Source organism: Conger conger, chromosome 1 (genome assembly GCF_963514075.1).
Source record: "Conger conger chromosome 1, fConCon1.1, whole genome shotgun sequence".
Lineage (NCBI taxonomy): Eukaryota > Metazoa > Chordata > Actinopteri > Anguilliformes > Congridae > Conger > Conger conger.
Genome location: NC_083760.1, coordinates 41,312,460 through 41,456,638, shown reverse-complemented (window position 1 = coordinate 41,456,638; position 144,179 = coordinate 41,312,460). Strand labels below are relative to the sequence as shown.

Below are 144,179 nucleotides of genomic sequence, written 5' to 3'. Positions count from 1 at the left end.
ATCTTTGAAAACCCTGTTGGAGAATTGCAGATGAAAGATTCCTAATGGTTGACAAGTTATAAACATGTACAGTCTATGTATATGCTGTGTATCCAATTTGGTGATTTACGCTTCACGATTTACAGTTGTTTTAGGAAAAAGGTTGTTTTAGAAAGCCACACCCACAATTAAGTGACCTGTCATGGACACACAGTTTGGAACATCAAAAAAAGCGATTTAAGAAAAAATCTAAAATGGGTGGAAAAACTTGGCATATGTAAATTAAATTGGGAATATACATAATGTCGGCATAAGCCAAGGAATCTGGGGAATTTTGATTTGAGACCAAACGGTTCAGGCCTCATGCACTAACACCTATAGTTCTGTTAGCAGTACAACATCAGTAACCTGATGAACCACCGTTATTAGCAGTAGTGATATTTCTGCATGGCAAATACTTTACTTATAGAAGTAGTAGTGTAATAGAAAAACAACAGACCCAACTGTCATGACATGCACGCTGCTTGTTCTGAGTAATTGACTCATTCATTGAAAGGGGCGTGTAATAGCAGTGTGGAGTTTAATAAGAGAATGAATTAATTCTGTGAAAAAACAGGTGTCATTAATGGTCCTTTATTAAGGAAGAAGGGAAGCAAATGTTTCACAAATTGTTATAAAATATATTTCCTTCTAAATTGCTAAGTAAAATGGGTCGTTCCAGACATTGTTTGGAGGAACAACGTCATTTCATTAAAAAGTTGATTGGAGAGGGGAAAAGTTTCTCAGCTAAATTATCTCAAATGCTTTAAAATGCCAACCAAAAATGGAAACAAGCGGAAGAAAATGAGCAACTACTGTTAAAACGGATTGAAGAATAGAATGGCAAAGATTCAGCAATTCATCAGCTCCAGAAAGATCAAAGATGATCTACAATTGCTTGCACTTACAGTTAGAAGATGTTTGATCGAAGCTAAGCTATCAGCAAAAAGCCCCTGTAAAGCACCATTGTTGAAAAAAGGGCATGTGCAGAATCGGTTAAAATTTGCCAACGAACACATTGATTGGCCCGAAGAAAAATGGCGTAACATTCTGTGGACTGATGAGAGTAAAATGGTTATTTTCGGGTCTAGTGGTCATCAACAGTACGTCAGACAACCCCGGTGAGAAATGGGTGTTTCAACAAGACAACGACCCCAAACACACGAGTAAGCAAGCAACATCTTGGTTCCAGACAAAAAGGATTGAGGTAATGGAGTGGCCAGCTCAATCCCCCGACCTCAACCCCATTGAAAACTTGTGGGGTGACATTAAAAATGCAGTTTCTGAAGCAAAACCTAAAAATTCACAGGAACTGTGGAATGTAAGTTGTTCATCCTGGGCTGAAATACCTGTTTCTAGGTGCCAGAATGCAATTCGATGCAACGCAGATCCGCAGCAAAAACAATGGTTATGCAACTAGTTTGAAGAGAAGCTTGTTGACACTGCCATTTTTTTAACAGAGTAATATTCCTTTTCTTTGCCTCCTGTAAAAGAATAACACAGACTTGATAAAATATGCTAATGCTTTGATTTGGAATTGAATGTGTAATGTTTCTACTACATTTGAAATATTGAACTAAAAGCTATTTAAAAATATTTTCACTTTATTCACTATTTGAACACAACTGTAAATGGCACCACCAAGTGTCATAGCAGCTATACTGCTTGGACCCCCTAAATTTAGCAAAGCAGGGATTCCCGGGGTCCAAGCAGGCAGTGCCGCACTGCAAAACAAGTCTGGTATTAACTAGACGAAGAACTAAAGTGTTGACTTAGCATTCTATACTAACCTTAATATATTAAAATATGACTGGCTGTCATTTTTCCATCTTTGAATATAGAAACCTTTCCTTCTCAATGGAGTTAGGCAGTTGAACAAAGGGCCAGATTTACATACATGAAGCTTGCAGCAAAAGAGACTCACTACGGTTGAACACATTATTTCAATCACTTCCCACTGCTTCACATGAGCTTGGTTAATTTAATACATTATTTATTCAATATTTTTTGTGACAAATACCCAGCATTAATTATTACTTGGCTGCAATCATTAATTCTTATTTATTATTATTCTGTGGGTTGAAATAGTGTGATTCTTGTCACAATTATTTCAGTGCATCTTTTGAAGCCGAGATCTGTGTCTCTGTTTACACCTGCTCTATAGAGCAGAATTCGACCCTTATTAATTGCATGAACTTTAGTAAATTGAACAGAATGTATAATCAGCCACACTCATAATATATCCGCCCTTTATTTGTGCAATCCACCCAAATGCATGAAGGACAGAACCGTATCTTGTGATGACTCTAGTAGATCACACGCATACTGCGGTTGTCTTCCTGTGCGCCAGTTTGATACATATGATGAATGTTTCCTGGACAGAATGCATCATATTTGTGCCTGAAAATCGCTGTAGGCTTAGTACATCGGGCCCAAAGTTTTCATGTTCCAAAGTGCACATTGATCAGACTTAGGCTTCATGAGAAAACTTTTTTTTTCCAGGATATCAATGCTAAATTACCAATTATTTTACAGTGGCCATGTTTTTCAGGCTACTGACTATTGACATTGAAGTTTTGTATTGTTCCAAAAGATGTACCCTTTGATCCAAAGCACAATTAAAAGTCGAAGACCAAGTCTGGAATCAGAACAAAAAATACAGACTTAGAATTGTATGCTAATCTTCTTACAGAAATATGATTCGCTATCAGTTCTCCATCTTTCAACATAGAAACTTTTCCTTCGCAATTTAGCTAGGCTGCTGCACAAAGTGTTCTTGATCGCTTCTTATGGTTCATGAGAAGATTTTTAAGCATTATTTTTTTCAACTGGAAAGATTCTAACAATTCCAAATGACCAATTATTTTATAGTGGCTAAAGATATGCCCAGATGGGTCAATTTGATTGGCTTGCCATTCATGTACGGTTCATGTTTTTCTGAAAATTCTAAACAGCAAATCTAGTCAGACAGATTGTATTGGCCTGTTACGCCGGGGAGGACAGAGGAACCAGAAGCAGACACAGGGGTGTGGAAAATGGCAAGTTTACTCACAGGTGATGGCGCAGACAGAGCGTAGTCACAAAACAAGCCAAGGTCAAAATCCAGGGGGTCAGTCCAAACAGGCAGAGGTACAGAAATCCACAAAACACAAAGAATAGTCCAAGGAAGCAGGCAGGGGTCAAAACAGGAAAACCAGATAAACAAGGGCAAGGGCAAGGACTGGAGAACAAGGGCAGGGGCAAGGAAACAAGGAGGCTAGAACTTGGGGAAGGAATCAAGGGCTCGGGAACAGAAACAGGACAAGACGAACTAGCAGCGTGCAACTGAAAAGGACAGGTATAAATACACAGGGAAATGAGACAAACTAGACGGGGCATGGGAGTGAGGATGGTCTAGCAAATGAACATCAGGTGAAACGCATGAAAGGGTAATAGGACAATAACGAGGGGGAAAACGAAAACGCGGACTGGATTCACAAAGACACACATGTAAAACAAACGGCTCTGGACTAGAGAGTAGACAATGCATAGATTGAAGACGTAGTGATAGTTAAGAGACAGGTGCGAACACTTCGCTGAAACAAACGAGTAATAAGGGATAGCATAGGAAGGCGGAGTTATAGAACAGCGCAGAAATGCTAAGAGATGCGTTAGTGAGTTAGTAACGTGAATATTTCTAAACTACCCAATAAAAGTGATTGTTAGTTAATTAGACAGACAGTAAGTGTATTAATCGGATTAGTACTGTACAAAACCTAGATTAGTAGTGGTTAGTAAGAATAGTGCTTTACAACATTTAACTATCAAGAAAAAGCAGGAAGTAAGAATCGCGAGTTTAGAAAAAATGTTGAACCCCGAAAACTACCGTAACCACCCGAATAGTGGAGCACGCAGACAGGGGAGTGACTTGACTGGAAAACATTCAGACGCAGACATAACAGGGGAGGACGAGTGCAAAGACTAATGAAAATAAACAGAACCAGACATGAAATATGAAAAAGAATAAATTACAAGAATAAATAATACTAAACAATGATACACTAACACACAGAACACAGGAACATAACATGGCCCATCAATACTGGTTGTTCCTTGTGAGCAGGGGCATCTAGCAGTCTGGGTCCCATGTCCCTAACACAAACGGTTCAAAAGCTATGAAATACGCTGTCTGTGCCTGCCACCTCCAGTGGAAATTCAGTTGTTGTCATCATCTACATTTTTGGCAATTGTTAGGTATATTGTTGTTCTTTCAGTTGATCTAATCAAATAAGGTGTCTCCACCTCCCCAATTTTATCTGGACTTTTGGGTGCACCAGAGACAGGGGATAACTGGCAGCCAACTGCTAAGCCTCAGGTTTCACCTTGCAGGCATCTAGCAAAATATCTCAGGGATGACAATAAAGCCGTTGTTTAAATCCAAGTGCTTGGTATTTCAAACATCAATCTGTTTCTTCTGACACTGGGATCTCTACCAGTTGCAATTTAACTTATATAACCCCTGAAACCTAAATAGTTCAACAAATGTAATAGGTTACTGTAATAGTGTATGATTGTCTGGTTTTAATCATATATTACACACTATCAGCAAAACAATAAGCGGATGCGACTCAGGAAGCTTTGTTCCCCTGGTTCATCAGCTTTCTAATCTCCATGTTGTCTTCTCACAGATAACCTTGGTTTGCATTCCTGTTTTTGCCACGTCCTTGATTTATGTCATATGCTTTGGACTTCTTATTGGCAGCATTCCATTACCAAATCTGTCTTTATTCAATTACAATAATTGGCATAACTGAACTCGACAAAAGAGAAAGATAAATTGCATGTTTCCAAGACACAAAACACTGAAGTACTGTCACAGTATTGTATTTTTATGAGAAAAATGCAAAGAAATTCCTGCTACCTTAATAATTGTATTAATTTAAAGGCCATTGCTTGTCTATTTGGAAGAGCAAGATGGTAACCAAAAAAGATACAGTATATGTATAAGTTTACCCACCACAAATGGGTGGAGAAAAGTGAATGTGAGGTACAATGTTTCATATACCATGTCTGCTGCCCTCTCCACTGACTTACAGACTGATTGGGAAGGGGACAGTCTCACTTTCCAAATAACCAATTGACCTGTTATTTCTTTTTCTAAGGATTTCTGCCTTTGCTGGACAGCTATGTTTGACATTTCCACTATAATGTATAACCTTATTATTCAGCAACAACAAGCTGCAGCAAGTCTAACCCACCAACCAGTCAAATGCCAGTCAAACCGAACAAGCTTAAGCAGGAATCTTTGCTCTGGAGCCCTACTTTAACAAGGAATGGAAACAACATAGCTGAAAATGAATGACTTAAAGAATATACACTCAACGAGCACTTTATTAGGAACATTTTTACTTTATTACACCTACTTAATAATTGGCTGATTAGATAATCACATTAATGTCTTAATATGCTCGACATTCCAAATGTTTCAAATTTGCATTGACCAATGTGCAGTGGCCAAAACACTGACCCAGTATGAATATTTATGTAGTGCGCACTCCAAGTTCAAAGCCATGACCAAATTATCTAAAACATATGAACTATTCAGTTAAATAATACCTTATTGTGTAAACTGACTGCAGAAATAGGAATGCATCTTTTGACACCTTGCCAAAAGATCAAAGTCTCTGAAAGGTCTGGATCAATCTAAATCGGTGCAAAGTTAGAAATATCAAAGGTTACAAGGTTGTGCAGTACACATCTTACCCCTGATTCATTCTACAATTATGAACAGAAGAGGATGAGTTTTGTCAAGAAAACAGTTCTAAAGCCAGATGTTTGTCTTTTCACTTTTGGTGTTTTACGCATGCTATCTAACTGTCACGTTTCAGGTCTGTCTTGCCATGTTTTATGTTTATTCATTTTGTCTTTGTCACGTATTGTCTTATCATGTATTATGTTAGTCTAGGTTCGTCATGTTGTTTAGTTTATTTCTTATTATTTACGATTTATTTTCTCGTCATGTCTAGTTATGTTTCGTTACGATTATATTAACTTGTCATGTTGAGTGGTTATCGTCTTAGTTTCGTTTTGTGTTAGGTTTTGATTTATGTTTATTGTTACGTAGACTGGTTACTGTTTAAACATACACTTTTACATGTCTTTCCGCAAACCTTGCATTCCGCCTTTTCTCTCTCTTTCTGTCATTCACACCCTAATTGTTTCCATTTGTCTATTTACTAAAACTACTAACGCTAGATCAGGATTGGGTAGAACTAACAAACTAATTATGTGTTCATGTTACCTTACGTTTCTCGTGCATGTCATTTACTAATTTACTAATGCTAGGGCAGGATAGGTTTATTACTAACGATTACTAATTACCTTGTTAAACTCGACATCCATCGCACCTGTTTTTCATTTCCTTTCTGCTCTCTAAACTATTGTCTACACCTGCATTTATAGCCCAGTCGCGCAACTGTTCTTCGCAAAATTGTCTGCCTAGAGACCTGTTGATTGATTTCTGTTTCGTTGACCATCGTTTGTTTTTTGACCACGTCTTCGCCTACCGTTTTTGTACCTTTGCCTCGCTGATTGTTTCATGGTTTCGACTTCTGCATCGCCCTCGACTACGACTCTGCCTGCCGTCCGCCTGTACTTCTGCCCCGCTGACGGCTCTCCTGCTACCGGACCTCCCTGCACGTCTACCGACTACGAGTTTGCCTCTTCCCTCGGCACCGTGCTTTTTGTTTGTTTATTGTTTGTTTGGCTGGATCTACGTGTATGGACTTTGCTTGTGTTGACTACGCTCCTGGGATTCGTCCCGAATAAAGCCCTGACTGGACTTTATCTTATCATTGTTTCTGAGTTGTGCATTTTGGGTCCAACCCCCACGCACCCGTCTCACTAACTGAATGTGCATAAAACGCAACATAGCTAACTAACCGATCCAGGAATTCCTAGATAGCTTTGATGCTGTCGATAATCGAATTAAGGCTTTCCTTAATATGATCAGTTAATGTTAAAGTTACTTACCTTTGATCTAGATTATATAACAAACATAATGTTAGCCATCCTAACTTCACTTTACTTTGCTGTTTATGATGTTTAGCCCGAGGCCTATTGGTTGAACAGGTTAGATGGCGCTCTGCTATTGATCAAATCAAGCCTACACACTATAACGCTACTGTTAACCTGTAAACCTTACAATTTACTTTCTGTCTGGCGTGATGTAACCCGGAAGTGGTGTCGTTTAAACAGTCTCCAGTACGACATTGTTGTTTGCAGTACATTGAAACAAGACTTTCACCTGAAGCACAACTACTACAGTTTTGCACTCTGTTATGCGGGTAAATCTCCATCTAATCTTCATCTGACTAATCTTAACAAAGATTTAAAACCAAAACGGTCTATATAAAACAATGTGTGTGCGTGAACAATTTTAAAAGGAACATTTTTGGTTCAGTTTACATAGTTTGGCTACCTTTTCCTCCTGGTCCTTTTTTATCCTTTCTTTTCTGCGACCCACTTTTGCACTTCAAGGGCATGTTCACCCTAGGCAGCTAAATGGAAAACAGCGAACATATTTCTCAGCAGCACTCATGCTCACGCATATCAGAAAATAACCCCAACACCAACTGATTTAACCTGCCACAAGTTATTAAATTGAGTAGTTTATACATTATAGCCTTTTTTCTATAAAATAGACACACGGTATGAATTTAGCATGATCACATATTGTATAAAGAAAGTGTAATAACCGTGCTTATTTAAGGATATATAAACACACCTCTGTGAAAGCATACATAGTTGTGTTATTTTCCGGTGAGGGCTTCAAATATAAAGACCTGTAAAAAAAAAATGGACATACTGATATAAGACACGGAGAGACAGCACCTGCTGCACTGCCTATATGACAGCCACTGCACCCACGTTGTCCTCAAGCACTATACTCTTAAGCAACACGTCCATCACAGTTTTGTACATAAATAAAATAACGCAGATAAAAATCTATGAAATAACATACTGTATATCTGTCAAGTTATGTGTTGTTTTTTCTGTGCTTTCCCCTAACTTGAAAGGGCTTGACTGGGCTTGACCAGAGTTACACTGGGACTTTACTCTTTACTCCAATGACCAGACAGAAAATTTCTTTCTCCTTTTATTTTGGAGTTGAGTCACTTTCATTGATTGAAGTAGCAGTAACAGTAGCTGCAGCAGTAGCAGCAGCAGTAGGTAAAAAACCTTTGGAATGGTGGAAAACACAAGATGGGCAGTTATGAAAGAATACATATACACTATTGTACAAACATTGTATAAAAGTAAAGAATACATTTTTTAAGTATGTACTGCCCCTTTAAGCACTTGGCTTCTTCACCATAAGAATGAATTGGATGTCAAACATTTAAATGAAATCCATCAAACACTTTAAATCAAACAATCAATTGCCATCCTGAGTTGGATATACACATTATATATAAACCCATCAACAATTTGAATCAAACAATCAATTGCCTTAAACTGACTTGGATATTTCAAACAAATAATTGCACCAAACAATAAATAAGGAAGTCCATTCTCACCGTCAGTCACTCTGGTCTTTGCACAGTTGATTTAGCACCACTTTTCTTTGCAGGTCTTTCCTTCACCAGTGTGTTTGTTGAACTCATTTCTCTCTGTGGAACTGCAGACCAAAATGGGTGCTGAGTGTTTCAGGTGAGGGGCTGGGTGATTAGTGAATTTCCTTCAGCTGTTTAGGCAATTGACTTTGCTAATATATTTTTCTCCACTGGGGGGAGCGAACCCATGTTGAGATGGCTGAGCCCCTCTCTAGAGGCATTCTTCTTTTTCCTTTTTTATCTATTTATTCATTTATTTTTGTGCAGGATTTGTTCTGTGGAGTTTGCCAAGACACCTCCCACTCGATCTTTGCGTTAATACATCGGGAAGATCGCCGACTGTAAAGGCAAACCGTAAGGGCGCTGGGAGGTTGGAGTTTGGTGGTTCTGCCAAGGTTATTTCTGTTCCTCAGCAGGTAGTAGGACAATCAACCGTCTAACGTCCCTGTGCAGAATGGTGGCTTGGGACTTCTCTTTTCTCCTGCTGGAGTTGGGATGGCTGGTTTTTTCCCTTGGGGCCTTTGTCAGGGGGACACAGTAGCTTGGGAAGACTCTAATGTGGACGTCCCTCACAACGCCTTTGTTGTCTGGGTTGGTGCTGACAACTCTGCCGAGCTTGAAGTGCCCTCTCAGTGCGTTCTGGTCACCTAACCAGACAATGTCTCCCCGGGCAACATTTCGTTCAGCCGTATGCCACTTGCTCCTAATAACAAGGTTGGGACCAGCGAGTTGACTCCAGGATCTCCAAAACTTGGTCACCTCTGACTGCATCGCCCTGAGCCTTTTGTAGGGGTAGCTGGAAAAATCAAATGTTTTGAGGTCTCCACTATGAGATGCTCGACCAAGGAGGAGGCTGTTTGGTGTGACATATTGAATGCAGTCTTCCCGGCTCTGAACTCTGGCATCAATCGGGCGCTCATTTGCAAGGTTGGCTGCCATGTACAGAGCTGTCTGGAACTCTGAGTAACTGAGCCCAGACTCTTTACCAAGACTCTGGAGTGCCCTCTTCGCAACACGCACAGCAGCTTCTGCTGCACCGTTCCTGTGTGGACAGTCAGCTGGGTGAATTTTCCACATCCACTTTGTTCCATTCTTGGCTGCAGTGTCTTCCAGTACTGTTTTGTCCAGGTCATCCAAGAAACTATACAACTGCTCCAGGACTGGTTTTGCTCCAATGAAATTGGTGCCTGGATCAGACCAGATCTTCCTTGGATGCCCCCTGAGGGCTGTGAACCGTTGATAAGCCATCAGAAAGCTTTCTGTTGATGGGGTGTTCACTAGTTCTGTGTGAATGGCTCTGCTGGCCATGCAGCAAAAGACAACTCCCCAGACTTTCAGTGTTACTCTCTTCTTGACATCATCTCGTACTTGGTACGGTCCGAAGAGGTCTACTGTTGTAAACATGAAGGGTGCAGCAGGCTCCGTCCTCTCTGGCGGTAGGTCACCCATCACTTGTTGACACTTCCTTGCTCTCAACTTCCTGCAGGTCATGCAACCATCAACAACCTTTTGGGCGATTCTCCTGCCCCTTATGACCCATGCCTTCTTTCTCATCCTGAGCAATGTTCCGGCCACTCCATCATGACTCTCGTTATGGGCCTCCCGAGCCAACAGTGTGGACACCCAGGCGTCATGGGGTAGGAGTGGGACGCAACACTGGTCTTTTTTGAACGTTTGCACTCGGCCACCACAAACCAACAGTCCAGAGTCCTGGTCTTTATAGGCCACCAGCCTGTCAGTGGTGGTGCTTGGGAATACTGCGCCCTTTTGTGCTGCAAGAAAAATGTCTCTTAGGGCATCTTTTCTCTCTTGTACAGAGATGGCTCCTTCTGAGGAGACTGCCTCCCACTTTGAGCTGCCCAAGGTCTGACCTCGTCCATGGAATTTTCTTGCTGCCCTCCAGACCATTGCAACTGTTTTGACCAGTCTGGTCAGAACACTGAACCGTTTTACATCCACAAGACTTTGAACAACTGACCCACCTGGTGGTCTCCACTGTTCCATTTGGTTCAGATCTTGTGTGGGCCTTTTCTTTTCTGAGGACTGTTTCAGAGCCTGGGCCCTCGTCAGCACAGCAACAAATGCCTTCCTCTGCAACTTGTTGATGCTTTCTCTGGCGGTGGTTGCTAGTTCCTTAGCGGATTTGGTTGGCCACTCACTTTCTGGCAGACCCAAGAACTTTGGTCCAATTTGCCACTCTGAATGTTCATCCAGATCCTGAGGGCTTGCTCCTCTGGTGATCACATCAGCAATGTTTTGAGACCCAGGAATCCACCACCAGTCCTGAACTGCTGTGCTGCTTTGAATCTCTCCAATCCTATTGGCAAAGAACGTTTGGTAGCCATAGCTTTCTCGCTGTATTGCCCCAAGGACTGTTTGACTGTCGACAAAGTGAAGCCATCTTCCCACTTGGATTCGGCTGTGCAGCTCAAAGAACTTCCTTTGCCGTGAGGCAAACACTGCTCCACACATTTCTGCTTTGACAGCGTCACCTTTGTGGGAGTTAGCTTTGCTTTGGATTCCACCAATCTGATGATGGAACCCTGATCTGTGATCCATCTCAGGTACATTACTGCTCCATACGCATGCTCACTTCCATCAGAGAATGTGATCGCCCAGGGAGGTTCTGTAGTGAAGCATTTGGGGGTTAAAGCTCTGTTAAACTTGACCTTACTGAGTTGATGGTACTCCTCGAACAGGTTGATTGCATCTTCTCTGAGGCCATCTGAGAGTGCAATGTCCCATGTGTCTTTGACCGGACTGCTTTCTGCTTTTGCCTCTTGGAATGCCCGCCGTACCAGAATAGCTCCCTTCTGCTTGGCAGGAGTTACCAAGCCAACTGGGTCATACAGTCCTGACACTTGACTGAGAAGTTCTCTTCGTGTCAAAGGGTTTGGTGTTTGGGCTCTGATTTCCTCTTGAAGAAGGTCTTCACCCAGTCGCATCTTTTGCTTCCTCTTTGAGAAGTTGATTCCAATCATGACTTGGAGTTTATCTTCCTCGACTCTGTAGCCCAGACCAAGTGCCTTGTTGTCATCATCACGCATCTGGTTTGGTAGGACCATGGTCTTTGCCTTTGTCCTTTCCTCTTCACCAGTGCGCTCCTTCCTCCTACTTTGCCCAGAAAAGACCCATGGCTTCAGCTCGAAACCTCCAGCCTTCAGGATCCTCTCCACATTAGCTGTGATGATCTTTAGCTGGTCAAGTTTGTTGTGGGAAGTAAGGATGTCATCAACGTAGCTGTCGTTGTGAAGCACGAGACGCTCCTCTTTAAGATGGGCAAAGAGAGGAAGGTTAGCAGTTTCACGCATTGCCACTTGCGCTATGCACCCTGCTGGTTTGTCTCCAATGTTCACTCTTGTGATTGCATATTCCCCCAGCTCTTCATCCTTGGTGTCTCGCCAGAGGAATCTGTGCAGGTGCACTTCTTGGTCTTCCAGCCAGACCGAATTGTACATCTTTTTTATGTCACCGAGGGCAGCGTACACTCCACCTCTGAACCTGAGAAGAACAGCTCGAATCTGGTTGAGAACGTCGGGGCCTTTCATCAGCAGGTCATTCATGCTCACACCTCTGCATCTCTGGCTGCTATTCCAGACGATTCTCACAGGAGTTGTGACAGAGTGTGGGTTAGGGGCAATGAGGTGGCTGAGGTACCAAACAGGTCCATCCCAGTAGGTAATGGTGTCTTTTGGCAGTTTGAGCGCAGCCCTTCGATCGACCATGTCATGAACCTGTGCAGCATATGCCACTTTCCATTCAGGTGTTCTGGCTAGTCGCTTTTCTGTTCTGAGGAATGTAGCCTCAACTGTTCTTTTGTTGTTTGGTAGGGAGGCCGGATCTTCCACCCAAGGATACCTAGCATGCCAATGTGGCTCTTTGCTGTGGTTGTCTTCTGTGACATAGGTGAGGCCGTTCCTTACCACTTCAAGCTCTCTCTCCTCTGCGAGAGTCATTTCTTTGCCGCCTGGTTGACATTTTCCACAGCGGCATCCTCCAGACTTTGGTTCACATGCTGCGCCGATACTGTCCCACTTCCACCACTCTAGGAAGTCTCGGTTGGTGGTTGAAGTGCTTGACTCCTGGAGCTTGGCGTGAATCTGAGTGTTGGAATGTCTCTCTGCAACAGGGCCAGTGAGTTCCTCATACCTCACAGCAGCAGTTCTCATTGATCTTGCAAAGTGTGCCTTGGACATGTGGGCTGACACGGTGAGGTCTTCGAAGAGCTCAGGATGAGTTCCTCCAACTGTCATCCCCAGTGGTCCATCCCACAGCACGAGGTCCCCAACAACTTTGATCCTTTGAGGTGCTAGCTTGCCTTCTCTGTGGCTTATGAGCAGACTGATTTCATCGGGTCTTGTCAGCTCTCCAAGTGGGATGTCTGGAAAGAGTTTCTGCAACCGTTTTGGGTTCACACTTTTGTCCAGCCCATAACAGACCAATTGGTGTGATTTTAGAGTGCCTTTTGGAGTTTTCACTCTGATCTTCAAGAGGTACTGCTTTGTCTCCACAATGGTCTTCATTCCTCCAATGCCATGAACAATGAGAGTGATGTCTTCATTTCTGAGGTTCAGTTTGTCTGCAGCCTTGTGAGTAATGTAATTGGTGTCTGATGCCAGGTCGATTAATGTTCCAATCTTTTCTCCAGCGTTTGCTGTGACCTCCAGAAGCATCATGATCACTGGCAGCTCCTGCAATCCACTCTCTCCACTTGCTCATTTGTGGTGCTGAAGGCCTTGGATGCAGCATTTGAGAACACATCACGACATTGTTTTGCCAGCTCTGGGGAAAGCATTTTGACAAACTCCTCTTGTTCCTCTGTGTACTTTCTCCTGCGTTTCTCATCCTCTGAACCAGGTCTGCTCTTTTTCTGTGGTGAGCTACTCTTCTTGTTAGGACAGAGATAGAAGTGATGCTCAGGAGCATGTTCCTCCTTGCCGGCATGGTTAGTGCACAGGAAGTCTTCTTTGCAGTATGAGCCGTCATCATGAATCTCTTGCATGCTCCCACCTTCTTAGCCGCACTCTTCTTCTCTGCTAGCTTCAGTGCCCGGAACTGCATGCAGAAGTAAAGTTTCTTCCTGTGTTTCCCATCTCCACAGACAACACAGCCAGCGCGTTCGTCACCTGCCTTGGTGGACTTTGTTCTGGCATGTCTTGGCTCAGCTTTTGTTTCTCTCCTACTTGGTTCTTCATCCCTCAGTTGTTCGAGCTGCTCATAGATGCTTTCTTGCTCTTTGAGGAACGTCAATAGACTGTTGAACCGGTTAGCTGGAGACACAGCATTTCCCTGGTCAGCTGCATAGACAAGCCATTCCTTTTTGAGAGATTCTGGGAGTTTTCCCTCAATTGATTTAGTCACCAGTGGGTTTTTTATAGCACCAGTGTCTCCAAGCTCACTCAGATCTTGAAGCGCCTTCTCCACAGTTTGGATCAGTTCCACTATTTTCCGTGGCTGATTACTTCTCACAGGTGGCATTCTCTGCAGCTCCTCCACTATTTCAATAGCAATGGATGTCCGGTTGCCATAGCGGTTCTCCAGGACACGGAAGATGTCATCAGCTACGTTGTGAGTAGTGAGGCGAAGGTCTTTCATGATTCTGTCATCAACACTGTCCAGTAATTGGAACTTCTTTACCTCCTTGGAACCGGTCGGTTCCCCCTGCCTCTGGAGTGCTTCCCAGTCTTTTCTCCACCTGTGAAAGTCACGTTTGTTGCCAGTGAACTTGGGAAGGGCTGTTGGTTTCAGTCTGATGGCTGGCACAGGATGACTGGAAGTGATTGGTTCTCTTCTGGGTTCCCCTTTTATCCTCTCCTGTATGAAGTCAGCCTTCTTGGAAACCAGCTTGATGGCCTGAAGTTCAAACTGTTTTAAGTCATTTTGGATTCGTCCCTCTTCATCTTCGGGGATCCACCGTTTCCACCACCTGTGCACCTCCTTGGCAGTCTTCACCAGTCCTTCCAGGTGGTTAAGCATGAACTCATATCCCTCCTGGTTATCACTGGGTTCCACAGCAGTAGTGCGCCTACACTCCTGCTCTACTGCCTGTAAAGCAGTGGACATTTCATTTTGCCCAAAGTTGTCCCAAAGGGCCTTCTGGAGTAGCCTTTTGACCTCCTTCACTTTCACCACACACTCGGTCGCAATCTTTGCTTGGTCGGCAATTTGCAACTCGGTTAGCTCCGTATCCTCCTCTTCCAGCTCTGTGAGAAGTTTGGCCTCCACATTGTCATTTGCTTCCATGACTTTGTCTGCGCCTGTTGTGATTTTCTTGAAACTGTCTCGGAGCTCCTCCTCAGACATGTCCTCATGGTTCCTGGTGATACTGTTGATAAGACGAGTGAATGATGCTTTTGCTGTCATTCTCTCCATCTTGAGCTGCTCAATTGACCTCTGTTCAGCCATGTTTAGAGTTGCTTGCAGGTAATGGTTTGAATGAGGCCTTGGCTTTCGTATCCTGGTTTTCCAGTTCTCCGGTCTCCGTTTCCTGGTTGTCCAGTGCAGATCGGTTTTTTACTGTCAAGTTATGTGTTGTTTTTTCTGTGCTTTCCCCTAACTTGAAAGGGCTTGACTGGGCTTGACCAGAGTTACACTGGGACTTTACTCTTTACTCCAATGACCAGACAGAAAATTTCTTTCTCCTTTTATTTTGGAGTTGAGTCACTTTCATTGATTGAAGTAGCAGTAACAGTAGCTGCAGCAGTAGCAGCAGCAGTAGGTAAAAAACCTTTGGAATGGTGGAAAACACAAGATGGGCAGTTATGAAAGAATACATATACACTATTGTACAAACATTGTATAAAAGTAAAGAATACATTTTTTAAGTATGTACTGCCCCTTTAAGCACTTGGCTTCTTCACCATAAGAATGAATTGGATGTCAAACATTTAAATGAAATCCATCAAACACTTTAAATCAAACAATCAATTGCCATCCTGAGTTGGATATACACATTATATATAAACCCATCAACAATTTGAATCAAACAATCAATTGCCTTAAACTGACTTGGATATTTCAAACAAATAATTGCACCAAACAATAAATAAGGAAGTCCATTCTCACCGTCAGTCACTCTGGTCTTTGCACAGTTGATTTAGCACCACTGTTCTTTGCAGGTCTTTCCTTCACCAGTGTGTTTGTTGAACTCATTTCTCTCTGTGGAACTGCAGACCAAAATGGGTGCTGAGTGTTTCAGGTGAGGGGCTGGGTGATTAGTGAATTTCCTTCAGCTGTTTAGGCAATTGACTTTGCTAATATATTTTTCTCCACTGGGGGGAGCGAACCCATGTTGAGATGGCTGAGCCCCTCTCTAGAGGCATTCTTCTTTTTCCTTTTTTATCTATTTATTCATTTATTTTTGTGCAGGATTTGTTCTGTGGAGTTTGCCAAGACAATATCACAAACACTTGTGTGACTACCAACCACACTCCTGTCCAGATCCCCGGACTGCTAACTCTCATGGCAATCTGTGACAGAGGCAATTCACCTTATTCAATACACTGGGAACAAAACTGCCCCATACCTTGCTAAATTCACTAAAATATCTATTGACATGCAAGAGAGAAGTGAGGAAAACAGCAGCAGGCAGTAATTTTTGCTAATCTAAGGGAAATCTAGGGGAGGAACCGGGGAGGGACTGGCCTATCACAAAATAGTGTTAACTAGGGGTGATCCAAGTACTTGTTTCAGACGAGTACCCGTAACGATTGTAGACTTGTGTTGTATGAGTAATTAGATCATTATCCGTGATCAGAGAATTGGCCTGCTTTATTTATTTATTTATTTATTACTTAATGTGAGATCAAGTTAATACAGATACCGATACGATACAGATACCAACGAATGTAAACAGAAACCTTCCAATGCACCTATTGAAATTTCATTGCGATTGGTTTCCACAGCATTCCTGTACGTGTTCAAAACTACTGATTACAATTTGTGTGATTCTCAAGAGATTTACAACCAACATATGATACTTGCTATACTACAAGAAATATTTGCTATATTACAACAAAGATATAAAACATTTTGGAATCAATGTATATAAAATTGATTAATATGACACAAATGTCAGAGCATGGCATAGTCACCAGTTTTCCTCATTTTGCCCACAGACCCCAGAGGTCTTTTCAAGATCGCAAACCAGAGCGCAAACATATTCAAACCTTTTTCTGTTCACCACAAATGTTAGCTAACAATTTTAAAAGGTACTGTGCCACAAATAGAAATGGCTGCCGACGGGGAGAAAACAAAAGTTGACAATTACTTGGCTGTTATAATACACTTTAACCAATGTTCTTTGTTTTACCTTAAACAATAAAACACAGATGAGCAAAGAATTAGCTAGCTGGCATTGTTAGATCTAAGTCGCATCCATTTGTATTCAAAATGCGTTGGCGGCGACGTAAATGGAATGTTCATTTCAAATTGTTGAACAGTAACTGTTTGCTGCAAACATAGTTCACCGCAAACGTTCGCTGTCTTGAACGCACATCTGGTAGGAACTATAGTCACTGGGTGTTCCTGACCAAACCTTATCAGGTTTATGTTCTGGGTTGCTACCGATTACATAAACATGCAACAAACATTTCAAAGGATGAATGGCAACACTTGGTATGGATTGAGCTATCTACCTTGGTCAGACTTACTGTATTCTCCAATTGGGGTTGGAAATCAATCATACTTGTAAGTACAGCGGTTAATGATCATGTCAATAAATTTTTAGCTCCTAAAATGGTGAAGTAGCTGAATTGAAATAAGCCTGTTTTTTGTAACCTTAGGTAGTGGTTGGTAACCTAGCCGGCTACTTTAGGTTGACTGTACTGTAGTGTGGGAGACGGATAGACGTCACCTGATAGCAAGGTATGGGGCAGTTTTGTTCCGGTGTTACTTATTTTGAAATGTACCAATAATCCATGTGAGCCCAGTGTATTGAATGAGGTGTATTTCCTCTGTCACAGATTGCCGTGAGAGTTAGTGGTCCGGGGATCTGGACGGGAGTGTGGAAGCTGGTCACACAAGTGTTTGTGATTTACGCTATATTAGTTGAGTGATTTTTATCTGCATTATTTTATTTATATAACAAATTGTGATTGATGTGTTGCTGAGAGTATAGTGCTTTAGGACAACGTGGGTGTGTTTTTAAAGGGCGAGTGTGATGGCAACGTAGATAGTTACAAACTGTAAATTTGTTCATGCACTTACATTTTTTTATAGAGTTGGTTTCGGTTTTTAATTAATGTTGAGATTAACCGATTTAATAGAGATTTACCTGCATAACAGAGTGCAAAACTGTAGCAGTTGTGTTCCAGGTGAAAGTCTTGGTTTCAATGTACTGTAAATCGCAATGTAGTACGGGGACTGTGTAAACGACACCACTTCCGGGTTACATCATGCCTACTTCTGAGTACGAGTAGCCCCGATATGGATAGAGACAATTTAATTGGTTGAATGGATACGGATCGAGATATGAGTAATGCAGTACTCTACTGTTAACTCTGTGATACATGTTCATCACTTATGTACAGCTACTGCAGCCAATGTGAAAAATAAATATATAAAGCAGGTCAGTTGTCTGATCACGTATAATGATCCAATTACTCATAGAACACTTGTGAAAAAAGTTAATAATCGTTATGGGTACGAGTACGAGTACTCGGATCAATTATAACTTCTGCCAAAAAAAAAAAAACATCAATAATGTGATGCTCTAACGTGGGTTATCCTATAACATGATGAAATTTGCCCACGAAAAGCATATGAACGCGAAAGACAATGAAAACAGGAATCACGACAAAGCTGTAAGAGCTGTTGTTGGCAGCTCCTAATAAAAAACCATGAGCACCCTAAAACTCAATATAGGCTATCAATGAAAAAACCGAGAATACGGATTTCCACATTGAGAGAAATAATTGGGAAATATATGCTCTCCCAATAGCATAACCCTCCAGTTCATGATGAAAATATGTTGTCTCCCCATGCTTCCAAGTCAAACTCAGCTTATGCTTGGAACAAATACGAATAGGCAGGCTACATTTAATATTGGCACTAGGCCATAGTACTGAAAACACGTATTCAGTGAGCCCAAGACTGAAAATAGCAGGTCAGCCAAAATGTTCAGCTCAGCCAACCACAGGTTTGTCCATAATGCAGGCAGTTTTTCTTTCATGCATTTCTATCAAATCTATATCTAACTACGTTACTGAGCTAGTTAGTTTGCCAATCTGCCACTGTTAGTTCACTAGTTCTAAAAGCCGCTGCCTTCCATGTGTCACAGACCTTGGGCTATACTTCCTGCTGCTCTTCTCACCCACTCCCCAAATCCATGTCAACATAATTGCTTTAGCCATGAGTTAGTAATATTAGTACAATCCTCCAAAAACCGGAGGAAATGACAAGTAGGTGAATGTATATTTAAGCACTACCCCATGACAGGCAGTGGTATATCGTAATTTTATCATTTCTAAGGGGCTTTGTTCAGAGGGTTCCAACCCCTATTAGCTGTGAAAAAAATACAATATACCACAGCCTGATAATATAGATATTATAGACACAATCCAATTGAAAGCATTTGTCTATTAACAATGTTATCACAAGATAATTTACAAGACAATTGTTTCCAGCTGCTTGCACAGTTTCCATCCATCCATTATCCGAACCCGCTTATCCTGAACAGGGTCGCAGGGGGGGGGGGGCTGGAGCCTATCCCAGCATACATTGGGCGAAAGGCAGGAATACACCCTGGACAGGTCGCCAGTCCATCGCAGGGCACACACACCATTCACTCACACACTCATACCTACGGGCAATTTAGACTCTCCAATCAGCCTAACATGCATGTCTTTGGACTGTGGGAGGAAACCGGAGTACCCGGAGGAAACCCACGCAGACACGGGGAGAACATGCAAACTCCACACAGAGAGGCCCCGGCTGACGGGGTTCGAACCCAGGACCTCCTTGCTGTGAGGCGGCAGTGCTACCCACTGCACCATCCATGCCGCCTGCTTGCACAGTTTAAAAAACTTTTTATTTTTACATTCCCATTTTGTAAACTCAGAAAAACTCAAATTGTCTCTCTCTCTCTCAAAAGGAACTGCATCTGGCTGTCCCAAATTCATCTGGCACAAAAAGCTAAGAAACCTTCTAGTAGCCTAGTGTTTGAATATTTACTTCTTTAATTTTTGACCGTCTGAGACTATTTACTAAACGAATTAGACTTACTTAGCAGTTGCGTCTGGTGAGCTCAATATTATTGGAGCACAAAACTTCCCTTTAAACTAATAATTTATCTCAACCTGTTTTCTTTCATTTTAATTGATTGATAAGGATGGACAGCAGTGTTATCTCCCTGTAGTTGGATAACAACAATCTGAGTAATCAATCAAATTTAATGAATGGAATTCATGATTTAATACGAAGCTGCATGTCTGTCTTTCGCACTCAAGAGAAATGAATGAAAATGAGTTGAGATCAATTATTTGTTTAAAGGAAAGCCCCACCAATTTTGAGCTCAGGAGACGCCACTGCTACTTAGGCTACATGCTATTTATTTCTCAGTTCCAGCCTGTACAATCAAATTTGCTTTACATTTGGCTTCTAAATGACTTGCCAGATTAGCCAAATAGGACTACTGATGCAATGGTTTTCTATAGGTGGTTCTGTAGTCTAATCATGTGTAGTCTAATCATTCCCACTGTTTCAGCATTTTGGCATTATTATTATTATTATTACTAAATCCATCCATCCATCCATTATCTGAACCCGCTTATCCTGAACAGGGTCACAGGGGGGCTGGAGCCTATCCCAGCATACATTGGGCGAAAGGCAGGAATACACCCTGGACAGGTCGCCAGTCCATCACAGGGCACACACACCATTCACTCACACACTCATACCTACGGGCAATTTAGACTCTCCAATCAGCCTAACCTGCATGTCTTTGGACTGTGGGAGGAAACCGGAGTACCCGGAGGAAACCCACGCAAACACGGGGAGAACATGCAAACTCCGCACAGAGAGGCCCCGGCCAACGGATGGTGCAGTGCTACCCACTGCACCATCCGTGCCGCCCTATTATTACTAAATGTGCCCATTATTTACCCAACATCATTTGTGGAAATGGGTTGCTGTCATTAGCCTATATGCCTTTGTCGTTACTGGTCAGTCTTGCAGAACATTCATCAAGTCACAAACATTGCATTATTACTGTACTGTAAGGATTAAAGGGGGGTTAGTTGCCTGTCGGTAGCAATTTCCTATTCGCAATATGGTCACAGACTAGACGTTCTGACAAAATGAACTGTATATAAAACTTTGCATTGTAACATTCCCCTCAATGCATTAAAAACAAACACATTGTTATTAACATGTCAAGAACAGACATGTCAAGCCGGCAAATGTATTAGACTTTTCACACCTCCATGTCATTCATGCCACTCAAATATCAGAATAGGTGAGCTGCACAGACAAGTGTGTGGACATTCAAGGGCTGGGCATCATATTCTTTAAGCGGCATTTCTTAGAACTTCGTAGTCAGACTGTCACGTTTCAGGTCTGTCTCGCCATGTTTTATGTTTATTCATGTTGTCTTAGTCACGTAGTGTCTTATCATGTATTATGTTAGTCTAGGTTCGTCATGTTGTTTAGTTTATTTCTTGTTACGATTTATTTTCTCGTCATGTCTAGTTATGTTTCGTTACGATTATATTACCTTGTTATGTTGAATGGTTATCGTCTTACTTTCGTTTTGATTTATGTTTATTGTTACGTTAACTGGTCGTTGTTTATGCATACACTTTTACATGTCTTTCCGCAAACCTTGCGTTCCGCCTTTTCTCTCTCGCTCCTTCTGTCATTCACTCCCTAATTGTTTCCATTTGTCTATTTACTAAAATGACTAACGCTAGATCAGGATTGGGTAGAAACTAACAAAACTAATCATGTGTTCATGTTACCTTACGTTTCTCGTGCATGTCATTTACTAATTTACTAATGCTAGGGCAGGATAGGTTTATTACTAACGATTACTAATCTCCTTGTTAAACTTGTCATCCATCGCACCTGTTTTCCATTTCCTTGCAACGCTCTAACGAATTGTCTACACCTGTCTACACCCGCATTTATAGCCCAGTCGCACAACTGTTCTTCGCGAAATTGTCTGCCTCTTGAACTCCAAAGCAACGCTTGAGCATTACTATTATTGATTACACGTTACGATCCAAGCCTGTTTACCGACCATAGTTTATTGATTTCTGTTTTGTTGACCACCGCTTGTTTTTGACCACGTCCTTGCCTACCGTCTTTGTACTTTTGCCTCGCTGATTGTTATATGGTTTCGACTTCCGCATCGCCCTCGACTACGACTCTGCCTGCCGTCCGCCTGTACTTCAGCCCCGCTGACAGCTCTCCTGCTACCGGACCTCCCTGCACGTTTACCGACTACGAGTTTGCCTCTTCCCTTGGCACCGTGCCTTTTGTTTGTTTATCGTCTGTTTGGCTGGATCTACGTGTATGGACTTTGCTTGTTGTGACTACGCTCTTGGGATTCGTCCCAAATAAAGCCCTGACGGGACTTTATTCCATTATTGTTTCTGAGTCGTGCATTTTGGGTCCAACCCCCACGCACCCGTCTCACAGACTTTTAAACTTGGAAAACAGTCTACCATTCATCACTTTATCAGCACCGTATATAGCCTAATGCAATTGGTGTTACTTTCGTTTAGCACATACATGTATGTTTGCAGCAGGTGTACATTTAGCTGAATACATTTAGCATTTATTCTTGCTAGTGATTTGTGTCTCTTGTTAGCACATTTTGCAGTGGAATATTGAGTAACTAGTGCATGTCTCTTTAAGAAAGGACATGCCAAATGAAACACAAAGCCACTGTATATCGTTATTTTATTACTGCTATTAACAAATCAGATTGTGAGATTTGTCCTGCCCGTTTTACAATACTACGAAGCGGTTGGCTGCCATGCACCTTTGGAAAGCTTATACTGGCCGCTACTGGATAAAATAGTTCCCACTCAAAACACAATGGATTCAAAAGATTTGAGCCATATTTTTAAGTGGGTTATTACATGTGGTTGATATAAATGCCTACCCCCATTTCCTATTTGTGTGTTTTTTTCTGGGACTTATTGTTCAAGACAATAAATGAATCTTGAAAGGGACATCAATGGTGGCACTTAAAAAAAACTATTCTAGTTTCGAGTTTTTCTATTCAACTTTTGTTATTTCTTGTGTATTGCTGACCAATTAAACTGAAATAAGAGAGTGTATTGTTTCCACTCAGTTTACTTGCAGGAGCACTGAATGGCGAAGTCGAGCATCTCATGATGCAGGCACCATGGCCACTAGACGCTTGTTTTCAGAAATTAAGTGGCTAATTTGTCATTTGAATAGTAGCTCTCTCCCCTTTATCTCCTGTCTTAGTCTGACTTCTCATTTTTGTGAGTGCTGCATAATAACCTTGGCAAAGTTTGCACACATTCCAGAGTGCGTTTTAAAATACTGACATATCCATTCAGCAAAATAGCTGGTCAAATGTCAAGCTCTTCTTTGGCGATGTTTTGTAAACAGTGTGTGATAATGACTTTAAATACTTGCCAGACAGACAACAGTTTCACAACATGGTCATTTTTGGAAGTGAGAGGCATGAGAAGTGAGACTCCAAGTGGAGTTGCCTTCAGGCTGGACATGTCACATAGGAGTAATGGTTCTACCAACCCAGCCCTTACACTTGACAATACCGCTACTGCATTAAGTTACAAACAGCCCATGGACAATTTTCTCCCTTTTTCTGCAGGATATACAATCTGCTGATGAATCGTGTTGGAACTTGAGGCATCTGTAAGAAGATTTGTAAGCAGGTTCCTGTCTGTTTGCCGGGGTCCAATGAGTCTATGTAATCTGAGACAGTTCTAGCCTAATGTTATGCTCTTAAAAAAAAGTTTGTCAATGAGATGAGTGCAAGAATATACATTTTGTGAGACAGCCAGGGGACATTGGTGCATGTGACAATGATTGTGATAGTGTTTAGTTATTTTTTAAATGTATGTTCAAAAACAATGAAAGGAATGATTATGTTCTTCACTCACCATGCAAGAAAATGAAAATACAAGTAGCAGCAGTAGATTATCATACATGAATTTAATAGACAAAGCATACTAGAATTTGGATTTTAAAGCAAAAGTTTATATGTTTATCAGATCACTGCACTGTTTTAAAAGGAGAATCCAAGATTGAATTTACTAAAGTCCACATTTGTGTGTAAGATTTCTCAGCCTCTAAAGAGCAGGCTTAAACCAAGGCGTAAGCGAGACAGACACAGGTATGAGCTCCGAAGATGCACTGATATAATCTTTGAAACAAAAATCACCTTATTTCAACTCCAAGAAATCATCAACCGATTATTCATAATAAAAATGAATTAATGATTGCAGCCAAGCAGTAATTAAGGCTGGGTGTTTGTCACTGAAAATATTTAGAAAATAATGTATAAATTAACCAATCTACTGTGAAACAGTGAGAAATAACGTGCTCAACTGCAGTGACAGTAACAGTTAGTGTTTGAGGTTTCAAAAAATCGTTGCCACTACTAAAAAATATGAGAAGGCTGAATGTATTAATATGTTGAATGACATGCTTTTTGCCTTTAACAGAACATTGGTATGAACACAGCAAGTTCCACTGGCATTGCTAAAATTGTTTTGATTAGTTATCCTCCAAAACAATCACGGAAATGAAACGGAAAGACTGACTAACCAACCAGCATACAAATAATTGCAGGGGTAATTTCTGGGATGAATAAAATATGGAACCTCTCACACAATGTTCTCATTCTGTCCCAGTAATAGGTCAAGCTCATTGCAATGTTACATCACGCATTTTCAATGAATTCAAACAACTGGAATATGTACATTTTCTCCTGCACTGGATATGCTTTTTCGTGGCACCAGAGACATAAATATCACCATATGCACTAAAGATATTCAATGCATTAAACACATGTTTTAACTATGCCATTTAAGATCTGCCTCGTTCGCAAAATGTGATTCATAGGCAGGCCCATCCCCTGATTGTGTAATGAGCTGTAGTCTTCTTAATAAGACGTTAAGTTCAGGCAGACTGCGACCGCACAAACATACCCTCGTCAGGCTGGATTTTGCACTGCAAGCTTCATGTACGTAAATCTGGCCCAATGTTTGTTGTGTTGACTCTGTGCTCCAGCACATTGGATTTCACTGAATATGAGGCTAAAGTGCCTTTAATTTGTGAGCAATTACATCCGTTCCAGGTGATCCATTTTGTAAATTACAGCCATGTTCATACATAGGGTATTCAATCCATCTCCAATGCTTTCAGAGGATCACTTCCTCTGCAGGTTGTTGTTCCATTCTTTGCCACAATTCCTGGTTGTTGATCGTATCTGGACAGCAAATTCATAGAATCCTTCTGAGGCAGGTGTTGATAAACATCTGGATTCTTCTTATGGCAGTGGCAGTTGTCCTCCAGGTCTCCGCTCCATACAACAGAACAGGCTTCATGATGGTGTTCAAGATTCTGATCTTGATATAAGTGGTCAGATCTGATGCTCCCGAAACCTTTCTTAGTTGATGGAACGCTACCCTTGCCTTCCCAATATGGACTTTTACATCAGCATCTGTCCCACCCAGTTAATCGACAATGCTGCCAAGGTAGGTGAAGCTTTCTACTTCTTCAAGTGCTTCTCCTTCCAGTATGATGGGGGTAGTGTTGGTTGTGTTGACTGTGAGGACCTTGCTCTTCCCCTTATGGATGGTGAGGCCCAGGCGTGCTGAGTTTTCTGCCACCGTGTTGGTCTTCTCCTGTAATTAGTGTTGTGTGTGGCAAAGAAGGGCCAGGCCAGTAAAATCAAGGTCCTCCAACTGTGTCTAGAGTGTCCACTGGATGCCATTCCTTTTCCAAGCTGTGGATATCTTCATGACCCAGTCTATGGCCAACAAGAACAGGCTAAAGTAGGCATCCTTGTCTGACTCCTGTCTGCACTTGGATGGCACTGGTGAGTTGCTGACCATGTACCACCCTGCAGGTCATCCCTTCATAGGAGTTCCTAATGATGTTGGTGATCTTCTCCGGCACCCCATGGTGTCTCAATAGTTTCTAGAGGGTCTGCCTATCCACACTGTCAAACACCTTCTCTTAGTCAATAAAGTTGATGTCTCTGGTGTTGGTTGGTCTCGCCAGTCCAGTTTTTCTTCAGTTTTAATTTTATCCGGGCTGCTAGGAGATGATGGTCTGAGGCAACATCTGCTCCTCGTTTGACACACACCTCTTCCTGATCCACATGTGGTCAGTTTGGTTCTCTGTCGATAGGTCTGGTGATACCCAAGTAGACTTGCGTATCCTTCTGTGATGGAAAAAACTCCCACCAATGACTATGTTGCTTGTGGCACATAGCTCAGCAAATCTCTCTCCATTCTCATTCATCTCGCCAAAACCCTTTTGTCCTATGATCTCCTTGTATCCACGGTTATCGCTGCCAAACTTAGCATTGAAATCGCCCAGAGTGATGATGATGTTCCGTCTCGTAATATTTACTTGTTTGCAAATGCTTGAATTCGATGACTGCCTGACATCACCCACAGGCATCACCAGATGCTGATCATCTCTGCCAGGCCTGTAGGGAAGAACCGGCACAATTGAACTTCTCACTCAATTACTCCAAGGTAATGCCATCAAAAGCGGTGAAATTTTGTCTGCTTGAAGGTTTGTGTACAACTGACGTCTGACAACGTCTGATTTGTTTACAATTGTGAAATAGTATATGTGCATGACATTTGTAACAAGTGCGGCACAATTGTACCAACAAAGATAACTGCATAAATGGTTAATATCTACATTGTTTTCCAGGACAAGAAACACTTGGCTCAAAAGAGCATATTCTGCATGGATGGTTTTTGTTTCTTGTCTGTTTTCTGTGAACAAGAGACACAAATAACTTCATGGTAAAAACTATACTATATATCTGACTTGTAAGTAAAATATAAATAAAACATAATAATGATTTAAATGTCCATATGTTGTTCATTTGTTTTAAAACCAACTGCAAGCAAGCAAATCTGATTCACTATAATGTGTTTCAGTAGCCAAGCCTATGCTAACACGTATAGTGAATATCCTCATAAAGCACAATTGCAACTTGTGCTAAATCTACCTCATTGGGATAGACTTGCTGTTTCATTGCTTTTTAACAACATATGGAACCAGGATATAAATGAATGTTTTGGTTTAATGAGCACAAACATCGAAGAACACTCCTGATTCAGTAATTTATGTCAATAACTCAGAGTTCAATGCACAGATCCCAGATTTGCACTCTAGTTAGAGGGGAGTACAGTGCATATATGAATGCATTTTTGCATCTGTGCTTATATTGTTGAATGAGAAAATGTGTCTAGGCGGTTCTCCCCTACTGCAGCCATCTTCAGTTCCTGTTTGTTTTATAGGTATTATGCTGTCAGATCTGTCTTCAGCAAGTTAAATGCATGTCAGTCGGTTTCACGATGGTTGATTAGCCAGTCAAGAACATTCCATTTTTTGGCCCTGATAAATTCCTTGGTGGCTTTAGCAATATGATTGGGGTCATTGTCCTGCTCCGAATTGAAGCACTTGAGTTATGAGGCAATTGGTTGGATCTGTGTAGAGGAGGATTCTGTACACTTCAGAATTAATACTGCTATTGCTGCCAGCAGTCACATCATGAGTAGGGTTACAAAGGGAGGACATTTTCCAGGTAACCTTTTGTTAAAAAAAAAAAAAGCTAAAAAAAACACCACAACCACTGAATTGCAAATTGAGGATGTCTATATTCTCCAGAGAAGATGATGAAGAGAAGTTGGCTGTGGTTCAGATAAATAATTGGCCTAGGTCAAGCATGTCATGTTAAAATTGTACGATCTGCACCAATCAGCCAAATCATTAAAACCACTGACAGATGAATTGAATAACATTGATCAAGGCAGGTTTGGCAGATAGTACCGGTCAAGCCTAATTCAGATACTGCCTGCAATTTGCTCCAATGTTTTGCTAGTTTTCTAGGTTACTATGTGAAGTTCTGAAATGGTTGTTCATAGTGGCTAGCTATCACTAGTACAAAATAGAGAAGCTGGAAATGTTGTATGATATGGTTGTGTAATGTGTAGCCTAAGACAATTTTGCAGTTTAAAAACTTGCGCATAGGCTGTTACCTGTATTTTGTAGCTAAAATGACCACCTTGTTATGGATTATTCCTTACTTATTGGCTATCACAGACACAAAAACATTTGGATTCATGTTAGCTCATGATGTTCCAAACATAAATTGAAGCACACTTACTACAGTTTTGCAGTCTGCAGGGAAGCACCATGTCAATGTATGCTGAAGTGGATCGCATATGTGACGCATAGTTTTTATGAAAACGGAAGGAACACGGTGAGTGTACATTAGTTAGAAAGCTAACGTTAACATAAGGTTGTTTAACGTTAATTTCATTTTGTCAACATTGCACTGTGCTGAGGTTGAATGTAAGCTTTATAAAGTTAGCTACACCTGTTCCAGACAAATTTGACCTCTAAAACTGGCGGAAAGGCAAATTATGAATTCATTGCCGGCAATGAGTCTCAGGCCCATTAAAAAACCTGGGCCTGGTTGAGGAGGAGCAATCAGACAGGTATGTCTCTGCATAATTTATAGCTGAATCTAGTCCCACCCCCCAATTCCATTGAAATTAGTTTTAGTATTGCTTGTAGGACAACTTGAAAATAAGATATCCAGACTTTGATGATGTTGATAGGTCGCAGACATCAGGAAGTCATGGTATGCAAAGGATATGCAACCAAATACAATACATAACTTTTATTTTACATTATGTTAATTTGTTTCAATGACCTGGGAACGCAATTGACAAATGACTATAATTGGCAATATGAATGTTTTCAGTATCACAACACATTGACATTCTTTCATTCATTATCCTAACCCGCTTATCCTGAACAGGGTCGCTGGAGCCTATCCCAGCATACATTGGGGGAAAGGCAGGAATACACCCTGGACAGGTCGCCAGTCCATCGCAGGGCACACACACCATTCACTCACACGTTCCTACCTACGGGCAATTTAGACTCTCCAATCAGCCTAACCTGCATGTCTTTGGACTGTGGGAGGAAACCGGAGTACCCACAGGAAACCCACGCGACACAGGGAGAACATGCAAACTCCACACAGAGAGGCCCCGGCCAACCAGGATTCTAACCCAGGACCTCCTTGCTGTGAGCTCCTTGCTACCCACTGCACCATCCGTGCCGACCCATTGACATTCAGGTCCTTTAAATTCTCCCCCATCTTTCTTTCTTTCTTCTCTCTCTATCTCTCTCTCCCTTGCTCTCTTCCCTCTCTCTCTTACTTCAGTTCTATATGCTTTATTGGCATGAAATTATTTTAAATCTTCTATAATACACAGTTAATGATAGCATATCACCAGCATTCTGCTGTTATGTTTGACTACAATGTGTGAGTACTGCATTCCCACCTCTCCAGATGTTCACCTAGCTTATTACAGTGCTCATGATAGCAGATGACCAATATTGTGCTGTTATGTTTTAGTATAATGTGAGTACTGCCTTTCTACCTCTCCAGATGTCCACCTATCTTAAATCTTAGTACAGCACATCAGGTCAGCAACATTATGTTTTAGAGCAATGGTTAGATGATGTACTTATTTTTGCATTTGCATTTGCTCTTTAAATAAATATAATGGATGAAACTTGGAGTGTTTTTTGCACTCACATCTCTATTCATTTGTGTTCAAGAAACTGGTATTCAAGTGTGTGAATGTTACAGATGCAACCTAAAATGTATGAGTTCATATATTAATAAATATATTGGAAAGTATATGATGCCGATATGTATTAAATATATGAAATGCAGATTGGAACATATACACTCTGTGACCATTTTATTAGGTATTTATTAGACGTATTTTTTAGACTTCTACTGCTGTAGCCTATCAATTTAACGTTATGATGCACTGTGTGTTCAGAGATGCTTTTCTGCATACCACTGTTGTAATGTGTGGTTATTTGTGTTACTGTCACCTTCCTGTCAGCTTTGACCATTCTCGCCATTCTCCTCTGAGGTCTCTCATTAACAAGGTGTTTGTCTGCAGAACTGCTACTCACTGGTTTTTTGGGTGATTTTTTTTTACACCATTCTTTGCAAACTTTAGAGACTATTATGCATGAAAATCCCAGGATATCAACAGATTCTTGTCTGCCACCAACAATCATTCCATGGTCAAATCACATTTTTTCCCCATTCTAATGGTTGAACATTAACTGAAGCACCTGACCCGTATCTACATGCTTGTGTGCATTGCACTGCTACCACACTATTGGCTGATTAGATAATCACATGAATAAGTAGGTGTAATAAAGTAAAAATGTTCCGGTGAGTGTATATTGTATAATTTATGGTGACAATATAAAACTACATTGACATAATATATTGCTTAAATATTATTTTTGTTAAATAATTGGTAATATATGCCAATGCATATTTAAAAATGTATCACTGAAAATAGATTGTAAATGTATAAATAGATATATACTTTTTAAATACACTGATCAAAAAAATTAAGGGAACACTTAATCATCACAGTGTAACACCAAGTCAGTTAAACTTCAATATCAATCTGTCCATTTAGGAAGCACAAGTGATTGTGAATCAATTTCACCTGCTTTGGTGCAAATGAAAGTGACAACAGGTGCAATAGAAATGCAAAAGCAAGCCAATCCCCAAAAAGGTCGCAAGAAGGTTTGCTGTGTCTCCCAGCACAGTCTGAAGAGCATTGAGGAGATACCAGGAGACCAGCCGTTACACGAGGAGAGCTGGACAGGGCCGTAGAAGGGCATCAACCCAGCAGCAGGACCGGTATCTGCTCCTTTGTGCGAGAAGGAACAGGAGGAGCACTGCCAGAGCCCTACAAAATGACCTCCAGCAGGCTACTGGTGTGCATGTTCCTGACTAAACCAGACTCCATGAGGGTGGCATGAGGGCCCGACGTCCTCTAGTGGCACCTGTGCTCACAGCCCAGCACCATGCAGCTTGATTGGCATTCGCAAGAGACCAGCAGAATTGGCAGGTCCGCCATTGCCGCCCTGTTCTCTTCACAGATGAGAGCAGGTTCACACTGAGCACATGTGACAGGTGGGAAAGAGTCTGGAGATGCCATAGTGAATGTTATGCTGCCTGTAACATCATCCAGGATGACCGGTTTGGTGGTGGGTCATGGTCTGGGGAGGCATATCCTTGGAGGGTCGCACAGACCTTCATATCATAGCCAACGGTACCCTGACTGCTGACTGCTGCTGGTACCGGGATGAAATCCTCAGACCGATTGTCAGACCTTACGCTGGTGCAGCAGGCCCTGGGTTCCTCCTGATGCAGGACAATGCCGGGCCTCATGTGGCCAGAGTGTGTAGGCAGTTCCTGGATGAGGAAGGCATTGATGCCATTGACTGGCCCTCATGTTCCCCTGACCTAAATTCAATTGAGCACCTATGGGACATTATGTATCAGTGCATCCGACACCGCCAAGTACCACCACAGACTGTCCAGGAGCTCACTGATGCCCTGATCCAGGTCTGGGAGGATATCCCCCAGGACACCATCCGCTGACTCATCAGGAGCTTGCCCAGACGTTGTCGGGAGTGCGTACAGGCACGCGGGGGCCATACACACTACTGAGTGTAATAAGTTGCCGTGCCGTAAGTTGCCGTGATAAAATTCACTCAAGTTGGATCAGCCTATGATTTCAATTTTTTACTTTAATTTTCGGTGTGATTTTGAATCTAGCCCTCAATGCCAAATGCCAATAATGTAATGGGTTCATTTTGGTTTCCTTTGACCGTTGTTACATCATTTTGTTCTCAACAAATTATACAATGTACATCAGTAAAGATTTTCAACTTGAATAAATCGTTCATCAAGATCTGATGTGTCCCTTAAATGTTCCCTTAATTTTTTGGAGCAGTATTTATGCCAATACTTTTTACAATGTATGAAAGGCTGCAATACTTGGTATATATTTCAATATATTATGCTCCTCAATACATTGCAATTATATTATGAAATGTTGTATGTGTCAATATATCTAGAGATGATACTAATTTCAATCAAAAGCCTGTGTCATCTTTTCATATTAAACTCAAAGTACTGTAAGAACAGTGATAATTGGACACAAATAATGAAAAACCTGGAATGTCAATATTGTATATTGCATATACAGAATATACATGTCTGTTGCATACGGGTACCTAAATACTGGGCTCCTGGCCTCTATGCATGAACAGGCTACTGTGCTAGTTTTTTTAGTATTTTCTGCCATTCTAGCCAGGTAGCTGCTGCAAAAATCATACTGCCGCTGAACTTGGGCTACTGGGTCTGGTGGAAAGGATGGTGTTTAGACTGGATATACAGTTGTGTTCAAATTAAAGTTAAAATATTTTTTAATAGCGTTTAGTTCAATATTTCAAATGTAGTGGAAACATTATACATTCAATTCCAAATCAAAGCATTAGCCAATTTCATCAAGTCTTCTTTTACAAGAAGCAAAGAAAAGGAATATTTATCTGTTCAAAAAAATGGCAGTCTCAACATTTTTCTCTTCAAACGCTCTTCATACTGTATAAACTGAAGACATTTTTAAAGATTTAACTTCACTTTAAATTACTGAACTAATATATTTTGCACCTAGAAACAGGTATTTCAGCCCAGGAACTACATTCCACAGTTCCTGTGAATTTTTAGGTTTTTCTTCAGAAACTGTATTTCTCAATGCGGTTGAGGTCAGGGCATTGACCTGATCACTCCATTACCTCAATCCTTTTTGTCTGGAACCAAGATGTTGCTCGCTTACTCGTGTGTTTGCGGTCGTTGTCTTGTTGAAACACCCATTTCTCTTTGGCATACAGCAACATAATCTCTTCAAGAATTTTTATGTATTCAACCTGATCCATGATCCCTGCTATACGAACCCAACACCGTAGTATGAAAAACAACCCCATACCATTATTTTTGCACTACCATGCTTCACTGTCTTCACAGTGTACTGTGGCTTGAATTCAGTACCCAGGGGTCATCTGACATACTGTTGATGACTACTAGACCCAAAAAGAACAATTTTACTCCCATCAGTCCACAAAATTTTTTCAACAATGGTACTTTACAGGGGCTTCTTACTGATAGCTTAGCTTCGATCAAACGTCTTCTGACTGTAACAGCACTTACAGGTAATTGTAGATCTTTGATCTTTCTGGAGCTGATGATTGGCTGAATCTTTGCCATTCTGACTATTCTTGATCAGTTTTAACAGTAGTTGCTCGTTTTATTCCACTTGTTCTGGGTTTTTGTTGCCATTTTAAAGCATTTGAGATAAATTTAGCTGAGCATCCTATAATTTGCTGCACTTCTTTATACGCTTTCCCCTCTCCAATCAACATTTTAATCAAATGACGTTGTTCCTCCAAACAATGTTTGGAACGGCCCATTTTTCTTAGCAATTCAGAAGAAAATATATTTTATGACAATGTGTGAAACATTTGCTTCCCTTCTTCCTTAATAAAGGACAATTAATGACCCCTGTTTTTTTTTCACATAATTAATTAATTCTCTGATTATTTTGAACATGCCCCTTTCAATGAATGAGTCAATTACTCAGAACAAGCAGCGTGCATGTCATGACAGTTGGGTCTGTTGTTTTTCTATTACACTACTACATCTACAAGTAAAGTAAACATCAAACAAAAAGTTCTGTAATTTGTGTTTGGTAGGTTATTTCTCTGTAGTAACAATGCTTCTTGGCCATAAATTTAATACCGTTGGAAAGCCTGTTTATTTCCCTTTTAAATGGTGCCCCTTTCCCAAGCAGAATAAGCTGTTTGGCATTGGCAGAGAAGATTTGGCAAATTTTTCATCAGTGCAACCCACATACTCAGTTGTGCTGCTCATCCCACAAATACATGTTCCTTACAAATGGGGCACCATTTAAAAGGGAAATAAACAGGCTTTCCAACGGTATAAAATGTATTGCCAAGAAGCATTGTTGCTTTGGAATTAGGCATTGTTTCCTCATTAATGTTGTTCTTTTCATTGTTGGAAGTGGTTGGGCAGATAACTGATGTAATTTAAAAATAATTGTATATTGTTATGTTCATTAGGTCATTTATAAGCTCTAATTACTGCACATTTCACCTGTTACAACCCAACAATGTTAATTTGTATATCTGAGGGTCCCAGGGCTGCAAGCATTTAAGAATAGGAAGGAAGGATCTAACGGGCGGAAAGAAACTGGTGCCATTCCTATTCATTTAAAATTTTTAACCCTCTCTTGGGCCTGTACCTTGCTGCGGTGAGAGGGCTTTCCATAAAACAGGTAATTTTCACAATTATAATCTTACAAGAATGGGAAGAATTCCTTAATTCTGTTTTTTGTTTCCATCTCTGCCCTTTCTCTAATGGTTGGTGAATGAAAAGAGTGCTGATCCAACAACTGAATGGATACCAATGTGTCACTATTCTAAATTCCCATTATATTTCTTATACCCAACACAAGATTGAAGACATACACATTATGCATTACAGTATATCATAAACTATTCAACCCAAAACTATGTTTTAAAGAAGAGATAATGATTGGCAAAAGGCAAAAATTACAGGAAATTCACAGGAGCACCGAGAACATAATCTTGACCTATGCACTGACAAGGCTTCCAACACATGATGCATTAATACCTGCTATAGGTATTGCAGGAGTTGATTAATTTCAGATTTTCTCAAAATCAATTAGGTACATATTTTGTTGCTATGTGTACTTAAAATGTTAAGTGTCTTGTTACTTTCTAGTCATTAATGCTCTGTAAAATAAACTAAAAGAGGTCATCACTGCTAAATTACATAAGTACATAATGTATATCTGAACTAATGGTAGCAGCCATGAAAATTGATGTTCAGACAACATTACAAGAGAGAACATCACCAGATTTGTACATGTACATTTGTTCGTAGAATTTGTGATTTGATTGATTTTACTTTTAAATTGTATTCGTTTCTATTGTAAAATGTATAGTTCTACACTGCTCAAAAGAATTAAGGGAACACTTATGGACACATCAGATCTTGATGAATGATTTATTCAAGTTGAAAATCTTTACTAATGTCGATTGTACATCTTGGCCCTCTTCTTTTTTATATATGTTACCTTTAGGTGATATTATTAGAAAACTAAAAACTATGTTAATTTTCTGTTGAGCCGAATAATTCAAGTGCTCTATGCTCCCTAACTACCTGTCTGTCTGCAATTAGTCAATGGTGGAATAATATATATTTTTTATTAAATGAGGATAAGACAAATACTTCAGGTTGGGGATGCCTTTTAAATTACGCTAGGAAATCTAGCCCATCAGATTAAACCAGAATTCACTAGCTTATTATTGTATAATTTGTTGAGAACAAAATTATGTAACAATGGTTAAAGGAAACTTCTCAACCCATTGATTCAAAATCAATGTAAAAATTTAAATCACAGGCTGATCCAACTTGTGTGAATTTTATGAACTTATAATGTGACTACTGATTTTTGTTAAGAGGGAACTCTTGAAAATAAGACGTCTCAATGAGTCCTCCCTGTGTAAATAACGAATAAATAAAAATAATCAGAATTGTATTGTTCGTCACCATAGTAATTGTCCTTTTCCCCCCAATCTCTCCAGCAGGTTCTGGGTCTACCTTGGGGTCTCCACCCAGTTGGACGTGCTCGGAACACCTGGGAGGCATCCTGATGCCCGAACCACTTCAATTGGCTCCTTTCGACGTGAAGGAGCAGCAGCTCTACTCCGAGCTCCCTCCGGATGTCCGAGGTCCTCACCCTATCTCTAAGGCTGAGCCCAGCCACCCAACGGAGGAAGCTCATTTCGGCCGCTTGTATCCGCGATCTTGTTCTTTTGGTCACTACCCAAAGCTTGTGACCATCGGTGACATTGGGACGTAGAATAACCAGTAAATCGAGAGCTTCGCCTTCCGGCTCAGCTCCCTCTTCACCACGATGGTTCAAATAACTTGAACTATTAATGACTAATATAATTGTGCCATTGCAAGTAGATTTATTAAAGTTTGTTTTAGACCAACTAGTTAGCTAGGTCACTAAGCAAGCGCAAAAAGAAAAGAGATGAAAGAGATGCATGCGCTTTACATTCTGTAACTTGCAAACCATGTAAATATTATAATACCAACTACAACACATGCTAGATGCTGAAAGCTGATCGGCTCAGAAACACATTCAGATATTTCCACAGGGTCAGTCAGTGTGTGTGTGGCAGCAATTATTTCCACAGAGTCAGTCGCAGTTGTTGTAGCTTCTGAAATCAGCACCTTTTAATACAATAAAGTTATCCTCAAAATAATTGCTTGTTTGGATTTGTTTTCCCCATGCTTATATAATGCAGAATACTGCATTAGTGTGACCTCTGGTATACAGATACAGTTATATAGATATAGAAAATATAGTGTGTTACATACACCAATCAGCCACAAACATTAAACCCACCTGCTTAAACAAGTTTTGATTGAAAATGCTTTAAACTGTATTACCTTGTCTATAAACATTTATTATTTCATTATATGATATGTGTACTTACATAAGCAGATAATCATAGGTGAATTGCATTCAAAAGTTACATTTTTAAATGAAAATGAAAATCTTGGAAGCTCACTGGGCCAGGGGGTGCATTGTTTTGTTATTTGCTAAATTGTCTATTTAACATTACATAGCTAGCTAGCTAACACAATTAGCTAATACTGTTAATTTTACTTCACCACCAAGCCAATATAAACTAGCTAGCTAAGCATAGAAGCATAGAGCTAGATAGCTATCCCAACAGGACACACCGATAGACATTCGATGGCTATGATAGCTACAGACTAACCAGAGATGCTGTTTTTTGTGGTGTAAAGTATGTTACCCATTTATCCAGGGTAAGACAATAATGTTCCTTGGATATTTTGCGAAATCAGATCCTAGAGCAGCAAGGAAACGAAAGCCTGAAGTACAGATAGATAGATAGCTAGGTTAGTAACACATTAGTTGGTGTACATTTTTATTTATTTAAGTTTACTAGCTTATTTATAGCTTTGTACAGTTGTCTCGGTACTAGTAACTAACAAGATAGTTAGCTATCAATAGCTAATGTTAGCGGAGCTAACTGGCATCTTGAAAGCAGTCAGAAATAGCCTGTTATGACAAGGAGTGCGTCCCATTAGCCGGAAAGTGCATACTCCTTAACTCCACTACCACACTCCTCCACTCCGTGCCCCGGAAACCAATCTTTGTGGACTCCCCCCTCCACTGTCCCATTTTTTGAAGCTAAAACTCTGCCCTCCTCTACTCCCCCAGCATAGTGTCCAATGATGTATCTTTCAGTCTTTTCACATTTCTGGGTGACTTCATCATGCTCACACCCAGCAAAGCCATTAAGTTCTTTGCTGGATTGACGTCACTTCCGTTCCGCTATTTTGGCTCCATATGGCTCTGGCAATGTATAATCTGTGTATAATCAATGTATTAGGCGCGTGGCTTGCAGTTGTGAAAATGCTAATATTTTCGCTCATCTTTTTAATAAAAGAACGACGAGGCTGGCGATTTTCATGTTTTGCATGCAAGTGAGGTTCGGACAATAGAGGCACGACTGTGGTGTGAGTCAAGAGGACGCAGGTTAAAATAAATAGAATTTATTAAACAATGTGTAATCCAGAATATGACCTTCTTGTCCTTGTCAGTTCTGGAGATGGTTTTTGATGTTATACTGTGAACAGTATAATTCCTATGAGATCTGTTTTAATCTAGGTATTTAAAAAAACAGATTTCTTCTGCTATATATATAACACCCAGAATTAATGATCAGTAATCAGTCATATTTTCTCATTAAAATGTACTAGAAATGAACATTTCCTAGCTGCTCTTTTATGCCACTGGTTGTAGCCTACATAAAACCAGCGTGACTGTTAATAAGCAGGGCAGCTACAGGTATTTAAGTAGCCTACATAATTCATGCATGGATGAATGTATTCCACTAACCATTTCCAAATAGCATATTTATTATCAATACATTTGTTACAGATGTTATAGTGGTAAATGATTGTTTAGCAATGCGAACACTCGCAATAACCGACAGATGAAGCGCCATATGGTATAGGCTACGTTTCACTAATGTATAGAAATGTTTCTGAATTAGCGTTTGTGAGATGCAACCGACAATAGCCAAGAACATAACACTGTTACAGTACACGGTGTTGAGATCAGCCACATTGGGATTCTGGGATTAGCCTATGGAGTTGGTCAAACTGATCAACCAGCTGTTTCAAAACCTAGCTCAGGTGTCTTTTTCAGCAGGGGTTGATATTTGCTTGCGAAGCTGGACAGGGATGTAACGCGTGACGAGAGAACAATGATACGGACCAGGTCTTGTTTGGTTGTAGCCTATCAAGATGGTGATAGCTTTGAATTACACACAAGGTAAATGACACAGAAGACACTGCGTGCTATTCACAGTCAGTGACGTCACTTCCGTTCCACCATTTTGGCCCCATATGGCTCTGGCAATGTATTATCTGTATGTTCTGTGAGGTGCGTGGCTTGCAGTTGCTACATGCCTTAGATTATAGAGTCACTGGCTAACAGACAAGCTAACATTTCACCATTCATTTTCAACGGGGCCACGTTCTCAAAATACCAATTTTAATAACAACTGTAGCACATGAAAACCAGATTTTAGGAAAAGGCACTAGTCTATTTAAAAGTAGGACGTATTCTAATTGAGTGAGAAACTGTAAAACGCTTCAAAAAGTTTGTAGAAGAATGCTAATTTTTTTGAACTCTTTTAGAATTTTATGCACCCAGGACATTTTTTGCTTTCCCAGTGTATGATTATTATTATTTTTTTTTTTTACATTAATCAGTTATGCAAAAAATGTTGTATTGCAGTCCTACTGTTATTTTATTCTGCTGTCAAAGGATTCCAAATAAAATGTGTATCTGTCACATAAGGAACTTGTACTTGAATAGTTTTCTGACCAAATACATTTTTGTACTTACTCAAGTAATTTTAAGAAGGCTACTTTTTCTTCTATTTGAGTACCTTTTCTTAAAATAACAAAAATTCAGAAAAATTTCTGAATATACTGCCATCTGAATACTCTTCCATCGACCCACCTCTGCATATACCTCTAAATCAATGTGTAATTAATCAGACTTTAAAATACGTGGTGTATGTAGGCAATTTATATTACTCAGTTGTCCTTCCAGTTATTACACAAGAGTTTAATAGCCTGAAGTTGGGTTCAGCATACTGTTTAAAGTAGGCGAAAAGTGAAAAGAATAGTGCACATCTCGTAGCGTAGTTTACCTCGGCTAATTATAATCCTGTATGGACAGCAAGCTCTCACGATGTATATATATATATTTTTTCCATTTTTCCACTTTTACAGCCGTTGCCAGTCCTAGTCCATATATAACCCACTTTATTTGTCAAAACCATTTGTTTCTGAAATCTTCTGATATAGTAGCCTAACACTGCACTCCTACAGTACATTGGTGTATACTTATAATTGGTATATCTCCATAGGTAATCACACATATTTTTCTGTTTAAACGTTTACTCCGTATTCAGGAAGATAGCTAACTATTATGTCAATGATGCAAATGAAATGTGTAGCCATTATTTACAAAAATTGCGAACATGGTCAATAAACCCCGAGGAATTAATTGGTCATTTTCGGAATGGTATTCCATCGAGCTGCCACTGTTGGTATAGCAACAAATCAGCTGTTTTAGAATGTTACCGGGATCAAATTTGTTGGCGGAAGTAAGGATTAGGTCATTTTAGAATCTTCATCTAGCTAGCAGGTAGCGTCGGTATGGCAATGGTCACCTTTGTAGAACAGTAACTACGTCACAGAGGCCAGTACTACTGTACGTCAGTCGGATCATTTTTGCAGCCCGGATCAAATTTGTTGTGACAGCACCCCTAACAATTATTCTAGAAAAAATCAAACAAATCAAAAGTGAACATTTACTCTTTTTTTCGGTCTTAAGGAAATATATTGTTTCATTCCATCATTTCCTGTTTCACTAAAGTACAAAAAAATTAGGTAACAAGCATATAGAATCGCTTCATTCAGAAGGCACAGATGGTAATTGACCGGCACAAGCCTTGACAGCGTTACAGGGAACTATACTTAGATGGACGTATTCAACTGAACATGACAGTCATTCATGCATGGCTCGCTAGCCTAGCTGCACAAAGACAGTGTGTCTAACAAATAATAATAATAACAGCTGTGATATATGAAATTCAGCCTATACTTCATTTTGTTAAAACACCACCTTGTAATAATAGCTGGAAACATTTTCTCTTTTAAATGCAGGCATATCATGCAACATGACAAGCAATTTTCCATGCAAGCATCATTTAATAACAAACTATATTATATGCTGAAGTAGTTGTGATTGCTTGAGTGCACCAACAGTTCATTCTAAACAGCATAGATCACTTGATTGTAACCACACACATTCATTGCACGGCTAACAAATACACAGAATTTACCGTTAATAAATAGCTCAAACTTCTCTTAAAGTTAGTCTCCTTCGGGGAAAGCCAATTGCAGCTTGGTGAGAATGACATGATAGCTAGACCATTCGTTAAAAAAACAGTAAACTGATTGTTTCCATCCTAGAAGCTGATTGGCTTACACAAAGGTCCTCATTGTTCTATAAGTACTAAAGGTTGGCCTTCTTGTGTGTGTCTTGTGGTTTGAGGTTTGCCCCAAAATTGTCCATTGACACTCACTTCAACACATCAACCTAGCTGAGTCCCCATTCATTGTTGCATGATAACTTTCTCCATCCCTTGTGAATGGTGGCCAACATTACAATGTGACTAACCAACCAACAAATTAACAGACGAAGACTGATCCATAGCCAATAATGGCACCTCCATACCAACAAAACAAAACAAAATCAAGCATCTTGTGTTTGCCAAACCTCATTGGAATTATGACTGGAAGAGAGGGCTATGGACTGAGGAGACCAAAATTTTATGTTTTGGCCATACACACCATGAACTGACCATCAAACATTAGCCTCTATAATTTATTGATATTTGGTAGAATCCATTCTTCCTTTCACTTGCACTAAATTTCCTGTGGCCCCTGCTGCCACAACCCCAGAGCATAATGGATCCGCCTCCATGCTTCACAGTTGGCAAGGTGTTCTTCTATACAAAGGCTTCACCCTTTTTTCATACCTTCTTTATAATAATAATAATAAACTTTATTTATGAAGCACATTTAAAACAACCATGGTTGACCAAAGTGCTGTACAAAACAAAACCAGGCAATAAAATTAAAGATAAAATTAAAGATAAAATGAAATAAAATGAAATGAGATAAAAAGAAATGAAATGAAATGAAATGAAATGAAATGAAATGAAATGAAATAAAATGAAATACAAGTCCATCATCTGGATTCCCCATTTATGTCTGACATAAAGGCCTCACTAAAAAGGTGGGTTTTTAACAGGGATTTAAAAATATCTATGTTTTGGGCAGATTTAATATGTGGCGGTAGGCTGTTCCACAACTTGGGGCCAGCTACCTCAAAGGCCCGGTCACCCCTCCTAGCTCTCCTCGACATAGGGACATCCAAAAGTTGCTGATTGCATGATCTAAGTGATCTAGCTGGGGTATACATATTGAGGAGTTCAGACAAGTATGTAGGTGCTAGACCATTCATTGCCTTAAAAACAAATAATACAATTTTAAAATTTATCCTGTAACGGACAGGAAGCCAATGTAGGGATGACAGTGCTGGTGTAATATGCTCCCGTTTTTTTTTGTCAGTCAGAAGGCGGGCAGCAACGTTCTGCACTAGCTGCAGACGGCAGAGAGAGGACTGGTCTAAGCCTATATATAGAGAATTGCAGTAGTCCAGCCGAGATGTTATAAAAGCATGGACCACTCTTTCCAAATCTTTTTGAGAAAGATAGGCCTTGACCTTGGCTATTTGTCTTAACTGAAAAAAGGCAGCTTTGACAACAGCACTAATTTGCTTCTCAAATTTAAAGGCACTGTCAAAGGTGAAACCAAGGCTTTTCGCAGCAGGAACATTTTTGGGGGCCAGGGGGCCCAAAGCACCAGCAATGTCCTCCAATTGAGCTGGATGTCCAAACATAATGACCTCTGTCTTATTTTCATTTAAATGCAGGAAGTTAGCATCCATCCAGTTTTTTAAGTCTTTAAGACATGTAAGTAAAAGCTGCAGTGATTTCTTGCATTGAGATTTTACAGGTAAGTAAATCTGTACATCATCAGCATAACAATGGAAAGAAAGGTTATGCTTCCTGAAAATTGACCCCAGGGGCAGCATATATAAAGAAAAGAAAATAGGACCCAGAATAGAGCCCTGGGGGACTCCACAAGTGAGTGGGGCTGTATCTGAGGAGTAATCTCCTACATGGACAGAGAAACTCCTGTCCAATAGGTACGACCGAAACCACTCCAAGGCAGCCCCCTTAATACCCACACAGTGTTCAAGGCGAGATAAAAGAATCTCATGATTCACGGTGTCAAATGCCGCTGTCAAGTCTAAGAGCACCAGGATAGCAGGCTCACCAGAGTCTGTAGTTATTATCAGATCATTAAAAACTCGTAAAAGGGCAGTTTCAGTACTGTGCCGAGGTTTAAAACCAGACTGAAACTTTTCACAGATGTCATTTTTATCTAAAAATGATTGTAACTGAATAAAAACGGCTTTTTCCAATACTTTAGACAAAAAAGGTAACTTGGAGATAGGCCTAAAGTTAGTTTTTCTTTTTGAGCAGTGGTTGCACTACAGCATGTTTGAATGCAGCTGGGACACATCCTGAACTGAGACAGGTATTGATTAGCAATAATACGCTAGCACCAACTGAATCAAAAACTTCTTTGAGAAGACGAGAGGGGATGCTGTCCGAGGGGCAATATGTAGGCCGCAGATGCTTAATTATATCTGAGAGCGAAGGGAGGGATATAGGCTCAAACTGGTCAAAAATGGCAGAGCACAGAGATGGAGCAGGGTCAATGGTAACACTCAATGTGTTAACACTCGTGTGGGCTAGCCTAAGAGTAGAGACCTTCTCAATGAAAAATTTAAGAAAATTTTCACAGAGTGTGGGTGAAGATATGATGGGGGATACATCACGGGGGTTAATAAGGGAATTAAAAACATTAAAAAGAACCCAAGGCTTGTGGGTGTTTTTGGAGACTAAGGTAGATATATACTCTGTTTTGGCAGTTTTAACAGCTCTCTAGTAGTCTGATAGGCAACTACGCAGGATTTCTAGAGAGACATGGAGTTTATCCTTTTTCCACTTTCTCTCAGCGCGCCTGCAAGCGCGCCTGAGAGAACGAGTGGAATCATTAAGCCACGGCTCTGAAAGTGCTTTGGTGCGTCTAAGCCTAAAAGGAGCAACAGAATCCAGTATTTCAGAACATGTAAAATCAAACATGGAGATAAGCTCCTCAGCACTGAGAGCACAGTTCGCATCCAGCGCACAAATCGAGGAGACGCTGAAAATATCAGAGAACTGTGATGCGGTCGACTGGTTGATCGAGCGCAAACGGCGTGCGGAGGCGCGTGATTTGATTCCTGAGCAAGGGATAGAAGATGTAAACAGGATAGGTAAATGGTCTGAGATACATGCTGTTGTACAGATTTCATTTACAGAAACAGATAGACCAAACGATAAGACAAGATCCAATGTGTGTCCCTTTTCATGTGTCGGGCCAGATACAGATTGGATGAGATTAAAAGAATCAATTAAGTGCAGAAATTCCCTGGTTAAAGGTCTTGATTCACAGCACACATGTACATTAAAATCACCTAAAATTAAAATATGGTCATATTTAACCATAATCCCCGACAAAAAGTCAGCAAAATCATTAATGAAGTCCGTGTTACATTTTGGCGGACGATAAACAACAGCGCAGAGCACCGGGGAGGACAGGTTCATTTCAAAGAGCTGCAACTCAAAACTAGAGTAACTAGGTGTGGAATGACACAGTCGGCACATGAGATTAGATCTAAACACTGAGGCTATGCCTCCACCGTTACCAGTAGTGCGAGGGGAGCTGAGGAATGAACAGTCAGGGGGAAGGAGTTCAGAGAAAGGTGCATATTCGTCAGCATGGAGCCAGGTTTCCGTAATAAACATAAAATCCAATCCCCGGGAGATAAAAAAGTAATTTAATAAAAATGGTTTATTTACTATTGACCTTGCATTTATTAGAGCCATGCGAAGGTTTACCTGTTGAGTAACAGCCGAATCGACACTGGGGGAGGAAGAATTTAAGATATGTGCAACTGGACAGAGCACTCGCATACCACGGCAAGCCTGACTATCACGACGGTAGGGGTCAGACAATCTAGGCCTATTGGTCACATGAACAGGAATAGGGGTACCTGCAGTAAACACATTAGAACAGAAGGGGGGGATCACATCAATAGGCTGTGTTTTGACCCTGGAAGTGAAAGGATTGACCCGATTTGATTGTCAGTCACGTGGGGCATAATCATTGGCACAGTGCACAGCATGTAGAATGTTTGCAGCAAGCACATGTGAGCCCAGCTTGTTTGGATGGATTCCGTCCGCCGTAAAAAAGGAGAACCGGTTCCAAAATAGGTTAAAATTGTCGATAAAACCTATGTTATTTGTTCTGCAAGCGGACTGGAGCCAGGTATTAAGACCGAGGATTCGGCTGAAACGTTCTGCTCTCCCCCCCAGCATAGGACCAGATATAAAGACGGACTTTCCACAGTCATCTAAAAACTTAAAAAGGTCCTTGAAATCTTTTTTCATTAGCTCTGACTGTTGGCGAGCGGTGTCATTTGTCCCAACGTGTACAATAATCCGGCTAATAGATGATGGGAGCGATAGCATCAGGCCCGGTAGCTTACCCAGGATGATGGGGACCGTTGCTCCAGGAAAGCAGTGTGTAGCTGCATTCGCAAACCGAAGTTTCCGGGTAATCGAATCACCCACTATAAGGGTTGTTGGAGAGAAAAGGGGACGAGGTTGAGAAGGGACAGGCTCCTTCACAGGCCTGCAATGGGAAGTAGAGATCATCTCTCCGGGAGAGGGGCACTGACGAGACGAAGGGCCGAGGGATCCACGCGATCGTGTCGGCGACCCAGGGGAGCGTGTCCGGGCAGGCAGAGGCTGCGGCAGGGCCGCAACATCACACCTGGGAGGACTCCGCATTGGACCAGGGTCAGGAGAACCACCAGAGCGGCTGATCACCGCCTCCCTGAGGATCCTTCGTCGGGAAGCAGAGGCCGCTGCCCGGTGTGAAGACCGCCGGTCCGGTTTCCGAGTGGAGGGGAGTGTTACTCGAGCGGAGCCAGGCTCGCTCAAACCGCGAGCAACATGTAGGTCCGAAGTATTGTTTTCTTGGGGGTCTTCCCAGGGCTGAGTGAGTCCGTCCAACACCCGGAAGGCGTTCGTCAGCCGCAACTCCTCTGGGACTGGGGGTAAGGAGGTGCGCCTTCCTTGTCGGCTGCCCGTCGGGACAGCAACCCAAGCAGCATTAGCTGTGGAAGCTGGAGTGCTGCAGTTCTTTGGCTTAGCCCCTAGCTGTGACCAATCCTTCGAAGCCGCCCCCGCCACGGGGAGCTCGGCCTCGGGGCGAAGCAGCGAATCAGCAGCATCAGTTCCACGGGGTTCCATAAATGAATCGAGGAACAGCTCGTCGTCTTTAATGGAGTGCAAGACGGAGATCCGTCCTTCCAGAACTGCAATCCTCTCATTTAAACTTTTACAACTTTCGCAGTGTAAAGAGGTCAGGATTGACATTTTATTATTCTGTAATACGGTAATACGTCTCTCGCCGCGGGGATAAAACTTAACAATATGCCGGCGTGGATAACCTGGTTACTCACAACAGCGGCCGCCGGATTACTTGCGCTGGTAGTACAGCAGAAGGCATCCGACCTGCTCGTCTGGAAGTGCGTTCTGTTCAGTTCCCGCCGAGTTAGTTCTTTGTTAGTGGACAAAACATTCCATTTTGGTTTCGTCAGTCCAAAGCACATTGTTCCAAAAGTCTTTAGGCTTCTCAGTGTTTTCTTTTGCATACTTCAGAAGCTTAATTTTGTGTTGAGGTTGTTCTTTCTGGCAACTCTGCCATGTTGGTATTTGTTGCATAAAGTATGTTGTATTGTTGTCCTGTGAAAAGCTAGTGTTTGCTACTCTTTTTGAAGCTATTTTGCACATCATGTGGATTCTTCTGAGCATTTCTCACCAGGACTCTGAAATCTTGTATTTGAAATCTTTCTTGGTCTTCAAGATCTTCCCTTGACTTCAACTATTCAATTTACCTTCCTTTTTCTAATAATGACAGTGGAAATAGGTAGTTTGAAACTTATTTGTAGTATTTGTAGCCTTCTCCTTCTCCTGGAAATCTTTGGAAAACTGTTTAGAGGAATCCATGGTTGTTAACACAAGACAGAACAGCCACTGTAGTTGGATACTTTGGAAGGCATTGAGTTATTAAAAATATCAGCCCTAGAATTATACTCACCTGACTCATTGAAGGCCTGGTCTGGGCCTTAGTAATAATAATAATAATAATAATAACAAATAATAATCCAAAAGGGTTCCCAAACCCTTGCACAGGGCCATTTTCCTTTTAAGAAAATACATAAAAAGCAATCATGTCTTAAAATTTGCAGAAAGGTCCCATGCTTAACTGTACCATTTAGAGTTCAGGTTTGCTTTGATCACATACAGATTCATCGTAACAGAAATTTAAACCAGGGGTGCCAACATTTTTGCACGGTAGCCTTGTCATCTTGCAGCACCATTCAAGCTACGTCAGATGGAATTGGAAGTGTTTGTGAACTGCCACCTTCAGGTCTCTCCACAGATGTTCTGTGGGGTTCAAGTCCATAGAAGAGTGGCTAGGCCACTTAAAGACAGCCAGAGACTTGTCCCAAAGCCACTCCACTGTTGTCTTGTCTGTATGCTTTGGGTCATTGTCACGCGTGCACTCTGAAGCAGGTTTTCCTCAAGAACCTCAATGTATTTGGCTGCATTCGTCCTTCCCTCAATTTTGACCTGTCTCCATATCCCTGCTGCTGAGGAGCACCCCAATAGCATGATGCTGCCACCACGATGCTTCACCTTAGGGATGGTATTTGCCAGGTCATGAGCAGTGCTGGTGTTCACCAGACATAGTGTTTGGAGTTCTGCCCAAAGAGTTACATTTTTGTCATCAGACCAGATCTTTTTCCTCATGCTCTCAGTGTGATCAGGACTGTCATATGCCTTTTACTGGCTTCCATCTAGCCACTCTACCATAAAGGCCTGACTGATGGAGTGCTGCAAAGATGGTTGCCCTTCCGGCAGGTACTCCCATCTCTGCAGAGGACTATCGAAGCTCTGTTAGAATGACAATTGTTAGCAATGCGCAAATTAATGTTGACTGAACTAACCCTCTGTAAAAAAGGATGCCATACCAACTGTACTGCAACAAATAAAGCCATTGTTCCAATATAAGATTTTGCATTATACAAACAAAATGCTTTTCTCAATTTACATTATATTAACATATTTAATCGTGTTAAAATGTTAAGCTGTCAATATTATTGCTATTTTTTGGAACTAAAAGTAAAACTCATCTGCATGCTTCAGTGCCTGTAGGACCACCAACTGTCCTGAAATAACAAGCAGATACACAGTTAGTACAAAATAAAGCTTTTTATTCACAATATGGCTATGTGGTGCAATGCTGGGCTTGGCCACTGCACATGTGAACAGACAGCACAAAATCAAAAGAAATGGTTTTGTTACTGCCTTTTATTCAACAAAAATCTCATCAAACCAAATAAAGACTCGACAAATAAAGAAAAAAGCCAACCAAAACCATACAAAGCAGAAGGAGTCCCAAACTGATAACAAAAACCCAGCTCAAAGGGACCACAAGACACCTTGCACAAACCCAACAGATTCCCAAATACGACCTCCTTTAGGCTTGAACCAGGCCTCTTATGTAGCCCACAGATATAGGTAATTGGCTATAGCTATGGTGATTACAATGAATCACAGCTGTGGCCATACCTGTTGGTAGGGCCGGTGCTGCTCCCTGGTGGACAGCACCTTAAGTTACCTTCATGGCATCACGGGCTAATATGTCAAATATTCATCACAACATGAACTTTGTCTTTCATCCTCCTTCCTAATTGAAGTCAGTAACTTGTTCTTTAGAGACAGAATCTTTGGAGGAAGTTTGCCACAGTCATTTAAAATATTCAAAATATGTGGAACCATACACAATATGGCCAAAGTATAATTTGTAAACAGAATTATCCAGGTCAAATGAACACAGTAGAATATGAATAAAAAAACTTGGAAGGACTGAAGTCAAACTTGTTCTTTAGAGAAAAGGTCTTGAGAGGACGTTTGCCACAGTGAATTCAGATATTCACAATATACACTCATTGCGCACTTTATTAGGAACAACTGTACACCTACTTATTCATGCAATGATCTAATCAGCCAATTGTATGGCAGCAGTACAATGCATAGAATCATGCAGATATTGTCAGGAGCTTCAGTTAATGTTAATGCCATCAGAATGGAGAAAGAAATGTGATCTTAGTGATTTCAACTATGGCGTGATTGTTGGTGCCAGACGGGCTGGTATGAGTATTTCTGTCACTGCTTCAGTGGGTCCAGGCTCACCAAAACTGGACTGGAAAAACATAGCCTGGTCTGAATAATCTCGATTTCTGCTGAGATATACAGATGGTAGGGTCAAAATTTGTCTCCAACAGTATGAATCCATGGACCCAAACCCAAGGGTGGTAGCATTGGTGTAATGGTTTGGGGAATGTTTTCAGGGCACACTTTAGGCCCATTAATGCTAACCAATCATTGCTTGAATGCCACAGCCTATTTGAGTATTGCTGCTGACCATGTGAATCCCTTCATTGCCACAATGTACCCATCTTCAAATGGCTACTTCCAGCATGATAATGAACCATGTCACAAAGCAATAGTCATCTCTAACTGGTCTCATGAACATAACAATGTGTTCAGTGTTCTTCAGTGGCCTTTCCAGTCACCGGATCTGAATCCAATAGAACACCTTTAGGATGTGGTAGAACGGCAGATTCACAGTATCAATATGCAGCTGACAAATCTGCAGAAATTGTGTGATGCAATCATGCCAACATGGAACAGAACATTCAACATCTTGGCAACTTGTTCTTTAGAGAAAGTATCTTTGGAGGAAATTTCCCACAGTAATATTGACAACATACTGCATGTGGAACCATTCACAATATGGCCAAAATGGCTCCAGCTTTTTTCTTAAACAGAATTATCCAGGTCAAATGAACTGTCGATAATCATGAAATGTGTCTTTAATCCTCCTTCCAAGTTGAACTTGGCAAGCATCTTCTGAGAAAGTTTGCCACCATCAACACAAATATTCTCCTATGTCTCCTTTGAAGCAAAAACAGAAACTTTGAAGAGAACATATCCTCTTGAAGTGCAATTCAAGCTGTCAGGCTGGTGAACGGAGAAGCCAAATGCAATCAGGAAGAACAGATTATTTAGTCCAGACAAACAGAGTTCAGTCGCCGGGAAACAATCACTGTGGAGACAGGCAATGGTGTGTTTGTAGTCACAGACGAAGGGTTCGTACACAGAAAAACAATCCAAGAAGTTAAAGGTACAAAATTGGTGTTCAGAAATCAGAATTCTATACTTCGCTGAAACTAAGCAAGTAATCAGTGATAGAATAGGGAGGCAGAGTTTCAGAACAGAATTGAAACTGGAGATGCGTTAGTAAGTTAGTTAAGTGATTTAAATACCCAAAACTAGTAAGTTTGTTAGTTTGAGGAACATATTAGTGTGTTAGTATAATTAGTCCTGAACAAATTCTATGTTAGTTGGGATTAGTATATTAGTGCTATGTAAAAACATGAAATGGAGAGAAAGCAGGAAGTAAGGAATGCAAGATTGGAAGGAAGGTTGAACCCCGGAACTACCGTAAACACCTGAATAGTGGGGCACACAGACAGGGGAGCGACTGGGCTCGTAAACATTCAGACTCAGACATCACAGGGGAAGATGAGTGCAAAAACGAATGAATATAAACAGAACACCAGACATGAATATGAAAAATAATAAATTACAAGAATAACGATAATAAACAATGATAAACTAACAGACAGAACACAGGAACATAACGCCTCTTGACATTTCATCAGATACCCATGGGGAGGAGGAGCAGGGAGGGTGGGAGGAACAAGGGAGAAACGGAGAGCACAAAGGAATTGCCTTGTTAGTTAGACCAGGTGTGTCGCATTTTGTTATTAGTTAGCAAATCTAGTGTGTTTTCCACCAGCCGCCGGCAGTTTCGCTCAGTTCTGTTATTCTGATCAGGTGATCAGAATCAGTTAGATACTTTGGACCCTGCAATTGTTAGGATAATTATTAGATCGCTAGTTTGCATTAGTAATTAGCAGTTTATATAGGCGTGCTCAGAGCGACGCTATATAACAGTGGAATTGTTTGTAATTCAGCAGAGAAGTGCATTTTTTCCACTAGCCGTGTGTAGTTGAAGACCTCCAGGGAACTTAAGTATTGTTTCTGTGTTTTTTGCGTGTGAGCATTAGGTAAAAAGGAAACCTTGTTAGTCTATCAGCTGTTGTAGATTTGTTCGTCAAATTGCCTTGTTAGTTAGACCAGGTGTGTCGCATTTTGTTATTAGTTAGCAAATCTAGTGTGTTTTTCACCAGCCGCTGGTAGTTTCGCTTGGTTCTGTTATCAGGTGATCAGAATCAGTTAGATACTTTGGACGCTGCAATTGTTAGGATAATTATTAGGTCGCTAGTTTGCATTAGTAATTAGCAGTTTATATCGGCGTGCTCAGAGCGACGCTCCCTCCCATTTGGAATGGTATGGTGTGTCAGCACCCCATTACAGTCTGCTCTCTCCCCTTCAGAACGCCCTTCCAGCGATGTGGCCCTCCACGGCGACGGAACCCCACCAACCTCTGCTACCCCTCACTGACCCCCTGTGACAACTTCACAGTTGCAGGGGGGCTATGGAACTGCCAATCTGCCACATGGAAGGCTGACTTCATTACTGGTTATGCCTCCCTCCTGTCCCTACAGTTCCTTGCCCTCACCGAGACCTGGATTACACCAGAAAACACCACCACCCCCGCTGCCCTTTCATCCTCCTTCTCCTTCTCACACACCCCCTGGCCCTCTGGCCGTGGAGGTGGCACTCTCCCCTTCCTGGAAATTCTCTGCGTTTTCCCTCAATGACCTATCCCTGTCCACCTTTGAATGCCATGCTGTCCCAATTACTCACCCTGTTCAACTTTATATTGTCGTCATTTATCATCCTCCAGATGCCCTGGGAAGCTTCCTTGATGAGCTTGACACTCAACTCAGCTCGTTCCTTGAGGATGGCACCCCACTTATCCTCCTGGGAGATTTCAACATCCACCTGGAAGCCTCCCAGTCTGCTGCCTTCTTACCACTACTTCACTCCTTTGACCTCTCTCTGCAGCACTCTTCCCCAACTCACAAGGCTGGAAACCTTCTCTACCTGATCTTTCTGAGGAACTGCTCCTCTTCTAACCCCACTGTTACCCCTTTACACAAGTCCGATCACCACTTCATTTCCTTCTCCATCCCCCTAGCTCCTCTGCCTCCGTCCCCTTCTCTCACCCCCACTGTTTCTGTCCAATGTAACCTCCGCTCTCTATCACCCTCCTCCCTTGCCCCCAGAGTCACCGCTTCCCTCCCTCCTCTTGAAACCTTCTCCAAACTACCCACTGATTCCACATCTTCAGCGCTGCTTTCCTCTCTCACCTCAGCCCTTGACTCTCTCTGTCCTCTTGTCTCCTGGCCTGCTCGATCCTCCCCTCCCAGCCCATGGGTTCCTGACCTTCTACGTTCCTCCAGGCCCAGCCTACGTGCTGAGAGTAGGTGGAGGAAATCAAAAGACCCATCGGACCTGTCTTCCTACCAGTCTCTCCTGGCGGAATTCTCCTCTGCTATCACCACTGCCAAAAGAAATTACTTCCAAACAAAACTCCAGAATTCCACTTCTAAACCGGTCAACTGTTCTCCATTTTCTCCTCTCTCCTCAGCACACCTCCCCCACCATCTCAGTGCTCCCTCACTGCTGATGACTTTGCGGTATTTTTTGAAGGTTGCAGATATCCGCAGCACCTTCGTGACCACCACCACTTCTATGCTTGCCTCCCGTTCCGTGTCTGCCCCCTTACAGATGCTGATGTGTCTCACCTCCTTCTCTCCCACCACTGTACTACTTGTGCCCTGGACCCCATCCCCTCAAACCTCCTTCAGGCAATCACGCCTGACATCCTTCCGTTTGTCAACTCCTCTCTGTCCTCTGGCTGCTTTCCCTCATCATTCAAGAGGGCCTACATCACCCCACTCCTAAAGAAACCCACTCTAGACCCCTCCTGCATTCAAAACTACCGTCCGGTATCTCTCCTTCCTTTTCTATCCAAATCCATTGAACGAGCTGCCTCCAACCTCCACCAGTCCGGCTTCAGACCTGGCCACTCGACAGAGACCGCACTCCTCTCCGTCAATGAGTCCCTTCAGGCTGCACGAGCAACCTCTCTCTCCTCTGTCCTGATCCTTCTTGACCTCTGTGCGGCGTTCAACACGGTCAACCACTCCATCCTCTTAGCCTCCCTGGCATCTACAGGGATCTGTGGCACAGCCTTAGAGTGGATTACATCTTATCTCTCTGCCCGGTCCTCCCAGGTGTCCTGGGCTGGAGGAGTGTCAACCCCTCACCCCCTTGTTACAGGAGTCCCCCAGGGCTCAGTCCTCGGACCCCTCCTCTTATCCATTTACACGAGATCCCTTGGCCCTGTCATCTCTGCTCATGGCATCTCATATCATTGTTATGCCGATAACACCCAACTCTTTCTCTCCTTCCCCCCATCAGACACACAGATCTCTACCCGTATCTCTGCCTGCCTGAGAGACATCCAGAGCTGGATGGGCAACCACCATCTAAAGCTCAACCCAGGTAAGACGGAGGTAATCTTCATCCCTGCTCTAACCTCTCCCTTCTCCGATTTTTCCATCTCACTAGGGGATACCACAGTGACCTCATCCCCTAGTGCAAGAAACCTTGGAGTGGTGATGGACAACAGGCTCTCCTTCTCCGAGAACATTGCTACGGTGAGCCGGGCGTGCAGGTTCTTCCTGTACAACATCCGGAGAATCCGACCCTTTCTCACCACCTACTCCACTCAGCTCCTTGTTCAAGCAATGGTCCTGTCCCGCCTGGACTATTGCAATTCTCTGCTGGCTGGCCTTCCAGCATCTGCCATCAGACCCCTACAACTGATCCAGAATGTTGCAGCCCGTCTGGTATTCAATGTTCCCAGACATTCACATGTCACCCCCCTGCTCAGCAACCTCCACTGGCTGCCTGTTATGACTCGCATCAAATTTAAAACTTTGGTGCTCGCATACCAGGCAGTTAAGGGATCAGCCCCTGTATATATTCAATCCCTTATCAAGACGTATACACCAACAAGACATTTACATTTACATTTTTGTCATTTGGCAGACGCTTTTAATCCAAAGCGGCTTACAAGTGCATAGGTTCTACCATAAGTCAAAGCATCACATCCAGAACTAGGAAAAGACACATGGAATGCTGTTCTAAACATAGTCGTCATCATAAGTGCAAATTTTTTATATTTTTATTTTTTTTGGGGGGGGGGTTAGACAAGGATAGGGATATCAGAAAGGAGGGGCGGGGGAAATCAGGAGGGAGGACTAAGGTAGAGTTTGACAAGGTGGGTTTTGAGTCTGCGTCGAAATAGGGGGAGGGATTCTGCTGTCCTGACAGTGGTAGGCAAGTCATTCCACCACTGAGGAACCATAATGGAAAACAGGCGTGAACGTGCAGCTCGACCGCCAGGTGCACGTAGAGAGGGAACCATAAGGCGACCAGAGCTGGCAGACCAGAGTGGTCTGGCTGGGGAGTAGGGAGTGATCAAGGATTGTATGTAAGGTGGGGCAGTCCATGGGAAGAGATAACAGAACCAAGAGACATGGTGTATAGCGAGAAGAGGAGAGGCCCAAGAACTGAGCCCTGCGGGACTCCAGTTTGTAGGGGGTGAGGGTCGGAGACTGAGCCCCTCCAAGTCACCTGGTAGGAGCGACCAGAGAGGTAGGAGGAAAACCAAGTGAGTGCAGACCCTGTGACACCCATCCCAGACAGCGATGAGAGCAGAATCTCATGGTTGACTGTATCGAAGGTGGCTGACAGGTTGAGGAAGATGAGGACAGAGGAGAGGGATTTGGCTTTAACAGAGTGGAGTGCCTCAGTGACCGCGAGCAGGGCGGTCTCAGTGGAGTGGCCACTCTTGAAGCCAGACTGGTTGGGGTCATGGAGATTGTTCTGGAGAAGATAAGTGGACAGTTGGGAGCAGACCGCCCGTTCCAGAGTTTTAGCGAGAAAGGGAAGAAGAGAGACAGGCCGGTAGTTGTTCAGGGCAGAGGGGTCAAGAGTAGGTTTTTTGAGCAGGGGAGAGACTCTGGCCCTCTTCAGGGTTGATTAGAGAGGAGAGAAAAGGGAGAATGTCATTGGATATAGATTGTAGGAGGGGAGAGGGGATGGGGTCAAGAGGACAGGTGGTCGGGCGGTGGGATGTAAGCAGTTTCAATGTGTCGGCGTCAGAGAGGGGAGAAAAGGAGGCTAGGGAGTTGGGGACGGTAGGAGGGTCAGCAGGGGGAGAGGGTCATCAACCTTCTTTTCATAGAAGGAGACAATGTGATGAGGGGGGGCCAGAAGAGAGGAGAAGGTTGAAAACAGTTTGCGGGGATTAGAGGCAGCCGCGTTAATTTTCGAGTGAAAGAAGGTGTGGTGTCATTGTCTGGTGAGGAGCTAAGGATGATGTCCATCTCATCCAAGAAGCTCCCCAGAGGACCCGGGGGGCGATAAACAACAATAATAAACAGTTTGCACAGCAAAGTAACAGAAACCGCATGAAATTCAAAAGAGGAGAAGGCGAAGGATGAGGAGAAGACACTAGATCTCCATGAGGATGAGATTAGGAGACCTGTGCCACCTCCTCTGCCAGAGGTTCTGGGTGTGTGGGAAAAAGAGAAGGCAGAGGAAAGGGCCGCCGGGGTGGCTGTTTTCTCTGGTGAGAGCCACGTTTCAGTTAAAGCAAGAAAGTCAAGGTTGAAGTGGGAGGCATAGGCAGATATGAAGTCTGCTTTCTGGACGGCAGACTGGCAGTTCCAGAGGCCACAAGCCACACAGAGATCAATACCAGCGGATCTGGGAGGGAAGATGAGGTTTGAGATGTTCTGCCCATGTTGGCGGGAGGTGAACCTCCTACCTGACTGGGACCTGGGGAGAGGAGAGAGGACAGGGATGGGAAGGAAACACATGGAGGGAACTAGGGAGGACAAGAGGAATACTACGTAGTGAAATGAGGGCAGGCAGTGAAAACAAAAACACTTATCAGGCTCTCAGACAGCCTCCGCTCTGCCACTTCGTGCCGTCTGGCACCTCCCCCTCGCCACACCTGCACTTCACGCTCACGACTGCTGTCTGTCCTGGTCCCACGGTGGTGGAATGACCTCCGGGTGGATGTCAGAACGGCAGAGTCTCTGACCTCCTTCAAGCGCAGACTGAAGACTCATCTCTTCAGGCTACACCTTTCCCTCCCTAACTCACAATCATGATTAGCCTTAGACTGTAATGGCACTTATGTATAGATTGTATAGATATTGTTGTTTTTTATTGGCTGTTGTATTGTTGTATTCAGGGTATTCTAGCTGCCAACTGTGGTATGCTAGTTTGAAAGTTGATTGTACTCTTCAAGGGTTCTGATTATCTGTGTTTACACTAGGACTCGGAACTGTAATGTCCTCTCAGGTCCTCTTAGCACTCATACTTGTGTTTGATTTGCACTTCATTGTACGTCTGCTAAATGCCATGTAATGTAATGTAATGTAATGTAATGTAATGTAATGAATGGGAATGATGAGGGCAGCAGTGAGGGGAACTGGGTAGGCTCTTGGATGGCGACGGGGTTCTCGGAATGGAGCTGGAAGTCTCGGATGGCAACGGGGGTCTCGGACAGAAACGGGGGTCTCGGAAGGAAGGGAGCTCGGGGGGTTCTCGGAAGGAAGGGAGCTCGGAGGGAACAAGACTGGGACAGGTCGGTGGTTCTAATCCCGGTGTTGCCACAATAAGATCCGCACAGCCGTTGGGCCCTTGAGCAAGGCCCTTAACCCTGCATTGCTCTAGGAGAGGACTGTCTCCTGCTTAGTCTAATCAACTGTACGTCGCTCTGGATAAGAGTATCTGCCAAATGCCAATAATGTAATAATGTAACATGACGTGATGCAGGATCTTGTTGAAGTAAAAAATGCTGTTGAGTTTAACAATGCGCATATTGAGGATTTAATAAAAGGCAATTTCACATTCAAGGCAAGCGTGGTATCCTCAGCCTCCGAAGCAGGAGCCTGAGGCACAAGGAGGAGGAGTGGGAAAACTTTGAAAAATCAGAGTGCATATTGAGAAACCTTTTCAAAAAAGAGATGCAGGTAACTAAAGAAATACCCGAAGAAATTGTATTTGAAAGAGTTCACAGAATAGGCCGCAAAACCCAGGATTTCAACAAACCTTGTCAGATTATGGCTAAATTAACTAGTTTTAAAGCTAAGATGGCATTCCTGGACAGAGGCTGCAAGTTAAAACAAGCCCTCCAAAAACAAGCGTGAACAGTATCCACCGGAGATAGTGGAAAGACACCGCAAACCTTTTCCAATAATTAAAAGAAATAAATAGCTAAATAAAAAAGTGTGTCCGAACATGGATAAATTATATATATATATATATGGGCAACTGAGACTCAAATATAACAGACTGGCTGTGAGCTGAAAGTTTCTCATTTGTAAATGCATGTTCTCCTTATCCTTATTGGTAACATAGGCCAAATGTAATACCATTTGGTTACATGTAGGCTACTATTAGAATTATTTTATTTTATTTTAATTATCATTGTTGTTTTTATTATTATTATTATTTTCTTTTCTTTTTTGGGGTACCTGCATTTATAAAACACCATTTGAGATGTGGCTGTGCTTTGACACAGTCGAGAGTACTCTTGATGCAATAACAGAGCTGCATGTATGGGTAGGGTTTGGATGGATGGAGGGCGCAGTTTGATGGGAAGTGGGACAAAATTTGACAACCTATAGTTTATTTTTATCTCTATCATTTCTCTTTTTCCTACATAAGCTACTCTGTGACATGCAATCTTTCCTTTGTCATAGTGGTGAAACAATAAAGTATTCCTTAAAAGGAGAAGTAAGCATAGCATGTTATAATACTAATGGACTGGCCAACTATAAAGAGCAAAGAGCTGTGTTTAATTGGTTAAAAGACAAAAAGTATCAAATACTTTGCATACAGAAAATGCATTCTACAGCCACTGATGAGTTACTATGGAAGGCAGAATGGGGAGAAAAAATGTACTTCAGCCATGGACTGAGAAGGGCAAGGGGTGTTATGATCCTATTTAATGGTATTGATTTTAAGGTTCATGAGGCTAATGTTGACACAGGAGGAAGATGGTTCATACTAAATATAAAATTATTTATATTACTAACCTCTATAATGATGACCCAGTCTTTTAAAAAAATATTTTGGATAACATTTTACATTTTCAAGATAAAATACATTCAACCATCATGGTAGGGGATTATAATTCGGTACAAAATAACTCATAGAATAATAGAAAAGGTAATCATTCTGCCAATTATCACTAAATGCAGACAAAGAGATATCAAGTATTATGAGCACAGTAGACCTGGTCGATATATGGAGATTAAAAAACCCAGATAAAGAGGCTTTTGTATGGAGACAACTTAATCAAGCCAGTCGTATTGACTATTTTTTGGTATTTCTTTTCCCCTTGTTCAAAATGTTTAAAAAAAAAGGTCATTGGAGAGAGAATTAAGTCTGATCACATTATTGTTATGAACCTTATGACAACAGAAGCACCCGGTGGGCGTGGCCACTGGAAATTTAATCAGAGCCTTCTGAAGGATACAGTATATTTAAATAACACAAAAAACTTTTTCTTTCACATTTTAAATCTGCTGACCCACTAATTGTTTGGGATACTTTTAAATGTGCTCTCTAGTGTCACACTATTCAATATTCATACCTAAAAAAAAAAAACAGTATCAGACTAAAGAAAAAATATTAAGAGCAGAAATAGAAAAGCTGACAATACACACCACAAAATCAGCCTTTACGCAGACGACATATTGCTCTACCGACAAGATCCATCAAACTCCCTGCATGAGGTCATCAGTCTCATTAATTCTTTCTCTCAAATATCTGACTACGCTATAAATTCAATAAAATCAACCATTTTACCAATAAATAGTGCCGACTGGAATGCTACATCTCAGAACTCACCCCTCACCTCCACTAGCAATATCAAATATCTGGGTATAAATATTTCCACCAAGCTGTCAGAGTTGTTCCTCGTTAATTTAATTCCATTAATAAATACAATTGAAGATGATTTAAACCGTTGGATAAACATACCACTCTCTCTAATTGGCAGAATAGCAACTGTAAAAATGACCATACTACCATAGATTAACTACCTCTTCAGAATTATTCCAACCCAGCCCACCACAAAATGCCCCGGATCAAACTTTCTACCTTACAGAAACTCAAAACTCAAGGAGGACTGGAAGCCCCAAACTTTTATCAATACTATCTGGCAAACCAGCTAAACTACATCACAAATTCATCCCAACCAACAGGACAACCCCTTCATCACCTTCCAGGATTTGGTATCTGTATAATATTGGGAAAGAGCAATACCTCCAGTACTTTCAATTAAAAGCTGTTTTAAAATATAAAATTAAAATAATGAACAACTACTTACAACCACCTCCACTAATGGATGAACTTAATAAAATAATCAACACCAAAAAAAAATTCTCCAAATTATACAAACTAATATCAACCACAGACATAACAATATCCCTCCCCATCCAAGCCTGGGAAAAAGCTTATCACTCAGCTACAATTCAGACTTCCGGACTCAAATCTGTAGGAACACCTTCACGATGACCACCAATACTAACCTGCAACTAATACAATACAAGGTAATTCACAGAACTCATATCACTCACCAAAAGATGTTTAAAATGGGATTTGTGGACACTTGCACTCACTGCTCTTTGAATACCCCAGATAATTACTTCCACTCGACCTGGCTCTGCCCACCAACTCACCATTTCTGGAAACAAGTCACAGACCAAATATCTCTCATTATGAGCTGTAGCATTCCACTCTGTCCATCCCTCTGTCTACTAGGAGACCTCTCAACAATCAACCCACCAAATCAAAATACCAAACCTATACTCATTGCCCTAGCTATCGCCAAGAAAACCATCCTCTTAAACTGGAAAACAAGACACAAAATAAACATAACACATCGGTCTAATCTACTCAAAGAACACATATCCATGGAACTAATTTCACACCAGCGCCAAAGCTCACACATGGCAAACATTTGGGGTCCTTTCATAAAATCATTTAATTTGCCTGTGGACTAACCCCCCAACACCCAACCTAACCAACATATACTGACATACTCTAGAAACACTATCCATGCAATGCCATATCCTAATCCAACCCATCCATTAATTTTTTTTTTTTTTTCCCATCGTTACTTTTATTACTATTACTTTTTCTCCTCTTCTCTCCCTTTTTCCATACTATCCATTCAAGGCTCCGATCAACAACCACCCACTTGTCCACCTTTCTGTTTGTCTGTTCATCTTCCTGTCTATCTGCCCATTGGTCTGCGTGTTCATATGTATACACAAGTCACTCTTTCCACACCCTCTCCCTCTCCCTCTCCCTCTCTGAAATTTACCAATGTATATATGTTTGTTTTTGTATTATTAAAAATAAAGTTGACCTCCCAAGAGGGTGGTGGCGGGAATATATAAAAAAATATATTTAAAAAAAAAAGAAAAAAAAGAAAAAAAAGAAAAGCTGACAATACTGGCCAACTCAACTAGCGCTAGTGGAACTAGCAATGGATGGAGCTTGGAGAAAAATGTAAAAAAAAACAAAACATCTACATCAAAATTCTCCTAAAAAGAATATACAAAAACTGGTAACAATGGAGGGAATAGTCATAGATTCTCCTGACAAAGTACCAAATAATTTCAACAAATCTATTCCTTCCAGTCCCCTCCAAGTAATTTGTGTGAGGCCCACTGTAAAAGGTTTTTCCCAAAAGGTTATAATAAGCAGTCTGTCATGGTGGGAGGTAATGACCCAGTGTGACCACCAGAGGGCTGGGGCTCATTGTTTTCACCTGCGCTTCATTAGCGCCAGGGGAATTCTCCCACGGAGGAGTATTTAAGGCCAGTACTGACAGTCTTTCAATGCTTTTGTGTCCAACTGTATGCTCTTGCACAAAGCCGGTAAAGCACAAGGTAGACTCTGCAAACTTTACGAGTCCGGTACTGTGCTGGTGTGCATTCTCAATCTGTCAAAGATAATTAAAGGTAAGGAAGGCGTTCAGCTGGTTGTGTTGCGTTCGATGACGTCTTCCTCAAGGGTTTTGGTTTTCCTTTTGGGCTCGTGTGAGCCGGTGGTTGGGGGACGTTGTCCCCTGGTAGTGTATTTTGGTTTGCATTTTGGTCCTGAGCTGCGCCTCAAGGTTTTATTTTCGTGCCTAGCTTTTTACCGCTAGGTTGTACTTTATTTTGTCCTCGGTCTGCGACCGCCGGTGCTCAGTTTTGGCACTTATTTTGGTTAAGTGGTTCGCCCTGTTTTTAAAGGGTTGTTCTATTTTCTTATAGCTGTTTTTGGCTTCATTTCTGTTTTCCCTCAAAAGTTATTTTGGTGTATCACCATTCCCTTTCCTCCCGGTATCTAGTGACGAGCACGTCTGCATGTTCGTTTACGAGGGTTTTTACTCTCGGTCGCTTCTGGCTCTCTGCCCAGTCCCGTCATTACACAGTCTTCCTCTCAGTGTAACTCACGTGGAGGCCTAATAAGGGAAGATGAACTGTTAACAGTAATTCGGCATTCGGCATGTTTTAACTATGGTTATGAAATAGGGAAACTGTCAGGTACACAACAAGAGGGTTTCCTCTCTCAACTATTGAAACAAGATCCAGATGGTCAATATAAGGACTCTTTTTTTAATTAAATTGGAGACCTCTTACCCTACAATGTTGTGATGCTAAAATATTAGCCAAATGCATCGCTTACAGGATTAAAAAGGTTTTTTTCAGACAATATGCATAGTGATCAAACAGGTTTCATTCAAGGTTGTTTTATTGGCAATAACATAAGACATATAATTGACACCATAGAGTATTATGCTGATGCAAAGAAATCTGGTCAAATATTTATAGCTGAAAAGGCGTTAGATAGGGTAAGATTGGATTTCATTTATAAATGTCTGGAGTTTTTTTTATTTTGGACCATCCTTAATAAAATGGGTTAAAGTTATGTATAGTAATGTGAAATGCAGAATTATAAATAATGGCCATCTTGGTAGGGTTTTTGGACTAGCAAAGGGTGTAAATTGGGCTATTCATAATTGCCCAATGTCAATTGCAATTATGACCATTAATTTTTGTATTGTCTCTGATCAGAGACAATACAAAAATTAATGGTCTTGATATCTGTGGCCTACGCATCAGGATATCAATGTATGCAGATGACACAAGCATCCTTCGCTCTCCATGTCCAAACTCCCTAATCAGACTTTTAGGAGACCTAGGTATCTTTGCCATCTTATCAGGTTTAAAATATGAATATACCATATTACGAATTGGGTCTTTAAAAAATATGACGTTTACATTACCTTGCTCTCTGCCAATTAGATGGACAGATCGTGATATAGATCTGTTAGGAATTCACATTCCAAAGAACTTGAGTGACCTCTCAATAATAAACTTTAAAAGAAAATGATCAAAAAGTGATAAGATACTGCAACCATGGCAAGGAAATCGTTTGAGTATATATGGCAAAACGACACAAAAAAAACTCTCTAGTAACCTCACAGTTTATATATATATTTATTCATCTAGTCCAGGCGATTCCTTTTTTAAACTCTATGAAAAGAACATATTTAACTTTATCTGGAATGGGAAACCAGATAAAATCAAGCAAACATACCAATATAATACATACGACTGTGGAGGGGTACAATTATTGAACATTAAAGTATTAAATTCTTATTTGAATCACATTACATTACATTACACTATTGGCATGCTCTCTTATCCAGAGCGACGTACAGTTGATTAGACTAAGCAGGAGACAATCCTCCCCTGGAGCAATGCAGGGTTAAGGGCCTTGCTCAAGGGCCCAACGGCTGTGCGGATCTTATTGTGGCTACACCGGGATTAGAACCACCAACCTTGCCTGTCCCAGTCATTTACCTTAACCAGGCCACCGCATAATCGTCACTAATTGGGGAACTGTAATCAAATCCTCACTGGTTCAGTAGTAGGTTACTTGAATAGGCACACCCTTGTTTAAGGGTGGTCTTCTGGCATATTTACAGCTCAATTCTGTCCATTTTAAATAGGTAATAAACCGATATGAATTCAGCACCTGGGGGTCGTCTGATGTACTATCTAGACCCGAAAAGAACAATTATACTCTCATCAGACCACAGGAAAATTTTTACCGATTCTGCACATGCCCTTTTTTCAACAATGGTGCTTTACGGGGGCTTCCTGCTCATAGCTTAGTTTCGATCAAATGTCTTCTGACTATAACAGCACTTACAGGTAATTGTAGATAATCTTTGATCTTTCTGGAGCTGATGAATAGCTGAATCTTTACCATTCTGAATATTCTTTGATCAGTTTCAACAGCAGTTGCTCATTTTCTTCTGTTTGTTTCGGGTTTTTGTTGCCATTTTTGTTATGTTTCTGAGTCTGTTAGTTTATTTGTTTAATTCTTGTAATTTATTTTTTATTATCATATCTGGTTTTCTGTTTTTTCAGCAATTACTGTTCATTGCATTTCGTCATCCCGTTATGTCTGGATGTTTTCGAGCCATAGTCACTCCCCTGTCTGCGTGCTGCACTATTTGGGTGGTTTCGGAGATTTCCGGGTTTCGACGATTCCTTCCCAGTCTCACATTTCCTTACTCCCTGTGATTTTCAGATTATTGACTCCTGCTTTCTTTTGTGACCATTCTTTTGCATCTCAATTCTGGCATTGTTTGAACTCCGATTACCTGGCTTGAAATTGGACTGGATAAAGACAACATTTTTGCATACTCCCTGGTCTGTATCTGGGTCCTCTGAATGGTACCTCACAATTTTAAAGCATTTGAGATCATTTTAGCTGAGCATCCTATAATTTGCTGCACTTCTTTATACGTTTTCCCCTCTCCAATTAACTTTTTAATCAAATGACGTTGTTCCTCTGAACAACGTTTGGAACGGCCCACTTTACTTAGCAATTCAGAAGGAAATGTATCTGAAACATTTGCTTCCCTTCTTCCTTAATAAAGGACAATTAATGACACCTGTTTCTTAACAGAATCAATTAAATTTCAAATTAAACTGCACACTGCTATTATTTTGAACATACCACTTTCAATGAATGAGTCAATTACTCAGAACAAGCAGCATGTCATGACAGTTGGGTCGGTTTTCTATTTTAATAATATTAATCAAACATTTTAAAATGTTATTATACCTCTGGGCAAAGTATTTATTTTCAAGTGTACCTCGGATCAGGATCTACAAATGGAGCATTTTAAATCAACCCGTAAAACATAACAGCAGAATAGAAAACCTGGTATCTCAGGGAAATTATGAATATAGTTGTATGGTTCAAGGTGGAAAAATCGGTGTTGGCGTTAGGCCACATTAGGGATGGAAAAAAAAGACAAAGGGAAGAAGAAATAAAAAGGAGTAGGAAAAAAGGAAAAGGAAATCCTTTAGTCAGAATTAATGAGAACTATTATTGTTACTTTGTTGTTTTTTTCTTTTTTTTGGGTTATTATTTTCAGTTCACTTTAATTCAATTTGCATGTATGACACTGCCTTATTGTTTAAATGTATGTCAACGTTTCGGATAAATTAGTACTTATGTAAAAAGTTGTCCCCCAAAGTGGGACAACTTCAGGGGATAAAAGTCAATCACCAGACCTTAACCGATTTGAGCATGCATTTCACCTCCTGAAGAGGAGATTGAAGGGAAAACCCCCAAAAGCAAACAAAAACTGAAAGACGCTGAAGTAAAAGCCTGGAAAAGAAGATGCTTTGATGCTTTGTGATGTCAATAGGTTGCAGGCTTGATGCAGTTATTGCAAGCCAGGGATACGCAACCAAATATTAAGTGTTGTGTATGTGTTTCTGTCCAGGCTGCATGCACTCACCAACTCATCTGGCTATAGCTTTCCAGGTGATTTTGGGAAACTCGTAGCTTCGACTTGGGACGTACCAGTCCTTAGTTCATAGCAACCATTAGTAACATGACGGCTGACAATAAACGGTCTCCAGCACACTTTAAGCATTAAATAGCTACTTTCTAAAGAAAAATGGTTGATTGGGAACAGTAGATATAAAAATCTAAATGGAATTAAAGTCACAGTGAAATACAAGTTGTAGCAGCACTGTCTTCTGAGATATGTTGCGATATGCAACTGAACCAAATCGTTTTGGAAGGATTTTTGAAGGATGGGGAGTCAATTTGATTGATGTCAAATGAGAAGGGGGAGGAATGCACACTGCTGTATGAAAGCACGTTGATGGGGCCGGAACAGGATATTGACATATATTTGATACATGCATATATTTATAAACATTGAATGTCAATTTTAATTGATTTCCAGGAACTGGAGGGAAAAATTGTGCAAAATTATTATTTTAACTTTTTAGATATGTTTTTGTGTTTACTAAATTGAAGAAAAAGCTCATTTTGATTTCAGCATTGAGGAGACCATTAATTCTGACCAATTCCCAAAGTCCATTTGCAGAAATGCAGCCCCAAACTTGCAAGGAACCTCCACCATGCTTCACTGTTGCCTGCAGACACTCATTCTTGTATTGCTCTCCAGCCCTTCGGCGAACAAACTGCCTTCTGCTACAGCCAAATATTTCACATTTTGACTCATCAGTCCAGAGAACCTGCTGCCATTTTTCTGCACCCCAGTTCCTGTGTTTTTGTGGATAGTTGAGTCGCTTGACCTTGTCTCCACGTCGGAGGTATGGCTTTTTGGCCACAATTCTCCCATGAAGACCACTTCTGACCAGACTCCGCATAGTAGATGGGTGTACCTGGGTCCCACTGGTTTCTGTTAATTCTGAGCTGATGGCACTGCTGGACATCTTCCGAATGCGAAGGGAAGTAAGCAAGCATTTATTACATTTGTCGGTACAGTTTTTTTTATTTTTTTTTAAGAAAACGATACGAACAGTATCGGTTACACAGTTAACTGTTTAAAAAATGGGATTGTATCCGTTTACAAAAACTTATTTGTCACATCCCTACCTCGTGTGGTAATTGTATTGCGATTTGAGTACATTCTATCACATTTCGATTACATTTGGGAACGTGCTGCATATTTGCGCTTTGATGATTGGCTTGTTCACTCGCAGTGTAGGGAAACCGTATGTATCGTTGGGTCATTCCAATTATGCCATCCCACACAGATGGCATGACGAGGCTCAATGATATCAAAATCAATAAAATCAGCTCATAAGCCAGTCATCATCTTGAGCCTGAAAATCCTTGTGGTCTCTGAGCACCCTCTCCATCTGATGCCTGCCATTGGCAAAGCCCTCCAACAGTGCTAAAGCAGCCATTCCGCATCATTGCGCACACTCAGCACCCAGCCATTTTATAACCCTTTCACAAATAGTGCAATTGCTGAACACTTTGAATCAATCAGTGTGGACGAATTGATGCCCCAAGTTCATTATGAAATTAAATTAATGTCATATGGAGTCCCAATAATTGAGTGAAATTGTCATTAGAACATATTTTCACGGTTATAAATGATTCCCCAGAAGCTGAGGGATTAGGCCTATTAAATATTGCATTTAGTATTTGGTACTTTGGAAAACAATAACATGACAGTACTATTCAGAGAGCTCACAGTTGCAGCCATCCTATGATGGTTAATATTGTGTGTTATGTGAAATTCCATTGCATGTCAAGAATAATGTTGAGTTTGTAAGGTAATATTATACTAATCAATGTTACATCATTTCAAAGAAATAACTAGTTTTGTCTATAGTTTAATCACATATTTATTTCCTGTTGGACAGTTTGTGTTTGGTTACCATAATTGCTTCTCGTAGTTATACTGTATTTCTCAGTATGATTGTTCCCATCGTCAGCACCACCATCACAATCGTCATTATTGTCTTATCCAAGTTGTCTTTGCTTTAGAACACCTTGCCCCTTATTCCCATGTGCATTATTCATTCCTCAGTGAATCAGTGGGATTTAGTTCAGAAGAAAAAGTCTCCCACGCTCTCATCTCCTCCCATCTCTTCCCACATAACCACAGGCCTTTTCCCTGCAGTGCCTTCTTCTCTCACTCCATCTGTTCCCTGAGACTACCAGGGCTCTTTGTGGTTTTCTTGCAGCCCCTCTGTAATTTTGGTTTCTGCTTCAACCACATTTGTGGCCTCCCCTCCCCTCACTCTTTCCCCAGTCACTGGTACTGTGAGCTCAAGTGACTCCAAGTCACAGTAGCGTGCTAATGTGCAGCATTTTAATCAGCTGCATTTCCCCCCCATTTGCACTGCATTGTCCTAATACACTATGGGCTGTTCTGAAACTAAAATCAGTCATTTGCTTTTGTCATTTAAAATGCAAAGAAAAACTAGTTTTAGACAAGCTACAGCAATTCCCGAAATTTAAAAAAGAGAAAATGCATTTAACGTCACAAAAATATGCCTTATTAAAAGAGACCACTCTTTAAGGCTAACATTGAGAAATGGGCGGTTATGCAATTGTAATTGAGACGCTACACCACGTATACTCCAGGAATGCATCTATTCAACCTCGCTCACTCACATTTAACTTACTCGATTATACTGACAGACAGTGGAGTGAGACGACAGAAAGGAGAAAATTATTCTTCCTTGTCAAGAAGAAGTTGGATTCTTCTGGAATTCAGTCCTTTTTGTTGATGCTTAAGGTGATCCATCTTCTTCCATCCAGTTTATCCATACCTCTAGATCACCTGCTTCATTCGCCTGCCCTGCTCTGGTGGGCAGCCTGTCAATTAACTCTCAGGTTCTAACCTATTTGTCATTCGTATATGAAGCCTAAGTTACCGTTTATCAAATGAATGTTCGCCAGTAGTGATTAGCTCACATAAGCTGATGATGCTTGAACATCTGCCTGCAATCTAACAATCATTTATTCAACCAGTTTAAATGGAGCAAAGTTCTCATTCTGCAGTTTTGTGTCACTCTGTGTACCACACTGCGCATGGGGAAAATTAAAAAGCCAAGCATGGACAATCTCAAGTCTAAAAGTCTATCTCCAGAGACCTTGATGTTCCTGTGTCGTCCACCGTGCGCAATGTTATCAAGAAGTGGGGGTCCATGGCACTGTAGGGCCCATGGTACTGTAGCCAACATCCGGACATCAGGACACAAGAGAAAAGTTGACCAAAGATTTCAGCGATGGATTGTTTGAATGGTGGAGAAAGAACCTTGGAGAACTGCAAAACAGATTCAAGCTGAGGCAAGGTAAAACCATTTCAACTTGCACCATCTGTTGCCAACTCAATGTAAGGGGGTTCTATGGTAGGAGACCCAGGAGGACCCCACTGCTGAGAGAGAGAGACACAAGAAAGTCCAGCTGGAGTTTGTCAAAACACACCTGAAAAAGCCAATCCTTCTGTGAGAATGCCCTGTGGAGATATGAGACCAAATTAGAGCTTTTTGGTAAATCGCATGAATTGTTTACAGAAAAAAATTAAGCCTTAAAAGAAAAGAACACTGTCCCAACATCCAAACATGGAGGTGGTTCAGTGATGTTTTGGGGTTGCTTTGCTGCCTCTGGTACTGGGTGGCTTGAATCTGTGCGTAGCATCATGAAATCGACTACCAAGTTATTTTGGAGTGCAGTATTCCACCCAGTTCCAAAAAGTTGCATCTCTGTCAATAGTCATGGCCAATAGTGTATTTCCACAGGTGACTTAGTTAGAAAATGACCCTCCTTGTCCTTGCCAGGGCCAGCCCAATTGCTCTGCCTTCTGAGGCGGCATGCTCACTTGGTGTTTTCCCAGATTTCATTTATTAGTTTTAGTGGATATAAAATAAACAAAAGAAAAACTATTATTAAGACTATTTAGTCAGTGTCATACTACGTGCAGCCACTTCTCTCTAAGTTGCTGACCGGTACCTAGCAACGATGTTTCACAAGCATTAACTGTTTTCCCCTAAGTAGTATTTCTGACTGTCTTCACCATAACCCAATCTCAGTTTGCATTCACCATCTTCTCCCCACATCAAATAGGAGGCCAACCTAAATCACCTGTGGAACAGAGGTGTGTCCTGCTGTCTGACATCACAGCAGCGCCAAAGCAAAAACATAAAAAGGAGAAAAACCAAAAGAAAACAAGGAATATCACTTTGTTTAATTCCTAGTCGTAACAATACAGTTTTAATAGTGTAAAATTAGCATTAGCCGGGCTCGACAATAAGGAGTGTCCACTGGCCCAGGGCCAGTACGAGATGGGTTTGGGCTAGTTGATTGATGTTGTGCTTGTACCCAATCGGGCCAGTGCTCACTTATATCACTGTGCTGCGTTTACCCTAATTCACTTGCGTTCTGATAAATAACTATCTTGCCAAAATATGCCTACTCACAATAATAACACAATACATGTATTCCGTTGATTATTTTATTATGACGATATTATGACAGACCACAGAAGACCATTGTAGTGAATGACATGACAATAACAAATAAGGTAATGTCAGTGCCCTTTTTATGACAAGTCTACAGAGAACCAAATGCAAAATAACACATTTTCAGAAACTAACTTGGAGAAACATTGATAGAATGTCCATTATTTACTTTCTATGGAGGAATTATCATTACCATCCATTTCGCCGTGAGTAATTGTATAGTAATAGTTTTGTATAGGCACTCTGAACAGTATATTTAGTTGCAGACAAAATTAGTTACCCCCATCCCTGTGTAAGAAAATTCTGTATCAATTCAGCTTATCAAAGAACCGACTACGGGCATGTTATTGAAGTGACAACAAAAAAGCATTTTAGATACTGACATTACATTATAATTTGTTAGGCTTGCATGAAATATCGCAGCATTTTTTTCCCTGCGTAATGAAACTGTAGCATTTTCAATACTCATGAGGAGTCTGATGTGCTTAGCCAAAAACAGTTCTTGAGATTGTATGCCAAAAACGGTTGACAACTAAAAAATTATTTTGCAATGCCTACATCTAGATGGAGGACTTCCTTTGGAGGAGTTCCAAGGAATCTCTCATCTGAGTGAATATTTCTGAGGAAGACAATGAAAACACTGTTGACAACACAATAGAGGGCATTTTCAGTGATGCGACCACATTTTATTTTGGTGAGCATCTAAATACATTCCCAAAATATTTCATTATTATTCAGTATGCTTATAAATGAAGAGCCAGCCTGCTTTTGAATAATAAATAGCTTGTGAAATTATGCAATGTGCTTGACTTGTTGAGAAAATGTTCGCCAAACAGGTGACTTTATTAAATCTTGACTTTGGTGTGCCACATGACACTATTTGTGGTACTCATGTTGTTTCCTGTTTGCTGTTCAAACCAGAGGCATGTTTTTCTCCAAGCAGCTGCTGAATTTCGCTTCTATTTTTGACACTGTACTCTGAAAATAATCATTGGATTACTCGACCATCAATAAGGTACTCAAAGTTCCCACCACGTCCTATATCATCCACAAGCACACAGAATAAATACAGGCAGATAAAACGTAAGTCATTTACAAAGTCTAATGGTGGTTTTTGGCTCGCCGGTATCGCCCATCTCTCACCCTGTCCTTCCCTCTCCTTCTTGGGCTGTCTCCTGCTCTGTGTGCAATATGTTTAGTTATTTCTTCTCCGCAGTTAATGATAACTTTACCTGTGATAAGTGTATGTTAAATGCTAGGCTGACGGAGAAGATTGTTTAATTGGAAACTTGCATCCATACCTTATATGAAATTCGAGATAGTGAAAAGTTCATAGAATCCTTCTCGGTTCCGGATGCACTAGTCTGTCTCCAGGTAGCACCTGGCAGAGCCTTTGCAGCAAGACGGGTGAAGGCAGAACCTTTGCAGCAAGACGGGTGAATTACAGTTTGGGAAGGTAGTCATAAACTTAAGCCACCAGTGCACCAACAACCCATTCACGTTTCCAACAGCTTCTCCCCCCTCAGCAACACACCGGCTGTGAAACCTGTTGAAAAGACTCTGGGAATTGCTGACTCTATTTTAAGAAATGTGAATTTAGCGACACCAGTGACTATAGTACAATGTATTCCTGGGGCTAGGGCGACCAACATCGAGGCAAATTGAAAAGTGCTGGATAAAGGTAATTGTACATTTTCAAAAATTGTTATTCATGTTGGTGCTAACGATGTCTGATTGAAGCAATCGGAATGTGATCTGGCAAAACTGATGTCTAGGTCAGTTATTTGCTCTGGTCTCATCCCCTCTCGGTGTGGTGATGAAATCTACAGCAGATTAACATCACTAAATCACTGGTTGTCTGTTTGGTGCCGTGCAAACAGAGTTGGCTTCATAGACAATAGGAATACCTTTTGGGGGAGGCCTGGTCTTTTGAGAAGAGATGGTATTCACCCCTCGTGGGAGGGTTCTGCTCTTCTCTCTAGAAATGTATCTTATAGTCTCAGAAATTCAATTTCTTGACACACTAGAGCCATGGCCAGGCAGCAGACCTTCTTCTGTCTTACACAGATTTCTGCTTGTTCCCAAGAATTGCTGCCCAGGTTTCATACTATTGAGATAATGGCTGTACCCCAACCTTAATTAAGCCTTGCTAAAAAGCCCATCAAGGGCAATCAGACCATGCCATTCTACTTATAATGTGGCTAACCAAACTGAGCTAAAAATTGGATTGATTAATATCAGATCACTAGCTCCTAAAGCTCTTGTAAATGAATGAATTACCTATCATCAAATTGAAATCCTATGTTTAACTGAAACTTGGCTTAAAACTGGTGAATATATTGCCCTAAATGAATCCACCCCTCTACACACAGTTATACTCACGTTCCCCGTCTGACAGGTCGTGGTGGAGGTGTTGCTGCTGTATATAATTCCGATTTCCTTGCTACTTTGAAATCTGGCTTCGATTTTAACTTTTTTGAAGTGCTTGTTCTCAGTTTTGCACATCTGGACAAAAAAGCAGTCAGTTTTGTCCTTGTAATTGTATACAGGCCACCAGGGCCATATAGTGGTTTCTTACTTGAGTTTGCAGATTTCCTTTCCAGCCTTGTTGCTAATTCAGATAAAGTAATTGCAGGGGATTTTAATATTCACATGATCATCTCAGATCAGCATTCCTGTCTATCATTGAATCTATTGGCTTTGATCAACATATACATTAGTCCACACATTCCCATCACCATACTCTCGATCTGATCTTAACTTATGACACAGAAATAGCAAATATAGCAGTCATGCCTAAAAATCCTGTGTTATCATTATTTAATTACTTTTCAAATTTCACAAGTTTGTCATGTGTCACCAGATCCTACTTTCTACTTTAGCTGTAAGCTTTCCTCCAGGACTGCAAATGCTTTTATTAATGAGCTCCCAGACTCATTTGTGCACTGTGGGGATTTCCTTGGTATGTTATTTATGTTATTTAACATAAATAACATACTACTATCACACCTCTTAAGAAGAGAAAAGTTTGCCATAAAAATTACCACCTTGGTACAATGACCATACTTGTGCTCTCAGGCAAGCTTCACGCCAACCTGAGCACAAATGGCGCTCTACCAAATTGCAGGTATTCCTCCATGCCTGGAAAGACAGCCTATAAACACACCCTCTCCACAGCACATTCATATTTCTCTACCTTAATTGATGAAAATAGAAACAATCCTAGGCACCTGTTTAATAATAATAATAATAATAATGGATTTAATTTATAATGCACTTTCCATTCGAGAATCTCAAAGTGCTACAGGAGTCAAAAACATCAGAGAATACAAATAAAAATAAAAATAACAAAAAACAGCAAAATAAAACAGCAGTAGGGTAGGCTCTTCCAAATAGGTGGGTCTTAAGACCGCTCTTGAAAGAGTCGACTGACTGTGGTGCTCTTAGGTGGGCAGGGAGGGCATTCCACAGTTCAGGGGCGACAGAACAGAAGGCCCGGCCTCCCATAGTGACCAGCTTAGTCCTGGTGGGTTTGAGGAGGTAAGTGTTTGATGAGCGGAGACTGCGGGTGGGGGGCTGAGTCTTGACCAGCTCCTTGAGGTAGGGGGGTGCGTTGCCATGGACGCATTGGTAGGTCAGCAGGGAGATTTTAAATTCTGTATGGGAGGAGATGGGGAGCCAGTGTAGTGAGTGGAGGATGGGAGTGATGTGATCATGTTTGCGCACTCTCATCAGGATCCTAGCAGCACTGTTCTGGATGTATTGAAGCTTTTGAAGGCTCTTGCTTGGAATCCCGATGAGAAGTGCGTTGCAGTAGTCGAGCCTGGAGGAGACGAAGGCGTGGACTAATTTTTCAGCATCCTGCAGAGACAGGGTGGGGCGGAGTTTGGCTATGTTTTTGAGGTGGAAGAAGGATGTTTTACAGAGGTGTTTGATGTGGGCCTCGTAGTTGAGGTGGGGGTCCATTCTGACACCCAGGTTGGTGATGACCGATGACAGTGGGATAGCCTGGCCAGAAAAGGTGATGCATGTAATGGGGGATGAGTTGACCTGGTGTGGGGTGCCGATGAGGATGGCTTCTGTTTTGCCGCTGTTCAACTGCAGGAAGTGTTGTTTCATCCACGCCTTGATCTCCTCCAGGCAGATGGTGAGTGTGGATGAGGGTGACTGTGCTGATGATGGGTCCAGTTTAATGTAGAGCTGTGTGTCATCAGCATAGCAATGGAAAGCCAATCCATGCCTGCTGATGACACGGTCGAGGGGAAGCATGTACAGTGTGAATAGGGTGGGGCCGAGTACAGATCCTTGGGGGACACCACAGGTGACAGGCTGGGTCTGGGATTTAGCACCTCCCAAGGAGATGCACTCGGTTCTTTCGGAGAGGTATGATTTGAACCAGTCCAGAGTGGTATTGCGGAGTCCAATGGTGGAGTGAAGGCGGTGTAGGAGGATGGTGTGATCGACGGTATCAAAAGCGGCTGTGAGATCCAGGAGGATGAGAAGGGAAGGAGAGCCGGCATCAGCTGCCATGAGAAGGTCGTTGGTGACCCTGACCAGTGCTGTTTCAGTGCTGTGGGCGGAGCGGAAACCGGACTGAAATTTTTCGGCAAGGTTATTGCTGTTCAGGTGATGTTGTAGCTGGGTAGCGACTATTTTCTCCAGGACCTTGGAGAGGAACGGGAGGTTGGAGATGGGTCTGTAGTTTGCATGAAGTTCCGGGTCTAGGGTGGGTTTTTTGAGAAGGGGAGTGATAATGGCCATTTTCAGAGCTGGTGGGACGTGGCCGGACTGTAGGGAGTGGTTAATGGCTTCTGTGATCAAGGGGCTTATGGCTTTGATGTGCAGTTTGACCAGGGCTGTGGGAAGGGGGTCTGAGGAGCAGGTGGAAGGCTTCATTCGGCCGATGGTGTCCTCAACCTCTTGCTGCGTGGTGGGAGAAAAACAGCAGAGAGGCTGGGAAGGCCCAGGCTGTGGGCTAACAGTCGGCCCGGATGAAGAAGGGGGGGCGGAGAGGGAGGAACGAATGTTTTCAACTTTTGTTCTGAAGAACGCAAGGAATTTGTTACACTGTTCTATTGTGGCTGCTCTGTTTGTGGGGGTTTGTGGTTTTAAGAAGTGGTCTATGGTTGAGAAGAGCTGTTTTGAGTTGCCAGGGGTGTTGTTAATGATGTGAGAGAAGAAGTTAGCCCGTGTCTCACTGAGTGCCTTTGAATAGGCCTTTTGATGGTCCCTGTAGGCCAGTTTGTGGACCGTTAGTCCAGAGGCAATATGACGCCGCTCAAGGACAAGTTTAAAACTGTTGCCAGACTGACTAAGTGTCATGTTGATCCCTGTGTCTCAATATTGTTTAGTAGCATCTTTCATGACAAAATTATAAAAATCAGAGACAAGATTCAAAGTTCTTCTGCCACCCCTCCTATAGGGTCTGTCCTTCCATCCACACATAGATGTAGAATCCTCGGAACGACCAATGGCCTTTCTGAACTCTTTTACTTCAATAGAGCTCATTGAGTTTAATACCACAGTTAATTCTTCAAAATCTTCTACTTGTATTGTAGACCCTATCCCAACAAAGCTTTTGAAGGAGCTACTATCAGTGATTGGAGCACTACTCCTCCATATTGTCAATGCTTCTTTAGCATCTGGACACATACCACAGACTTATATGTGAATGATTTGTCCAACAACAGGCCAATTTCAAACCTCCCGTTCCGGTATAAAGTACTAGAAAAGGTCATTTCAAAACAACTTTGTTCATTTCTGCACCCAAATCATGTATTGGAAGTTTTTCAATCTGGTTTTAGACCCTTCCACAGCACTGAAACAGCCCTGGTCTGACAGTGGCTCCATCTCTGTACTCGTACTTCTAGATTTAAGTGCAGCATTCAACACAGTTGATCACCTGATCCTGTTGGATAGACTTGAAAATCTCATAGGCCTCCGTGGACAGGCTCTCTCTTGGTTTAGATCATACCTATCAGACCGATGTCAATTTGTGCATTTTAACTATTACTCCTCTATGGCATATAAGGCTGATCATGGTGGTGAGTTAGGGAGGGAAAGGTGTAGCCTGAAGAGATGAGTCTTCAGTCTGCGCTTGAAAGAGGTCAGAGACTCTGCCGTTCTGACATCCACCAGGAGGTCATTCCACCACCGTGGGGCCAGGACAGACAGCACTCGTGAGCGAGAACTGCAGATGTGGCAAGGGGGAGGTGCCAGACAGCACGAAGTGGTAGAACGGAGGGGTCTTGCTGGTGTATAGGTCTTGATAAGTGATTGACTATATACAGGGGCTGATCCCTTAACTGCCTAGTCCAGGCAATCGTCAACTCTCGTCTGGATTACTGCAACTCCCTCCTGGCTGGTCTCCTAGCTTGTGACATCAAGCCCCTCCAGCTGGTCCAGAATGCTGCGGCCCGCCTGACCACCAGTCAGCCTAGGTCAGCTCATGTCATCCCACTCCTCATTAGCCTCCACTGGCTTCCTATTGCCGCACGCATCTGCTTCAAGGCCCTAGTGTTGGCATTTCAGGCTGCTAAGGGGACTGCTCCAATTTACATACAATTTTGAATCGCTCCCTACTCCCCAGCAAGACCAAGAAATTGAAATTGCACTTACGATGACTCTCTTTTTGTTTAGAACAGCCCTTCGTGTGTATTTTACTAGCTATGGATGTGATGCTTTAACCTGTGGAAGAACCTATGCACTTGTGAGTCACTTTGGATAAAAAGCGTCTGCCAAATGATTAAAATGTAAATGTAAATGTATTGCCTATATTTTATTGTAAGTGGATATTTGTACATTTGTCAAGCTAAATATAGCTAATTTGCTTGTTCCTACTGATGAACTGGTGTTGATGAATATGACTCTGGAGTGCAATTTGGGCAGCTACACGAACAATCAGAATAAGCCCCCACACCATTGGCTGTGGCAGAACCAATTTTCAACCAATGAGCTTGAATTGTTGTACAGCTGTACAATGTTTTGATACAGAGTGATGGCCTGACAAATGTACACTTTAAAACCCAAATTTAAGGACTATAAACACAGGCAGAGGGTGAGTCAACTTGTCAGTGAGCCTTTTTCAATAATAGGAAGGGATTTACAATGGTCTTGTAACAATGTTTTAACACAAAAAATCTTACCTATTGTACCTTTAAGATATTGTTTATGGTCTACGATGCTAGTAGTCTGCCAATTAGCCAACAACATGTTTGGTAACCTAGGCTAGCTCCTATTATTTCCTGCTGAAAGTTAATCATAATTGCTCAAACTATTGGGTCATGCCATCAGTATTTTTACATATATCGTTGAAACTGCTAATTTAGTGAGTAACCAACTGAGTTCTAGTTAAATTTGTGCAAAGTTTTTTTCTATCATTCAAAGGGAGTGTTTTTTGTATAATTTGTAGTTATTGGGAGGGGGGCACACCGGCGTGCTGACTGTCAAGGCCAATGTTGTTGCCATGGATGAGACGGGTGCATGGGGGTTGGACCCAAAATGCACGACTCAGAAACAATAGTAATATAAAGTCCCGTCAGGGCTTTATTCGGGACGAATCCCAGGAGCGTAGTCAAAACAAGCAAAGTCCATACACGTAGATCCAGCCAGTAAAACAATAAATAATCAGAAAACACGGTGCCGAGGGAAGAGGCAAACTCGTAGTCGGTAGACGTGCAGGGAGGTCCGGTAGCAGGAGAGCTGTCAGTGGGGCAGAAGTACAGGCGGGCGGCAGGCAGGGTCGTAGTCGAGGGCGATGCGGAAGTCGAAACCATAAACAAAACAGCGAGGCAAAGGTACGAAAGCATTAAGCGAGGACGTAGTCAAAAACAAGCGATGGTCAACGAAACAGAAATCAATAAACAGTGGTCGAAAACAGGCTTGGATCTTAACATGAAATCAATGGGCTATAATGCTCAAGCGTTGCTTTGACGGACAAGAGGCAGCCAATTTCGCAAAGAACAGAAATGCTGTCGTGTCTAGGAAACGACAGAGTCCAAATCTTCAATTTGTTGAAAAACATCTTCGCGGGGGAAAAGACGACACCAGGCAGCAAGATCTTCAGGAAAATCAGACTTTATTAGCACACGTGCATAAAGCCGGATCAGCTCTCCAGAACTGAACCCCAACTGTCATTTGTACACCCATTTTATACACAGTTACTCCACCTCCAACTCCTCCTCAAACCTCATTCTGGCAAATCACCCACACTGTTCTTATCGTAACTCCTCCCAACGCTCCTCCCACAACATCATTGTGGCAAATTGCCAACAGTCCTTATGCTCTGCCAACTCTGTACAAAGTTCAGGGCGTTCTGCCAACTAGAACAAAGTTTGTGTCCTTACTTCACCCCGCACCTGCTCTTGGCAAACTACCAGACCTCAAAGTTCTGGATGCCCTCCCTCTAACATTTTGACTTGTAATTGTTTATCATGCTTTTAGGAGGGAGATCTTTTGTTCTGTGAATTTTCCCCTACAGTGCGACTGGGCTGTAAATGCGGGTGTTGACAGGTGTAGACAATTAGTTAGAGAGCAGCAAGGGAATGGAAAGCAGGTGCGATGGATGACAAGTTTAACAAGGTAATTAGTAATCGTTAGTAATAAACCTATCCTGCCCTAGCATTAGTAAATTAGTAAATGACATGCACGAGAAACGTAAGGTAACATGAACACATGATTAGTATGTTAGTATTACCCAATCCTGATCTAGCATTAGTAGATTTGAGTAAATAGACAAACGAAACAATTAGGGTGTGAGCGACAGAAAGAGAGAGAAAGCCGGAAAGACATGTAAAAGTGTATGTTTAAACAACGACCAGTTAGCATAACAATAAACATAATCAAAACATAACACTAAACAAACTAAGACGATAACCACTCAACATAACAAGGTAAAACATAACTAGACATGACAAGAAAATTAATCGTAATAAGAAATAAACTAAACAACATGACAAACCTAGACTAACATAATACATGATAAGGCAATACGTGACTAGGACAAAATGATAAAACATAAAACAAGGCAAGACAGACCTGAAACGTGACAATGGATTCCTGAAGGGGTGGGAGACGGGCTGGGTCCGTTGCCCAGCTTATAATAGTTCTAGTTATAGGGTGGGTTTTTCTGTTTGTTTTTGTGGAATAGGTTACTGGTGGCATACTATGGACTTTTTTATGGACTTTTCTCAACCCATATACAGAAGGGTATTTCAAAGAGCATTAGACTAATTGTATCACTGGTTTACTATTTAATTTAATTATGCTTTTTAGTCATACGTGCAACTCATTTAAGTTTCGATAGTTTGGCTAATCTTCACGTTTGAAGATGGAATATTAACGGTTTGAATGGTCACTCCAAGCAACCAGTTTTCTTGACATATTACATAGGAAGAAAAAAGATGTAGCCCTGATTCAAGAGTCACATTTAAAGGAAGAGGATGTACCCACATACAACAATAAATTCTATGAAATGGCTGCCTCATCTTCTGCAGACACCAAATCTAAGGGATCACTGATACTAGTTTGTAGATCTTTACAATTCAACATGCTAGACTGTGGTGGTTCCGTGGTGAATAGGATAGCACACATTACGACCAAAATAGGTGATAGGAATATTGCATTTCTGTCTGTATATGCACCCACAATATACGATCCTGATTTTTTTTCTAGTCTTGTCAGAGTTTCTTCTCGAATTGGCAGATTTTGAAATTGTATTTTTATCTCGGTCTTTGATTTCTCCAGCAAAAACTGCAGAAATTTGACCCATGTCCCTATCTGATCACTATATTAATTTCTGCAAATTAATTTTAGTCCACAACCCGGCTAGTGCCCAACATTGGCGGGTTATTCCTACCTCACTATGGGATGATGGGTTTCGTTAGAATTTGATTCTAAACTACGAGAATTTCTCTCTTTTAATCTTGGTTTAGTGAAAGACCCACGTATTGTATGGGATGCAGAAAAGGGATTTATTAGAGACCATTTATTGCAGATGCTTATTTTCTTCATAAATCTCATCTTCTTAAAATCTAGGATTCAGAGAATAACCTGGCTTCTCTGGAACATTCTTGTCAACTATTTTATTCTGATCATGTGCCCCAAGTAATTAAAGTAATTAAGAGAGAATTGAAATTGCTGCTCAGAAATAGAGCTGAACTTCTTATACAAAGGTCCAGACAAAATTACTATCTAAATGGCAGTCGCCCTAGTCACCTCTCAGCCCTTAAACTCCGCAGTAACGAGAAATGAACTACTTAAATGAACAATACCATAAGATCCTTTTCTATACAGCTCTGAGGTTGATGATGATACAAACAAGGGCAGTTCTAAAGGGGTGGCCGGTACCACCCCTAAAATCTGATGGGCCACCCCAGTGCCACCCCGCACCTAGCCAGTCGGCTTTCACCAAGATACCATTTTTACCAAGAAAGGATTTCCTGTTTTGCTGCCTTTCAAATGTGCATCAAAAGTGCACGTCAGAAGCACCAATCTGATTTGCACGTTATTGGCTGTTTTGTCAGTATATCTGTTTTTATGAAGACACTGTCTTTTCCGCTTGCAAGACTGCAAAATCTGCAGCAAAAAAGCTATAATCACCAGGACAACTTGCACGCTTGTATGGTGCAGTTTGTAAGCCTCTAAATTTTATTTTGCTCTTGTCAGTGTGACAGGTTGAAATATTGTTGAATGGTAACATTATGGTTGAAATATCATTTAAATGTCATCATGAAATAATATCAAACTAGTTAGCTAGCTGACATTAGCTAATGTTAGTATTAGCTGACTAAATTGAAGACTAGTGACTAAGGCACGTTAGTCTCAACAATAAAAAAGTTACTTGAATGCTGTGTTTATTTAATATCATTTGGCCCCCTTGTGTACTGCTAGCTAAATCAGTTGAATATATATAGCCAAATTGCTAACTTATCTAGTTAGTTAGTAACGTAATGTTGTGACAGATGGTTTGAAAGAATATGTATTTACACAATAATATTGAAGTGATGCAAGTGCTCAATACAATAATTCATTTGTAGTTTCCAAAAGCTCTTAAAAATGTTACACGTAAACATTCTTCTCATGTCACATTGTAACATCGACATTGACATTCTGACCCCGACTCCTCTATTGTTTTAAAAGATTTAATTTAAATAAATATAATTTTTCTTATGTCTTTGTTGAGTTTGTGTTCTCTGTATTAACTCAGAAGAAGACTAAAATGAAGTGACTGGATAAGTAACATGCATCAGAACTGGTGAGAATATGATTTTGGACAAAGCAGCAATGTGTGTTAGCATCATTTTAATCATGTGAAGTTAATTTGTTAGAGGTCAGAGCATTATTTATTGTAATGGATCTCAGGTACATCATAATGATAATAATGGCAGGGATTGCTCTACACCTTGTAGTTTGTTCTACAGAACACAGTCCAGGACGTTAATGGCCTTAAATGTAGTCAAACAATTCGTTTTTATTCTTGATCCATAAACATCTAATTGATATATGATGTAATGTATGATACACTATGTAATTCAGATGAGTCATAATTGGTGCAATTTTGAGGCTACTCAGTGCATTGTGTGCTAAAACCGGCAGTGTGGCATGAAAAATGGAATGGAATGCGTCTACTGCAAAATGCATTTTTGTATGCATGATTTGCTTAGAGCATTTGTCTACTGAATAGCTTTAACTTTTGTAAGTGAGCTCTTGATGCCAAAAGAGGCTCGTAGCCTATTTATTTCTCATTGTTAATGTCATCCTGTATATTAGCTTATCAGTAGCCTATTATGTTTAGGTTATTTATGTTTTAGTCTTAGTAGACTAGTAGTAGACTAGCAATGCAAAGTGTTGTTTTTCGCATGTGAAAACCCCCCCCCCATAAACAACCGCAAAAAATGTTTGCGTGCGAAGCCAGCAGGTATGGTGGCCCGAGACAACCCTTGAGCCCACTTTGGCCACCCCAGTAAAAAAAATGGTTATCTAATGATTTATTTCAGACATTAGATCTGCCACACATCTGAAATATAGAATCAGCCAGACTTGGAGTCTATAAATGATCTGAGCTGAACTTAGACATGAATAAGAGAAAGTCCCCTGGCATAGATGGCATTCCAGCCTAGCTGTATTCTAGCATGCTCTGGGACCCCTTATGTTGGACATGATCAATTTTGCAATTGATGAAGGCTCTTTTAGGAATCAGACCAATAAATCCATCATATCCTTGTTACTCAAGAAAGACAAAGATCCTGCATCCTGTTCCAGTTATCATCCATGGTCCCTCATTGGCTCTGACATGAAAATATATGCAAAGGTACTGGCTCGCCGTTTAGAATCCTATATGACTTGTCTTGTGCATTATGATCAGATATAATCTGGCCTCCGACAAATTCCATCATCTTCTACACATACATGCTGCTGCTGAAACCGATTCCCCTGTGTGTGGTCTCTTGATGCCATGAAAGCTTTTCTCAGAATGGCAATACTCATGGGCAGTATTGGACACTATGGGTTTAGGCTTATTTCTATGATTAAAGTGCTGTATGCCAATCCGACTGCTGCTGTAATAATGGCAAAATTGTTGTACATCACTCCCTATCACACACACCAGGGCTACCCTCTTTCTCCTCTGCTTTTTGCTCTCTCTCTCTCAAACCTCTGGCTCAAACCATATGCCAATCTAGAGAGTTGTCCTCCATTAAGGAGACCGATTATCATATCTCTCTATATGCTGATGACATTTTCCTATTTATGGACAACCCAGATCCTTACCATACCTTATGGTCCTATTTAATATAATTCAACACAAAAACTAAATTTAAAGTGAGAGATAATGTCATATTGAAAAAAAGACTCGCAGTAAGAATTCACAGTAGCAATGAGGTCACACTACTGCAGTTATTGTCTTGCAGTTATAACACTGTCTTGACCTATGCACTGACAAGACAACACACAATGCATTAATACCTGCTATGGGTACTATAACTATGGTGGTCTACTTCAAACAACATGTACCACTGGGCAAGCTGCTGAGGATTCAATCAAATATTCTCTTTAAATCAACAACCAAATAGATTACTTTCAGAGGAATGCAGGAGTTGATTAATTTCTAGAAATACTTAAAATGTACCGACTTATGTGTCGTGTTACTTTCTAGTAATTAATGCTCTGAAGAAGAAGAAAAAAACCCAACTAGTTAGCTAGGTCACTAAACAAGAGCAAAAAGAGAAGAGATAAAACAGATGCATGCGCTTTACTTTCTATAACTTGCTACCCAAAACCATGTAAATATTATGATACCAACGACAACAGATAGTTGAAGATGAAAGCTGATTGGCTTAGAAACACATTCAGATATTTCCACAGGGTCAGTCTATGTGTGTGTGTGCGTGTGTGTGTGTGTGTGTGTGTGTGTGGCAGCAATTATTTCCACAGGGTCAGTCGCTGTTGCTGAAGCTTCTGAAATCAGCACCTTTTAATATGACAAAGTTATCCTCAAAATATCTGCTTGTTTGGCATGCAAGATAAATTTGAATCTGAATTTCTTTTCCCCTGCTTATATAATGCAGAATACTGCAATAGTGTGACTGATATAAAGATGGCTATATCAGTAAATATAGTGTGTTACATACACCAATCAGCCGCAACATTAAACCTACCTGCTTAAACCAGTTTTTCATGATTAAAAATGCTTTAAACTGTATAAAATTGCCTATAAACACTTAATATTTCATTATATGATATGTGTACTTATGATCATCTACTTATTTTTAAAGGAAAATGGATCATTACAAAAATTGTATGCTCATTGGGCCGGGGTGCATTGTTTTGTTATGTAAATACAGTGGTGTGAAAAAGTGTTTGCCCCCTTCCTGATTTCTTATTTTTTTTGCATGTTTGTCACACTTAAATGTTTCAGATCATCAAACAAATTTAAATATTAGTCAAAGACAACACAAGTAAACACAAAATGCAGTTTTTAAATGAAAGTTTTTATTATTAAGGGAGAAAAAAAATCCAAACCTACATGGCCCTGTGTGAAAAAGTGATTGCCCCCCCTGTTAAAACATAACTTAACTGTGGTTTATCAAACCTGAGTTCAATTTCTCTAGCCACACCCAGGCCTGATTACTGCCACACCTGTTCTCAATCAAGAAATCACTTAAATAGGACCTGCCTGACAAAGTGAAGTAGACCAAATGATCCTCAAAAGCTAGACACCATGCCGAGATCTAAAGAAATTCAGGAACAAATGAGAAAGAAAGTAATTGAGATCTATCAGTCTGGAAAAGGTTATAAAGCCATTTCTAAAGCTTTGGGACTCCAGCGAACCACAGTGAGAGCCATTATCCACAAATGGCGAAAACATGGAACAGTGGTGAACCTTCCCAGGAGTGGCCGGCCGACTGAAGTTACCCCAAGAGTGCAGCGACGATTCATCCAAGAGGTCACAAAAGACCCCACAACAACATCCAAAGAACTGCAGGCCTCACTTGCCTCAGTTAAGGTCAGTGTTCATGACTCCACCATAAGAAAGAGACTGGGCAAAAATGGCCTGCATGGCAGAGTTCCAAGACGAAAACCACTGCTGAGCAAAAAGAACATTAAGGCTTGTCTCAATTTTGCCAGAAAACATCTTGATGTTCCCCAAGACTTTTGGGAAAATACTCTGTGGTCTGACGAGGCAAAAGTTGAACTTTTTGGAAGGTGTGTGTCCCATTACAGGCGTAAAAGTAACACTGCATTTCAGAAAAAGAACATCATACCAACAGTAAAATGTGGTGGTGGTAGTGTGATGGTCTGGGGCTGTTTTGCTGCTTCAGGACCTGGAAGACTTGCTGTGATAAATGGAACCATGAATTCTGCTGTCTTCCAAAAAATCCTGAAGGAGAATGTCCGGCCATCTGTTCGTGACCTCAAGCTGAAACGAACTTGGGTTCTGCAGCAGGACAATGATCCAAAACACACCAGCAAGTCCACCTCTGAATGGCTGAAGAAAAACAAAATGAAGACTTTGGAGTGGCCTAGTCAAAGTCCTGACCTGAATCCTATTGAGATGCTGTGGCATGACCTTAAAAAGGCGATTCATGCTCGAAAACCCTCCAATGTGGCTGAATTACAACAATTCTGCAAAGATGAGTGGGCCGAAATTCCTCCACAGCGCTGTAAGACACTCATTGCAAGTTATCGCAAGTTATCGCAAATTGCTTGATTGCAGTTGTTGCTGCTAAGGGTGGCCCAACCAGTTATTAGGTTTAGGGGGCAATCACTTTTTCACACAGGGCCATGTAGGTTTGGATTTTTTTTCTCCCTTAATAATAAAAACCTTAATTTAAAAACTGCATTTTGTTTACTTGTGTTGTCTTTGACTAATATTTAAATTTGTTTGATGATCTGAAACATTGAAGTGTGACAAACATGCAAAAAAATAAGAAATCAGGAAGGGGGCAAACACTTTTTCACACCACTGTATGTTGGTACGTAGTGGTGTTTATGATCACGTCTTAACAGGTACTCCAGGACATGTAGAATCTTAAAAAAATAAAGACCACCCGCCATATTTAAAAATGCATCCATCTAATCCTACATCAGTTTCACCCTTCTTCCCTACATTGGAATTACATAGCACTGCATGTGGTGAAACTTCTGTAGGGTTGCATGAGCATATTAAGTTTTTTTTATTTCCAGCTTGCCGTAGAATACAAGAACAAAAAACAAGAATAAAAAGTAAAGTAAGACTTCTTTTCATTGTGATCAAGGGTCTGTTGTTTTTTTCATTTACTAACAGTTAAGGTTAGAATTTGGGGAGCTCCATCACAAGATCATTTCAATAGCTGCTGACTGCACAGGTTAGCTAAATATATGTTTGCTTGCTAGCCACGTGACCAACCAACCACAGGTTCAAACTAGCTAATGTTTAGGGGCCCGCGGTGGCGCAACAGCAGACTTGCGGTTGCAGTTCACTGCAGATGCACACCGGGGACCGGGATTCGATTCCCGGTCCTGCCAAAAGCCAAGTTTGGCCGGCTCACCAGCAGCAGCATAATTGGCTCGCTGCTCCAGAGGGAGGGACTTGGCAGGGTTAGTAGATTACCGTACAACAAAAAAAAACTAAAAAACTAAAAAAGCACTCGCTAATGTTACCTATATTGCTAGCTGTGATGGCTATCTATGTAATTAATGTAGTGGCGGGCAGTGAAAGAGAATGAACAGAGAAGATGTCCTACCTCATGTCAGGATGTGCTAGCTGTTTATAGCTGAAAATCTGGAGATAAAGTTATATTAAGGCAATGTTGTTTTGTAAGCTTGGCGGTGACAACTAGGCTGCTGTCATTGGTTTAATGTACATGCTTTACAGGACTTAATAACAGCTAGCTAGCTAGAAGTTGCCATCGTAGCTAAACTGTCATATTAAACATTACATAGCTAGTTAGCTAACACAATTAGCTAGTAACGTTAACTTTACTTTACCACCAAGCCAATATAAACTAGCTAGCTAAGCATAGAAACACAGAGCTAGGTAGATGTCCCAAAAAGACGCACCGATAGACATTCGATGGCTAGGATAGCGACAGACTAACCCCTCCAAGGGGATGTTTTTTGTGGTGTAAAGTATGTTACCCATTTATCCAGGGTCAGAAATTACATTACATTACAAGGCATTTGGCAGGTGTTCTTATCCAGAGCGAAATAATGTTCCTTAGATATTTCGCGAAATCAGATCCTAGAGCAGCAGGGCAAAAAAAAGCTTGAAGTATAGATAGATAGATAGCAAGGTAAGTAACACATTAGTTGGTGTAAAAAATTTTTTTGATTTAAGTTGACGAGCTTAATTATCGCTTTGTATCACTAGCTACTAGTAACTAACAAGACAGCTATCAATAGCTAATGTTAGGTCAGAAATAGTCTGTCATAACAACGAGTGTGTCCCTTAGCCGGAAAGTGCATACTCCTTAACTCCACTACCACCCTCCTCCACTCCGTGCTCCCTCCACTGTCCCATTTTTCGAAGTGTAGGAACAAAATGGCCTCCACTCCCCCAGCATATTGTACAACGATGTATCTTTCAGCAGAAGTCTTCACATTTCTGGGTGACTTCATCATGCTCACACCCAGCATTCTACATTGTCAAGCCTATGCCTGTTAGGACTGTAAACTGCTTCGGGTGCACTGGTGCGAGTCAAGAGGATGCAGATTAAAATTAATACAATTTATGAAACAATGTATAATGCCGAATATGACTCTCGTCGTTGTCAGTTCTGGAGATGGTTCTTGACGTCCCCTGTGAGTATAATTCCGCGCATGAAAAAAAATTATTCTAGGTATTTAAAAAACTGATTTATTAGATTTTTCATGTATATTGAAAGAACGGTGAAACGACGAGGCTGGCGATTTTCGTGTTTTACATGCAAGTGTGGTTCGGCCATTATCTAACAGAGGCATGACCAAATACAAATGTGTGACAATATTACTGAACAGGGGACATGGCTCAGGCAGTAAGAGCAGTTGTCTGGCAGTCGGAGGGTTGCCGGTTCGATCCCCCGCCCGGGCTGTGTCGAAGTGTCCCTGAGCAAGACACCTAACCCCCAAATGCTCAGGGCCTTGCATGGCAGCCAATCGCTGTCAGTGTGTGAGTGTGTGTATGAATGGGTGAATGGAGAAGCATCAATTGTACAGCGCTTTGGATAAAGGCGCTATATAAATGCCTGCCATTTACGGGACACCAAACCAAACTCTTTACAAACAGATGTGCATTTCAGTAGAAAAGGTGATTGTCCCCCCTCGTATAAGTTTTGTCAGTTCTATGATTCCTATACTGCCACCTGCAGGATATTCTCCAGACTACCTAAAACATATTTGGCTTTTCCTTTCTAAACTTAACAAAATATGCCTAATCCTTTACATTGCGCCCTCTTTTAACGTGGTTCGATCCTGAGCCTCATTAGAGGAGTCATTAGTTTCCCCTTATAGATAGCAAGACATTAGCCTTGTTTGATTTATTATAACAGAATGGGGCTCCAACTGTAACTTTGCAGACTATTGTATTGGAATTATAGCTGTATAATATAATGGCTAGAACCATGTAGTTATATGTTTATCACAGTTAGCTAGCTCCCATATTCAAACTCTCAGAGGCTCCAATGTTAGACTAGCACACTGTGCTTCTTATAGAATGGAAGCGTTCCAAGAAAGCGTTCCAAGAATGATATTGTCTCTTAAAATAACCATAACCCCTGTTCTTACTTACTGTTCAAGTTAACAGTGCAAAACAGTTCACTGTACTATTCTTACTTATCTTGTAATTTAAAGTCCAAGTGGTGGATATTATGCCCTGATTATGCATTCAATCTTTTCAGGACTGGTTAAGATAATCCAAAGGTTTTTTTTTGTGTGTGTTTTTTTAGCCTTTATTTAAAGTGGCTCTCCCATCCCCGTTTTGTTTGCTGTTGCTTTTTTAAAAGCTACACTAGTTTTAGAACGGTGAGAAATCTTAATGTTTTTGAAAGAAATCAATACTTTTATTCACCAACATTAAATGAATTTAGTTTGCAGTCAATCTACTCACAATACCCCATAATGACAGTGTTTTTAGAAATCTTTTCAAATTCATACAGAAATAAATAAAATAAATAAAAAACAGAAATATCTCTATTCACCCCCCGCCTTTGCTATAATGCCTTAAAATAAGCTGAGATGCATCCAATTTACGTACATTGTATTTAAGCCTGTCTCTTCTCAGTTCTTGTCACTAGTTTGTTAACCCTCTGGGGTCTGAGGGCAAAATGAGGAAAACTGGTGACTGTGCCATGCTCTGACATTTGTGTCATTTTAACAAACTTTCTATATGGCAACAGTAATTAGGTCAGAATCATATATTGCTCTAGAATCACACAAATTGTAAACAGTAGTTTTGAACATGTGCACGAATGATGTAAAAACACATACCAATCTATTGTCACAACTTTTTGGATAGCTGTTCATCTAGGTCTTGGGTATAAAAAGATGACAAAATAGTGTAGCAAATCCAATTAGAAATATATAATAAATTACAAAAACCTAGTGTTGTCACTAATATTTTTCCACACCAGTTGACAATGGGAGGGCTAATGGCCTTTCTTCAATGATATTTATGTGGTATGCGGTCCTGCCAAATGCACTTCCCCCCCACAATGAGCTTACAAGATTTCCATTGTCATTTACATTTTTAACTTAAATTCACTTAAGTTTAACTGCTCATCAGGAAAATGATTAACTTGTTTAAATGTTGTGGCTGATTGGTGTCCATCACCATTACATTTATTACATAGTTCTTATTATGCCGAGAAAGAAATAGTTGCAAAATATTATATATATATATATTTTAATCAAACAGAGTTTACAAATGCAGTCTATTTTGTCTAATTAAGAAATGTATACACATATTCATATATACCCATATTTGAACAAATACCTTTCATCCAGTAAGAAGATGCATGTCTTTGCTATGATTCTAGACCATCGGTACAGTTCTAGAACATTCCTGGCGATTAATGTCCAGTCGAAAGTAGCAAGAGTTAAACTGTTCCAATAAGTTTAAACTGCACTGGGGTACGTTGGAACAGTGTTTGGAATGTCAGAAAACAAAGGTTGGTGAATTTCTTACCATTGAAATGACCTATATTTTGTTTATACTAGCCACATTAATATGTAATAAAGCAACATTAATATCTGTGATGAAATGGTTAAGAGCGAGTGCTAAATAAGTGCATGGTATACACAGGGCATGCAATGTTAGATTAAAAGTTATTGTGGCTGATGCATTTATAATAGACCACGGCTGTGCTAGTTGTACTCCTGCATGGCTCACATGGTCTCTGCTTGCTAGCGATATGTGTCGTGTCAAATATTCACTTACATTACATTACATTATTGGCATTTGGCAGACGCTCTTATCCAGAGCGACGTACAGTTGATTAGACTAAGCAGGAGACAATCCTCCCCTGGAGCAATGCAGGGTTAAGGGCCTTGCTCAAGGGCCCAACGGCTGTGCGGATCTTATTGTGGCTACACTGGGATTAGACCACCGACCTTGCGTGTCCCAGTCATTTACCTGAACCACTACGCTACAGGCCGCCCCACTTAGTGAGCACTTTATTTATTATGGTATTTATTAAGACTTAAACTTATTAAGTCTTCTGCTGTTGTAGCCTATCCACTAAGAGCTTTGACATGGTGTGTGTTTAGAGATGTCAAAGGAAAGGGCAAAATGGACCTGAAAGTAATTTATATCTACATCGGAATAGAGTCAGCATTCATTTAATTTAGAGTGACAATTTAATTTAAGACTGCAAAACAAAGTTTGCATCACCAGCTTTAGTAACATTGTTTAATTAAGTGCTTTGGGGCTGGTCTGGTTACTGTGTGTACATAATGACAGTGAAGTGAATTCAAAGAAACCCTTATGAACAAATAGTATAATTAAGTATTTTTATAAGTATCAGTATTCAAGTACACAAGTACATCTTGTATTTTTGGTATACTTTAAAGTACACTTAGTCAACTTGAAGTATACTTTAGAATACTTCAAAGTTTCTGTGTAGTATACTTTCTATTTATGGAGTATACTTACTTAAATACTTAAAAATATACTGTTGAATACTTCAAAGTTCCTATGTAGTACTTTTATATAATTATTGAAATACGTATACTTATATGGATACTTGTGCACTTTGTCAGAATTGCAGGACAGAGGAACCAAACTCACAGGTAACGTGAAAAATCTGTGCTTGGGAGCTTCGCCGGCAACGCCAACAAGATCAGATTAACTTTCCTTTCTATTTGGATAATTAGCTTTGTGAGATTTTACCATACAGATGCAACAAATATATTGACAGAAATCTTGACCTCCCAATACACCTATTGACACATAATATTAATTGTTTTAAACTGTTTAAATTAGATAAATAAAACCACTCTTAATATTTACTCATTAATATGTCAGTTTCAAATTCTGAATTCCGTCCCATCTCATTCACATTGAAACATTGTGATAATTATTCTCTGACGGGAGGGGCGATGCCATGTGCGAGAACACCGACTGTAAAGTACGATAAAATGACATACAGAAGCATAGGCTATTCACTTCATTTGAGGTAAACATTTTAATCACGGAACATGTTTCATTACGGAAAATGGCACGGATGACTGGACTTAAGATTTTGCATGCCTTGTGGGAGAGCGGAAATGAAGAAGATGCGAAGTCAACACAGATGAAGACTGGTTTCATTTCGAACAGCGAAAGTTTCCAGCTGAGGATGAACTTCATGAGTAAGTACATTTATTGCATGTGTACTGCAACTTCTCCAGCTTCGTTTCTATTTTCAGTAATATGCAAGTTTGTAAATTCCCACACTCTAATCATTGCATCTTAAAATTATATATGTGATGTGTAGTGGCATAGCCAGGATTCTAAAACTTGTCCTTGTACAATCGCTATTAGCATACTGTATCTATGTTTGGGGAAATAGCTGAATAAATAACTTTGCTAAACTCGAAGTGCAAGTGTATTTCTTATGATCATATTGGTAAATATGTGTGCTGTATTGCAACTTCTCTCTGTGTTCGTCTGAATATTCAGTAATGCACATTTGTAAGTTCCCACTCTTCTGAATTTATGAATGATTTTAACCAATACATCTCAAAATAATGCGTCAGTGTTTTGTCTTAGACATAGGGTAGTCGGTAAAGAGGCATCTTTGTTTGTAGGCTATATGATGTAACTGTCACATTTCCAAACAATTTTTATTTTATTTTCAGAGATGAAGATGCATAAGAAACACCAAGGAAGGTACCCAAGGAATCTGTTTGTGAATGACATCTTCATTGTATGTAGTTTGTGTGGTGATTTCAATAAATTTCGAAAATATTTCTGTCTTGTAAATGGCTGTTACCTCATTTTTATACCTTAGGGAAACAGGAAGAGATGGAAGGCCACAATACAGTTCCTTAAGACTTAGATTAACTTAAATAAGTAGAATTTTACTGCAGATTTCACTTTGTTTGTTAATCTTTAAGGGTGCCAATAATTTTGACACCTACATTTTCCATAAAAAATTGTATTACTCAATAAAAAGAAAAAGCTCTTTATCTGTGTTTATTTTATACAGCCTTTTTTGCTCATTTTCATCAAGGGTGCCCATAATTCTGGACCTGACTGTATCTGAAATCACTAATTGAAAATCTGAAAGTTCATACAGATAATGGTTGTAGAATCCTGACAGTTGAAATCTTAATTTCTAGAAGCAATTCCAACTTGGTGCAACTCCGTTCGATTTGGTTTTGTTACATGGAACACATATGCTTCTTGAAGGTGCAGGTTGCAACTGACTGAACTGAACTTTAAATGTAATTATTTGTCTACAAGTATCACCTCAATTTTAGAAGCAGAAGGAAACTCTTTCTTTAGTATAGGTATAATAACTGAGCTTGTGTACCTCCTAGAATATTAATGTTTGGACGCCTTAGAAAGCGACTAAAATCATGAATCATAATGTTCAGTCTTGCTTCTAACAACATAAGGGAACTTTAATACGTAGATTGCCAGTTTCAGCTGAGACAGTTCTGCCTCTCCCACACCTTCCAGTTCCAGCTGTGCCCCTCTGAGGGCAAGGTTCCCCCCTTTTTCAAGCACAGAAAACGTGGGCCTTTCATGACTTGGTTTGGTTTTTCACACTGACGCTTCCAGGGAATAAAGGTAATGGACATTTTGGGGGGTTGATATCTGCAGCTGTTGGTGTGCATAGAAGATTCTGTCTTATAGCTGCTCTGGCAATTTTCATATTTCTGCCTTCTGGTCTTTGGACTTTAATTTCAGTTTCTGAAACACTGTTGTGGGAGACACATGCTGGGCACTTTCTTTCCTTCTTTTCCATCTTTGTTTAAGGTAGTTGACCCTCGTCTTTATATTTTAGATGTTGATTATTGTGTCACTTAATAAAGCTCTTCATTGTGAATTTGTACTTTTTGGTAAGTGCTGATCCAACAGGTTAGTCTGCCTATCAACAAATTCGGCAATTTATTTGATAATTGATATCTTTTGGTAATAATTAACAAATTGAATTAAATTGAATACATTTATTTTATATGTTGGATAAGTGAAGGGTTTTAATAGTTAATAGTTGATGCGCTTGTGTTCAGTATTCAGAGTGTCGAATGTTAAACAAGGGTGTTGATTGTTAGAAATTAACCATATTTCACCCTCCCTGGCACCATTTAGAATAACCTCGGCAGACTATGGCTACAGCTGGCCTTCATCATCAGTGGAATGAGAAGAGGTTTCATGTTATGGATTGGACAGATTAGGGCAAATGTCTAGTAATTGTCTGAAACCTCTTCTCACTTCACTCATGATGTCAAGCTGTAATGAAGATTTCTAAAACAATCACTATATTATGAAGTGTCTGGGGATGATGGTTGTTATACTTAATCCTACTAGTAATACTTAGTAATGCCAGTAATTATACTGAGTACTAGTACTTACCATGGTTTACTTCAGAAAGTAAATGATTATTAGCTGTTTCTATGAATTATGAGGATATACAAGATCATAATTTTATAAGTACACTGTAATTACCCAGTAATTGATGTACCTTAAAATAAAGTGCTACCAAAATTCCCTGAGACTCTGATTGTCTAGTTGCAACTGCTATACCCTTTAGCAGGCCTAGACAGAGTGCTTTCAGTCTCTCAACACAGAACTGATGTGATAAGGAACTGCAAGCATTTAGGAGTCTAACTCCAGCCGCTTCACAAATACCTGTCATTTACTCTGGCCTTTAGACTTATATATTTTCTGTATTATTTTCCCCATACTAAGACATTCAGCAGTTTGATGCAAATGTTGGCTTGGTGAAGCTGGTTACCATAAAAGATATGACATTTTCAAATGTGGAATAAATTGATGTTGTCCAATTAAACTGTAGCTGGTGTTGAAAAAAAAAAAAACATTTACTCTGGCCTAAATTGCTGGGAACCCAGCAATTGTATTTAATTACAGCAGGAGGAGTAATACATGATCACAGCAAGATACATTTCAGGTCTCCACTGTGGAGCTTTGAATATTGAAATTATGCTCAAACTAGTCATATGCCCAGAGAACTCTACATGCCTGAACAAAATAATATATTTGGCTATTTGCTTTTCTTTCAGGGCTGAAAGAGTACCATCAAGTTTAGGCACCAGGTTTAACCCCTTTGCACAGATGCCAAATGGTAACCCTCACCCATTTTTGCAGTGTTCTATGTTTGATCCTCCAGAGGTGTACATCACATAACTTGAAAAATGGCTTAAGTGAAGGAAGAGACATGTACCAGTTACAATATTAACCTAATTTAAAGATGTATCAATAAAGTACTAGAAATTCAAAACAATTCAGACATAACACAAAAATGTGTAATGTTCCTGAGTATCATTGTTTATTATCGTTATTTTTGTAATTTATTATTTTTCATGTTCATGTCTGGTGTTTATATTCATTAGTCTTTGCACTCGTCTTCTCCTGTGAAGTCTGAGTCTGAATGTTTACAAGCCTGAGTCACTCCCCTGTCTGTGTGCTCCACTATTTGGGTGTTTACGGTAGTTCCAGGGTTCAACCTTCCTTCCAATCTTGCATTCCTTACTTCCTGCTTTCTCCCCATTTCATGTTTGTAGATAGCATAATATACTAATCCGAAATTACATAGAATTGGTACAGTACAAATTATACTAACACACTAATATGTTCCTCAAACTAACAAACTAACATTCACTAGTTTTGGGTATTAGTAATTTAAATCACATAACTAACTTACTAACGCATCTCCAGTTTCAATTCTGTTCTGTAACTCCGCCTCCCTATTCTATCACTGATTACTTGCTTAGTTTCAGCAAAGTGTTCGACCTGTCTCTCCTTATCACTGCATCTGCTGATTCTGTGCAATTGTCGACTCCCTAGTCTGGAGCCGTTTGTATTATGTGTGTCTTTGTGAATCCAGTCCGCGTTTTCGTTTCCCCCTTGTTATTGTATCATTACCCTTTCATGTGTCTCACCTGATGTTTATTTGTTAGACCACCCTCACTCCCATGCCCCACCTAGTTTGTCTCATTCCCCTGTGTATTTATACCTGTCCTTTTCATCTGCCAGTAAACCTGCCATTTTCCACACCCCTGTGTCTGCTTCTGGTTACTCTGTCCCCCCTGCCGTGACAGAACAAACTAGCCAGCATGGAACCAGCGGACTCCTCCCCCCCTTGGATATGGTGTATTGTATGGTGTCAATCCATTTGGCCCACATGTGGAGGCTGGAGCAGAACACTGCACAGCCCGCAGTGATCCAGGCGATCCAGGCCAAGCTCCTTGGACCATGCCATATCCAACTTTCCACTCTCCAACTTCACTCCTGACCCGGCTTCCAGAACCACACCAGTTCTAGCTTCTGTTTCTACCCCAGTACCTGAATCCGGGTTCCGAGCCCCCTCTGCCCGAAGACTGCCCCTCTGCCTGAAGACTGCCCGTCTCCGGGTTCCGAGCCCCTTCTGCCCGAAGACTGCAGAATGAAGTTGTTCTGCTTTAATTTGCTTTAATATAAATAAAGAATGTACGGATAAATGGCTTACAACGTTAATTAAACCTACCAACAGCATCTAGAAAACAATATTTTCACCTGTCCCAGCCAGCTAGAACACTTTACATTGATACATGATCAATAAAATCCATGAAGAATCATATTATTTTAGCATTTTTGTGTGAGTGCATTTCATATCTCATGCTTGAACATATTTCCTAATGAGTAGTGGTTGGTCACACTTTCTAGATGCAATTTGCACAAGAGGGCATTGAAGAAACACAATGAAAGTATAAAAAAATATGTCCGTTCTTTAGTTTTGGAAAGCATTTCAAATGTATCGTCCTATTTTCAACTGATTGACAGCTTTCTCCTCATCATGCGTCACACAAGGATAACCACTATCTTTATCCCTCCCCTATATTAGCTATTGGCTAATTATTATTGGATAAATCAGCTTCCTTAACTTAGTTAGATAGTTGATATACTAAGTTAGCTTGTGAAAATTCAGTCTCCCAAGATAACTGCGTATCATGGAAGTAGCTTTTTTTGTGGGAAATTTAGACTTACAAAAATTTGTTTTAAAACAAATTTAAATTACTGAATTATAAAAACAATTGTACACATTTCATTTTTTGTTGCCTAAAGACAACTGGAAAGTGTCACATTCAACCACCTTTAAATCCTTTAAATCCAGGAAATCTAAAAATGTCAGCAAAGGTGTGAATTCCCTGTGTTCTCCATTGAGGAAATGAGAAAGGATGGGATTCTGTTTACAGTTCCAAATATAGTTCCAAATATAATCTGGTTGGGGAAGCGTTGTCATATTGTCATATATGTATGTGGAAGAATGTCCGTTTTAATAATGGAGACTCTAGCCTGTAGAGATTTCTTGATCAGCCTGTTTTGAAAAAATGTTTTGAAAATTGTTCAAATGGAGTGAGGGATGGATATGAACACCGATATATTTCAAGTCTTTAACTAATGGTATATGTGAGGGCAGTTAAAAGGCATCATTGCAGATTTTGTCCAGTTTATTTTGTATCCCGATATGGAACTAAACTCTATTTATACTAGATATTTTATGTTGAGTATTCTTAGCATTTATCGGATTGAAAGACATCAATTGCCGAATTGCTTGAGCCAGTGGCGCCAGAGAAAGAGCCAACAGAAGGGGTGAAAGTGGACAACCTTGACGAGTGCCTCGAGAAAGTGGACAACCGAGATGAGTGCCCCCCCACACACTCACAATTGGAACAGTAAGACCAATCAAGACCAATTCCTTTGTTTTTGCAAAACACTTAATACATTTGGGGTTGGTCAGGATGGAATCCGCGGCTGCAGAACTCTGAAGTGTGCCGCCATCGTTGATGTTAACTTTAACTTCTGTTGAAGAGGAGGCTGACAAATCCACCCAGTGCCATCCAGAAGTATTTCCAGCCTGTGCAATAACACGTGCCATGAGCAGAGCTGCATTTGATCCTGTTAAAGTTGCAGAAAATATGGCTGAAAAGGTGAGTCTCATGCAGATGTAGAGGGGGGGCGGAAGGATGATCCAACTTTGCAAGGATTGGTTGATCAGATTAGATCAGGTAGAGAGTGCTGCACATTCAAGAGGGTACTTCCTTCAAGAGGGATTTTTGTTGAGGAAGTCGGTACGGATCCCAGTAGTAAAATTTTGGATATTATGATTTGTATTGTGCCAAATTCCTGTCTGTGTAGGCAGTAATTTGTTTACCCTTCATCTGTATAATTGATTGTATGGAATCAACAACTAGACCACGTAGACAGGGGTGTTTTAATGGAAATGACAAACACAGCAATTTTATCTACACGGAGTGGTCTGCATGAGCGAAAAGTGTTGAATATGTTTGTTTGTTTTGGGTTTGCTCATTGTTAATTATTCTGTAATAACTATGCTGTTATTTCGTTGATGTAATATTGGTAGAGTTGGCGTTAGGCAGTGGGTGGGGCTACAGCTAGCCATAGGCTGGATTAGGCCCCATGGAGTATGGAGAGGATTGCCAAGTGAGATCGTATATTACAATGGTAAAGTCTGTCTAGGGTCTTTGGACATAGCCTGGCAACTTATGCCTATTTCTTTTGTTTTTGTACAATTTTTGTTTTGCTTACTTTGACGTGTCATGATTTTTACACTGTAAATATCTGCCCTTCGTAAGAAAAAAAGAAAAAGAAGAAAAAATAAAATAACTCTTTATAAATTATCTGGCCTCATCTTTTGGCTATCATGTCACACCTTCCTTCAACTTTTTTCCCCCATTGTTGTTAAGATAATGCATAATGCCTCCCCCTTTGCATCTCCACACACATATGTCTGTAGGAACAGGGACCTTTAAACCACACTTTGAAACAGGAAAATAATCTTCATTCATAAACAATATGGATAATTACAGTGTTAAACAATAAAGGTGGTTTGAAACTCAGGAGCTCACAGTCCCAGTCGGGCTATTGCACTTAATGTACTTAATCTGCCCAACAGTTAGCCAGCAAATTCAACAATCTAATTTTTACAAAAAGCAGCTTGCCTATTCTGAACCAGTGACCGCAGACATATGACACAGAGGTGGGAAATGCCAAATACGTTCATCAGCTACTACCCCCACATTTGAAAGCCCCCACATTTCTTCCAATTGTTCTTGACATGTTAATGAGAATGTGAATTACAGGGAATGCAACAAAAGTTTTATACGAAGATTATTTTTTTCCAACTGTCTCGTGTATGATCATATGCAAATATGCACTTGCTCCATCTGATAAAAATAAAATGTATCAATTGCATAGCTACTGACAGGTACATAACTAACTCACCTTTTATACTTACAGTACAGTAATGATACAATGTATATGACTTGATGAACCGTGGGCAGACTGATCAGTAACGACAGCTACTGTCAGTAACACACATCGACTAAGGACGTAGGCTAAATAATGGGTACATTTAATAATCATCATTCATCATTTGTAACAGAGGTATGGTACAACTGTAGCAATGAAAAATAACGGCATAAATCTTTAATATCTACATTATTCTCCAGGACAAAAAAAAAGAAGGGTTACGTGGGTCAAGCCTGAGCTGTAGGACACAGAATAACAAACAAACTACTCCCCCCTCCTGCATGGAATCATACCTTACAAATCCAGGTGGCTCATTCTCATGGCTCATTTTTCAGACTGACCACATTGTGTGGTGTGTTGCTCTTCATTGATTTACCTACATAACCCTTCATTGTATTTCACATCAGTCAACACGGCACCATATGGGTCAACTGAAGTCCCAAATTAGCCAGGAGGGGAATGTAGCAGGGGGAACCCAAGGGAGTCCAGAACTAACATGAACTACTGAGAACACCCTAATGCACACAAAAAAAGGAGCAATGAAGGCTAATCAAGGGGGCTCTGCTATTTAGAGAACAGAGGTCACCACAGATGATGCCACATTCAGGCGATATGCTAGCTGCTGCACAAGCCGCCAAGAGGCCACCAAGTTGGTCAAGTGGGCCCCCATTCCTGTGGAAGGGGGCAACATGGAACTACTGTAGGCCAACTCTATGGCACTGAACACCCAGCGAGCCACTGCTCAGAAACAGCCTGGCCTTGCCCTGAACTCCCAAATAGACACAAAGCTGATCTGTCTAATAGAGCAAGTGTGAGCAATGTAACTCCTCAGTGCCAGGACTGGGCAGACTAGGTGCAGCCTAGACCTATGAGGAGGAAGATAGAAGGGGTCCAAACCAAAGGCCTTGCCACAAAGGAGCGAGGCAGAACCGTTGGCTGGAATGCCAGGCTCTGGATGAGAGAGATGGCCTTCACGTCCCAAAACGCAGACATGCTGGGTGCAAGGCATTCAAGACCACCCCCAGGTTCCATGAGGGGACCAAATGAATCTTTGGCAACACAGCCTCCGTGCTCCCTTAAGAGGCAGCTGACAAGGGACTGACAGCCCACTGGCAAGATATAGCTGCCACATAATCCGCAGTCTCCCGAAAAGACTGAAGAAAGGACAGAACTGATCAGGTGCCACATAAACCTGGGTCTCTGTCCCTGGATTGGCACCAACAATAGAACCTGCTCCAGTGACCAGTATAGAGCACCCAAGTAGAGGGGGCCCTGGCTGCCCAGAGAACACTGGGCCAAGATCTTTGGATAGCCTCAGTCCAGGGGCCAAACATGCAGTCTGAATAACACCGAATAACACCTGGCTGGAAGAGGCCAGGAGACTCCCCTCAGCATCCTACCAGCTCAGCCATTTAGGACTGATGGGGCCAGTCTGGGCCACAAGTAGCACTCTGGCCCACAACATCTTCACTTTGGCCAAAACCAATAGCAGAAGTGGGAAGGGTGGGGGAAGGTGTACAGAAAGACCTGAGACCACTCATACCTTTTAGCAGACGAATAGGATCCTGTAGGCCTTTTCAGTAAAAAAAAAAAAAAAGTTTCAGCGGTTTTTCAGACCAAATGTCAGAATGGGGAGGAAATGTGATCTCAGTGACTTTGAATGTGTGTTGGTGCCATACAGGGTGTTTTGAGTATGTCAGAAACTGATGATCTCCTGGGATTTTCACGCACAACAGATTCTAGAGTTTGCAGGGAATGATGCAAAAAACTAAAAACATCCAGTGAGCAGCAGGTCTGCAAAATATGTAATAAATAACTAATAGAGTGCTCACTGAGTGTATATGTGTGACAGCTGGGCTCGGTTTGCGGGAAGGAAGCAGGGCAATCCAAGGACTTTGCCTACTCCAAGTAGACACTCACCTAAACGGCATTTCGAATCAGTCCAGGAATTAAAAAGTGTGCTTCTTTCCACAGTAGGTGGCTGAGACCGGGGGACCGATGTATGAGGGAGAGCTGTTCGTGGTGACAGAGCTGAAAAAGCAGAAAAGCTACAGTTGGTTTGATTTATTTTGCCTTTATTATTTTTTACATTACATTACATTATTGGCATTTGACAATGTCAACCTGTATATATACATACATATACACTAAGTGAGCAATTTATTAGAAAGATCTGTAGACCAGCTTTTTAATGCAAATATTTAATCAGCCAATCATGTGGCAGCAGCTAAATGCATAAAAGCATGCAGACATGATCAAGAGGTTTAGCTGTCTTTCAAACCTCTAAGTGGATAGAACTTATGCGTGTAAGTTCAAAAATATTTCCAGTGGCCACACAGCGTGAGTCTCCACACAGTAGAAGTTGCTCTCGATATGCCTGCTGACAATTATTATTATTAGTTATAGCCTAATATTATTCAACCCAAAAATTACATTTTAAAGAAGAGATAATGATTGGCAAAAGCCGAAAAAGACAGGAAATGCACAGAAGCACCGAGAACATTATCTTGACCTATGCACTGACAAGGCTTCCAACACACAATGCATTAATACCTGCTATGGGTACTGTAATGATGGTGGTCTACTTCAAACAACATGTACCACTGGGCAGGCTGCTGAGGATTCTATAAAATATTCCCTTTGAATCAGCAACCAAATAGATTATTTTCAGAGGAACGGATTGTATTATTTTTGATTTTCTGATTTCTGATTTTCTCAAAATCAATTAGATACTTATTTCATTGCTTTGTGTACTTAAACTGTACCAATTGTGTCTTGTTACTTTCTAGTAATTAATGCTCTGTAAAATAAATCAAATGCCCTTTTGTTTTATTGTTTTCTGAGTCTTGGTTTTTGACATTCATTTTGTATTTTCAACTTCCCACCTGCCTTATACTGTTGTACCTCTGCACTGGATTTTGACCATGGACTGTTTATTTACCATTCTTTTCACTACTTGATTTGGAACTGTTCTGTGTTGGATCTCATCTCTGGACTGTAATAAACCATGTTTCTGATTATCCCTTGGTCTGTGCTTGGGTCTCTGACCATACATAACACTCAGCAGCCTGCCCAGTGGTACATGTTGTTTGAAGTAGACCACCATAGTTACATAGTTACACAATGAAAATACTTATTTTCATTGTGATCGAGGGTTTGTTGTTTTTTTCATTTACTAACGGTTATGGTTAGGATTTGGGGAGTTCCAACACAAGATCATTTCAATAGCTGCTGACTACACAGGTTAGCTAAATATATGTTTGCTAGCTAGCCACGTGACAAACCAATTATAGGTGACACATTTTGGCTAACTCGACTATTAGCAAATGTTACAGCATGATCAAAGACAGTTACTAGCTAGCTCTGCCTATATTGCTAGCTATGATAGCTATCCATGTAATTCCTGTAGTGGTGGGCAGTGAAAGAGAATGAACAGAGAAGATGTCATGCCTTATGCCAGGATGTGCTAGCTGTTGATAGCTGCAAATCTGGAGATAATGTTACATTAAGGCAATGTTGTTTTGTAAGCTTGACAGTGACAACTAGTCTGCTGTTGTTGGTTTAATGTATATGTTTTAAAGGACTTAACATAGCTAGCAAGCTAGAAGTTCCCATTATAGCTAAATTGTCCTATTTAATGTTACATAGCTAGCTAGCTAACACAATTGGCAGTAATGTTAACATTACTTTACCATCAAAATATAGACTAGCTAGCTAAGGATAGAAGCTTAGAGCTAGCTAGCTATCCCAAAAAGACACACCGATAGACATTTGATGGCTAGAATAGCTACAGACTAACCAGAGATGCTATTTTTTGTGGTGTAAAGGATGTCCAGGTCCATGTCCATTTATACAGGTTCCTTAGATATTTTGCAAAATCAGATCCAAGAGCAGCAGGGCAACAAAAGCCTGAAGTATAGATAGATAGATAGCTAGGGAAGTAACACATTTGTACAGTTGTATCACTAGCTACTAGTAACAAACAAGACAGTTAGCTATCAATAGCTAATGTTAGCTGAGCTAACTGCCATCCTGAAAGCGATCAGAAATAGCCTGTCATGACAATGAGTGCGTCCCATTAGACGGAATGTGCATGCTCCTTAACGCCACTACTATCCTCCTCCACTCTGTGCTCCGGAAATATACATATATATATATGCTATATATAAAACCCAGCATTAATGATCAGTAATCTCAGTAATCAGTCATATTATTCCCTGATAAGTGACATGTGAAGTGCCATATGGCATAGGCTACGTTTCACTAATGTACAGAAATGTTTCTGAATTAGCGTTTGTGAGATGCAACCGACAATAGCCAAGAACATAAAACTGTAACAGTACACGGTGTTGAGATCGGACACATTAGGATTCTAGGATTAGCCTATGGAGCTGGTCCAACTGGTCAACCAGCTGTTTCACAACCTAGCTTAAGGTGTCTTTTTCAGCAGGAGTTGATATTGGCTTGCGAAGATGGACAGGGATGTAACGTCATACAAGCAACGAGAAAATGATACGGACCAGATCTCATTTGGTTGTAGCCTATCAAGATAGCAAAGTATGCCTTTGAACTACACACAAGTTAAATGACACAAAAAACACTGCCTGCTATTCACACTCCTGGATGTCAAGAGGCACCATTTTGACTACATATGGCTCTGGCAATGCATAATCCGTATGTTCTGTGAGGCACTTGGCTCGCAGTTGCGCAATGCCTTACATTATAGTGTCAACAGACACGTCAACTTTTCACCATTCATTTTCAACGGGGTCTCGTTCTCAAAATATTAATTTTAATAACAACTGTAGTGCATGAAAACCCGATTTTAGGTAAAGGCACTAGTCCGTATAAAAGTAGGACATGTTCTAATTGGGTGAGAAACTGTAAAATGCTTGAAAAAGTTTGAAGAAGAGCGCCAGAAAAAAAAAAAACTTATTAAAATGCTAATATTTTCACTCATCTTTTTAATAAAAACTACCAAATGGATTTTTATGAGATTTTCTGGATTAATTGGAGTAATGAATCTGCCTCACCAAAATATTTTTCATGTATATTGGTCTATAATCATCTATAATCTATATTCTCCTGTCTGTCAGCCCATAGTTGCCTCATTTTGACAGCCAGCAGTCCAACTTATATGGTCTAGTTTTTTTTTTCCCTGCTGCTAGCAAGTGAATGTCTGCCTTAACAAATAAATGTTGACATCGAGGATATAAAGACCGGCGTTATAAAGACTTTATTTGGTTCAATGTCTTGTGGAAAATGTTGAGCTACTCAAATATATAGGCTACTCGGATAATTGACCATGCTGGAGAAGGTGCAAATGTGTACCCTCATTTGTGAATGTGTATGTAAGAAAGATCATCAGGAGTGTTTATTACAACTCACAAACCAAGCTATGCATACCATACAAATTAAATGAGACTGCATTTCAGTTCAGACTAGTAGGCACTGCACTGGAATCATGTTAGCACTTTTACATTAGGATCCAATGGTTATGTGCCGCGTTTAAAAGGTTAAGAACCCCCAAATTGCTTAGCTAGCTCAGTGTTGATGAATGTTAAGACATAATATAAAATAAGCACTATTGATCAGCCATTTCAACTTAATATCAATTGAATATCTTTACCCAGAGATTAGTACGCACTTCTGTGATGTTGATAGCAACTGTTTTAGACAGCAGTAACCCATTGTCACATTAGAACGCATCATTAGAAAATTCAGTTCATAATCACATACTGTATATGTGATCATACGCTTTTGGACCAGTTCTGGGGTGATCACATACATGCGAATACAAGTAAATCGTTGATACTGTCAAGCTAAGGAGTCATCCATGATTTTAATTTCACATCTGTGATTGGTCAAAACTATTCTGAAACATTCAGCTTGCCCAGTTTAATAGATTTTCATATTTAATAAAGAACATCACTATATGTTTTTGCTGTAGATTGGTATTTTGGCATGTTTTAATGCAAACAATCAGTGTAATCTCTATGTCTTCTCAAAAGTGAAAGGGGGTTTGTTTTCCAAGAGTCAGAACTGTACGTAGTACTAAATCAAAGTTACAGAAGCTCAAACACAGTGGAAGTGGAAGATTGTTTTCTGTTTTCACTGTCCATCTCAGAAATATTCATTCAAGAATACTCAAGAGCCTAGAGAGACGAGAGATTCCTTGGAAGTCCCTGAAAGGAAGTCCTCTATTTAGACATAGGCATCGCAAGTTTGTTGGAAAATTCGGCCCTTTTGGCCATAAAAACTCAAGAACAGTTTTTGCCGAATCATAATAGTCTCAGCGTGCATATTGAAAATGCTACTGTTTCGTTATAGAAGCAAAACAATTCTGTGTTGTTTTATGAAAGCTGAACAAACTATACACTGTTGGAAACGTAATGTCTTTAGCTAAAATGCTTCTCAGTTGTTACTTCAATACCATACCCGTTCTAGGTTCAGCTGAAGTTATACTGTATTTTTTGCTCAAGGATGGGGATCACGCCCTTTTTCTATGCAAGAGGATTACCGATACTGATCAGAGAAGTTTGTATGTGGCCCTTCTTGTTCCAGAGAGCCTATCCAACACGTAGATAATAGCATTCATATGTACAAGTACTTTTGTGGAAGTATGCAGTGGCAACATGGACAATGATAATTCCTCCAGAGAATAAATAAACAATGGACATTCTTTCGATGTTTCTCAGAGTTTGGGAATTGTATTATGCATTTGGTTTTCACTGACCTTATTTTGTGTAGTATATGGGTTTCCAAAATGCAGGTCCCCCCACGCTAGTTTTCCATCCATTTACATTTACATTTACATTTTAGTCATTTGGCAGACGCTTTTAATCCAAAGCGATTTACAAGTGCCACGTTACAAAATAAGGAATGTTGTTGCTAAAGCAATGACATGTTGAAATAGGTTATAGAGATAGAACCGTGAGTTTTAACTTTAGCTTTCAAACAATATATCCTGTTACCATAGTGATTGAAAATTGCACTGTTAAAAACAGAATGAATGCAACAAAATCCCACACCAGAACAGCCCTGTTCCAGTGAGACTTAAGGGGTTGAATGAAATTATGATTGTTTGTCAAGATTTCCATTACAGATACAAAAATCAAATGCAGTAATCATCCCACAAAAGATTTTTACAATGAAATGCACTGTATTTAATTAATGAAATTAAATTAGATGTTTAATGGTGTGATGGGAATGAAATTTCCCGATGACTTACAGTGAAAAATGGCAAAAAGATATGACAATTATGGTGCAGTTTCATCTAAACCATTATCAGGTAGGGTGAAGTCACGTAATTTGGGACACTTCAGTTTCAGTGATGAGGGCAGACTCAGAATTTAGGATCATTGTGAGACCAGTAGACTGGTGTTTCAAGGGGTTTCATTTTTTAAATGTTTGCATGGCCAGTTGTGTTCCCATTATTGCAGAATTGCCCATACATTGTGTGCAACTCTTTTAAATGGGTGACTAACCCCCAGACAAAAACACTGATTGAGTTCAGTCAACCCCTAAAGGAATAACAAATCACAAACACAGACTATGCACTTGTTATTCCTGAGTGCTGTTATTAAGTTAACTGCAGTGAATAAGCCATGCCGCAAGAGACAACACATACACGTACATGATACCACCAACAATAGCATTCCTTCTCTGGCTAAATGCTTAGCACCTTGGGTGTAATGATAGCCCATCAGGTATCACATAGTCCAGTGACTTCATGTTCTTTTTTTGACAAGTTTGTGTCCTCCACATGCAAAGAAAAAGGAGGCACAGGAGTGAGTCAGTAAACCCCAGGTTGCAGTTAATGCTTTTCCTTCAGAACATTCCTCATCTAATGCCAATCAAGGCTTGTGGCAGGAGAGCATATTGCAAAAACCCGATCCTGAACTTTGTTGCAATCTTTGTTTTCCCAGATATGACAAGGAATCCTGACAAAACCCTGCTTCAGCCATGCAGATACAATGTAAACAAATGACTGATGGCTGGTAATAATGGATGTAAAGAGCCATTGTTATCCACAGCCATGGGCTTTACATAAAGATTTAGTGTCAGGCCTCAGGCTAGCTACCTAATGCTAGTCTCACCTTTCTTCATAAAGATCAAAAGGCAGCAGTCTTCAGAAGTCACACTAAGGTTCACATAAGCAGGCCTAGATTTTTCCAAGCACTCATTCAAACACACACTCCTTGTAACATTGCCTTTGGGCAGCCATATTAGCCTGCCACAGAGCAAGTGGAACCACAGCTTAGACACCCGCTCCTAAGCAGAACATGAAGCCTGTTACATACAATACACAAGTCAAAGTGGGAGGGGGAAATTTGATGAAGTAGGAACAGCTCAGAAAGGAGTTATTTTTTTAAACTGTAATTGCCTGTAGATACACCCATGTTCAATACCAGTGAACCATTAGCAGCCTCTGTTTGAACAGGCTATGACTCGCCTTCATGCTCATGCATTGTTTCCTCCAATAACCATCTGGGGGTTGGACTAGGAATCAAGATCACGGGGTTGGCAAGCTAACCTACACTCTCACCCTAGGTTTTCCTTATTACAGCGGACATACTTTAAATCAGGGTATATTGCTGGGGCAACGTATCCTCTCCACACAAACCCCACATAATATCTGTGGATGTGCTTTATTATTAAATTATTTACTAAATATTTGCCATATAGATGCACATAGAGAAATGCACACTCACACCCCATTAAAAAGTACACAAACAGATACAACACACAAAAAAGGCTTTTCAACCATCTGTGGAAGCCTGATTGATATTCCTTTATTTTCAAAAAGGGTTTAGCACCAGAGCTGGCTGAGGGAATTATCTGCAAAGAGCCATCTTGCATCTTTCCCCGGATCTTCTGTTTGTGGAACAAAGGCTTCAGCACCTTTCGAGGGGTGAAACTGGGTATATCAAATTTCAGCCATTGCCTCCCCCACCTCCTCCCTTCTCTAAAGTCAAATATCATTAGCTTCTTAAGTTACTTTCCCTTTAGCTGCTTTTCCAAGATCTTGTAGTGAACAGCTCACTGTCATGAAGGAATTAATTGGTGTCTTTAATAAGCCTACTGTCCCCTGTGCTCTTCGCTGCTTGTTTTATTTTACTGATACAGAAACAATTAAGATTGTGGACATACACCAAGAACTTTATTGGAACATTTTTACTTTATTACACCTACTTATTCATGCGATTATCTAATCAGCCAATTGTGTGGCAGCAGTGCAATGCATACAATCATATAGATATGTGTCAGGAGCTTCAGTTAATGTTCACCCATCGCAACAGGGAACGTAATCTATGTGACTTTCACCGTGGCAGACCGGGTGGTTTGAGTATCTCAGGCATCTGCTGATCTGGGATTTTCATGTATACTAGTCTCTAGAGTTTGCAAAAAACAAAACAAAAAAATCAAGTGAGCAGGAGTTCTGCAGACAGAAACACTTTGAGAGATGAGACGTCAGAGGAGAATGGCCAGACTGGTCAAAGCTGAAGGACAGTAATGCACATAACCACATTGGTATGCAGAAGAGCATTTCTGAACACACAATGCATCTTAACTCTAAGTGGATAGGCTAAAGCAGTAGAAGTTGAAAAAGAAGTATTAAATACCTAATAAAGTGCTTGGTGTATGTAGATGAAATAAGTATTTTGTACAAGTTAATACTATAAATGCTTACGCCAACAGGGAAGTTTTGCATCAGGATGTGTCCTTTTCTAGTACTGGATTTGCACTTTTTTTTGTATACACCTCTGGGCACACACATCCAATGTATCATTTATAAGCTCTTTTTTGTCCAACTTAAATCATGTGTACATGTGTGAAGACTTGAGGAATTGAGTACCGGTCAATGGTCAACAACACAGAAGTCAATAATCATTGGTCAAAAAACTGGCCTGGATCGTAACGGGTAGACAATGGCTTGACCAAACCGCTCTGACAGACAGGGGGCAACAATTTTGCAAAGACAAGACATGGAACTGAGCTTATATGCAGGTGTAGACAGGTGTAGACAGTTAGCTTGAGAGCAGCATGAGAATGGAAATCAGGTGTGGAGGATTGACAAGTTAACGAGGTAATTAGTCATCGTTAGTAATAAACCTATCGTGCCCTAGCGTTAGTAAATTAGTAAATGACATGCACGAGAAATGTAAGGTGAACACATGGTTAGAATGTTAGTATTACCCAATCCTGATCTAAAGTTAGTACAGTAAATCCTCAAATTGTGTCCGGGATTCTATTTGAAGCCGGGCCTCCGATAATAGCCGGGGGCGTGGCCGATTCGGACAAATAAAGGCCGGCCCCCAAATACAAGTAGGGCTATCAGTCAATGAGCACTAGAAGACATTGTTTCGATTTAACTCAATTAAATAAAAGAGCTCTTCTTAATATTTTATATTGTTGGTTCGTTTAATACTGTTGCCAATGAAAAGTCATTGTCCTACACCATGCGTCTCCAACACGTTGCTCTCAAGCCAACAGTCACTTGCCGCCCGCTTCTAAGTAGCTTGCCAAAGGCTGAAGCAGTATACACTTAAACACAATTGTTGCCGCAAGGCCTACGAATTTAATAAAAAGTAAATCAGGCAAAATTAACTCAATTTAGGCTACTTGGCTACGCAATAAGGTTTCCATGTATTTACAGCACAGCGCACGTTCAATGAATGAATGAAAGCGGCTTCCTTGGCTTGCAATAAACAGACGGGTGGAAATCCTGACACTCTTTCAACTACATAAAACTTAACAGTGAACCATCAAATACCCCCCAGATTTCAGTGCCCATCAGTCCCAACATTTAGCAATAGAATCAAACAGTCCAAAAGTAAATTAAATCCCAAACCAAAGCGAAAATCTTTTGATAGCCTTTTGATGCTGCTCCAAACGAAACGCATGTCTCACAATAAAACGAACTTTAGGAAAAAAAGATCCTTAACTTGCTGTTATCTACGCTAATTTGTTATTGTTCATGAAGGCGTGTCTGGCAAGTTGTTATTTTATGGATTCTGGACTTGTATGTGATTTATTGTGTCTGAGAATATTTGCAATAAACTAAGTCTGTTAAGACTGACACTATGACTTACCAAACGGTGTTTCCTGATTAGCCTACACTAATTGATTTCTGAACGGTTACAGGAAGTGTTGAACAGTGTTGGCCCACTTTAAGTGTAGCCTTTTACTTTATTTCTTAGAATAAAATTCTACAACAGAAGCCTAATAATAAATAAAGGCCTGTGCTTTGTGCAGCCTAAGTAAATAAAAGACCTCGGACACAATTTGAGGATTTATGGTAGATTAGTAAGAAGACAAGGGAAATTTAAACAATTTGGGTGTCAGAAAGGGAGAGAGAGAAAGCAAGAATGCAAGGTTTGCAGAAAGACATGAAAAAGTGTATGCTAAACAATGAACAGAACCACATAACATGAAACAAACATAAATCATGGCATAACAAGTTTGCGAAATTAGGACAATAAACTATATAACATGACATGGCAAGACTAAGAAATAAATGGTAACAAGAACTAAACATGAAACATAACATGACAAGACGATGAAACGTAACAAGAAATATGTCACGTTTCAGGTCTGTCTCGCCATGTTTTATGTTTATTCATGTTGTCTTAGTCACGTAGTGTCTTATCATGTATTATGTTAGTCTAGGTTCGTCATGTTGTTTAGTTTATTTCTTGTTACGATTTATTTTCTCGTCATGTCTAGTTATGTTTCGTTACGATTATATTACCTTGTTATGTTGAATGGTTATCGTCTTAGTTTCGTTTTGTATTATGTTTTGATTTATGTTTATTGTTACGTTAACTGGTCGTTGTTTATGCATACACTTTTACATGTCTTTCCGCAAACCTTGCGTTCCGCCTTTTCTCTCTCGCTCCTTCTGTCATTCACTCCCTAATTATTTCCATTTGTCTATTTACTAAAACGACTAACGCTAGATCAGGATTGGGTAGAAACTAACAAGACTAATCATGTGTTCATGTTACCTTACGTTTCTCGTGCATGTCATTTACTAATTTACTAATGCTAGGGCAGGATAGGTTTATTACTAACGATTACTAATCTCCTTGTTAAACTTGTCATCCATCGCACCTGTTTTCCATTTCCTTGCTACGCTCTAACTAATTGTCTACACCTGTCTACACCCGCATATATAGCCCAGTCGCGCAACTGTTCTTCGCGAAATTGTCTGCCTCTTGTTATCAAAGCAACTCTTGAGCATTTACATTATTTGATTACACGTTACGATCCAAGCCTGTTTTACCGACCATTGATTATTGATTTCTGTTTTGTTGACCATCGTTTGTTTTTGACCACATCCTCGCCTACCGATTTAGTACTTTTGCCTCGCTGTTTGTTTTATGGTTTTGACTTCCGCATCGCCCACGACTACGCCTCTGCCTGCCGTCCGTCTGTTCATCTGCCCCGCTGACAGCTCTCCTGCTACCGGACCTCCCTGCACGTCTACCGACTACGAGTTTGCCTCTTCCCTTGGCACCGTGCTTTTTGTTTGTTTACTTTTTGTTTGGCTGGATCTACGTGTATGGACTTTGCTTGTGTTGACTACTCTCCTGGGATTCGTCCCGAATAAAGCTCTGAGGGGTCTTTATATTACTATTGTTTCTGAGTCGTGCATTTTGGGTCCAACCCCCACGCACCCGTCTCAAAATAAACATAAAAACATGGCGAGACTAGACTAACATAATACGTGACATGACAATAACGTAACTAAGACAATAACTAAACATGAAACATGATGTGACAAACATGAAATGTGACAGAATCTGCAATAAATAGGCTTCACAGACCAGGAGTGACTGCAACCATTTCATCAGCTAGAACAATGCTACTCAACTCGCGTCCTATGGGCCACAGTGTCTGCAGGGATTTGCTCCTACCATGCGCTAGACCACCTGATTTCACTAATTAGCTTATTATTTGAAGCAAGCAGGTGAAAGAGCACAGTAGGAGCAAATACCTGCAGACACTGCCGCCCGCTGGATGTGGAGTTTAGAAACGCTGAGCTAGAAGGAAAGTACTGAAGTTGTCATAATCTGTGTTTTCCTGTTTTCAGTTTTTGTTTGTTGTCTTAGCGTTTCGCCTTTTGTATCCCTCATGGCTTTCCGTAGTTTTGTTTCCTGTTTATTATTTTTTGCGCCTGTTCCCTGTTTCCTGATTCTTAGTCACCCACCTGTCAATCATCCCATCTCATTATGTGTGTATTTAAGCCTGCCTCAGTTCTTTGCCAGATCGTGATGTGCTTCAGCCATTCTTTCCAGTGGTTACCCTTCTTGATCGATGGTTTGAAGTGTTTTGTGTATCCCCTACTTCTGCTTTTTGGCTCTTGCCCTTTGCCTATTTTGCTTGCTGTTATCGGACTCGGATTGGACTTTGGTTTTCCTTAGTCTTTGCCCGATTGTAATGTGTGTTTGCCATTCTTTCCAGCAGTTTCCTCCCTGGCTGTTTCATAAATTGACCAGTTTCATGTTCCCCCGACCTCGTATTACCCTTGGTTTGATTTTCTCTTACCAGGCTTTGATATTACGTTTTGTACCTGTAAGAAATTGCCTTAAGGTCCAAGATGCCAAAGTGAATGCTCCAAGCAGATACAACCTTTACATTTTTTTTTTTTTTTTTTTTAAACAGTATTTTTGTATATAACTTCAGTGAGCACATTTTATTTTATTTATAAGGCTAGATTTTTTTAGACTTCTGCTGCTGTTGCCTATCCATTTAGGGGTTTGACACGTTGTGTGTTCAGAGATGCTCGTCTGCATACCACTGTTGTAATCTGTGGTTAGTTGTGGTTGGTTGAGAGAAGAATGATTACAGCCAAATACAGAAGTCCTTGAAGAAAACCTGCTCCAGAGTGCATGCAACCACAGACAGGGGCAACTGTTCACCTTTCGCCACAACAATGACCCGAAGCATACAGCCAGTGAAATGCTGGAGTGGCTTCAGGACAAAGCCCAAAGCCCAGACTTAAACCCCATAGAACATCTGTGGAGAGACCTGAAGATGGCAGTTCACAGACGCTTCCCATCCAATCTGACAGAGTTTGAGAAGATCTTCCAATGGGATTAACTGCTCAAATCCAGGTGTGCGAAACAAGCTTGTAGAGATGTAATTGCTGCCAAAAGAGCTTCTACAAAGTATTGAATTTAGTGTCTAAATACTTGTACAAATGAGAGATTTAACTTTTTGTGTGTTATAGTTATCATTCTTGGCATGGATGGGCCTTTATTCATTACTTTCTTGAAATTGTAATTAGATTACTCATTACTCTCTGAAAACAGAAATTACAACCAGCTAATACATCTTCGCAAACCTCCTAATAACACCCAAGCTACCACCTAACACACCCAAGTAACCACCTATAAATACCTAAGCAACTACCTAGTAACACTCTTTCAACCACCTAGAAACACCCTGGCAACCATATAATAACACCTTAGCAACCAACTGTTAACACCTTAGCAACCACCTAACAACACCCTAGCAACCACCTACCACACCTTAGCAACCATCTCATAACCCCCTAGCAACCACCAAGCACAACTAAGCAACCATCTAGTAACACCTTATCAACCAATGATCACACCTTTGCAACCACATAGTAACACCTTAGCAAACATGTAGTAACACCTGTGCACAAACTAGAAACCACCTAGTAACATCTTAGCAAGCACAGAGGAACACCCTAGCAACCACATAACAAATTAGCAACCACCTAATAACACCCAAGCTACCACTTAACACACCTTAGCCACCACTTTGCAACACCATAGTATCAACCTAACACTCCTTAGCTACCACCAAACAACACCCTAGCAACCACCTTACACGCCTTTGCCACCACCTAGCAACACCCTAGCAACCACCTAGCAACAGCTTCGCATCCACCTATCAAATATCTAGCAACACCCTAGCAACACCTGAGCAACCATCTAGCAAAACCCAAGCAACCACCTTGCAACATCTTAGCAACCACCTAGCAACACCCTAGCAACCACCTAGCAGACCGTAGCAACCACCTAACATGCCTTTGTATCCACTTAAAAAAACACCTGAGCAACCCCCTGCAACAACCTAGCAGCCACCTAGCAACACCGTAGAAACCACCTAACACACCTGAGCAACCACCTAGCAAGAACCTAACAACACCTTAGTAATGACCTAGCAACACCTTAGCAACCACATAGCAACATACTAGCAACCACCAGTCAACTACCTAGCAACCACCTAACACACCTTAGCAACCACCAAACAACACCTGTCTTTGACGAAGACACCTCGCTCCCAACGAGCTGGCCCATGCCTTGCATGGCAGCCTATCGCCTTTGGTGTGTGAGTGCTAGTGTGTGTGAATGGGTGGATGAGTCACTAATTGTAAAGCGCATTTGGTAAATGGTAAATGTTTTGCATTTATATAGCGCCTTTATTCAAAGCGCTGTACAATTGATGCTTCTCATTCACCCATTCATTCACACACCAAAGGCAATTGGCTGCCATGCAAGGCACCAACTAGCTTGTGAGGAGTATTTGGGGGTTAGGTGTCTTGCTCAGGGAAACTTTGACACACCAAGGGTGGGATCAAACCGGCAACCCTTCGACTGCCAGTGGACAGCTTTTACCGCCTGAGCAAATGTCACATGCAGTCGTTTCAGCATTTACATCAGTTAACACCTTTCAGCCAAAAACAAAATACGTGGTTCCAAGCTTAAAATAAAGAGCATATTTGTAGTTTGTATTGTTGAGAGACAGACAAATTTGTGTATTGGACCACTTCACATATGATAATGACCGCTATCAGTTTCAAGGTTCCCCCTCTGGGGATCTTCCACTGGACTCCAGGGGGGAGCGGGGGCAAGGCCTCACAACCATTAAGGATTTGAATGGCCCAATCCGAGGTGCTCGGGATAGGCGCAATTCCTTACCACCAATCAGAGGTTACACTTGGATTTGTAGACATATTTGAATATATGCAAATGTAATCCTTTAAAACATCCCAAACACCATTGCTCTTTGGAACATTTTCCTCATTGTAATAAACTTTTCCTGTTTTCTAATGACGAACATCGGATCTACAGTATAAAATGACCAAATCCCCTGATCCAACAGAAGTCTCAGTCAGTAAATATACAGGACCTACTTATTCTAAAAGACAAAGTAATCAAAGGGCCATATTTTCCAGCCGGCACCTGCCATGTTGCGGGCTGGTGTGCTGTTGATTTAACATCTTCCGCACAATCCAGATCCCTCTGGTAATTTCAGGACCCGGTTTGTGTCAGTTTGTAATTATGATAATAATAATTATATTTGTCATTATAGACTGAGGTACAGTATTTATTTCTTTTTCTTACACCAGTCTGCAATGAGAAGAATGGCATAACGCAACTTCTTCTCTTATTTCTTCATTTTAATTATGAGACGGAAGTTAAAATGATAGCTAATTACAGATAGACTGAATTTGTAACTGTTTGACAATTAATCCAATATTTTGCAACAATTTCTCTCTTGGCATAATAAGTGATATATAAGAAATGTAATATCATTGGATATGTGAAGACATAATTACCATTTATTTTAAACAAGGAATGATCATTACACCAACCATGATGTGTTTACTACCAACATCACCGAGCAGTCTATCTTGCAGTTAAGAGAACTAAACTGCGCAATGTTTCTAATTTATGCCAGGACTGTCTATGCAAGTTGCATTTAGTGCATTACTTATCTCCTAGCCTATCTTCCTTGCTAATATCATTCTGTTGTGCTCAACGACAGAGAGAGACCGATAAACAATAAGATGTGTTCTTATTTGTCGTCTGGAGGGCCAGCTGCATCATTCAAGTTCAAAGAAAGTTGCATACACAAGCTGTGGGAACCAAACACCCATTTTCCACTTGAATGAAAATATTTCAGTTCAGTGTAGTAAGCCTAACACACCCAAGTAACCACCTATAAATACCTAAGCAACTACCTAGTAACACTCTTTCAACCACCTAGAAACACCCTGGCAACCATATAATAACACCTTAGCAACCACCTAACAACACCCTAGCAACCACCTACCACACCTTAGCAACCATCTCATAACCCCCTAGCAGCCACCAAGCACAACTAAGCAACCATCTAGTAACACATTATCAACCACCAAGCAAATTAATTCAAATGAATTAATGATTTAATTGTATGTTATTTTTTCTTTTGTTTGAGCAACAGTTTGAGCCATCATGCAATACCACCCGGGAGGCATCTGATTGGCCCCAAATTTTGTTCTGCAGCAGGACAACGACCCCAAACATACAGCCAATGTCATTAGGCTGTATGTCAGAGTAAAGAAGAACAAGGAGTCCTGGAAGTGATGGTATGGTGGCCTGTAGCCTGTATGGTGGCGTAGTGGTTAAGGCAAGGTTGGTGGTTCAAATCCCAGTGTAGCCACAATAAGATCTGCACAGCCATTAGGTCCTTGAGCAAGGCCCTTAACCCTAAATTGCTCCAGGGGAGGATTGTCTCCTGCTTAGTCTAATCAACTGTACGTCGCTCTGGATAAGAGCGTCTGCCAAATGCCAATAATGTAATGTAATGTATGGCCCCCACAGAACCCTGATCTCAACATCATCGAATCTGTCTAGGATTACATGAAGAGACAGAAGCATTTGAGGCTACCTAAATCCACAGAAGAACTGTGGCTAGTTCTCCAAGATGTTTGGAAACAACCTACCTGCCGAGTTCCTTCAAAAACTGTGTGCAAGTGTTTTGAAGGCAAATGGTGGTCACACCAAACATTGATTTGATTTATATTTTTCTTCTGTTCATTCACTTCTTCTGTTCATGCATTTTGTTAATTGATACAAATAAACTATTAACATTTCTATTTTTGAAAGCATTATTATTTTACAGCATTTTTTCACACCTGCCTAAAGCATTTGCACAGTACTGTATATAAACATAAAGTTTAACAGTATAATAACAAATCTTACTGTGTAGTGGCGGAAAATGAATCCATGGCAAGAGAATAGTTCTGACAGAAGCGCCTGCCGCATTTACACAGTGCTCTTTACAGTCTACCGTTGTGTCTACAAAATGTAACCCTGAATGTGCGCTTTGGGGCGAAAGCAATGCTTGTCAGTGCATAGATGAGGCACCCAGACTGCTCAAGTGAGACACATACTATCAGGAAACACAGCCTCTGCAGCTGCGCTGTCGCAGTATATGCTCCTTTTACACGCCGCTCTACATACTGACATCATATACAAGCCTATCCTCTCACACCAATCCGCTCTTTGTGCCCTGAAAATGTAGCCTATTGCTACCGTGGTGTCATCAGCACCCCTGTGCACAACTACAGAAGAAATGCAATTAGCTGGTAACATTAACGTTACTTTACCACCAAGCCGATATAGGCTAGCTAGCTATCCCATCAAGACACACCGATAGACTTTCAATGGCTAGAATAGCTACAGACTATCCAGAGATGCTTGTTTTTTGTCTTGTAAAGTACATTACCCATTGATCCAGGTTCAGGCATAATGTTACTTAGTTCTTTTGGGAAATCTGATCCTAGAGCAGCCTGAAGTATAGATAGCTAGTTAGCTAGGTGACAATAACTATTAGCAAAGTTCTTAGCTAAGCTTGTGCATTAGCTCTGGCTTGCTGGTCTATGTGCTGGTCGATAGCTAACCGCTGCATTAGTCCTACCTTGTTACATTACATTACATTATTGGCATTTGGCAGACGCTCTTATCCAGAGCGACGTACAACAAAGTGCATACCCATAACCAGGGATAAGTTCGCTGAAAGACCCTAGAGGTAAGTACAATTTCAACTGCTACCTGTACAACAAAGATAAGGACAAGGGCCATTTTTTTTTTTTTTTTTTTTTTTTTTTTTTTTTTTGAACAAACAAACAAACAGAGCAAAAGTCACCAAAGTTAACTATCCAAACACTGCTTACCTAGCCAACTAAAATACTGATACACAAGTCACAGAGACAACAATTAAGGTTCACAGGGAGGTAGGGAGGGATGGGGAGAGGTGCTGTTTGAAGAGGTGTGTCTTCAGCTTGCGCTTGAAGGTGGGGAGGGATTCTATAGTTCTGACCTCAACGGGGAGTTCATTCCACCACCGTGGAGCCAGAACAGACAGTAGTCGTGAGCGTGAGGTGGAGGTTCTGAGAGGGGGAGGTGCCAAGCGGCCTGTGGAGGCTGAACGAAGAGGTCTGGCAGGGGTGTAGGGTCTGATGATTTTTTGCAGATAAGCTGGGGAAGACCCTTTAACTGCTTGGAAGGCTAGCACCAATGTTTTGAATTTGATGCGAGCCATGACAGGCAGCCAGTGGAGGGAAGTAAGCAGGGGGGTGACGTGTGAGTATTTGGGAAGGTTGAAGACCAGACGAGCTGCTGCATTCTGGATGAGTTGGAGGGGTCTGATGGCAGACGCTGGGAGGCCAGCCAAGAGGGAATTGCAGTAGTCCAGGCGGGACAGAACCATCGCTTGGACCAGGAGCTGGGTCGAGTAGGGGGTGAGAAAGGGGCGGATTCTCCGTATGTTGTATAGGAAGAACCTGCAAGACCGGGTCACCGCCGCAATGTTCTCGGAAAGGGACAGTCTGCTGTCCATCACCACGCCGAGGTTCCTTGCACTGGGTGACGGCGTGAGTGTGGTATCCCCGAGGGAAATGGAGAGATCCAGATGGGGAGAGGTATTAGCAGGGATGAATATCATTTCAGTTTTACCTGGGTTGAGCTTTAGATGGTGGTTGTCCATCCAGCTCTGGATGTCCCTCAGGCAAGCAGAGATACGGGCTGAAACCTGCGTATCAGACGGCGGGAACGAGACGAAGAGTTGGGTATCGTCCGCATAGCAGTGGTAGGATAGCCCATGTGCAGTGATCACAGGGCCAAGGGAGCGAGTGTAGAGAGAAAAAAGAAGCGTTGTTGCATAGCTATCAAACATTTCATTTGCTTGCTGCTTTGCTTTGTCCACAAACTTTGGAATTCAAGAGTGTAAAGTTACATTAGTTGTGTGTCTCACAGGTGTGTCTCATTAGTCGGAAGGTGCATACTCCTGAACTTCACTACCACCCTCCTCCACTCTGTCCCCCAGAAACCGATCTTTGTGGACTCCCTCTCTCCACTGTCATATTTTCAAACTGTATGAATAAAACGACTACAACTCCGCCCTCCTCCAATCCCCCAGCATAGTGTACAACGATGTATTTTTCAGTGGAAGTCTTTTCACAGTTCATCATGCTTACATCCACATACTATGAAAACAAAATCTGGCACCGTCCAGATCCAGAAAGCGGAAATGGCAGGGAACTTGAATTCCCCCAATTATGCAAAAATATTTAGCATGTTTGTGTCTTTATTATCACGCATATCATCCTACCCAGATTGAGACATGTCAGTTTGTAGCTCATATCCGACAAACACATTTTGGCAATTTAAAACAGGAAAGCAGGTTTATGTACATAAAACCAGCATCTCAATAAGCACGGCAGCAACAATTATTTCAGTAGCCTACGTAAACATGCATGGATGAATTTATTCAACCAACTGTTTCTAAATGGCATATTTAGAAACAGGCTACGTTTCACGAATCTACAGTTCACTGTGAACGTGTTTAGCTTGTCACGTCCAAGCCCCTTTTTTCTTTTTGTTTCTCCCTTGCTCTGTGCTTGCATTCATTAATTCCTCTCACCTGTTCATCATTTTCTGTCACACCTGATTCTCCTTGTATCTGTTTGCTGGATGCCGACCTCTACCTACCCTAACCTGCCTATCATTATTAAAGACCTGCCATTTTCATGTTATCCTCAAGTCTGCCATTTGTTCCTCTGTCCCGCGGCCATCTGAAGCCCTGTGATCATCTGAAGCTCCACAGTCGCTTCAAACCCTGCGGCCGTCTGAAGCCCCGTGTTCATCTGAAGCTCTACAGTCGCTTCAAACCCCATGGTGTCATGAAACCCTGTGGCAGTCTGATACCCCACAGTCAACTGAAACCCCAGTGGCTGTACTTTCCCAGTTTCCCTCACTTCGCCTGTTGCCCTGATAGTCCCTGTACCTCTGTGCTCCGTTTTCCCTTATTTGCGCCCGCCCTCCCTGCTCCTCCTACCCGTGGTGTTACTGAGGGTGACTGTCTGGTGTCTTGTCTTTTGAGGTCGGGTTCTGTCACGTCCATGCCCCTTTTTTCCTATTGTTTCTTCCTTTCTCTGTGTTTGAACTCCGCTCCTTGTTTTCCCTCTCTCCCCATTACATGTCACTGCCCTTCACTCCCTATTTCCTTCCTGTCATTCATGAGTTGCTTTCACCTATTCCTCATTTTGCTGTTCCCCTGCTCCCACACCTGTTGGTGCTTTTTGTTCATTTGTGTATGTATTTAAGCATGCCTGTTTGGCCTTTCCATTGCTAGTTTGTCAGTTCTGTTTCCTTTGTGTAAGGTTGTACTCTATTCAGTGCTAGCCTCTGTTTTCCTGTCCTGTTATTGTTGTGGTTTTCGTTTTCAATCTTTAAGTTTCTTTCAGACTTTGTGCAGAATTTCTTTAAGATTTTCAATAAAGAGGATGAGGCAGAATCTTCCAGAATATCAGATTTTATTCTTCACGCAGATCATAAAGCCGAGGTGTCTCTGCAGAGTTGATCTGACACCGTTCGGCTACACACCATCTTTTATATCAAACAGGCTTGTTCCCGCCCAAAAGATGTCTCCCTTCCTCCCGCCACAATGGTTTCCCGACACCTGATAAGGATAGATTGATTCTGATTGGTTGGCACCAATTGGGCCAGTATTGTGAAATCATTGTGGCCACAGTTTCTTGGAAACACGCCTCAATCCCTCCTCTTAGCAGGTACTTTCCTAATCTGGTAAAACATTGTGGTGAATCTGTCATAGGTATAAAAATAAAAAATAAATAACTCCACAACTGCTTGGAGAGCCTGGAAAAGTGCCAAACTCTCAACAGCTCTTGAAAGTGCATGCAACTGCCAGTGATCCTATTAAGTGCATACAGTCAGTGAGTAACTAACAGTGAGTGTGACTGAATTAATACAACAGTAATACAACAGTATATTTTCACACATCTATATGGGTACATATTGTCTATGCATGTCTATTTTGTTATTACATTTATCTTGATTTAAGTGCATATATTGATTTCACATTTGTGGCTACCAATCACATTGTCTGTATTGATTATCACATTAATATGGCTTTTGATATGAGTGCACATTAGGTACATGTTACAGTACAGGTATATGGTGCATTACATTTCAACATAATATTTCCAACATTATCTGTTGGTATTCTGTTTTGTTTTTGGATTTCTTGTTTTAGACCCCTGCCTGGCTCTTTTGGATTCTGTATACTTGGATTGCTGGTTTTGTACCTTTGCTCTGTTACCTGTTTTGGGACCTGATTCCCCTTTTCTGTTTGCTGGATACCAATCCCAATCCTTATTAAAACCAGCCATTTTCCCTGAGTCTGTGTTTGGTTCCTCTGACATAGCTGAATAGCTGAATCAGGATGCTGGTCTCCTCCAAGAGCCACCCAAAGTTGGAATCGAAGGCTGAGGAGGAGTGGTGCAAAATGGCAAGAAATATTTGTATTTTTAGGCCACTTGTTTATTTTCACTAATTGGAGGACTGCTTGGCGCTATTAGTTCATCTTTGTCCGGTGTTACTCTGGTAATTGAAGTTTCACTCATGTGACTCTAAATAATTATGTTCTTGTGTATTTAATAGATGTGGTCTTCATCCATATTATTATTTTAAAGAAAAGACAGCAGTGGAAAATATAGGGAATGTGACTGGTAATAGAAAGTGTTTTCAAAAGGCCCCAGGCCGTGGCATGGTGAATTTCAGGATTAGATGATTTAAAAAATAACTGATAACAGAACCTGGTGTGTGTTATCTTTGCGTTTCCCTTAAGCAGGAGGTGTAAGTGCTGGGGGAAACCCTAGCAACATTAAATCCGTGTAAATAAATGGTTGGGTTACCATCGTAAGAATAATGGGAGTGTGACGTTGGGCCATCCATGCTGGTTTAACATTCTAGAACCAGATGCTGTAACCAGTGCAGAATCCTGAACAGATTATAGTTGGCTGGCGACATTTGGCCATCTGTAACACCCTACCAACCACCGAGTAATTTCCAAGCAACCACCTAGAAACACTCTTGCAACCATGTAGCCATGCAACAGCAAACAACTTGTAACACCCTACCAACCACCTACTAGCAGCTTAGCAACCACCAAGTAACACCCTTGCAACCAGCTAGTAACACCTTAACAACCACCTACTAACAACCAAGCATCCAACTAGTAACACTAGGGATGCAAATTTAAAGGAATTTCCTTAATCGATAGGTGTTAACCTTAACAAACAATTGTTGATTCATTTGTAACATAAAAGCTAAATATAGCTTATGATATACCGTGAGCAAAATGCATATTATATTCCTCAATCAAATATTTATTGTAACATCTTGTCTGGGTAAGTCTGGGTAAGTTGGTAAAAAGGTATATTTCCCAGAATGTTGGTGTATTCCTTTAACATAATCCCTCTTGAAATGGGAAAGGTGACAGTAAAACTAGTAGGCTGAGCCAAGAACAGTCATCTTAAAATATTGGCTATTATGTTTTGAATACGCCTCACAGCAAGGAGGTCTTGGGTTCGAATCCCCGTCGGCCGGGGCCTCTCTGTGCGGAGTCTGCATGTTCTCCTCGTGCTTGCATGGGTTTCCTCCGGGTACTCCGGTTTCCTCCCACAGTCCAAAGACATGCAGGTTAGGCTGATTGGAGAGTCTAAATTGCCCATAGGTATGAGTGTGTGAGTGAATGGTGTGTGTGCCCTGCGATGGACTGGCGACCTGTCCAGGGTGTATTCCTGCCTTTCGCCCAATGTATGCTGGGATAGGCTCCAGCCCCCCTGCGACCCTGTTCAGGATAAGCGGGTAAAGATAATGGATGGATGGATGGATGGATGTTTTGAATAGGCTCCCCATATGCATAGATATACCTACATATTTTTATTCAAGAATATACCCATATCTATGTGGTCTGCTTCCAGTAAGGCCAGCTGCTGAGAATACCCGTTCCAATGAGATGGGTATACACAAGTATCGTTGTGCCAGCTTAGCCAGCCTCAGAAATCTTCATTCATTGACTTTCCACCATTCTGTGGGACTACCATCGCGCAGTGGAGGGGCATCCTTCAAAAAGCTGTCCTCTTTTTCCACATCATCGGTGTGGTTGGTGAAGTAGCTGTCACTCTGGAGTAGAACTAGCACAAGTACGTCTCTGAAGCATGGCTCCCTGGACTGCCACACAATATAAATAACTTATATTTGTTATTATATTATAATTATATAACCTTATTGTTATGTTATGAGATATCAATAAGCCACCAATGCATATTTGGTCATGTAATGATATATGGAAATCAAAATAGTCTCAGTGTAGCTGAAATTATATATTTTAATTGTAATCTATATTGCCAATGTTATGAATTATAATGGACATTTAGCCTACTTTCATCCATTCACCCAGCGATGTCTGCACTTCATATTTGACTTCCGCCACTTTTCTGTCTCCTTCCACTCTCATGAGATGCACGTTGATTAGACTGAAGGTGATGGGGTACATGTTGGATATGGACACATCTCAGCAGACATGACGGAAGTTGCGCACTTGAGTGCTGCCAGCACATCCTCCATCAGCTGCCTGTATTGTCTCTCAACTCCAACGCCCTTCCATCTGGAAGTTTGGTCACTGTGCGGTTCAACAGTACCGCAGACACGATCCACCGCTGCACTACTAGTCTGCCGAACATGTCCTGGACAGAGTTCCACCTGGTTTTACAGGATTGAATGAGCTGATGAGGTGGCAGCTACATTTGTTGTTGCTTCGCTTGTTGCTGTGGTTGAAGTGTTTACCAACCTGCCAGCTGCTCCAATGGCCAGGTTCAGGTAGGCAGCGAATCCGTTGTTGACAGCCAGTTGTAAAGTATTTGCAAAGCATGGAACTGAGTGCCAACTGATTAATGTTGGGTTGTTCACTAAGACAATGTTCTGTGCGTTGTCGTGAACACAGACTATTACTCATCTGGCGAGTCCCCATGACCCCACGGCCTGGTTCAGTTTCTCAGCTAAATTATCGGTTGAATGTCTAATGCTCTCTGTGAACAGGACCACCAACTTCACATGCCACTTCTGCTGTGATGTAGCTTTCTGTAGTTAGTGCAGTCCAACAATCAGCTGTGAGGCCTACATTTGTCATTGCTAGCTGTGTTTTCAGCTTGGCTTTCCTCTCATTGTAACGTGCTTCCATGCGGGTGGTTATGATATCTCTAGGAGGGATATGATACCCTGGCTTGAGGAAGTTATTAGCTCCCGAAATCCCTTGCTGTCAATGGTGCTTATTGGCATCATGTCCTTTTCAACCATGTTGCATATCCTCTGAGTAATACCCTCCGTTCGTCTATTGTCACATACCCTCTTTGCCAAGACTGAGGTGATGGTAGGTTTTAATACACTTGGCCCTGGCAGCACGATTGGATGTACACTTTTTAGGTGGTATATTAACAAAGTGGTTGAGTACTGATACTTCAAAACAACACTACAGCCATTGCAATGGGCAGCATCACTGTTGTTTGTCAGTGTGAAATATTCTCACTCTGGACTACATTTTGCCCGCTTCATTTTGGTGTGGGATAAGTTTCAATAATTACACAAGGCTAAATTTGGCATTTGGCATGTGGAGACCTTAAATAATTACATTTCACACAAAAACTCTTGTTGATACAATTACAACATTGTTTAATTTGAAATCTTATTAAATTCTTATTAGCAATTAATTGATAGTTGATTAATTGTTAACATCCCTAAGTAACACCCAAGCAACCCAACCACAGAGTAACACCCTAGAAACTACCTAACACACCTTAGCAACCACTCTATAAGGCCTTAGCAACAACCTGGTAACAGCCTAGCAACCACCCAGTAATACCTTTGCAACCACCAAGTAACACCCAGAAATTCTTGCAATCATGTAGTACTGGCTATGCAACCACCTGGCGACACCCAAGCAACCATCTAGTAACAACCTAGGAACCACCTAGTAATACCTTAGCTGCCCCCAAGTAACACTTTAGCAACTACTTAGTAACAACCTAGCGACCACCTAGTAACACCTTAAGAACTACCTAGTAACACCATAGCAACCACCTAGTAACACATTAGCAACCAGCTAGTTACACCAAAGCAACAACCTAGTAACACCTTGGGAACCACCTAGTCACACCCTAGCAACCACAGTAACATCTAAGCAACCACCAAGAAACACCCTTGCAACCATGTAGTAAAACCTTATCAACCACCATTTAACACCTTATTAACTACCTAGTAACACATTAGGAACCAGTTAGTAATAACATAGCACACCTGGTAACACTAGGTACCACTTATGAACACCCTAGCTACAACTAACGCAAATTAGCAACCAGTTTTTAACACCTAAGCAACCACCGAGTAACAACTTAGCAACAACCTATTATCACTCTAGCAACAATCTAGTAGCACCTCAGCAACCACCTAGTAACACCAGCAACCACCCAACACACCTTAGCAACCACCTAGTAACACTAGCAACCACCTAACACACCATAGCAACCACATAGTAACAATCTAGCAACCACATAGTAACACATTAGCACACATGTAATAACACCTTAGCAATAACATAGAAATCACCTGGTAAAACCTTCCACTTTTTCTCAATGATGAAGTTCTTTATTGTGTTGGCAGTCTGTTTTAGGTCATTGTCTTGCTGCATGATGAAGTTCCTCCAAATGAGTTTGGATTCATTTCTCCATAAGTTGGCAGACAGAATTTCTTTTAGACTTCTGAATTCATCCTGCTGCTACCATCATGAGTTACATCATCAATAAAGATTAGTGAACCCACTCCAGAAGCAGCCATGTAAGTCTAAGCCATGACACTTCCCCCACCTTGCTGCACAGATGAGCTTGTGAGTCTCATCAGTCAGATCTTTTGTGGCTCATCTCTAGACTTCTTTACAAATTGTAATCTCAACTTCCAATTCTTACTACTGATGAGTGGATTCCATCTTGTGGTATAGCCTCTATATTGCTGCTCTCTAAGTCTTCTTTGAATGGTTGACTGAGATACCTTCAGCCCTGCCCTGTGGAGATTTTCTGTGATGTCACTAACTGATGTTTTGGGGTTTTTCTTCACAGCTCTTACTATTTTTCTGTCATCAACTGCAGTTGGTCGGCCTGTTCGATGTCTGTTGCTCAGTAAGCCAGGGGTTTCCTTCTTTTTCAGAACATTCCAAGTTGTTGTACAAACTATCCCATTACATTACATTAATGGCATTTGGTAGACGCTCTTATCCAGAGCGATGTACAACAAAGTACAAAGTGCAATTTCAACTGCTACCTGTACAACAAAGATAAGGACTAGGGTCAATTTGATAATCTGATTTTTATTTTTTATTATTTTTTTCATAATACTGCAACACACAAATGTATGAATAAACTGCTTACCTAGCCAATCAAAACTAGCAAAGGTATCATCCTAATGACACAAGTAAATAACACAGGTAAAGATAACAGGTTTACAGGGAGGTAGGGAGGGACAGGGAGAGGTGCAGTTTGAAGAGGTGATTCCCTGATGCTTGTACGATCTTTTTTCTAAGCTTCAAAATGGCTTGCTTTTCTCCCAAAGACAGCGCTCTGGTTTTCATGTTTGTTTATCTTGTATTGTGATTTGAAATGCTTGCATTAAAGATGCAATAGGTAATTTCAGACTCCTAACGGTCAAGAGAGGAATTGCAGCAACAAACACTCTCAAACCACAACATGCACTGGTTTGGAAAGTTGACAGTGACAAACGTGACAGAGCCTACCATCTTTTTGCAGTGTTCTACTAGCCCATCAACTGTATAATTTGAAACCAGAATTTAAGGACTATAAACACAGGCAGAAGGTGAGTCAACATGTCAGTGAGTCTTTTTTATTACATTACATTACATTACATTATTGGCATTTGGCAGACGCTCTTATCCAGAGCGATGTACAGTTGATTTGACTAAGCAGGAGACAATCCTCCCCTGGAGCAATGCAGGGTTAAGGGCCTTGCTCAAGGGCCCAGCAGCTGTGTGGATCCTATTGTGGCTACACCGGGATTAGAACCACCGACCTTGCATGTCCCAGTCATTTACCTTAACCACTACGCTACAGGCCACCCCATATAGGAACAATTATTTTCAACAATTGGAAGGGATTTACAATGTTCTTGTAACAAGGTTTTAACACAAAAATCTTACGTTGAGAAAATGATACTAAAAGGGAAGATACATTTGTCCAGAAATGTTCATGTCACATTGTTAAAGTTAATGCTATTTTTCAGGATGAGGTGGCTTTATCAATGGCTGTTGATAGCTCATTAGCTATATCATTTAACTCGGCTCTGTCTTACTCCTGTTGAAATTCTGGTTGGTTTTGATTACATGACAAAAGAATTTGGGAAAGTAATGTATTTTTTATTATTATTTCCTCCACCACAGTGATGTTTGAGTCCAAGTGTGAACAGCTACATGTAGTCCAACATACCTTATTCTGACTAGTTTTTCATGCTAACAGGCTGCTTGATAGTGAGTGTATTACTTGTGTTACCTTGTGTTCATGGCTTCCCCCTGCTTCCTATGCAATCAAAAAGCCTAGAATCAAGACTAGATACGGAAAGCTCTTTGGATGCCCTGCTTCCTTCCTGCAAACCGAGCCCAGCTGTTCACATAAACACAGGGAGCACTTTATTTGGACTTTTAGACTCTACGTGCTGCTTAGTCTATGCACTTAGAGTTATGATGCGTTTTGTGTTCAGAGATTATCTTTTGCATACCACTGTTATAATATGTGGTTATTTGTGTTACGGCCACCTTCCTGTCAGCTTTGACCAGTCTAGCCATTATCCTTTGACGTCTCTCATTAATTAGAGTTTCTGCAGAACTGCTGCTCACTTTGCTGCATTCTTTGCAAACTCTAGAGACTAGTGTGCTTGAAAGTCCCAGGAGATCAGCAGTTTCTGAGATATTCAAACCACCCTGTCTGCCACCGACAATCATTCCATGGTCAAAGTCACTTAGATCAATAGTTCACCTATTCTGATGATTGATGTGAACATTAACTGAAGCTGATGACCAGTATCTACATGATTGTATGCATTGCACTGCTGCCACACAATTGGCTGATAGCAACAACCGCATTAATAAGTAGGTGTAATAAAGTAAAAAATGTTCCTAATAACGTGCTTGGTGAGTGTCCATCAAAATCCACACAGAAATGGTTAAGTAAGAACAACAAACATGTGCTGCGATGGGCATCTCAGTCTCCACACTTAAATCTCATGAAGAACCTGTGGTCTGAACTAAAGAGGGGGGGATACCAATGACTCTTAAAAGTACTGCATTGAGGAATGGTCAAATGTGTTCTCTAACCATATCACAAATTATCTGAAATGACTCATGGCTGTCATTTTGCCAGGGGTTTTGCACAAAGTATTAAACCAGGGGTGCCAATAATTGTGTTTTTTTGGGAAATACATTTTTTATTACAAAAATAATTATTGTTTAAATAATAAAGCACACTGCTTTATACGTGTTACTTTATACATTACATTATAATTACTATTACTATTATTTATTAATATTGTTTGTGAATATTGATCAAGGGTGCCAATAATTTACTGAATTTACTGAATATACACGTTTCTGTCATATTCATATTTTCATAACATATATGATAACAAAATTTATTTTTTTCACTCCACCATACTTTCAGAGGGCACTGTGTGTTACATGTTTCTATTTACCTCAGCAACAACATAACTATTTAGCATACCTTGCCATTTTTCCTGTGTTATGAATACAGTGCATCATAACATATGTTAGCTTGCATCACAAAATCAACTGTCATACAATACTCATCTCAACTGAAATTTCCTTGTATTCCTTTATTAGGAAGGAATAACTAAATGTCACACATATTGCTTGCCTAACTGCACCTAATTGTATACAGATAAATCATGGAGAAATAATCTGTTCTCCATCTGCCATATTCTCCAGGGTATCAATTGGCTGGTATGACAGTGTCTCATCTCACACCAGCAACCCCCGCTAGTCAATAGGGAGCCTGAAGCCTTCATCTGCTGAGCTGCTCATGATGTGTTTTCCTCTGACTCATGTCTGTGTGAGCCTGGCATGAGAACTTTGGTGTGAGAAGGACAGTGTTGGGGGTCATTACATTACAGTTATTTAGCTGACACTTTTATCCAAAGTGATAAATTGTGGCAATGTTGAGTTAAGGGCATTGCTCAAGGGCCACACAGCTGCACAGATCTTACTGTGGCTACACTGGGGCTTGAACCACCAACCTTCCAGGTTCCAGTCAAGCACCTTAGCCACTAGGCTACAGGCTACCCAGCATTACTTAATAAAATTAGGTAACAGACAAGTAAATTTTACTACTTTTACGAACTAAGTAATATAACAAGTTACTAAATTCAGGTCATTTTCTTACAGTTATGAAGTATAGGTGTTCATCTACCTTAAATTAAAATTGAATTTTTTTTTCTAATTTCCCAACACTTGCATTACAATTGCGTGCAATCCAGGAAAAGCATTACCACAAAGAGGAATCATGTCCTGTTATTAAATTCAACTTCAAGTTCTCCATGCACATTATTTACATTTCTTCTATTAAAAAGGCAAGAATTGTTGTTAAATGCAATGGACTAAGGAACGCTTGTTGGTTATGTGTTAGGGGAGAGGAACTGCCCTCCAGCCATCCTCAAGTTGGTGGGGGCAGGGCATGTGCCTGAATAGGTCTGTCCTCTTATTCAGTCTGTCCTTTCTTCTTCTCCAAGGGTGGAGTGAAACAGGCCCAGGATACCATGTGCCCCTGGCCCACACCCTTGTACAAAGGCAACAAAGATCTCATCTGCACTTCCCACCCCACATGCCCTGGGACAATAGAGCAGGAGAAACGTCACACATTCATGGCCTAAATCTTTACCACCGCAGGTCAAGCCCTCTTTAGCCATTCATCCCTCTTTAGTTAACAGCAATTACCTAATAATGAACAGATTTAACAACAAACTGAATTAATTGAAAAGGAAACAGCCTGACAGGGCTGAAAGGCTAGCAGTTTAGCTCACACAATTGCAAGTATTCGCTGCATAGACGTGCCACCAGAAAAAGGAGGATTGAAGCTGGAGAGGAGTGTAAATTAAATTCCATTCCTTTTCTCACAGATATCCAAGAGAACACTTTTTACTGCTGCCTACAGACACCGACCGGGACAGTGAGCAGAGAGCCCTCTTAACCTGTAACCTGCTTTTTATGCCATATCTCACAATAGAAATTCTTAGAGCTGGAGGTTTTTGCATGTTTTTGGAATGGAAGAATAATGATTATTTTCTGATATTCTGATAAAACAATGTAAAACATTTTTTAAGCTTCTTTTGAAGGGGTAAGTTGTCACATGGGCAAGTTGTCAAACTGTTAATTTTGCCAAAACAAGAGGCACTACCTCCATTCGCCATTTTGTGTGACTTTGTATTTGAATTTGAAATGAAAAAACAAAATTCACAATGACTTGGTTGTAGTCTTATTTGTTGAAAAATACAATGTGACAACTTACCTCACATAGTGTGACAACATGTTGTTACGACTCTTCCGCTATTAGTGGGAATTTTATGTGCAATGTATTTCTTATGCCAGTCTAGCAGAAAAGCATTGAGACTCTGCAAAACATTAGAAGCACAATTTTCCACTTGCATTGTGGATTTTAAATAATTTGCCTGCTTCCAACAGCAAATTTTGTCCTGGTCCTTTTTTATGTGGAAAGTGGCTACTTTCCTTGTAGGCTACTCTTTAACAACAGTCGATGAGATCTGTCCCTTGTCTAATTTTAATGTAATTAAAGTTTTTTCTCAATGAAGAGTGTTCCTTATTTTTGCGTTTCGCAATCGTCAATTTGTATTAATGTTATACCTCTGATATATGTATTCCCTGTTCATCTGACCGGACTTTTAGGTTTTCTGAGTTTCAGATCTCTGACGTTGTACTATAATGAGGATGTCACAGACTGAGCTGTGACGCGCAGGCAGCATCTCCTTTTTCATTGTCACTACTGTCTTATTATTGTTTTTCGTTACTGGTTTACCATCCTTAGGCACCATTACCATCACTCTAACTTCCATCAAACAAACAACGTTTTTTTAGAACGTGGGGAAAAGCCTACTGGCATTTTGAAAGCAAGGAATGTATGAAAATCCTCAGATGCAAAATATTCCATTCATATGCTTTGTCATGTTCACCCTACATCTGTATAAGTTTTGTCTGGAATCAACAAATACAAACATTCACTCTGGCTGTAAAAATATTCTCATTGATTGGTTAAAACATTGTTATTACAACTCTGTATACAGTTTCACTCACCACCGTTCAACTATGCGTACACTTCCTGGTTCTCTTGGGAAATTGCGCGGCTGTACCACAACATAGAAATAGGGGTGTTTCACAGGTGGACTAGACCACGTAGACAGGGGTGTTTTAATGGAAATGACAAACGCAGCAATTTTATCTACACTGAGCGGTATGCATGAGGGAAAAGTGTTGAATATGTTTGTTTGTTTTGAGTTTGCTTATTTGGTTAATTTATTTAGTAAGAAATATGTTGTTGTTAGTTTCTTGAATCATGCGAGAGTTGGGGTTAGCCAGTGGGTGGGGCTACAGCTAGCCTTAGGCTGTACTAGGCCCCTTGGCCTGAGTATGGGAGGATTGCCAAGTGAGAAGGTAGGTTACAATGGTAAAGTATGTCTAGGGTCTTTGAACATAGCCTGGGAACTTATGCCTATTTCTTTTGTTTTTGTACAGTTTTTTGTTTTGCTTATTTTGACGTGTCATGATTTTGAACTGTAAATATCTGCACTCCTTAATAAAAAATAAAAAGAAGAAAAAATAAAAGATCACTTCTCTTTATAAATTATCTGGCCTCATCTGTTGACTCCGTTGCTGGCTATCCTGTCACAGAGGATTTTTAGATTAATTTTCTGCTCCTCCCGATGCTAGTGCTAACACAAGTTCTAGTTCATGTTCCCTGTGCTTATCAGCCCCAGTAGTTCCAGTAGCCCTACAGCAGGACAAATCGTTAATGTGCTTCTTGGAAGCTCCCACTTCCCAGCTCGGAAGTTGTCATTTCCAGTTATCCAATTGTAATTATGACTTTGTTGAGTTGTTCATGTGCTCACAACTTGTGAACCATTTGTTCATGCGCTCACAACTTAAAGGTAGAAAAGGTAAGACTTTTGTATTAAAACATTGTAAATGTATTTACAAATGACACTATTGTAAATCCCTTCCTATCATTGAAAAAGGCTCACTGACATGTTGATCTGGTTGTGTTTATGGTCCTTAAATTCGCATTTCAAAATATAAAGTTTATGTACCAACACTTTACCAAAACATTGTATAGCTGTACAATAATTAAAGCTCATTGGTTAGTGCATCAGCGCATTCACAGAAAAGGGGGAGGGGGGGTTTGTTGCCTTTAAATACAATATTCTGACAACACACAAACACAGTATTTGGTTTCTTGTCTCTATTCCAAATGGGGCAGGAGTTATGCCCTTTCAAACTTGATATAGGCTATATACCAAGAAAATATATCACATTTTCAATTGTCCGCAATAGCGCTTTGTGCTTTGACCCCTAACAATAATAATAATAATAATAATAATAATAATAATAATAATAATAATAATAATAATAAATATAGCTGCAAGCAGCAGTTAAGGGGGCCAAGCAAACACAGCCAATATTAAGCCAATTAGGTCATAGGCACAAGTAAGCTGATTACATAACTGCCCTGAAAGACCACTAAAGCTTATGAACAGTAACATAAGCTTTTATGAGGATGTGGACATATTTTTAATATGTATAGCTCGGTAGTGGCACTATGTGTTTTGTTTGGGTCAAGGCTTTAGGCTTGCTTTCGTTATGATGGTGTCAGTATGCATTCCAAGTTTCATTGCTTTATGTCCAACAATCTGTAATTTATTAGCTTTTTGTGATAAGCCACACCCATAATCAAGTTCACTGGCTTACTGTAGAGTGTATATACGGTAGAGTGTATATATCCAGGGGGTCAGGGATTGCCATTCTAGGAGAAGCTCGCAAGCTCCAGTGGTTACTTGAGGCATTGCAGTTTTGCAAGCCTTTGCTGTCCAGCAACCAATTTATTTTCTCAGCCCCACAGAAGGTGATCTAGAATTTATTTCATTAAAATTTGGTCTGCATGGTTTTACATCACACTGCTTACCCCTGCTTCATGGGCACACCTGCACATGAACGCATATGTGGCTGTGATTGACTCAACTAGCTATCAAATTTTTTTAATTGAATAAAAGAAACATGGGTAATTGGAATTGATAAGGTACAATTGCCTACCAAATTGGGAGAAAATGGGAAAAATCTGAAACAAATTTAATAATAAAAAAAGTGTTGCCTAATGCTTCTATAAGAATGTCCATGGTTGCATTTATTTAACTTGCACTAACGTAGAAGCCACATTAAAAATGGTCACATACAGTCACTTGTTTTCTCCCATCCTGCCAGCCTCCTGCTACTGTATGCAGGAGACAGCTAAGCCCAGGCTTCCATTTCACTTCCACTTTCTCAATTGTCAGAGCACACCCATGGCTCTGTCACGTTTCAGGTCTGTCTCGCCATGTTTTATGTTGATTTATGTTTATTTATGTTGTCTTAGTCATGTAGTGTCTTATCATGTATTATGTTGTCTAGGTTCGTCATGTTGTTTAGCTATGTTTCGTTACGATTTATTTTCTTGTCATGTCTAGTTATGTTTTCGTACGATTTTATTACCTGGTTATGTTGAGTGATTATCGTCTTAGTTTTCGCGTTGTGTCATGTTTTGATTTATGTTTATTGTTACGTTAACTGGTCACGGTTTATGCATACACTTTTACATGTTTTTCCGCAAACCTTGCATTCCGCCTTTTCTCTCTCTCTCCTTCTGTCATTCACTTCCTAATTGTTTCTATTTGTCTATTTACTAAAACTACTAACGCTAGATCAGGATTGGGTAGAGACTAACAAACTAATCATGTGTTCATGTTACCTTACGTTTCTCGTGCATGTCATTTACTAATTTACTAATGCTAGGGCAGGATAGGTTTATTACTAACGATTACTAATCTCCTTGTTAAACTTGTCATCCATCGCACCTGTTTTCCATTTCCTTGCTACGCTCTAACTAATTGTCTACACCTGTCTACACCTGCATTTATAGCCCAGTCGCGCAACTGTTCACTGCGAAATTGTCTGCCTCTGTTTTCCACGCAACTCTTGAGCATTTACTGTTTTGATTACACGTTACGATCCAAGCCCGTCATCGACTATTGATTATTGATTTCTGTTTTGTGACCTTCGTTTGTTTCTTGACTACGTCCCCGCCTACCGTTTTTGTACTTTTGCCCCGCTGATTGTTTCATGGTTTCGACTCCCGCTTCGCCCACGACTATGCCTCTGCCTGCCGTCTGCCTGTTCATCTGCCCCGCTGACAGCTCTCCTGCTACCGGACCTCCCTGCACGCCTACCGACTACGAGATTGCCTCTTCCCTCGGCACCGTGCTTTTTGTTTGTTTTGTATTTGTTTGGCTGGATCTTCGTGTATGGACTTTGCTTGTGTTGACTACGCTCCTGGGACTCGTCCCGAATAAAGCCCTAACGGGACTTTATTTTACTATTGTTTCTGAGTCGTGCATTTTGGGTCCAACCCCCACGCACCCGTCTCAGGCTCACATCATTGCCATGCTTTTATTGTGATCCTTACCATCTAGGCACCCAGTGCACATACTCTGGTGCCAAAAGCCCTATAGTCCAACATGGTGGCCTCCATGAATTGGCTTCTCGCACCATTGAGCAGCTTCAAAAGGAATCCATGGAACCAGAAAAGCACACGCTGTCTCCAGTTCTTATATATTTTGATGGGTGTATCACCCTGGTTATATATAGTGGCGGTCATATCGGTGGTGCAGCCCCTGGTTTGGGAGGGGCCCTGGAGGGCCCATGTCCCTCCATCTCTTATATCAGTACATCCGTAGTCAGGTCCTTACGGCCCACCTTGTAGACAGAACAAATCCAAGCACTCAGCACAGCTGGTGTTCCGTAAGATATCATCCACTGAAATCGGTACAGTTTGTGAACACATTCTCGCCAGCAAACTCACCTTCTTTGTTTGTTGAATCACTGCACTTGATCACGACAAGATGTAATAGATACAAGCATGAACTGGTGCGCACATGCTGGTGTGGAATGCTACAAAGCCAGTTTAATTTTAGCCTTAGGCTTTGGAGTAAACAGGACAGACAAGGAAGCGAATTGCCTGGAGCCCCAAAGGGCCCCTGAAGGGGCTGCCAAAGGGGTCCTACAGCATTGGCAATTTCAAAATGTAAACATCTGTTGGGCAAACAGTGCAGTGTGTACTCGGAAACCTCCCTAGACGGGGAACTTTGAGGGGCCCCCCGAAGGATGATCACATTAGTCCTACGGCAATGACAATCTAAAAAGGCACGAACCCCCTTGAAACATCCAATGGGCAGTGTTGTGTGTAGCCTACTCCAGAAACCCCCCTAAAAGGGGCCTCATTATCAGCACACAACATGGGGTGGCTGTCAAAATGAAAATGATTTATCCTGGCGGTTCTCAACAAAATAAGAAAAAAACAAGAAGAATAGGAAGGAGGAATTAGGACAATTGGAGATAATGATGAACAAATTAAGAACAATAAGTACAGTCCGATTTGCTTAGTTAAGTTGCCTATCTTAATTATCTAGCAAACCAGCTAGTACCTGGCGAGGTAGCTTGCTAGCTATCTTATCTAGTTGACAGTGCAAATTAATATTTCCCACTACATACATGATCTGTATGGATCGTTGGTGATAATATCAAATGTGTTCGAAATCGTCAAATTAATTTCCCAAACGAGTCCCAACTAACTGCATCATCAGGAAGCATGTGGTTCCACCACACATTGGGCCTCATTTATCAATATTTTTGGACATCCGTGCGCAAATGTATGTGTAATCGGAAAATCATTAAATATTTGCGCAGGATTCATGAAACAGGAGTAGACACAGCTTTTTTTCGTATCCACATGTGTATGTTGATAAATACCAATCAATCGTAAACAAAAAGTGTGTATGCAAAATGTATAATTAGCATGAACTGACACCCCTAAAATACCTTATACCTTATAAGGAAATATAATAAATGAATTCCAGAGATGGCAGAGAAAAGATGAAAAAAGGTCATTTTAAAATACCTACACATGATCAGATTTTTAAAAATCATTATATGACTGTGTTTTCTACAGCTACTTTGTAACTTGTCTTTGTGAACATGAAAATATATATGAAAACTTTTTTAGGACTTAACATCTTCTATGCCATGATGTTTTCTTATAATAAACTTCAACTTGAATTCGCCATTATTGTCCGTGGTCATTCTGTTCAAAGATGAACAAGGAAATTAAGCTGATTGTCCTGGTGGAGAAACAGAAAGCGATGTGCCAAAACTGACGAAGATCCACTGGGATTGAAACGTTGTCTACAATAAAGGTGTGTAAGGAGCATATCAGCGTGCAGGTTTCCTTCTTTTCATCCAAACTAACATCTAAATATTAGTAATTAGCCTACTTTTGTTTATATAGGCTACATACACTATGTATATACCAGATAGGACTGGAATAAAAACAGTGTGGAACAGGTAAAACAAAAATGGTTTGACATAAAACTGTAGGCAAAGTTATACAATAATAGGAGAGAAGTTACTGTCTGGGATTATCAAGGAGAGATATATTTTCATTATCCTGTGAGCCTTACCAATCAGCTCGGTATTTGAATATGTGCTTTTTCCGAAGCAGGCTACACCATGCCCCAAATCTTCTTATAGGCTAAAGTAATGTAAAGAGAGGCCAGACATATAAACGATGGCCTAAGCAGGCTATGCCCTATTTATAGCAAAACTTTTATGTGTTTTATGGAATATATATTAAACCTCACTTAAACATTAATTAATCAGGATTACTGGAATGAAACATTACCCATTTTCATGGTGAATCCTGTTGCATCTTTATATGATATGAAATAAAATATAAATGAATGGAATAATAAACACACAAAACACGCTTTACAACCGTGCACTTTCATTTCCGCGCACAATACGAACAGCTGAGACCACTCGTGAAGTTCTGTGGGCTCCTACGAATAAGCTGACATCTGAAAACTTTAATAAATCCCACATTATTCGTGGAAATGCATTTCCGATGGACTTACGGTGAATTTCGGTTGGCACACGTTTGATAAATGAGGCCCATTGTGAGATATAGGTGCCGACAGATCACATCCAATGTGCGAATTCATCTGCAACCACAAATCGTCCAATTAGCCTGACATTACACAAGATACGCTACCAAAGAACAGTGGTTATGAGCCGTTATTGTCTAAACCAGTATTCTCAGACTCGGTCCTGGAGTACCCCTGTGTATTTTCTTTTTTGTTCCAACCCCAATTGCCATCAAATTATTATAAGTTGTTAATCTTTGTTAATTAGGTGCTTTTCTTAAAATAAGATTATTTACCTTAAACCACATTATGCCAGAAATATTGTTGCAAACAATTACATCAGAAGAGGTCACAAATGAAAGACTAATGTTAGCTAATAGGCTCATAATTAGGTAGTTGAACATGCATTTAATTTCAATGCAGGTTTGCCTTGGTATTACCTGCTTTTCCTTTGAATTCTTAATTATTTTCCAAAAGGTTACTTTTGGTGCGCAGGTGTCAAATTAGGGGCTAATCCCCAAATAGATTCACTCGAGTCTTTAATTTGTTCAGTTAAAATTATTTACTAGTTTTTTTTGCTATTTTTCTGCAAAATGTTTGCATTGTTTGCAATATTGTACAATAAGCACAATATGAACATGGGGATTGTATTCTTTATGGCATGCATAGCTATCTGACAAAATGTGGTTTAAGACAGACATGAAAAGCACAGAAAAAATAACAGCTTGTTAAAATTCTTGGATTGCAGTTGTGATTGGAATGAAGAACAACAAACACAGGGGTACTCCAGGACTGAGTTTGGGATTGCGATTGATATAATTTACTGCTGCTATACCCTTTTTTTTCTCTTTTTTTTTTGTCTTGCCTCAAAATCTCACAATGAAAAATGTTCTGATTCAAAATGGGTCTAAATGAAGCCCTGCTGAAAACACAGCTCAGGTTTGACACAGTTAGTAGGTTCAACCAGCTCCGTATTCAACATAGTTCAACCAGCTCAAGCTATGTTTTGAAACAGCTGGAAGGTGGTAATTTCTAGTTGTTCAAGCTAGTCATAGCTGGATTTTACACCAAGGAGGCCTATTGTTGACATTGATAAAGTTATTAACAGTTAACAATTCTGTGAGTTCAATGTATCCTCACCTGGTATTGATATTGATATGACATACCCCCCTCATCTCTCTCTCACAGTTATTAATGTCATTTTGGGGGGGTCGGGGGGCGGGGGGGGGGGTCAGTCTTAAGGGCCCCGTGCATGTTTTTTCCTTTGGCTCCCAAAGACCCTAGAATCATTTCTGGGACTAAAACAAATTGATCCCAAGGACAGTAATCGGCATGGCTAAAATATGTGATGCAGCGTGGTACAGGGAGTAATATTGTGCAGTTCTCAGTTTTAAAGAATACTGCGTCAGATTTGATTTTGGTCAAAAATGAGACAAGCGGAGATCTTCAAATCTTCAAATAATTGTCTATAAATCCTATAAATCTTTTTAAAATATAAAATCTACCCGAGTCTAGTTGCATTTCCTGTTGGTCCTCCACATTCTTCTTCGCTGGCATCAGCTGGAGCTGTGCAAATAAAGTGGTGATGAAAATGACAGTTTGTAAACCCCACCCACTCTAGCGACCTCTGTCAAAACATTCCTTCCAGACTGGGCTAATATAAACTCATTGTGTTCTGTGGAAACGGCCACTTCCACCAGAAGTTGATGTTCGTATAATGGTAGTTTTTCTCCTGAGGAGTGTGGTTTATTATTATTGTTGCTTATTGACTATCCCTGACACTAAAATAACTGCATAAGACCATATCTTCTACTATATTTACTGTTATGCAGGCTGACCCATATAAGCGTGCCCAGTTTGTAGTAGTAAAGAAACCCACTCTGGACCCCTCCTGCATTCAGAACTAACGTCCGGTATCTCTCCTTCCTTTTCTATCCAAATCCATTGAATGAGCTGCCTCCAACCAACTCTCTTCCTTCTTCTCACAGAATAAACTGCTGGACCACCACCAGTCCGGCTTCAGACCTGGCCACTCGACGGAGACCGCACTCCTCTCCGTCAATGAGTCCCTTCAGGCTGCACAAGCAGCCTCCCTCTCCTCTGTCCTGATCGTCCTTGACCTCTCTGCAGCCTTCCACACGGTCAACCACTCCATCCTCCTATCCTCCCTGGCATCTACAGGGATCAGTGGCACAGACTTAGACTGGATTAAATCTTATCTCTCTGCCCGGTCCTCCCAGGTGACCTGGGCTGGAAGAGTGTAAACCCTTCGCCCCCTTGTCACAGGAGTCCCCCAGGGTTCAGTCCTCGGCCCCCTCCTCTTCTCCATTCACACAAGATCCCTTGGCCCTATTATCTCTGCTCATGGTATCTCATATCATTGTTATGCCGATGACACCCAACTCTTTCTCTCCTTCCCCCCATCGGACACACAGGTCTCTACCCATATCTCCTCCTGCCTTAGCTGGATGGGCAACCACCATCTAAAGCTCAACCCAGGTAAAACGGTGGTAATCTTCATCCCTGCTCTAACCTCTCCCTTCTCCGATTTTTCCATCTCACTAGCGGATACCACAGTGACCTCATCCCCTAGTGGAAGAAACCTTGGAGTGGTGATGGACAACAGGCTGTCCTTGTCCAAGAACATTGCTATGGTGACCCGGGCGTGCAGGTTCTTCCTGTACAACACCCAGAGAATCCGACCCTTCCTCACCACCTACTCCACTCAGCTCCTTGTCCAAGCAATGGCCCTGTCCCGCCTGGATTATTGCAATTCTCTGCTGGCTGGCTTTCCAGCATCTGCCATCAGACCCCTACAACTGATCCAGAATGCTGCAGCCCGTCTGGTATTCAATGTTCCCAGATATTCACATATCACCCCCCTGCTCAGCAACCTCCACTGGCTGCCAGTTATGGCTTGCATCAAATTTAAAACTTTGGTGCTTGCGTACCAGGCAGTTAAGGGATCAGCCCCTGTATATATTCAATCACTCATCAAGACATATACACCAGCAAGACCCCTCCGCCACTTTGTGCCGTCTGGCACCTCCCCCTCGCCACACCTGCACTTCTCGCTCACGACTGCTGTCTGTCCTGGCCCCACAGTGGTGGAATGACCTCCTTGTAGATTTCAGAATGGCAGAGTCTCTGACCTCTTTCAAATGCCGACTGAAGACTCATCTCTTCAGGCTGCACCTTTCCCTCCCTACCTCACCACCATAATTAGTCTTGTATATGCCATAGACATGCCATAGACTATAATGGCACTTATATAGTTATATATAGATATTGTTGTGTTTTGTATTAGTTATTGTATTGTTGTACTCGGGGTATTCTAGCTGCCAACTGTGGTATGCTAGTTTGTAAGTTGATGTATTCTTCAAGGGTTCCGATTGTATTTGTATGGTCACGCTTGGACTCGGAACTGTACTCTTCTCTCTAGTCCTCTGCACACTTGTTCCTGTGTTTGATCTGCACTTCATTGTACGTCGCTCTGGATAAGAGCGTCTGCTAAATGCCTTGTAATGTGATATAATAAAACAATGTCACAGTGGATCACCATTACCATTTCACTGCATGCTAAAATGGATCATGTAGCCTATGTGCCTCATACCAAGTTTTTATGAAAACGGAAGGACACACAAAAAGCAAAGCTGATTTGGAAGTATTTTTGTTATTTATTTGTTGTGAAAGTTAACTTGGTGTTCGGAACATGATGAGTTACCCATATCATTAAGCCAGCTACCGCAATAAATAATAGTTTGTTGCTGGAGATCAGATACCATTCAAGCTGACAGCAAGCCTTACATTATGCAGTTGAACTCCTCATTTGGGCGTCCAGTCACAAAGTGCTGTCCATAATATTGGTTACACTGTGTACATAGTTACATAAGTAGAAGAAAATGCCTTTGTTTTCCTCCGGAGGTTATTTCTTCAGCATTTTTTAAATTCTTTTGTCAGATGTGAAAAAAAGGACACAGACTATTTTGGTGGTTGTATTTGAGCTTCAGAAATGTATTTCAGCTTAAACATGCAAAATTACTCTGGTATCACTCTCGGACAGTGTCAGGGACAGAACTTGGGCCAAAGCCTGGGATGGTGCCAGGGACTGGATCTGAATCAAATACGAGGTCCTTGTATGGATTTGGAGACAAAGCCTGGAACAAATGGCTGCTCTGCCTGTTACAGGACAAAATGCAACGTGGCTGTCCCCTACCGTCAGAACCTTGCAAGTATTTTTTTCCTGGCTGGCTGCATACTTGATGCAGAGGCAAAACGTCAAATTAAACATGAAACCACTGCATATACACTCATAGGTTTGATGTAGAACAGCACAGGATGAAACAATAACAATTATAATTAAGGAGGAAGTATAAAAATAGAAACATTGCCTTGACAATTATTGGCACCCTTTTGAAGAATTCAAATCAGTTTGAAAAGAAGAACTGGATTGTAATTGCAGTGAAATTAGACTTGAATTAACCAATAAATGATGGCTTTAAAATGGGCACTTTTACTCCCATTTTCATAATGGTGAAGACAGGAGAGCTGTCTGAGAACATCAGAAACATTATCATCACCAAACATAAGAATTCTAAAGGGTACAAGGCCATCTCCAAAGATATTGGCATCCCTATTTCAAGAGTTTGCAATGTCATTAAAATGTTTTCTGCTCATGTTTTCTGCAGGATGGTTTCAACCCATACCAGAAGTCACACACCAAAACAAGAAGGGCTTTATGGGCAAAAGCCAAGGAGGACCCTCCGAAAACAATCCGATTGAAAATCTTTGGAAAGAGCTGAACTTTCACAATGAGCCCATTGTGAAAAGGAATCCTGCAGCAGTTTGTACAAATTACAATTGACGAGTGGGAGAAAATACCAGCAGACAGGTGCAAGAAGCTTATAGAAGGGTGACTTGCTGGCCAAGTCATAATTTTTCAGTAAAATCACTGCATGTATGTTGAAAAGGCATCCTCTTTGTTGAAATTTGGACATCCTGTTAAAATATTCTGATTATACAATGTTAGTATATTTCCAGTTATTTCTGAAGATATTGTACATGATATACAAAAAATTCAAGGGTGACAATAATGTTAACCACGGACCATATTACAGAAACATCCTAACTCCTAAATCCAATCTTATTTGTATAGTTACCATGGTAATGAGTGTGATTGCGAAGCAACACACTACTGTTATTCTTTAGCTTTATTTATATATTTATTATTATACATCAAAATGTTCATATACACTCAGTTACACCTGTACACCTGCTTGTAAATGCAAATATTTAAACACCATAGTATTACCAGTAACATAACATAACATAAGGTAATGGTGAGAACAGGCCATTCAGCCCAGCAATGTTTGCCTTTTCCGACCCCTAAGTGCACTTACTGCCTAGTTTGCCAAAAAGCTAAATAGAATCTAACACCGTATCAAGCCTGTTCTTGAAACCCCCCAGTGTTTCTGCCTCCACTACATGTACTGGTAAGCTATTCCACACATTGACCACTCGCTGTGTGAAAAAATACTACCTAATATCTGCATGGAATTTCCCCTTTGCCAATTTCCATTTGTGCCCTCTCGTTCTGCGAACCAAACCTACCCTGAAGAATCCCCTATAATTCACTTTGTTAATCCCTTTAATGAATTGAAAAACCTCAATCAAATCCCCCCAAAGCCTCCTTTTACTAAACTGAAAGAGATTAAGCATCCAAAGTCTATCCTCATAACTATTATCTTTTATACATGGAATCAATCTGGTTGCCCTTCTCTGAACCTTTTCTAGTACCTCTGTATCTTTCTTATAGTGCGGTCCCCAAAACTGCACACAGTACTAACAAGAGTATAACTTCCTCGGACTTATACTCAATACTCCTGGCTATGTATCCTAGCATCCTATTGGCCTTATTTACTGCTACCGCACATTGACTAGAACCCAAAAACTCCACTTCCCACAATACCCTGCATGGATAAGGCCCCTCCAACTACTCTTTGTATTCTATCCATTAGCCAATTCCGGACCTATAATTCTATAATTCCTACCATCCTCATTTTGGTAATGAGTTTGTCATGTGATACCTTGTCAAATGCTTTTTGGAAATCTAGATATACAATATCATTGTTTATTTGAGTAGGGACAATGCCAAGAGACATAACATCATTACTGCTAGTTTACACCAGGTTCATGAAGTTGATGTTCCGCATACAGAGATTATAGCTATTGCTAGTTTCTAACTCCTGTCCTGAGTTAAGCTTTTTTTTTTAAGAAAAAATTATTTTCAATAAATAATTCTAGTCCCTTCCAGTATTTTACATGTGATACTAGGTAGACTGTCAGGCCTGTAGTTTCCTAGATCATTACGGTCCCCTTTCTTACTTAAACACTCACCAAGCACTTTATTAGCAATATTTGTACTTTATAAGACCCACTTATTCTTGCGATTGTCTAATCAGCCAATTGTGTGGCAGCAGTGCAATCCCCGATATTGTAGAGGTGGGAGTCTCCGTATGTGTGCTTTACGCAAGGTCATGTAATAACTGTGAAAAGATGGCTGTCAATACAGTGGCCAATTTGAGCAGTTTGCAGGATTGTGCTCTCTTAATAGATTTTTTTGGTCTAATGACAATGGGGCCCCAGCAGGCATTATAATTTGCAGCATTTATTATGTTTTTTAAGTTATTTATGTTCTTTAAGAAAACAACAATACATTAAACCAACAAGCAGGGTTGAGGGGGCCAAGCAGTCCAGCAGGGCAGGGTTGCCTTGGCAACTTGATTGGATCATTTTAAAAGTCTGTATCAATGGCTGTAACCACTGATAGCCAGTTTTATGTCAATTCACCAAAGATTGGGTGTAACTGATATGAGCCCACATCCTGTTTAGGTAATTTGCCTTTGATTTGGCTGTAATGAATGAATGTTTTTGAAATGAAAATGCATCAGAGTTTTGTGAGGGTTGGCCTGATGATGATCTGTGCCAAGATTGGTGAAAATTGGACAAAATATGTTGGTGTTGAAATGTTTTTAAACATTTTGATCAAGTCCAATATGGCAGCCACATCAATTAAGTTGAGATAACAGGTTGTCATGCCTCAGCTTTGTGATTTACCAAGGTATCAGCATACATAAGAATCCGTTTTTTTCCGAAATATATCAACAGTTATTAGCAGAGACACAGTTTTGCTTATTTCAGTGCCAAATCAAATGACCCCAAATGTTCTCCACATCCTCCATAACCAGTTTAGTATCAACAAATCAAAGCCTCACTTCCTGTTTGGCGGCCTCACCACTGATTTTGATTGGCTGTACTGCACAAATGATTTCGAAAATCGGAAATCTGATAACTTTTCTGAGGCTTGCTCTGAAAATCATCTGTGCCAAATTTGGTGAAGATTTAGCAAACATTGTGGCCTGTCCAATTTTTTTAAACCTTTTGATAAAATCCAATATGGCAGCTGCATCAATTAGGTTGACATGAAAACTTGCCATGTCTATCTAGTATCACCAGACATGATAATTATTTTTTTAAGCAAACACATCACCAGTTATTAGCCAAAATGCATTTTGGCTTATTGCAGTTCCCCCCAGTGGTTAAATGACTGAAAACTTTTGGAGCTTTAAAATGTGGTCCTGAGTCCATGCACTGAATTTGGTTTTTTGATACATCAAGTGCTGCTGAGTTATGACCTCACTTCCTGTTTGGTGACTTCGCCGCCATTTTCACTTGACTGTAATGGACAAACACTTTTGTCTCTGCCTGGCATCTTCCAACATACAACCACACACAAGAATAACTTTTTTAAGGCAAACACATTAACATTTATTTGACAAAACACCTTTTTACTTATTGCGGAGCCCCCCAGTGGTCAAATGAGAGGAAACTGAGTCTATGTACCAAATTTGGTGTTGATACATCAAAGTGTTACTGAAATGTGAGCTCACTTCCTAGTTGGTGGGATGTGAGGAGTTTCAAAGTGTGGTGGTGGGGGGCGTGAGAAGAAGAGAAGGTTGAAAACAGTTTGCAAGGGTTAGAGGCGGCTGAGTTAATTTTAGAGTGAAAGAAGGAAGATTTAGCAAGAGAGACAGGGGAATAGAAAGATAATAAGAGGGCATGGATGGAAGCTATATTACTAGGGAGACAGGACCTTTTCAATTTTCTCTCCGCTGCCTGCAGTTTGGTTTGGTCAGCTTGTAGAGCATCAGAAAGCCAAGGACTGGGGAGGGAGGCCCGGGCTAGTTTGGTAGTGAGAGGACACAGAGTCGAGGAAGATGAGAGAGAGGACATGAAGGTTGTGGCAGCATAGTCAGGAGACAGTCGAGAGAAACACTCCACAAATAGTCAGGAGGGTGGATTGCAGAGAAGAGAGGGTGGAGGAAGACAGGTGCCGTAGGTTGAGCAGACAGTTGACAGTGGATGGTGGGAGGGATGGATGAGTGTTAGAGGAGAGTGGAAAAGAAAGAAAATGAGTGGTCAGATATATGGAGTGGTGTTCCAGAGAGGTTGGTTGTTGTGCAGTTCCTTGTGAAGACCAGGTCAA

At 40.9% G+C, this 144,179-nt stretch overlaps 2 pseudogenes; one reads left to right on the top strand and one right to left on the bottom strand.

Annotated features, from left to right (window-relative positions):
* Window positions 1-41,178: 41,178 nt before the first annotated feature.
* On the bottom strand, window positions 41,179-45,575 carry LOC133126009 (uncharacterized; annotated as a pseudogene).
* A 10,282-nt stretch (window positions 45,576-55,857) lies between these two features.
* LOC133125925 (uncharacterized) lies at window positions 55,858-139,600 on the top strand (annotated as a pseudogene).
* Window positions 139,601-144,179: the final 4,579 nt, after the last annotated feature.